The sequence below is a fragment of the Uloborus diversus genome, chromosome 3 (assembly GCF_026930045.1).
Source record: "Uloborus diversus isolate 005 chromosome 3, Udiv.v.3.1, whole genome shotgun sequence".
NCBI lineage: Eukaryota > Metazoa > Arthropoda > Arachnida > Araneae > Uloboridae > Uloborus > Uloborus diversus.
In genome coordinates this window covers 123,459,200-123,581,095 of record NC_072733.1, presented here as the reverse complement: position 1 = coordinate 123,581,095, position 121,896 = coordinate 123,459,200, and the positions used below count along the sequence as shown (strand labels likewise).

Sequence of the window (121,896 nt, the reverse complement as noted above, 5' to 3'; positions counted from 1 at the left end):
GAAAAATTCATTTTTGAAAAAAAAACAGAACATCACAGCTTTATGTAGTAAAATGTCATTGAAACAATACAAAAATGGTTTCTAAAAAGGAATGTCCCTCCCCCCTAACTTAAATCAATTTTCCATACTGTTCATTAAGTTTTCAGACACTGGAATATGAAGCGAAGGAGCAGGATTTAAAGCAGCAACCTGTCTGCCAAGATAGTCCTAAAGATGTTTTATTGGATTCAGGTCGGGAGATCGAGCTGGCCATTCCATTTGTTCCACACCGTGATCCTCAAGATACTCCTCAATAATCCGAGCTCAGTGAAGTCGTGCACTACCTTCCATCAGAATGAAGTCATTACGAATAGCACCAGCATATGGGCGGACATATGGATCAAGGATCTCAGACCGGTCAGAGTTCAGAGTTCCTCCAAGGAACACATCCAGGTCAGTGAGACCACAGAGAGATCCCTGCCCAAACCATGATTTCACCACATCTATAACTGTGTCTTTCAACAGTGTTGGATTGATGGTATCTAGTGCACTGTTCCCTCCAGATCAGCAGATGCCCTGAATCACTCTCCAATGTAAATCTGGACTCGTCTGTGAACAGCACAGAAGCCCATTGCTGCTGGGTTTAGGAAACTTCTGCCTTTATATAGGAGTTTAGTAAGACCTCATTTGGAGTACGCTGTTCAGTTTTGGTCGCCTTATCTGAAGAAAGATATTTTTGTATTGGAAAGGGTTCAAAGAAGGGTAACTAAATTAGTAAGGGGACCCTCAGATTTAGATTATGATACCAGACTTAATAGGCTTAACATGTATAGCCTGGAGCATAGGAAAGACAGAGGGGACATGATTCAGTTATTTAAATTTATCAAAATGAAAGATGTAAATGGATTAAATTTTTGCAGGGAAAGCAGGACAAGGGGTCATTGTTTTAAGCTATTTAAATCTCAGGCTAACTTGGAAATTAGGAAAAATTACTACTTTAGCAGGGTCGCAGGCACTTGGAATAGCTTACCGGAAGAGGCGGTAATGAGCAAGGGGGTGGATAGCTTTAAGAGGGCCATTGATCTTCATTGGGGACTAATTAATTGACTAGGACCAGCCTAGCTGGGCCCAGAGCCTGTTGCTGGTCGTCACATTTGTATTGTATTGTATTGTATAAGCGAATCCTTCGCTGCGGTCCGTTGAGAGTGACACACACAACTGGTTATCTTGCATAGAAACCTGCATTGTGAAGACGATTTCGTACCCTAATAGCAGAGATTCTTCTTCCTGATGCTACAAAGTGGTTTGCAACGAGCTGCGGCACAGTAGTGGTTCTTCTCCTTCGGACCGAAAGAACTACAAAACAGTCTTCTGCAGGTGTTGTAGTTTGTGGTCGGCTTGGAACAGGTCTTCTGGATAAAGAATCTTCAGATTGGTATTGATCCCAAAGTCACTGAACAACACTAAGAGACACATTGAGACGTCTAGCAGCATCAGCCTGCTACAATCCCATTTCCATACATCCAACTGCCTGCCACCTTAACGAATTGGGCAAATGATGTCTCTGAGACATTTTCTAAACTCTATTGACTATTGTCACTAAAACTGCCAACAACAGTTTTTAATCAAAACAACTTACACACAAAAGCACGAAAGCTTGATATTTGCATATTTTTTTCTCACTCATAAAGATATGTTCTTTTCTATAAATTAAACGTGATAGCTATCGTTTTTTTATAAATGGTTTTAAAGTTCAGTATTAGCATTCATGCAAACTATGCATTTTATTGTTACTGCCATTTTTTAATGGTGAGCATCAAAAAACATGTTGTACCTTAACTTTTTGAGGCCAGTGTATTTTCTAAAACATAAAGTATAGGATCTTGATTACATACACTAATTCCTAATCTAATGAATACTTGCTTTAAAAGAGTTCAAACACTGCAACATTACTTTTCAATAACTTCTATGAACTTTATAATACTGACTGGAATTATAAAAATGAAATGAAATATATATATATATATATATATATAATTTAAATAACTAAAAATTAAAAAATAAACCCCTCAATGCACATGATTATTTTACAGAGTAACAATGGATGCATACATTTTTCACAAAAATTAAGTTTCAACTGTATAACACAAAAACTATGTGAAATTATTTTCTCTCAAAATCCACTGTATTTTATTTCTTGCTACTTTATTATATTTAAAATTTTGTCTCTTTTCTGAAGAATTAAAAAATCGAAATTTACCTTTAAACTTAATCACTGGAGTAAAAGAAAAAAATGAAATAAAAAATATTTAATGAAAAAAGATTGAAATATATTGCCTGTGATACTTGTACTTTTCTAAGATTCAGGTACTAAGAGTATAACATTCTTACAATATTTATGTAAAATTTCTATCTTTTTTTCATTATTTACAATAGATATTATTCCAAATAAAATTTAAAAAGAGAGAAAGAGAAAATAATCACAAAATAGTCATTAAAACATGCTGGAAAACAGCAAAATTTCAATGTAATGCAAACTACGAAGTTCTTAAAAAAATAATACAGTATTGGAAATAACTCAAGCATTACAGTGTTTCTACAAATTTTAGAGAACAACTAGTAAATTAATAAAACTATTTAAAATTCATAGCAAAGGGTAACATGGTTTTTATTGAGTATGAATGAAACTTTCAATTATATTCATAAAATTTCACGATTACGTTTAGAGAGTCATTTTGAAAATTGATAACGAAGTGGAAATTTTAATTTTGCGAAAAATTAAGAGCATTTAAATTTTGCTGTTGTATGAGCAGCCAGACACCATAGAAGAGAAACAAACAATTCATAGAAATGTGTTAAATAACAAAATATTGCTATGAAAATACTTGAAAAATTAGCCACGACTGAACAAATGTTTTGAATGATCGTAGGGAGGCTGGAATTAAATTGGAGCAGAGTTTGGCATATGTCTGTGAAGTGCTGATATTTATATATGACCCATGTGAAGCAATCACGCTCGACAGAAGGAATACAAAAAGTTTTTAAAGTAATTTTTGAATAATGGCAAAAGTGTGACTTGTGTTTATTAATTTTTTGCTGATAGCAGTGAAAAATCTTTTAAACGGTTTTACTTTTGAAGTTTGATGACGTGCTAAAGAAGTTATGGCATACCTACAAAAAACTGCAATTCACTGTGATAAAATAAATGGTCTTTCCCCCGATTTCGATGCATCAACACAACTGTTGTTTAAAATCCTGCCCCTATATATTCATGGAAATTTGGATCAGGATTCAGCTGAGTCATTTAAAAAAAATGTTTTCTGATCCATGAGAGAATCAATCCCATAACCTTTGTGTAATTAGCAGCACGCTTTTACCAACTGAGCTAGTGTCTTAATCTTGGACTGCTACACACTAAAGCATTGCATAATGAAGCAACATAAACCGACATTAATGTCTCATTTTTGTTAAAATATTTAGAAAACCTTAACCCATTCATGCCGGTTGGTACAAAAATATACCAAACGGGAAAAAAATTATAATTCGTCCTCACATGATGCTATCTCCCCAATAGTTGCACATTTTACATAGTAAATAATCACAAAAAGGGAAAAAAAATATGTTTACTGTATCTTTGTTAAAAACGGTCGTAACAGTAGGCTTAAAACTTGAATAAATCATAACTCCAAAAGCATTCGTCTTCCGTCAAAAAGTAAAATGCAAGTTTTGCATGATTTTAGTAATTTCAAAAAGGTTTAAAAATTGTACCATAATTGTAACAGTGTATTTGATTCAGATATACTTTTAAAACGTTGTTTTTATCATTGTTTCGTGTTATGAATTCTCTTTTACTTTCAATGGTAGAAAATTGTACCAACCGGCGAATATGTAGTCACTGTCTTGCTTCGGGCAAATGAAGTGTTTAATCTAAAATTTGTACAAATAAGTGATATTTTTAAAAGATTTTTTAAGTATTTTAGTATTGTTGTTAATTTATTATGGACGTCATGGACGCAAAAAGCTGATAAGAGGAAATTCGATTTGATTTGAATACAAGCTGTGGGTGTTATTCTCATAATACGGACTTTTATTTTTTTCGGTACCATATTGCGTCACCTAGACGAATTGGTATAGCATAAAATATTAGTATTGGTATAGTATTTGTATAGTATATTGGTATAGTATGGAAAAATAATAAGAACCTAAGTACCAGAGGAAACGCATGCCATTATGGGCAATTTTGTACTTTTATTCCTGTGCTAAATGATATTCTTTCAACTTATACATTGAAAGAGTATACAAATGTATGTTCCATTGGGTTTAAGAAATGAAATGAAGAAACACACACACAATCAACCAAGAACAGCATGTGGTAATGCTGCAATAAAGATGATGCTGTAAAATGGAACGGCAGTACTGCAGTAGCAATTACAAGCAATAAAGTATTCAGGACATGATGTGAATCAAGCAGTAAATGAGATGCTTTTGAGAAAAATAATTTTATTATTCCAATATCGTAGTTATTGAAACACATAGCAAGTGCATCTGTCGGATAGACCTTTTTGATCCGTAGAAGAATACGGTATTAGAAATTGTTGCAAAAAAAAAAAAAAAAAAAATGTGGAGGTCACTTTTTTTTTTTGGGGGGGGGGGGGCAATTTCTGCAAAGTGCTGTAAAAGAATGGCGAATGTTCCAGACTTTTTGAAAAGAAGATTCGCTATTCATTCCGAGAAGATTGTGATGCATAAATATTCGGTTAAAAATATATTCAATTCGAAATTTTGCTACATTTTTAGTATCGATTTTTTCAAGTTAATATTTCATAAAATTTTATTTTACAAAATGAACACATTTCTTTTTTCTTTGAAATAAATGAAATTGTAAGTAGAAAACTCTTTTATGTAAGTGATATTCTACAATTATAAATAATTATAAGTGGTAATCAATGCAATTATTGCAATCAAACAATAAATGTAAAATTTGCAAACAAAATGTGCTCACACCATACAAACGCCGGTTGGTAGAAAAATCTACCATAAAAATAAAAAATTTAACGGGAAAAATTAAATTTGTATATAATGCACTTACTAGACATAAAATAAATAAATACTAATAAAATTATCACAGTTTATTGTTTTTTTCGAAACCGGCATTAATGGGTTAAACTAATTTACCTTGTAAAAATCAATGTCGTTTCCTGATTTTAACAAAAGTGTAGCTCAGATTGCAATGAGTTTAGATTTTATACTAATGGAAATTTGGATTAGAATTCTGCTGAAGAATATATATCATTAAAATGATATTTCTTGCCCCATGGGGATTTGAACTCATGACCTTTGCGTTATTGGCACAATGTTCTAACCACAGGGATGAGAGTGGTCAGACAGCAAAAAGGAGGAAATCCAAAAAAATTTCGTAAAAGGGACGATATCCAAAACCGCATCAAAATAGAATCTCAAAGCCATGATATTCAAAAATTGAATAAAAAAATGGCTAATTTACCAGTTTTAAAGGTAATACATATTTAATTCAGTATTAGTAATAATTTTGTACAGTTTGCTGCATTGTACCACTTCTTGCAAGAGTGTTTATTAATAAATAAATCTAAATTTAGAAAAAGAGGCAGCAATTTCTAACCCCTGAGTTGTTGAACAAAGGGTTGGGGCAGTCAGAGGTCAATCTTGGCACCATCACACAATAGTGTCAACTTTTCATATTTTTTAGAGAAAAATTCCTTTTTTTTCATTAAAAACATTTGAGTTCATAGTGTTAAACGAGTGAGAACATAAATTTTAAAATTAGGTCTGTTTGTAAAGTAAAAATTTACAATGGAGAGAAAAATCTAAAATTTCTTTATGTGGTAGAACATACTTTTCATAGTAAGAACTGAAAATAAATAAATATGTATGTATATAAACAATTGGTTATTTTTTTCCTTGCATTGGAACCCAAAATTTGTCTTTTAAAAACTTCCTAATACGATTTTGGAATCAAAAGAACAACTTGCAGTCGCCTCATTTAATCATAAAATCTCAAAACTTTTAACAGGCTGTAAAGCCTCAACGGTTGGAGATTCACCATAACTATTTTTTACGCTTTATTAAACACATAAAAAAAGTAACTATGCCAAGTTTCAATAAAATTCGAGACTGTGGTGCTATGCCACATTTTTTGACTGACTTTTGTAATTTTTCTAAAATAAATTAAAGAAATAAAAATATTATTGAAATGATGAATAAAATAAGCAGATATAAGGTAGCATATAGTGAAAAACCACCCAACATTAAAAATAATTGAAATACTTGCAGGATGCAAAAAGATTGAAATCTCAAACGAGGCATGCAAATTTCGGCGCAGCACGTGTGTGACATCGTTATCATGATTCCAAAATATACGTATTTTGCAGATATCGTGGAGGATGAAGATTCGAAGGAGAAAAATAGAAAAAATACGAAATCTGAGACCGAAAATTTGAAGAAATCTTATTTTTTTTTCCCGATTTTTGAGAAAAATAAGGCCTAAAAGATGCAAAAAAAAGGAGGAAAAGGAGGAAAGATTCTAAAAGTCAACAGAAAAAGCCAGAATTCTGGAAAAAGCTGGAATTCCGGCAAAAGCCGGAAAATCTCATCCCTGTAGCCAACTGAGTCATTGTGTCTCCTTGTTGGAATCTATGCATTGAAGTAAAGCAGAAAAAAAAACAGAACAAATGGAGTTTTTTTGACAAAACAAGCAAAAATTGAATTTTCTATGTATTTTTTCCGAAGATGGAGGAAAAAATCTTTAAACTTATACCTCACTTATGAAGTTTGATCTCAAGTATTGAGGGCATTATGGTGTTAAAAAAAAAGTACCCACCTTTGAAAAATTATATATTTGGTACAACATGTCCCTGTTTAACCTGCAAGACCTCTATTTTCATGAGTTAGTTCTAGATACGTACTTTCAATTGCAAAAATGATCAAAATGAAATGCAGAGCTAAGATATTAAGAGTTTGAAGTGAAAAAAAATGTAATAAAAAAATACAAAATCTAACTTCTTTATATGATTAGTAAGTCCCCCCCCCCTACATTCATATTTCAGGAAACCAAAAGCATCAATAAACTATTTGAGCACAAAAAAATTGATATCAGTAGGAGAGATATCAATTGCAGCACTTTGGGACACACGACTTTACACTCTTGGTTTTTAGGGGCCTTATAGAGTCTTAATATATTTTTTTTTTAAATTGTAGGAACTTTTGTAGTATGTTTTAATGCATCATTGAATAAAATTTGCTTACATTTTCAATAGCAATGAAAAGTATAAATATATACTTTTTGTTTGCTTTAATAACTACTGTAATCAGTGTTTTTCCGGTAGTGCAATCTGTGTTCTCCTTATTTCTTTCCTATTTGTGTATTTTTAAAAATATTTTAATTTAATATTGACTTTTTCTGTTTGGTTTCATTATGGTACACATGATCAAAGTTTTCAGTTATCCAAATTTGTGCTACTCGTGATCAACTTTGATTATTGGGACTGTTTGTATAATATGTACCTAAAGTACGAAACTTGTGTATGGCACATACAGCTACTACTTAACTTACTTCCTCCCCCCCCAAAAAAGACTTGGTACTGTAAAAATTCAAAATGTTTATTTGGAATATATTTGCATGCTTTAGAAAGATAAAACTAATTCTGCTCTAACATTTTGAGTCAAATCAAATCAAATTTTATATTAGATCAATTTTAGATTGAGTTTTATCGCATTTTAATCATAACTAAATGAAAATATAAATACATATGAGAAGTTGACTGTACATATTCATTTGAAAAATAAAATTACTTGTATTGATTTTCTTTTTCAAAGCTAAGTTGATAACAGGAAACATTTTTAAAAAAAAGTTAATCTAAACATCAAAATGAACTGAATTACAAGAATCTATATAACAAAAAATGACTAAGTATCACATTGAACATTAGAGAAATTGCACTTGAAAACAAAGGAGAAAAGATGACAAAGTGAATTTTAAGTTTAACAATATCACAATAAAATCTAAACAGGTTAATATTTTTTTTCCTTTCAACAACAACAAAAATAAATTCTGTATCTAGTAATAATGTAAATATCATTGTATATAAATTAATATCACAAAACAAGGAAAGAAAATTAAAACTTTTAAATCTTAACTCATTTTTTTTTCTTTCACAATTGTTATTATACAGGGTGAACACAAATTGTGGATCTTCATGTCGTCAAAACTACTGAACATATTACAGTAAGTGCTAGATGAACATAAAGACAAATATATCAAGTTTTTTCAAAGCTATATTCGATGCATGATGTATCTTGTTACATGGTAAACAGTCAATCTGTAGTCCTGTTTGTTCCATTCATTTTGTAGCATTACTTTATCTATGGTTCATAATGAAGCACAATTTTGTAGTATTGGTCTGATACAGTGGCGGATACAAGGGGAGGGTCATTGGGGTCCCCCAAAATGTTGACAACAGCATTCATACACATTGTGTTCAAACACTTTATGCATAAAATGTAGAGCATTACAATATCTTTTCAATTCATTAACTATTTTTGAAAGTAAATATTTGAACTACTACTTTGTTTCAGTGCTTCTGAAATAAATTAACAACGTTTATCCCCAATCAGATGTCTTATTTTTGTTCAATTTGGTGCTTTTAATTGACCCCCAAGCAGTTTGAGAAATTTTTCACACCCAGACATGTAGGTTCATTCATGAGGGGGGGGGGGAGTATCTTCAGCACGACCAAACCTAAAATGGTTTTCTGTATCCGCCCCTGTCTGATACAGTTTACAATGCTGCAAAAGCACATCCTTGAGGTTCTTGTAATATTTTTCGTATGGAACAAACTAAATTACAGATGAGATATTAATCCCATAACAAAGGGTTTACACGTAGGACATATGCAACTAAAAAAAAGAAAACTTGGTATGTTTCCCTTTAAATTCATATATCATTTATCATACTATGTGTCAGTTATTTCGAAAATATGATTTTTTGAAATCTGACCCATCAGTTGTGGTCACCTTGCATATAGATTAAACACAGTATACCTTTCTAACTAGTGTACAGCTGCATCTTGAATTTGGTTAATGCTGACCACCTTTCTTAGCAATTAACCATCACTACAACCAAAAGAAAAAAATAAGGCTGATAACCTTAGAAAATAGATTTTTTAAATTCATTAATGCAATTTAACTGCTGCCAAAAATAATTATACAAAAGATGCTAACCCACAATGAAAATATGAAAGAATGTTATAAGTCTTTAGCATTTCTAAAACCTTAATCTTCCAGCAATTGAATTTGTCCACTCCATTTAAAACATCTAGAATGATTGAAAATCAATTTTAATTTAGCTTATCAGGCCAGCAGGTTGACCACACTACAGTATGCTGTTTGTAAAATTTACTACATACTCAAGGAAATAAATTAATATGAAACATACTTTTTCTGTATTCGCCTAAAGCATCAAGGACATTTTAACTACTTCTTTTCCTCCCAACCAAATGGAATGAACGAAGATAGCCTATGTAATAAAGCAAAATTTCAGCTTACATATGACTTTTGCTCTATATTGTGGATCATTAATCAGAGTTACAACAAGCTTGTCTTTCGTGAAACTGAAGTTGAAGTCTACATGTATTTAAACACAATAAGTATTTATTTCAACGTAATAGATGCTTTATTTGCCGCAAAAAGATAAAATTTAAAGGTTGAGTATCAAGGTAATTTAATTTAGGTTATTTTATTTAAAACATAAGGGGGAAAAGCAGCTATTGTAAAAAATATGAAACACTCCTGTTTGGGTTGAAATTTAAAGGGCTAGCTGAAAGGTTAAGGAAACTATAACAAGGTGAGACTAGCTCATTTGTACCAAAAGAAATGCTTTACGTAGTTTGTGCAAAACAAAAGGCGAATTTAAAAAATATTGAAAATTCATGTTAATGTTGCTTCAAACTGTTTGGACACAGACAAATGTGATAGACTAAAGTTAATAACCAATTTGAAAAGATTAATAGCATATTGCTCGTTTGGAAGAAGAGTGCCACAATACGAAATTTTTTCTTTTCTTTTCACTTAAAGGCCTTTAAAGAACGTTATCTTTGGAAAATAATCACAAGTTTTTTTTCCTAATATTAAACACTGGAGAGCACAGCAAACTTACGTTTCTTAATGCAAATTGTCCGAAGTGTTCAACTTCAAATGCTTTTCGGGTAAAATTTAATTTCTTTGTATTGTGGCACTTTTCTTCCAAATGAGTGACATATGTGATTTATATGTTTAATTTATAAATAAGTACTTATATTACATAACAATAAATATAACTTATGTAGGGTCATTCTGTACAACAAAAAAAAGAAAACAATTTCAATATAAAATCCAAGAATAAGCAAATAACAGTTCAGGCAAGGAACTTCATAGGGTCTTGGCTATATCACAAAGCATAATTTTTTCATCTAAAGAAAAAAAAAGAAACTAAATAATGTACATAATATTTGTCCAACAGAAATGTCAAATATACAGTTTATTAATAAAATCTCTGTGTTTTGGATTGTAATATAATAGTTTCAAATTCATAGAAAAATTCACATGCAAATTTTGTTTTTCAAACAGGCACATATTCAAAACTTTAACATAATTCATTTAACATTAGCTGATGATAACCTTATATTCTACAAATGCATGGCACAAAAAAGTATTACTGTTATTTTTTTCCATCATTAATGATGCTCAGCTGTGTATTTGATATGTTTTAAAGAACATTTTTTGAACTATATAATTCTGACTTTGCATAAAACGTTTCACACCAAGTAATTTTAATGCTGACACAGACTTAATATTTGCTTCAGCATTTAAAGTGCATTATTGCATTAGTTTGAAACATTATATTCTCATAAGGGACCCTTAGAGACTGCAATTATAAAATTATTTTTATTTGCAAAATAAATAATTGCACTTTAGCTTCAGAATATTGTACCATATTCATTAATGTTTTATGTTAACAAATCTTCTGATCTTGGTTTTTGTACACATAAAGCTGAGCACCAAACGATGAGCAATGTTTCGTTTTTAGTATGATGTTGTACTTGGTATCTCTTATTCTCTTATTTAAAGAATATAAAACTACTCCCACAAATAAATATATGACAGCATAACGTGAATGACAGTATTTAGATTTTCTCAACAGACTTTGTCGCAGTTAAAATTTGCATATCATAAAAGCATCACCTGTCAAAAACTTATAAATTATATATTCTCTCTTAGGACAATAAATATTATAATCTATTGTTTTGTTATGCTTTTATAAAAAAATAGTCTCACTGTTTTACAAACAAGATGGTGAATTAGTTTTTATTTTTTTCCACAGTCTGGTGAACGATGCCAACGGCGAAGTTGAAATTTAGTAGTTTTTATGCTTAGAAGCGCATTTTGTGCAGCTGTATCATTTTCAAACACAGCTAAAACTAAATGCTTGCTACTTGCAAGAATATTGATTCCTTCTTCCAACACTTCCAAACTTTCGGAATTTAATATATAAATTTTTGCACCATGTTCAGTCACTCCTTCAAGATATCTCTCTACTTCATAACGCTTCATATCCTCTGGCAAACCTTCTACTTCTAAAATACGATTTCCTAAAATCAAAGGGGAAAAAATGTTAAGAAACATGTCATTCAAGCATATAAAATGTATTTGCTTATAAATAACTAAAAATCAAGTAAATTAATATGTATAATTATTTTTGTAGCAATTCCTGGAAATTACTTTTGACACAAGTTTAAAAATAAGGTAAAAGCCGTAATAAATAACAAGATTCCAAAAAATACAAGCTGACCTGACCTATCAGGCATTTCGATGATATCTGCTCGATCTGTTTGGCATCATTCATTGATAGCAGAGTTTTCATATTTTGCAAACACTACATCGAATAGAGAGTGGCTTAGAAAGAGAAAAATATGGACTGTGGCAATATCCGGGGCAGATCCATCTTCCTTTCCTTTTTTCCGTTGGGAGGAGAGGGGGGGGGGGGGTGAGGTTCATAATCAAAGGGCAATTTTTGAGTATAAATGAGAGGTCTGGGACTTGTTTTTCAAAATAAAAGTCTATAAATGCAGTTTTAAGCTATATTTGACCACTTGACAGGTCCTAGATCTGCACTTGGTCAGTATAGCATATTTTTCATAAGCTTGTGTAGCATAATTGACCAACATAGAAGTTGATCCTTCTTAGGTATGTTTTATATTTTGGATACTTTATTTATTTCTAATGAAAATAAGGGTATTGGCTGAGTTGTGTTCTATATTTCTTTATTTTTGCTCAAAATTACATTCAATAATAAAAATGTAGGTTACTCTCTTCCGTTTAACAGACTTTTTTCGTCCATTAACCAATTTTATGTATGGCTGTTTCTAAAAAATATAAATCAAATGATGACTGTTTCTATTTAATTTTCTAATTAGCTGAATTGACTGTTTTTAAGATGGACAGCACTTTGAGGAATTTCTTGCTACACAACTGCATCTTATCTTGCATTAGAAATCAGTAAAACATTCCACTGGCAGGGTTACCAACCTTGGAGAAACAATTTGAGGAGCATCTGCGGTGATTTTGAAGAGCATTTTGAAATTTTGCAGAGCAGCTCGGTATTGTGTATAAAATTCAATAAAAAACATCAACAATCAAAAAACCACTTATCTAAACTGTTTCTGAGCTTAGACAATCATTTTAAGCCCTAGGATAGAAATAAAAAAAATCCAGCTTTAAGCTATGTCATGTTGGAAAACACTCGGTTAGAAAATGCAGAGCAAAATAACTTTTTTGCGGAGCTGCGGAGTTTTGCTATTTTTGAAGAGGCACTCCCAAGATGCGGAACAGTTAGTAACCCTGCACTGGTCTATTGGACGATTCAACATAAATATGTACTTCTCTGCAAACAACATCATTGGTCTGTTTTAAATTTAATATTGAATAATGTTTGTATCTAAAATTATTTATATAAAGCTATTTGGAAAAAAACCCAAACAAATTATTTGTAAAACAAGTCAACCAATAGTTTGGCTAATAAATAGTTAAACATCGGCTAGGCTAGACAAAGTCCTCACAAAAACTGCAGAGTGCAAGTACGTATTACTGCTTCAACTCACTTATGCCCAATACAACAAACTGTAATTATGAACTTGATACAGGGGTAGGAGTGGCAATTTCAAAAATTTTAGGACACCATTTTGGTAAAATTTTAGGACATTCTAAGGACAACAAAAATTAAGTTTTGATAACTTAAATGTAATTTATAAGCTTTATTTTTGTAGTGGGTGATCAAACGTTTCAAATTCAATCTTGAAAACTATAACAGAATGCATTCAATCTTTTATTTTTCAAAACAGTTGGCACATTACGAAGTAGAAATATTTCATCTTACGATTTGAATCTGGGTTAATCTAAACAGGCAATTTAAAGGAAAATCTTCTAATGAATTTAACTTTATAATAAGTACACAAATAAACATATTAATACATAAACATACCTTTTTTGTCTCCCACTACTTTAGATTTCATGAACTTTAAAAATGTACTGCCAATAAGTTTGTTCAATTTTAGGTACAAAAAAATGAACAACTGGGATTTCTTTGTGTCGAAGTAGCACATATTTTTTGAGCAGGTCGGGGAGAAATGAGTCAAAATGTAAGTGTGCAAGTGTAAATGTATTTTTCAATGAATTTGCAGTTCTTGTCTAAATTGCCACCTTCATAATGAACAGATATGGATTTTAAGAAATAATGTTCAATAAATAAATACTGCTCAATCAATCACATACAGGCCAAAGAGTTAACCACCTTGTTTCAACATGTTGTAAAAAGACCTGATCAGCCAAAGCTTCAAGCAACTGAACTTGTGAGGAATGAAAATCTTCCCTCATGTTTGGTGGTACTCTAGACCATTGATGAATGTCTAATGCAAAATTATCTTTGTGAAGCAAACAGTTTTCAACTAGATTGCGCACAGCATTATGCACAATAAGTTCATATGCAAACAATAAGTTCCTATGTTAACCAGATTTGGGAACGACATCTCAGCTAACATGGTTTACATATTTTTAATTTCTTTTCAAGGAGGGAAAATCCAAAAAATATCAGATCCTTTTTTCCCCTCAACTAACTTTTTTTCTGCAACATCCGCTGCTCATCTGTTTTTATTTTCTTTATTATTTTATTCTTATATAGTTTTTTTTTTAGAAAAGGAATGACTGCAAGAGTTATTAAAGTATAGATAAAATAAACAGCTTTATATTTAGCATATGTTATGGTTAAATGCATCCTCTCCTCCCATCTTTGAGAAAAAAGGCAGCAGCAGCAGTGGTTTTTCTTTTTTAGATAAAATTTCTTAGGGTCTAACAAGTTCATTTTATCCAAAAAATATAGGCATATCATCATGAAAAGTTTCATTTTTACGTTGAATTTTCTTTTTCGGCACAAGTATGGAATAAAATAACAAAAATTTTCGGAATTTTAGGGCAAAACTCGAAATTTTAGGAACTTTAGGACAACTCCTACCCCTGTTGATAACAGAAAGTTAAGTGAAATTTCACCAAAATCTGCAATCCAATAATTGACTTTTTAACTATTGTTCCAATTCTCCACCATTTGCACCCCTCAGAATTTTGACATATGAAGCAAAATCTCCCTTCCTAATGTAACTAATAGAAGACAAATTTCTCACTCCTTACACAAAATGGATAAATAAATAAATAATTACCTCCTACTTCCAATATTGGTTGCGATGCCTGAGATGTTGAACAACTTCCTTTAGATCTTTGCTTTCTAGTCTTAGGAGGGCGATTGGCAGGAGAAAGGTGTGAAATGGAAGCACGTGGAATCCTTGCTATTGATGGCTGTTGAGGCAATAGCAATGGCCCAAGCTGTTGCTGCACAGGAGAACCCACCAAACACAAATCTTAAAACAGAATTTGAAAAAATTTATAACAATTGCTGTAATATTAATAAAATATGCTTTTTCACATTTGTTCAAAAAAAAAAAAGCTTGGCAAATTCCTACTTCTCCTTGGAGGAAAAATTACGTTTTATTTAGACTGCCACTAAATTTCAAAAACAACAAATCAATAAGCTTTTGATTTTATATTAAAATATGAAAACATAACGACCAGTGCGACCATTAGACGACCAGTGCGAAGCAATCAGACTCAAAATTTATAACTGTGGTGTAAAAATATCATTCGTAAGAAAGAGTATTCCTGATAAATTAATTTTAACGCCTTAAATGCTATTTGCAAAATTCTTTCTTAAAACATGCTATAAAGGCACACCACCTGAATAGAGACTTGATCTCTGGACCATTTGGATATAAAAAATTATTAAATAAAAACAAGAAACCCGACTGCGTAAAAACCAAAAAAACTAAAAGGAAAATTGTATAAGCCCGGTAGTTTAGAATGTTATTAAGTACCACTGAATAACTACTGTTGAAATAGTTTTATAACCATACACAGATAAGACAAATCATAAATTCAAAAGCAGAATAGAAGGATCAACAGTCGGGGCCCATTTCCTTTTGATTCAAGGAACCCCGTAAAATTTGAATGAGCCCCGACTGTTGATCCTTCTATTCTGCTTTTGAATTTATGATTTGTCTTATCTGTGTACGGTTATAAAACTATTTCAAGGGTGTAGTTATTCAGTAGTACTTAATAACATTCTAAACTACTGGGCTTATACACTTTTCTTTTTAGTTTTTTTTATTTTTACGCAGTCAGGTTTCTTGTTTTTATTTAATATTTTTTTATATGACACTTTCTTGTCATTTTATTGAGAGAGTTTGTTTGTATCGTGAGGTCTAGTAAGTAATTTGCGGTGGTCTAAACTACTGATAATTAGGGGGACCTAACTCCGCTTAAAGCCACATGTGCTTGACCTGCGGCAAAACTGCGCGAACTTAAGACAACCACAGCACAGCTATATTAACAGCCTGTATAACTCATGATGACGATAAATCGGAAACGTCGTCAATCAAATCTTTCTCGCAAAACTAAAAAAGACTGTTGAGAAAGTACACGTTGCGAAACTCAGTCCCTTGAATCAAGGCAAAAACAAATGCAACACGTTAGAGATGAAAATCGAATTAGTAGACTTTCTTTGTTTTGGTGCTTATTGCACGGGTTTATTTTGATGAGGACTACAATCTGAGTGTCTTGCCTCCATTACGCATAATATACTTTTTATTACAGTATAAAAAACAAATAAAGAACACATGAAAGAATTTACTTTAGAAAGAGGGGAAAGTACATCCGGAGAGAGGGTGTCTTGACCGACCGCCTCAAGTGGGAGAAGCAATCGCTTAGACCACTTGGTAAACAAAAAATATTCAGGCAGTGAAAACTACCTGCATTAGTTGCACGCAGGTAGCATGCGACTCAGTATGCAACACCAAACCTGCGCCGATCCCGAACTGACAAAATATGGCAACTGGTTGTTGATATGGTGAATTTTGATTACTGTCTTACCAAAATTGACCAAGGCATTTAGCCCCTAGAACGCCACATAGGAACAGACATACATACATAGACTGATAAACACATTACCTTCCTTTGCGTCGTGCAGTTGGGTAAAAAGTTGAATGCTGTACCAACTGAGCTACCTGGCTATCCCTTTTGACAATGCTAGCAGAGTTCGCATTTTAACTGAACAAAGCCATTTAGTTTTTAAACTATAATTTTTTTTTTTGTAAATAGGCAAAATGTGAATTCCTTATTTATCCCTGAAAGCCAGGAAAAAAATCTGTAAAATTATACCTTATTTTTATTGTTGGATGATGCCTTAAAAAAGTTATGGCATTCCCACCAAAATGCCTTTGGCCCATTCCATGAAAAAGCAACCATTTTCCTCTTCATGTAACAGATCATATATTTCATTAAAAAGTGGTGATTAAAAAAGTAATGAAATTTTTTGCTTAAAAAATTACACATGTCTGATTTCTTAAGCATTAAATTTTTACTCATTTCCCTTCATAAATTATTATTTTAAATGAAATACATGAGCTGTTATATGAAGGTTAAAATGTCTGTTTTTTGGGAAATTACCTCTTTGAAAAATAATAGAGTAAGTGCTCCAATAATCGGCCACAAGGACATAAACCTGCTTATAAATAGAATATGTATAACTCAAAATCGGATATAATGCATTCCCACATTCCTTTACCTCTCCCAATTATCACCCAATAACAGTGATGTTGTAAGTACATTTATTAAGTAGTAATGAGTCATTTTACTTTAAATGGTGTGCCCTTCGTCCTAGTTTGAGATTCTGCTTACTTTTTTCTTAAGATTACACATAATCTTTAAATGTTAAGTACCCTTGTTTTTTTCATTCTAATGAAAATTTGCTTTTACTTATGCATTAACGGATGGTATGACATAACGTTTCAATTAAAAAATAAACTCCTCTTCGACTCAATTAATTTTATAGGGGTGGCAGACCACTGGGTACTGAATTTTTATGCATTTCCAATTGTCGGCCATGGCAGAATGACCACTGTTTGGTTGGTCTACCCAACAGTTGACTGCATACTTAATATGGATTTTCTAATGCTTATCAAATAGTAATTAAAATAAAGTATTGACACAGTGGCAATTTAGTTGTTTTGAGTAAAAATTCCCTTTCTAACGATATTTCTTCAAAAGAAAATGTTTAAATTTTGTGCCTTAACTTTTTTTGACAAAAGAGTTGTTTCATCTTTTTACTGCTTCAAATGTTGATTTTAGTTTAGAATTCTCAAAAACAGGACTGAAAACAGGTTGTAAATTCAGTCCATCGTTTCGTTTAGAATACAAGTTTTAATAGTCAACTTGTCATTACCAAATGGCAATTTATCAGGATTTTTTAAAATTGAATGCTCTGACTACAATTAGTACTTAATCGGCAATAAATAAACATTCCCATTATAAGGAATTACGATGTAATACTTTAATAGTTACGTTAGCTCAAATTATTTCAATGAGCCTTAATCCTGTGATTATTCTTTCTATTGCTCAATTTGCTAAACTGTTGACTTCACCATAGCTGCCAACCTCAAGATAAAAAAAACAGGAGCAACGGGGTTTAAAATAGCATCAAGAAATCATGGCCCCTCTTAAACCTTCCTTCTGTACCATAAGCTTCTAAAAGGTTTAAGCACCATTCTAATGCTTTTCTGAATTTTCATGTTTGATTTTCGGCAAAACTACAACCAAGATTAAAATAAATTATTTTACAAAAAAAAAAAAAAAAAGCATCGTTACGTAGCTACATATTGAAAAGTAAAAAAACATAACTGTTTGATTTAATGAAACTGCAACCTCTTCTTTAAATATTTTTTAATACATATATGTGCATTAAAAATGCATTGCAAAAGAACATATTGAAAAATAAAACACACAATTACTTCTCATGCTTGGAAGTAAAGCTCTTATGTAACTTCATAGTAAAGGTCAATTCTCAGGAATTTTCCAAGTGGCCACTAGACCCCAAAATTTTAGTGGCCACCACTATTGCTAAGTTTTGAAATACAAACTAAGTGGGGGGAGGAGTTTTTACATCTTTTATAAACAAATGAATAGGACTTTGCACATTCTAAAAGAGTATAATTCAATACTTTTTTTACACTTAGAAAATTTAAGTTAAAATAGGTTTCTGATCTTTTTGCAAAAAAAAAAAAAAAATAATAATAATAATCATAAATAAATGAGAAGTCGGCAGGAAACAGCAGTTCAGATAAAATAGTTTCAGTTTATAGCAAAGCCTCCAAGGGAATGAAAATCAAATACAGATAAAATTTCCCTTAAAAATAATAAATTTAAATAAAAACATAATTTTTTACATTTTATGTTATTTTTAATAGTTTGTATTGAGATAAATATCCAATTCTGTTTTCGGAAACTTAGGCAATTAATAGTCTAGTCTACTTTCAGCTTGCGGATGACCAAACATGGTGACTACAGTCGAGTCTCGACTTACGCGAGGGATGCGTTCCAAGACCCTTCGCGTAAGTTGAAATTTCACATTGTGGAAAAGGGTATGTGTAAAAACTTTTATAAACATACCCATACGATTAAAGACACTTGTAAACACCACCTCAAACTGTTAAAAACCATTTCTTAACTATACATTACTGTTTCTTAAATAAAAAATTGAATTTTTATTTATTGTATTTAAAAAAATAAAAAAATCGTTTTATTTAGCAAAAAAAAAACTGCTACGATGCACAAAATCAATGATTAATGGAAAAGGAAGAGGTAAAATAAACCACTACAGTACGTACATTATGTAGTAAGAAAAACAAATGCACTATAGTAATTGAAACTTTCTCTTTTTCCTTCTATCTTCACAAACTTTAAATGAAACAGCGCTCTTAGGTGTCATTATATTTCATCAACTTTCCCATACAGAATGAAAAAAATAAATGGAAAATGAGGAGTAGTTATTTATATAAGCGATGTTCAGGCTAGTACGGTGTGGGAACATCCACTCTCAGCGATGCCAAAGGGATAAAGGTTCATTCACGAAAAAACCGCGATTCCCTTCGGAAAATTTTCATGTTGCGGGTGAAAAATTCGCTGCAGGAATAAAATTCTTTATCGGGGGAAAAAATCGTGTTATAGCCATTTCGCGTAAGTCGGATCGCGTTGTAGCGGGAGTCGACTGTACGCAAAAAAATTAAGATAATAGATTTTTGAATTAGTTGCATAAAAGTAATTATAAATAGTTAATAATCCTTAAAAACTATAATTTGGATGAAACAATCAGTTTTTAGCACATTAGGGTCTAAACCAATGAGGATAAAATAATATTCTGAAGAAAAAATTTTCATTTTTCCAAAACATAATTAAGAATTTTCCGAAAAAAAAAAAAGAAGCCCATTTTGAATTATTTTCAATAGTTTGCATTGCAATAAACAACTTATTCTGTTTTTGGAAACTTGACCCCTAAAAGAGACTTATGCAGAGCTGCCAACTGCTACGAAAAAAATCATAGTTTCTACAAACTACAGTCTTGATTTACAAGTCTTTTCATCAATAAGCTCACTTATTTTGCATTGAATAGGGGGTTCCTTGTGACCTCAAAGCACCTGAATGCAATAATCTCTAATTTTCTGCGATTTAACGTTGTTATTACGTATTTTTACTAATTTACAAAAATTGGCAGCTCTGCTTATGTACTTAAATCTTGCAAATGAACAAATATGGCGATTATGTCAAAAATTAGGATAGAAATATTTGAATTTGTTGCGTGCAAATAACTTAAAATCCTCATGAAACTACTATTTAATTGAAAATATTTAGCACATTAGCATCCAAAGCAGCGAGGATAAGATGAAATTTTAAATAGTATATATATTTTTTTCATTTCTCAAGAAAATTATTTAAAATAATTAAAAAAAAAATTGCAGCACACATTTTACTTTTTTTTTAATTAGTTTGCAATAAAAAAAACACACCCAAATCTACTCTGTCTTTGAAAACCTAAGCACTTTGCATCATCGACTTCCATCTTGTGAATGACCAAACATGGGGGCGATGTTTTACACGCAGCTGAAATGCTCAGTCAAAAACCGATGTTCTCCGAACATCGTTCCCCTGTGTTTATCCTAACACCAATGCTTCCAAAGCATCAAATTGTCTTCTCTTTTGTTGAGTTTGTACATAATCCCTGCCTTCAAGGATAAGGAAATTTCTTCTGAAATCAAAAAAAAGTGAAGAAAAGTCGAAAACTCTGAGAAACTCCGGGAAAAACGGAGCACTGGCAGCTATGCTTCACCATAGGTTTAAGAAACCTGGATTTTACTTAGACTAATTATTTCAAAGTAGGTATCACTTTTTATTACTGCTTCTAACCAAATATTTAATTCATTGGGTTTTCTTCACAAGGAAATCAAAATTTACTTCTTGTTTAAAAGTATGCTAATTCGTTTTAAAATAACATGGATTCAAAGTCGCATTACATTGCTACACACTCCATTTTAGTTTATTTATTATAAACTAATGTTCTTGTTGAAAGCTGTAAGATTACCTTCCATGACATTCCCCATTTCCCAATTTCAATTTACCCACATACAAGCCCGTCACTTGGGCAATTCAGGGGGGGGGGGACAGGGCAATTGACTCTTTATTTTCAAAACATAATTTAAATATCCATTTTTGCTTGTGTTTTGATTCTTATTTCCTACAAAATGCACTGAATTCATACCCTTTGCCACCTCCCCCTCCCAGAAAAACTTTGAAAATACGAACCTGCCAACATAATTCGTCTCACTCTAGTTCGTTCACAACAAAAGTACCTTTTTTTTATGATAAAATTTGTTTTTGATGTGTCAAGGTTTGCAAATCTTTTAAGTGCTTTTCGAATGTATTTTTACTTGCTTTGTTTTGAGGTGAAATTGCTTCCGAAACTGCGATTTTAATTTTATGTTCCATATCTTGAAGTTCCGTTCTAACGAACATGGACCAGTCAAGTGTCAATCATAGCGATCATTAATCCGCTCTTTATTGATCATGACTTCTATTCAGTCCTTATCGAAGCATCCAGTTAATACAGAAACTTTTTGCTCCAGGAGGGGAGAAAGGAGGAGCGAATCCAAGTTCCCATGTTTTCAAAATTCCTTTCCCCAAAACCCGGGTCTTTTCCATTCTTTAATTTTTATTTTACAGAAAATGATACTACTTTAGTAAGTGATGTAGAAGATATATAATAAAAATCTCAAGGGTACTTTTCAGAGAAAATCCTAAACGACGCTAAAATTGTTTTTTGGAAAAATAATATATACGTATCATTGTCACTTTTTTATTATTAACTAACTAATAATATAAAAAAGTTGAAGAGTTTGTTTGCTTGAACGCGCTAATCATAGGAACTACTGGTTCGAATTGAAAATTTCTTTTTGTGTTGAATAGTCCATTTATTGAGGAAGGCTATAAGCTAACTTTTAAAGTAGACTGACCGAAATATTTGTAATTGCAAATTAAATGTTTAATTAATTATTTAGCTCTATGAATTCCTCATAGATGGTGGGGTAAGTTTAGTTCCATGAATTCCTAATAGATGGTTGGGTAAGTTAACTCTTCGAGAGGGCGCTGGCCCACAGTGTTGATAGCTACGAGGAACCACGCCCATGCTAAGATGTTGTGATCAGCGAACAGATTTTTGATAATTTTTTTTAATGTTCAGGTACATAATGTGATTTTGTAGGGTTTTTCTATTGGTTTTTGTTTTCCTTATTTCTTCAACGTTTGTTTTTGTAGTTGAAGATAGTTACTTATCAAAGTAAATAATTTGATTTGTCATATTATTCAATTGTGATTGTTCTTTATAACGTTTCTATTATAGTATTGTTTATTTGGCGAAACACTTTAAAGTGCAGAGGAAAAACTTGCTAAAGAGCAGGGTTATGGTAGCGTGGTTGCTTGGGGGCTCGTTAAGCGACGAACTATGTAGTTGAAGGATTATTTTGAGCTTTAAAGCTACTGTTAACATTTTTATGTGTTTTGGCAAATAGTTTTAAATTCCAAAGAGGCTTTAATAGTCTTTTGAAAAGGTGTGTATGCATTCTAGATGAAGAAAAATGATCATTTCACATCAAAAAGGGGGCGGAGGCCATGGATTTTTTTTGTTCAACTGACTTCCTTTAACTTCTTAGCACGGGTATTGCCATGTGGGTACTGCTAGTTAATGATAAAATCTCTGATCCATATGTGTGCAGAAGGATACATTGCACATACATTTATAAATGCGAATTAAATTCTTAATTGTTTTAACTTTTCAAATTATTAAGTTACACATAGAAAATCTTCCAAGTAACAAGCTAATTTAAAAGCAAAATTGTCCATTAAGATTAATGTAAAAGAGTTACTACTTTGTGGATTCAAAGCAGGTCTTTCAGAAGAGTAGCCATATCAAAATTAAAAACGCTTTACAAGAATTAAAGACATAAATGATAACTTCTTGAAACATGAGTTTCAAGAACAAAAAGATTCTTTTAGAGAGCAACTAAATAATCAACAGCATTTTTATCGAGAAAAAATTGCTTGCTAGATTGAAATTATGTTTAGCACAATTTGACAGAGAAACAAAATTGCAGCGGTGAAACTTTGCACCATTAAATGAAATTAACAGTGATTGACAAAAGAAAATATTTTTATTTTTAAATAAAAGAAAGAAAAAAACTTGTGCCTCTTTTAACGTTCTGTTTATTCAACAAAATAAATGTTCCTAAAATAATTAATATCTAACTTCAGCAGCAATAATAGGTATAAAAATTAGAAGCTTTCTCAAGTTTCGATGCTTTTCACAAGTAAAGATCCAATGTTTACTAAGACAAGAAATATTCTTATTTCAATATTTTACAATTTTCATTTTGCTAGATTCCTTTTTTGAAACATCAAAAATATTCACTAAAGATTAATGCAAAACAATAAAAAGTTTTATTGGACTTGGCAGACTTGGATTGCAAAAATTTATTTTTTAAAACGGTTGACTTTTTCTATCAATTGAACTTGCCTTTTGTAATAATTGAAATGGCGTTGTAATACAGAAAGCTTTAAAAATTAGTATAAAGCTATTTATGTTTTGCAGAATAAGTTAGTTAAAACAGTCTTAAGTTTTTCCAAGACAACGCAAGGCTTATTGTTACATCATTTGTTATGTAGTTCAGAAAACCAACAGCAGCAAACTTGTATGCAAGTCTGATCCCACAGGTTGAAGTTTGTTACAATGCTTTCATTCTGACTTTTTCTTTTTATGGTTATTAGATAAGTATTGAACAACGGTAAAATGAAAGAAGTAAATTTCAACTATTGTTTGTAATGATCTTGGTGACATAAATAATCTTTGAAGGAACTGGGTTATGTAATTTCCAGCCACACAATTTAGCTTTGTGGAAATTAGGACAGGAAAGCAGCAATAAGAATTTGGAGCATAATAGTGTTCTAATGCATCATTTTTTAAAAGAAAACTCTTATGTTTCGCTCTGAAAATGCATTGCTTTAATAGCTAAGTTCTTTACAGCATCATGCTTATTTTTCAAGGATTGTATTTGATTTTCAAACAAATTATATATTCATTCAAACAGCACCCACAGAAAGGAAATCTTCAATGCTCATAACATGTGACTTCAAACAATTTTATCTATCAGCTCTTTTTATTAAATATTACTGATTATGTTGATACTTATAGTTATTTAGTAACAATTAGTACTAATTATTGACAATAATTTAAATCCAGTGCTAAGGTCAAATTGCAAGCAAATACCAAACAACTTGGTTTCAACACCTAGAGACTGCAGCTGGCATGCTGAAATATTTTAGCAAATAGTGTGAAGATTGGGAAGGCCAAATTGCAGTTTCTGGATGCAGTAATTGAACTCTTTGGTACTTGCTTTAACAAATGTAAAGATTTAATATAAATGCTCATAAATTCTAACTCATGAGATAAATTTCTTATTTTGTGAGAAAAAATTCTACACCAATTATTGACATAAAATCAGACATTAGTTTAAAGACAGATAAAAATATTATGATAAAATCAGCCATTGGTTTAAGACAGCTATTACTGCTATAAGTTGTTTTGAAGTAAAATGTATAGGAATAAAAATCAAATGAAAGCAGAAATATTAAGTAACATGATAGACGTAACAAATTTGGTATTTTTTCATATTTATCCTTAAATAACACTAATTTGTACTTTACTGTTATTACTCTGAGGAATATAAAATTAGTAATATTCAAAATCTATGTTAAATATACAAATAACGATAAAAATCATTAGACATGTGTTTTGGGGCGACAAAATCTACTTTCAAGGCAAACATTTGAGCTTATGGGTTCAAAAACAAGTTCATTTTCATTGAAAAAGGGGTTCATCATACCCATCAAAATATACGACTGCAATTCTTACATTTAATATTATTCATGCATTTAACACTAATTTTGAATTTTAAATATTAGTCCCACAAAGTTTTTGCTTTCTATAATGAATATGCTCAGGTTTGAATAGCAGAGTTGGCAGTGGGTTTAAGATTTTGACAAATAAACACAATTTTCACTATCGGAGTACTAACTTTTGTGCTTCTAATAAAGTTTAAAATTTTGTTTTATCCATCTTCAGTACCTTGAATACATAGTTAAAAGGAAACTCTTTACTATATCTGAATATAGAATCACTTTTAGATCCCTACAACCATCTGTTAAACATTTAGTACTTACACCCAATCCAATCAAATCATTATTTGCTATGTTAAAGGCAATGAAGTTGATTCGTATTTGTCTTCTTTTCTATTTAGCTCATCTAAAACAAACTGTGACGTGCAAAGTTTGATACAATTTAATCCCATTTTGGTGACGAAATGTGACAAAAAAACTAATACATAAATTATTATAGAATATACTTATGTATTGGAATTCATGATATATTATCACTTTAAAAGCTATTTTTGTTTCCCTTTATTATTTTTAATTAACAATTTTAACTATAAATATGATCAAGTAGTTTTTTTTCAAGAAATTAAAGTATTTTAGAAAACACAGGAATTTCAAAAATGATTGAATCAAATTGGTGAACTGCTTCTGCCGACGTTTGCCAAACAAACACATATTGGGTGGTCTGGAATAATGAAAATGATAGTTCATCAGACAATGGATCTTGTTCCTAGACTGGTTGTACCCAGATTAGGCATCTTGGCATCACTGCTGTCTCTTCAGAGCAATCCCCCCCCCCCCAAAAAAAGAAAATGATGGTTTTGGAACAGCTACTCTGACATGAATGTGGGCAGCATGCAATTCCTGTTGAATAGTTTTCATGGATGGGTTTTGAAGGAAGGTAATCATATCCGACATTATTTGTGGCTTGTGTCTTTGGGCAGCAATCCTCTTCAACACTGATCTATCACAGTTGTTCAACTTTTCCTTCCAACCACTGCCGTGCTTCAAAGAAGACACCTCACCCAGATTTGTTAAAGCTGTCATAACCCTTGACACAGAGATCATTGCAACCCTACAAGGTTGGCTGTTCGGTACAATGACACTCCAGCAAGGCAAGCTCCAATAATCATGTCTCTTAAGGCATCAGAGACATCAAACACAATTACACTTAGCTAGGAACAAAATTTTCTCATGCAACTCTCACACTGCCAAATGCTTAACAGATACCTTCTCTTTCACCATTCCTAGTTGGCACTGTTGCGACATGTGGTGTCAATTTATAGGATGGTTGAAGGACAATTCATTTTTTTAATAAGTGTTCCCATTATTTTGACTTATACAATTTATTGATATTAGAGTATTGAATTGAGAACCCAATGTCTTAATATGATTATACTTTTTAAGCACAATATAAGTATATTTCTCACATTTTTAAATCACATTCATGAGCTGTGGGAAACTAAGTTTTTTCAATTATATTTACTTTATAATGCATATAATGTAACCATGCAAATGATCTAAAACATTCTGCTTTTAACAGACGTCATTTCCATGCAGTTTTTTTATTTGTTCTTTTCTTGATATAACCGTGAATCACTTGTTTTAGTATTTGAATTACAGAGAAAGTAAAAGGTGGCACAATTTTTCATTCACAAGGGTTTTTCACCCAATGAAATGGACATTATATGATGCATGAACTTCACTTCTACTTTTCTCGGCATCACCCCACCTCTTAGCGTTATGCCTCAGGAAACTTCACTTGAACTGGAAAAAGTATCACCTGTGAGTTGTGTGATCTATGGTGTACTTAAACAATGTCATAGTAAGCTGCCATTTTGAATATCCAACCTGCATATGTACTGGAACTTACCAATTGAGAATAGAAATTTTCTAAGAAGAAAACTAAAAAACCATTTTGAATTCGATCATACTCTGTTAAATCCAGTCCCATTTAAAAGAACTATAGAATAAACTTAAGATTCAAAAATAATAACAATAAGTTCATAACCTAATTATTACTGAGAACTGCTCTATAACTGACAAGTGAAAAATTCAATACTTCCCAACATTTATTCTCATTTATTTTCATAAACTAGTATCTAAACATGCTAATTAACCATGCACATTAAAAAATAAGAAGTGAAACAAAAGAATATTAAATAGAATATTTAACTGAAACTAAATAAATACTGCTGCAGGGCATATCTAAGAAAAAGGTTTACATAGGTAGATAGCTAGAAAAATGAAAAATACATTAATCTAGAAAAATAAAACTTTGAAGCATGTTGTGATGCACAACAAATATTTTTTCTAAAGATGAAAAACTGAACTGAATGGTAAATAAATGAAAAGCTGGGAATACAAAATGTAACTGCGAAAAAGCTCAAGCAAGATACAAAATTTTAAGAAAAGAAAAGGGTGAAATATACATGGTGGAAGGATTACCATTTATGTACGAAGTTCCTCGAAATCTGATCCATTCAAATATCTTCGGAACAGCTGCAATCAAAATGAAACATACTTAATGAAAATACTTCTGTTTTTTTAAAAACCTATTTGAGTGCTATAGGAAAGACTGCAGATTATATACTTGAAAAAAGTTAATTCCCCAATGTAAATATTGCAACACTCAAGTTTTGTTCCTTTTTGTTTCAAATGCTATTCAGACAAATAAGAAAATATATTTTCAAAATAAGTGGCTTAAAGTTTTTAAACAGCATAACTAGCAGCAAAACACAAAAATATGCAAGACTTGATCCTCTCATGTTAAATTTTGAACCATAATTCAACTGAATAAGTTGATTAGCAATCAGAAACAAGGCCACACTGGCCCAGTTAGTGTCAGACCAGTACATCTGTTAAAAATGCTTTTGTACAGGGAAACTAGAAGCTCATTATCCCATCCCTATATTGCAAACCAAAGAGAGAAATGGAAATAAATATGAAACCATAGGGGCTACACATGAAGCATTACAGCAAAGTTTCATTGTGTAAATGTGTGGCAGTGAATAAGAACAAGGAGTTTTAATAACAATAAAAAAACTACTCTACTTAGCTAAGAAAAGACTGCAATGCACGTAGCAAGTTGCAAAGTACTCATCAAAGAGCAATGATTCTCTTGTGCTCAAGGAATTCTACAAATAGCAGACCTCGTACATTGGAAAAGACGGTCCATTGGTCTTTGCAAGATCCTCTGATTTATCCTGTCCTTGCGAGCCTCCCTGCATGCTTCGATCAACTCTGGATACTCCAATATCATCCCTAGATGTTTCACTATGTTCTCCCATAGAAGCATATGAAAATTTGTTAATGGTTATGTTGTTGTGCAGTTTGGTACCTTCTTGTTCAAACATCCCTAATACATTATTTTGTTCCAGAAGTTTCAAAATGTTCAATTGTTCCTGAGCGAAACTAAACCTCTTTGAAAAAACTTGTTTTTCTCCCAAATGTTTTTTTTTCTGCCTGTTCCCATCTCTATCCAAAGTGAAACTGACCTTGACAAAATAAACCTGAGAAGTGTTACATACATGTAATACACATACAGAACAGGTGTATATTCCAAAAGAGTCTAAGGAAATTTTTTCTCCCCTTTGAATTAATATTAACCCTAAAGTGGCCATTTTGGATGTCAGTCAATGAGTTATGACACATTATTCAAAAACTTTTGTTAAAATAAAAATATCTTCATAATATATGCATAAACTTTAGACAGAGAATTCAACATTGTCATTTTGCAATACAGCATGCAGCAATTGTTTTGTCACATGAATTGTTAAAGATAGTAAGGACGAATTTTAATTCTTCTGCTTATTGGCTATCTTGGCCTTTGTGATAATTCTTGCTTTCAGAAATCAAACTACCTGTTCTAGTGGGACCGGGGGGCTTATTACCAGCTCTTCGGAAGGGAGTGAGATCGGGAAAAACAGGCGATTTCCCGACGCGTGCACTGTTGGCTTATTACGAGCTGTACGGAATCGGGAAAAAAGAACCCGTTTTCGGGTTTTTTACTCATTCGCTTCAGAGGTGGTGAGATCGTGGTAAGATACAGTGAGATGGAACTTTTTCAATATGGCGGACATGTTAGTGTTAGCACGATTTTTGTATTTTGCCATTGCAATCAATTAAAACGTTTTGCATCTAACTGGAGAGTCTTACATGTTGAACCCTTTACAAAAGCAACTTTTTTTATACACATAAAATGAAACACAGCGCTCTGAAAATAGTTTATAGAACTAACATTATTAACGTAACTAAACCAATGGATTCCCCAGGTCAAACTACATAAAATTTTCCTTTTCATGTTACCCTACTTTTCCGTAAAAGTAACTTTAAAGATAAAAAAAGAAAGAGAGAAAAAGATTTAAAACATTTAGAACCCTTGAACTAAAACAACTGATTCCTGCAGCCAAAAATCATCAACGTTATTCGAAATATGCTCTCAGTTTTAAGCTTCAAGAATTCACAAAAACGTAACAATAAAAATGGAAATAACTTTCTACATTTACTTAATATCAACTGACGTGCAAACTGAATGATTTAGTAAACTTAAACAGCTCATTTAATGCATACACAACTTGGATAGCTGGAGTAGTGTATGATTCAAAGGGTTTAACCTGTATTTGGGCGGCGAGCTTGTGTTCCTGTGTGGCGCGGTTGTATAAGCACGCGCGTTGTACTAACGTGATCGCCGGTTCGAATCCCACCGTTGGCATGTTTTTCAAAAACTCTAATAATTTTTTTTAAAAAATTTTTAGTATTAATGTTGACAGTTTTTTTTCTTTTTCTTTTTATCAACAATCAGATCATAAAATATTTTCTTCCGAATTGAGAATTTGTTTTTTTAATGCGATTTGTTCACAAATAGATAACCTTTGAAAATAATTATAAATTTTGCACTAAATTTCTTTTTTAACCTAATGATTTTTAACTACATTAGGAAAAATTGTTGGTGCAATTCGGTTCTGTGTTTTTCTTCCTCATACGATATTAAAAACAAATGTGCTTGAATTACATAATGCCTAACAGAGAGCACAAACATGATATCGACCAAAACATGTTTTTCCTTCTTCTTTTCGTTTCTTTTCTTTTTTTTTCTTTTTAGTTTTTGAAAAATAGATTTTGTTTTAAGAAAACTACTTCAACTCTAGAAGGATGCTTCTCTTCTTACCGAATGGAAAGCAAAGGAATAAATAAATAACTTGAATTAGTCTTGATTTAGAGACAGTCAAATTGTATTTTTCGTAATCAAATTTGAAATAGGATAGGAATACAAAAATAAAAATAAAAAAACCTTTCGAGGCATAATAAAAATACGCACAAATGTTTTTGTCTACAAAATAAAAGTAATTAAAAACGCATAACATTTCTTAAGTAAATAAAATAACTTTAATTAGGATAAGGACAACAACCATTGAAAAACAAATTAGAAAATGACGTTTGCAAAAGACAAAAATAATAGAAGTCTATTTACAGGAGAAATACTCACAAATGACAGATTTATCGTGTCAAAAAATTAAATAAATAAAACGAAAAGAATTTATAAGCTACAAAAAAATTTATCGCCTGCAAAAAAAAAGTTAAATTAATGAATGGGGTCCCGAATTTCGCTATTTACGTTCAGTAAGTAACACGATGAACCTGTGGTTGATTTTCGCAATGATATTAAATCACCGTGACTAGCTATCTGCCAGTCACAAGGACAATAAATTGAAAACATTAAGCCCTAGCAAAGGGAAATCAGCAAGCAATCTTGATTTAAAAAAAAAAAAAAATCAAATAGTGTATGCAAGAGGGGAGGAAAAATTCAAAATTACTGGCTTTTCCATCGAGCAGAAACAGAATACGGAAACATACTGCAAAATATATTACATTTTAGTGTAGATATCAATGTGGTTTCGACATTTTTTAAAACTATTGTATGCTAAATTTAAAATGAAATGAATTTAAAGTCTTGTTCATTGAATTTCAAAACAAAGCCGTAACTTTCACATGAAAAAAATTAAATCATGAGAGATATTTTACTAAATGTCTCTCATGATTTACTATAAATACCTATACATTAATGCAACTTTATAAGCATATCCTAAGTTCATTTTTAATCATACTTATATCTGGGAATGCAAGTTGAATAATACAGGAAGGTTATTACTGAAGATCTTCGATGCAACTCGCAAAAATGCGAATCTTCCTTTTTTTTTCTTTTTGTTTAATTTTTTGACTTCGTAAAATTTTTTTCGGATATGGAGCTTACAGGAGTAAGCTCTACACTCTAGTTTTAGGTCGCAAAATAAGTGAAAAAATTGTAAAACCAACCCCCTATACAAAAAATATGGGTTCTGATGATTTAAAAAATATTTTAGGGGGAGTACCACTGTGAGTCTCTTGACTTAGTCTAAATGTTCATACTTTGGAACCTTGCACCTCTCTAGACCTTCAGAAGAGTATCAATGGCTATTTTTATGCTTCTTTTCCCTCCAAATAAAAATAATGGCTATTAAACTGTCGAAAACGGGGAAAAAATGGGAGAGGTGGGGGGAGGGGCACCATTTCTATAAAAAAAAATGGGACATGTAGGGAGAAAACGGTGGTCATATTTGAATTCCGGGGTTCATTTTACATAAGAAGCAGCAAGAATTATGTCAGAAGCATTTTGATTTTTTTTTTTTTTCTTGTTATACTGTAATTAGGAAAATCTCTGATACTTAGAACAAAGAAAGCTAGTGGCGAATTTAGTTTAATAGCAAAAGTTTTATGTATATATCTGTTTGAAAGAAAAAAATACCATGGATTGCATACACCTTCAAATATTGAAAATTTTAAACGCTTCCTGATAAAATAATCAATTAACACATTTTAAATTTAAAAAAATCAATTTTTCCATTTTAATTCAAAAGTTTGTTTTTTTTCCCCACCGCTGCAAAAGTTTCGGAAATTTTGTATCTCTAATTATTTTTGAAATTTCATTAGTTATAAAAAAATGTTTAACATGTGGTGAAAAAAAAAAAAACAAAAAAGAAAAAAAAACAAAGCCACCAGTAAAATTCACAAAATCCATATGAAACGAGAACGCATAGAAACAACACCATTTCAAATTTTCACGCTGCAATCTCTTATTGGTTCATCTTACACCACGCCTACAAAACGACGTCATATTTTTTTCCCGAACGGCAAGTCTTTCCCACTGTGAGTATGCTTCTCACTTGCAGTTCGTAATACGCCTAACGACTTCGTTCGGAATGAGAAAGGTGAGATTTCTAGCTTCCCGAAGTCGAAGCCGAAGAGCTCGTAATAAGCCCCCAGCTTGGAGCATCAGCTCGACTTATTTCACATAAAATATTTGTTATTGTGTTAAGTGAATATTTCAAACATGTAACTCAACCCATTTCTATTCATTTAAAAACATAGAAAAAATGCTGGAATTTTGTGATACATCAAGTAAAAAACCTCAGAACTCCGGGGTAGACATGGAAAAGTTTCACCTTTGATATGTATAAATATTTCTCTCAAATTCACTAACCCCAAATGAGCAGATGTTTAAAATTCACACAAGATTTCAGATGTTAGAAGTAAAATTTACAATTAAACATCAAGTAGGAATTTGACATAAAAATAACATCAAAAAGTAAAAATGAAAAAATAAATAAATAAATAAAATTCTTAACAACAAAATCACAACCAGACAGAGAGAGGGAGGGGGCATTATTTCGTAAAGGAAATTTCTAAACATTGGCTTTACTCGGGATTTCTTGACTAAAAAATGAGGTAGTTATTAAAAAAAAGGCCATACATGAACTTGTGTTAGCCAAATTCTATGTTTGAGATTTCCTTAACAAAATAAAACACCTTGATGATAAAAAGTCAAGGTATCCCAGGAGGAAAGAGGAAAATAATGTTTACCCCACAAGAGACAACTTCCACCAAGGCCTTCAGCAAGTTCAATGCAATTTTTTATTCAGAATAATTAACCTTTAAAAAAATGGGACCCAACTGCCATTTATATGATAGTGAAATTAGAAAGTTTTTAACAGAGTTCAATAGTTTAAAATAATTTTTGAACGAATGAATATTTTTACTAATTTTTAATCTCTGTACCTGATGGGTACATCTGGAATGAAGAGGATAAGTCAAAAGTAAAAAAAGGCAAGTTTCCATTTTTTAAGAGATGTTATGAGTCTCCCATTCTGACTATTTTCAAGAAGAGAATCTGCTAAAATTTCGGATGGGAATCCAAACATCTGGCCCTGAATTTAAATTTCAATAAATAAACTTTGGTGTGTTTATTATAATTTGTTACAAAATCAAGCATCCAATTTTAATATTTTGCAGAAGAAATATTTACATAAAGCTTAAAACTATTCTTATGCTCTAGAAAAACAAGACAAAATATATTTCATACAATGCATTAAGAAATGTATACTCATTGTAATAATGAAACTAAATATCTGATTGTTTTCAACATTCAGTATTAAACAAACTAAATGATGCAACAAAACATGCTATAATGACTAACATTCAATGTACTGCTGTGGGCAGGTAAACGGCAGTATCTGCAGAAATGAGTTTTATAGATATTAGAAGAACCCGGTTTTGAATTCAATACTAGCAAAAGGGAAATGTTAGAATTAGACACTTTTTTTGCTTATTTCTTCAGTGGAAACCAAATAAGCAAGCTTGTACAATGAAGCTAATGTGCACTAGATGTCAAAAACGCAAAAAAAATGGTAAATTTTGCAGTTACTGCCCATGGCAACAATGCTGTAGTTATAAACATGCAGCAGGAAATAATATACTCACTAGAAGAAAGAGCTAAATGGTCTCCAACCCCAGGATCACTTGCTTGTTTTACAAGAGGAAAACTGAGAGGCACCTTGCTGACTGTAGAAATAGGAGTAACATACTGTGAGCGTATAATACTCTGTGATGGTTGAGAATTGCTTCCAACATTTGCAATCAAGGGCACATTTGGCTGCAAAACCTGAAATGCAGATACATAAGCAGGGGAAAACTGAGATGAAGAAGCTGAAGTATTTTGATTTACAGTTACAGTTGTCAAGGTTTGGTGAGAAGGTATGCCTTGAATAGGTGGTGCATAAACAGTATACCCTAAAACAGGATGATTAAGAAGACCTGATCCAGAACTTGATGACACTGGAAGCGATTGTGAACGTAATGAAGAGAACTGTGCAGCTACATGTCCTCCTGCATGAGTTCGTGTAGCAGGTGATTGTGTGCTGCTGGTGATAGACACATAAACTGGAGGGAGGGTTGTTGAAGTCGTCTGCAGTTGCATAACAGACTGCTGAACGCAAACTGAAGGTTGAGGTGATTGACTAGTAAACTGAGATTTAATTGTTGTCTGGCATGTACTTGCAGCACTTCCAACAATAATGTTACCAAAAGGATAAACTGTAGATGATGTGCTTGAAACAATGGATGTTTCTCCACTTTGAGAAAATGGTAAGGCAGGAAAACAGGAAAGGTACTGAGGACCTAGAAAAGATATGATATAAATATTGGAACAAACGAAAAGTAAGAAAATATGTTCAAAAATTTCAATGAAACTCCTTATCAGAAAATCTCAACTTAAAAATACAGCATACTGAAAACTAAGTTAGCCAGACATTTATGAACAAAAATCATATCACAAATACATTTTAGCAAACTATGAAAATATTTTAAACAAATCTGTGTTAAAAAAGGGTAATTATAAGTCATTAAAAGAAAATCTAATGGCTAACTGATTTGAGCTTAAATATTTAGCCATTGGTCATTTCCATGCTTTTGGTTCTCATTACCATGCTCACAAAAATTATTACAACTTTTTTCTGTCATTAGAATATCACATTGATGGCAGCTTACTAAATGAATTAAGGCAAAACTTTTTTTCATATGATTAGACATTGGCATTGAATATCAAGAATTTTAAAACAATTATTTATTTTTAAACCCAAATTGCTTCTTTATCTGAGCAATAAAGCTCTAGATTAGCAGTCGCCAGTCTCTAGTGGGCGATCATTTCAGTGAAAATGGCTACCAAAGAATCAAGAGATGTTGCATTGTGACAACATTTATTCATTCAAGTAAAATGATATTTACTTTTCAAAAATTAAAAAGAACTCTTCACTGATATTTGAACCACAACCAATAGATTCGAGGTTCACACTGCTAACCATTACACTGTGGAAACCATCTTCTCATGCTGGAAATAGAACTTGCACTGCCTGGGAGTAAGCTGAGAATCCTAACCGTTTGCAAGATGGCAGTTGTTAGAGAAAAAATAGGAAGCCAAGAATACTAACTGTTGGCAAGATGGCAGTTGTTAGAGAAAAAATAGAAAGCCAAGAATCCTAACTGTTGGCAAGATGGCAGTTGTTAGAGAAAAAATAGCAAGTGATAAGATGCTGGCCTTCAAGTTGCTGTCACATAAGTTAGTTGCACCCCAGTTGATGTGATCACTCTGTAAGTCTTTTTATACGACAATTTCCCCCAACATTATTTAAAGGTCACAAGAAAGTCACTGTGTCTGTGTTTGGAAGTTACAATATCATCACCAAATAATTATCAAATTAGGATTTTGTGGCAACATCACATAAAGTTCACAAATACGTCACAATGGCTGCTGTAACTGTGTTGTGTCATCACAAAATAGTCACTAGGTGTCATCAGGAATTGTCACTCTGACAGCTCTTACGTGATGTTGCTGCAGACTGACATTTGTAAATTGTTGCAATTTGTTGGGGACTTTGCATCACGACTGTAAGGTAAATGTCACATTCGCATCCCACTTTAGTCGCAGCACTATTAGGAGCTCATTTTCCGCTAACAGGTCAGAATTTTTAAACTCTGGGCCCCACGTAAGAAATAGTAAATGTTCCCTCCCGACTATCAGGTTAACCCCAATCTCTCCTCAAATAAATATTTTTCAAGTTTTAAGTTTGTGCATTTATTTACAGATGCATTTTCAAGTTTTTTTTTTTTTAAATGGTCCCCTTTTGAAGGGCCTAACCATTGTGCACCTTGAGATCCCGTGAGTATGCAGATATAGGCTTATTCTGGAGCCCCGTTGCTGCAAAGTCATTGTTAAACATGTTAAAACATCACTCTCATGGCGAGTCTTGATTTGGTCATTTTGCAACTGGCATTCTGAACTATTAATTGTGACAACTAAATAACGGTTTCATTACACAATTTGGTTGAAATGCTATTGTGATGTAATAAAAACATCCCAATCTCGATTTGGTTGCAGTTGAGTTCCTTTCAAACCTCGCTAGGCATCACTTTGTCACAGTACCGCAGTCCTGCATTGTCCTCATGTATTGACCTGTCTCCCAACAATCAGAAAAGTGTTGCACCTTGGATGCTTGAAGGAATTTATTAGTGCTGCTAAAATTTTGGGTTTGAATATTTTGTTAATGGCAGAATAATGGATACTGCTTTTAGGAAATAAAGAAAAATATTCTGTGTTGAATCAAATTAAGATCACTATGTAATGTCTTTACATCATCATTACGAAGTGACCGGTTTCAATTTAATTGTTACAGTGTCTTAGTAGTTATGTCACAAGCAAATGTCACAGATGTGTCTTCTGCTAGATGTCACTTTGTGACTAACAATGGTGACTCGTAGTGATTTAACTGATTTGACAGTGACACATTGTGCTTTAAGGGAAATAATGGAATCAATGAGGAAAAAAAAGGCTGATTTTTCCTTTTTGTTTGACATCACAATTGTCAGTGACAAAATATAAACAAGAATAATTTTGCAGACTGGTTTATAAAACTTCATACGGTGCTAAAAGGTCTGTATAAAGTTTGGGTATGTTCTATAGCTTTTCACATTACATCAAAATGAAAGATTTAAGAATGGGAACACAGTTTCAGTTGGATTTGTATCTATTGCTTGTCTAAAAATAAGTAGGACAAAAATTGCACTAATGACAAGAGAAGAATTTCATTGTCACAGCAATTCATTGGACAAAAAGAAAAAGAAAAAAAACAAAGGGATGCTAAATTATAGTATTCCAAAGAAGTTTTATTTTGATAGTGCAGTTTTACTAAAAGTGTTAATTAAAACAAGAAATCTTTAACTGTCAAAAAATGTAAACAATCATTATTTTACTCTATTAAACATAGCACAACAAAAGTTAATAAAGCAATTTCATACTAAATCAATATAAGATCATTATATAAATACAAACTTGTCACAGTAAATATTTGAACTCAAAACCATAGCAAATATTGTAAGTATATGATTTCATACATACTTAATACATATGTATTAGCGGTGGGTGCATGGCTCTTTACATCTGCAGCATTTTGCGCAAGTAAAGAACTTTGAGATGATGCTGAAACATTTTGAGGAGGAGTGCTTGTAGGAAACACATGTCGTGGTGGATGAACATTTGAGCTCTGTTGCACATAACATACAGGAAACTAAAGGAAAGAATAAAAAATCTTCATTAAAATTAAGAAATCTTAAATGTGACCAGGGAAGAAATACAAATACATATTTAGAGATACATCATATTGAAATTTTACCATATTTAGGCATTTTTAATCAGACTATTTCCTTTAGAGAGTTAGGAAAACTCATACCTGAGATAAAAAATGAATAATCGTGTTCTTATAAATCAAGACCAATGAGCAGTTAACATAAATGTAAAGGATCAGAGAAAATTACATATTGCACAGCACAAATAAGAACTAAGTGCAAAGGACCGTCTAAAACATTCGAGCAATGGGAAGTTTCCACAACAGTCTCAAGAATTTGGGACCTGATGAAAACTTCGAGATAAAGAAATATTCGAGTTATAAGCTTCGAGTTAAGAAGATTCGACTGTATTCTTGTTTGTTTTCAGAATCTTCTATAAAATATTTAAAAAAGGCTAAAAAGTCATTTTACAGCATAATAAAAAAAATTCCATTAAAGAAAATGGATGAAAAAGTTATTTTTGGAGAAATCTCTCTCAGAAATTACCAAATATCCAGAAAGTGAACTTGATCAATGAACTCATTTTTCATCATTTTAAGTCAGATTTGAAACAAAAATGGACTGCTGCTAATTTTGTAGAAGAATGTGTTTTGCAAAAGGATGCTCAGATGATCAATAGTTTTTAGGACACAGAGAAACCTGGAAGACCAAGGATTAACTAAAGAATTTTGTGAATCAAGTGAGAGAAGCAAGCAGAGGATTTGAAGGAGCTTGTAGCTGAGACAGAATTAATCTATGCTGCTCAAAAGAGTTATTGTGTAGAAGGCAATGCCAATGTATCTTAAATAATTAATGATATAACTTTTAACAACGACGAGAGCCATACAATTCTGGAAAATTTATTACTTTTTAAATAAAAATTAAGGGGTTTTGTGGCAGGGTTTTGTAGTTTCAAAAAAGGGATTTTGTCTTTTTTGTTTCATCTTGTAGTTAAACATTTCAAAAATATATTCCCAAAATTTCAAATCGTTTCAAGCAAAATTCTTAAAGTTATCAAGTATTCAGACTACGCTCCTTCAAACTATAGCTCAGACAGGTGCGGACGCTCAGAATGTCAGTGCTGCTTGCGTGGATTTTGTCAAATAGAATATAAATAATGAAAAAAGAGAAGGCGGAGGAAATTGAAGCTGCTACAGGGACTGTCTTCTATGGAGCTCGAATTCATGCCTTTTAGCTTCTAAAACTTTTAATGTGTTTCTTTTTCTCAAAACCACTTTTTCAAAGTCTGTGTTAACTCCCATTTTAAAACCAATAGACCAATCCATTTCAAATTCTGTACACAGATTCTGTATATAAAACCTCCCCGTACGTTGAGTTTTAGTTTTTTCTTTTTTTAAATGCGTTTTTTACTAAAAAATAGCGGAATTTTTTTGAAAAATAGCACTTTTAACTTCAAAATGCCGCCAAAATTTTTAAAGTCAAACAAAAAAAAATCTGAGAATGTAGGAGGGGGGGGGGGGAGGATTAACTAATACTTTTACTAAATTCAAATAGAATTTGATTTCAGATAAATGTCAGCTGAGATACAGTGAACTCCGCAAATCATCTTTCTCCAATGGTGCTCTGGGAAAAGCTCTGTCACTGGCTTGTCTGTGGATATTTTTTTATCAAAAATTTATAGAATATTCTTAAAATCATATATAATAATGTACAAAAGGTTTTAGTAAATTTAATCTAACCATTTTCTTTAAAACCATTCAGGAAAAAAGTGAATTTTTTGACACTGAAAACCCTACCCCCCCCCCCCCCCAAATAAAAATATACATCTTGTGAGGCATTGGCTACCTTTGTGTTATTCATGTTTGGGCATTGTAGTAAATATCCTAAAGGCAGGTTTGGGGACCATGGTTCCTGCATTTACTAATAGGCTCTCTTACCAGATTATGTTGCACACCCTTTTCATTTATGTCAAACATAAAAAAATAAGTTTCGATTTTCCATTTTTCATTACTCTCTCCACTTTGGCGAGAGCCTCATTGCTTATGTACGAGCCTGGCCTTTAGCCTCGGAACACGGATGACGGAAATATATCCAGAAGCTTCTTTGCCGGCAGTGTGTATGAATTGAAAGCAGAGTTGAAAAAGATGAAAGCAAAAAAATAGGTTTTGATGATTCATTTTGTATTAAATAAATGCCTTACATTGCTTCTATGCGAGTTCTCAATGGATAAACATATAAATAAACATATAATTTTAGCCAGATTTTCTGTTCAAATAATCCACTAAAAGCTGGCCAAACCAAAGGGAGTTGGCATTTCGTAAAAATCGTTCATGCTTGCTGGTGTAGTTAGGGGAATTGACCATTTATTGTTTGCATTAGTATCAATGAAAATAGCAAACTCTTTCCTGGAGGAAATAAGTATTCTAGAAACAAAAATTACAAATTTGCTGAAAGATGAGAAAGCTGAGATGAGAAATGATTTTGTGTTCCTACTCAGAAGATTGGAAGGTCAATGCAAAAAGATGATTTGGCAGGTATGTAACTCCCCAAACTATAGAGATGGTTTGAATGGTGCAGTGGAGAAATTGTTTTAACATAATAAAGTTGAAATGAACATTGACTTGCTACGAAAAAGTAAAGAGCCTTTTTGGAGCATCCAATTAAAACTAAACAACTGTATAGGTTCTATACATGCGCAATTTCAACCTTCTAGTTCATGAGCTACATGATATATATATATATATATATCAGGGGGGGGGGGCACTTAACATGGAAATTTAGGTCAAAATTTTAGAGGGGAAAGCTTTCCTGAATACATTTTCGATGAACTTATTTCTTGTGAATACAACTTCTTTTACTTTGAATAAGGTCATACAACAAAATTATTTCAATATGAAAAACTGCAAAAAAATTCTTAAATATTATTACACACTACTAGTTAAACTTTTAAAAAGTGAAGTAAAACCAATTATAAAGCAAACAAAATACTTACCTCAGATGATTCAATTATAATGTGAATCTTCAACTCTATAAGATGCTTAAATGAATTTGCAACTCTGCACATTTAGATAACTAAGTTGGTACCTCCATGTTATGATAATAAACTCAAAACAAAAGCATAAGTTTTAAAAAGTTAAATGGGGAAAAAGAAATTTAGACTTCATTTCATAACACTTAGAGACATTTACCAAGTCCAGTAATTGTGGGAGGGGGAAAAAACGGCATCATCAGACAGATTAAAAGTGCTTGCAGAAGATCAAATGAAAAAGTTTTATGAAATATTCTTAAAATTGGTAAACATCACTTCTTAGTGATCCAGGTAATCGGAAATTCAGATATATATCCTGGATAGTGGTGGTTTCAGGCATTCTGGATTTTAATAAAAAAATGGGACTGTATCTTCAAGTGCAACTTTTTTAGGATTGTTTTCTTTATTGGGAGTTTTAGTGAAATTTCCTCTCACATATTTAGGACACAGCCCTGTGACATCAATTTCTTCTCCATCAGGAAATGGTGTAGTATTCAAGATATACTATACTGTGCAGGACTACAGAGCTAGTTTTATTTGTATTTGCAATAAAAAGTAAAGTTTGCTTTCAATTATCTAATTTCCTTTTAAAAAAAAGCCTCAACCAATAACATTGTGGAGGGTTTCGAAAATACAGAGCTTGCAGCTTTTGAGTACTATATGCATCACAACATAACTACATCCTAAATTCAACCCAAAAGTAGAAAAATTGATACTAAATTCAAGACTATTTTGTCAAGTGCATATAATTAACAGCAATGTTTGTTCTCAGTTTGTAATATCTTATATCAAAGTTATATACGCATATATAAAAGTTCAATATGTTATGTCAGTCTCTTCTTAGACCAAATTTTTATCAAGTTTTCGCACATTTAAAGTTTTTTTTTTTGAAGTTCTATTTGAATGTCTAAATGTCATAATACAAAATGAAAAATTAATTTCTAATGGCTAAATTGTGAATTCAAGAGAAGTTAAAACAAAACCTTCAAAACATAACATTCCAAAATCTTTACAGCATGGCACATAATTGATGAAAATTTAAGGTGATTGTTCTGCTGCAAACTAACACAGCTGATAGAGTTATAATTTGAATTATTTCCATACATATGACTACCAAAAAAAAAGAAAAGTAAACATTTGATTTATAGGCAGAAACATTTATCAATTATTTTTCAGGAGTGCCAGATAGCCGAATTTGATGCAGAAACATATCCAAATGAATAGAACATGCATTTCTCCTTGCCTGTTACTCTCCTAGATTCATTCAGATAGAATCATATTATATGGCCTCTTGAAAGTTTTCTACAGTAAACATGGTTGGATAGTATCTCCCATTTCTTTGTCTGACAATTTGATTGCTGTCATTGTGGCACATTCCATCTGTCATTGCGGCACATTCCATCTGTCATTGTGGCACATTCCATCTGCCTAACTTTCTCATTGATTTCTTATATAAATTAGCAGGTAAGTAAATTTGCATTGCACAAGTAGTATAAAATAGTAAGATTAAAAATATTTGCACATCTGTTTGTTACACACATTTATTTTATTCATTTACATAACAAGAACATCATACTTTTATGCAGGAGGTTATAAAGTAGCATGGATTTCTAAAAATAGCAATTAAATGATGTAGAGAAAAAATTACAAATTTAGGATACAATAAATGAAAAGAACTGAATACTGAAATCTCTTGCATGGCATAAACATAGCTCAACTTAGTTTTTCTAGAAAATATTTAACTCATTGGCGGTTTGACATACGTGCGGAATTTCACCTGGAAAAGGTCACCTTGGGAACATGGCTATTTGTTCAAAATCGTCAATACTTTTTATCTTGAAATTTCCTCCCCCTTTCGGAAGGAGAAAAAAAGCACTAAATCCCTTTTGACCAGGACGTGCTGTCAAAACTCAACCCCTTTCTTTTCAACGCGTGTCGCAGGGAAGAGTTAAACTCCTTCAGACATGCTGCCAAGGTCCGTCCCGCCCATTTCTCCTCAACATGTTTAGCAAACAAGAGTTGAATTCCTTTCAGCCAGTCGTATTTTACAAACCACAACTTTCTGTAATATTTATGAAGTAATAATCTAGATTTTAAATCTCTGGAATTACTATCTCCTCCTACTACTATAAATCACTATTCACATATTTTATTATTTAATTTAACTACCCATATTCAACATATATAAAACAATATTTGGAACAAGTTATTGCAATATGAAATAGCTAAATGCAATTAGTTATGATTGTAATGTTTTGCATAACCTGAAATGATGCGTAATAATAAAAAGCAATAAAGGAATTCCCTCCCCCATTCCACGCAATAGCAATTCGTTGTTTTTCTTTTAACGCTGGGGGCAAAAAGCACAGCAAATTTATACATCTATGCATACTTTTTACATGTTATGTTTGTATATGTATATTTATTTCTTTATTCGTGCATTTTTAGTATGTTTCGAATATCACCATATTTGAGACTAAGTGATCGTAATAGTGGTATACCTAGGCTTGACTTATTTCAGAAATGTTCAACCAGGACACCCCCCCCCCCCCCCCATTGTGGGTATTTCAAAAGGTACACACCCCGGCTGGTTTTCAGAATGTTTTAGAAGGTAGATTATTCTCAATGCTATGAATAAATAATTACTAAATATCAGCCTAAACCAGGAATAATAAATGATACATGGTGCAAGCATGATACATGGCACATTTAAGCAATTTATTTTGTAAACGTTAATCTTTTGAAGTTACTTTAGCAAGAAATGAGGAATTGAATTTTGAACAAAATTTACATGTTTTTTGCATTGGCTAGGACTTTTTTAGAAAGTCTTTTTTGTTTTAAATCTTTTTGTAAAATTCCTTACAAGCTAATCCGATAATAATTTTACAGGTCATAAATTACAAATCTGTACCTCAGAGCTAAACTAACGTGAGTCACATACGCTACTTTACAGGAGCGAAAAAAAATATGTCTAGTGAGTGCAATTTTCGAAAATATTTAAAATATCCGATATTTTAATATATATCCGATATTTTCACTCAACACAAACTAATGTCTTCAAAATAATAAATGCATCCTCAAATCACTTTTTAATTATTATTACAATATGTAGACTTGAAATTAAGGTTTCTTTCATTATTCATATCTAATATTTCATTTTACATTTTAGTCAATTTTAATAGAGTTAATATAGCATTAGCTGTTCTACTCATTTGCCTTCTGTTAGCTACTTTTACACAGTTATATGATTCAGAAAAAAACAATATGCAACAGTCAGGAACACAGTCATAAGATATTTTCTTTTTTTCCAACCAATGTTTAATATTTAATTAGGTACTTTTAATATGCATTAAAATTGTTACATTACTAATAATTTTATGAATAAAAAATTAAAAAAAGAATATATTATTTTGTTATATTAATGTGTATTAAAACATCATAAAATTATAGTACATAACTTTTTGGTTATTTTTAATAATAAATGAGCGATATTACTATGATTAATATAATTTTTATATTGAAAATACCGTAATTGGAAAAATAAATATCGAAAATATCAAAATATCATGATATTGTCAGAATAAATATCGGATATATATCATGATATATATCGACTGATATATATCGGCGAATCCTAGCAGTAATAAACAAAAAATTCATATTTTTGGACTTACCTCAGTCTGGCTAAGAGGTACAGAAATGACAAATTTATTATTTTAAATAATCCTTCACGGTTAATTATTTTAAAATTTTTTTGGTCATCTGTAATGAAACATATTTTGCCGAGACGTGAAGTAAACTGGACAGGACACTGGGTTTTTGAATAAAAATCGGGACTGTCTAGGATCCCGTTTGAAAATCGGAAAACAAATACTATATCCAATATTCACTTAATTATGGCGTATTTAACAAAGCTATTATTAAAGAAACACTGACAATCCCATGGGATCTAGTAAGGGGCGCCTCGATGAGAGGTCTCAGTAACCTCCCCAAAAAATTCGCATTTGAAAAATGTGGAAACACTATTGCAACATTGAGATTCTTCTTTCAAATTTTAAAAATTGTTTTTAATCTTGGAAATTTGAGAATCCACCCCCCCCCCCTCTCATTTTATTTCGGAGAGCCCCTGCTAGTAGTTAAGACCTAAGTGACCGAGCTAGGTATCAAATCAAAGTTATGAAAACACAAAGCAAAAAAGAGTAAACAACAAAATACTTTTAAATTATAGTGGTAAAAAAAAAAAAGTCACAGCAAAATGTTAAAATAATTTTACGAATTTTCATCCCCGTAAAAGGTTTATTAATTAGTATGAGCAGGGTTCCCAATAGAGCGCGAGACCGCGAGAATCTCGCACTTTCAAACGAAATCTCGCATAAAAAATATTTTGATGCGAGACATTCTTGCGCCTATAAATATTTAATCAAAGTGCGAGATTCTCGCGAATTATCAGGCCACATAACCACAAAAAGAAAAAAGAAAAAAAATCCTTTAAATCGGCGATTTCGGAAAGTTCTGACAAATTTTTCAGCCTCTCGCTACAACGTATCTCTTTTCTTCATAACCAGTTTTACCACCAAAACACTTGAAACGAAGGAGAGATTTCTGACCCTATGACCTCTAACCTGTCTTGCCAGTACGCCCATCGATCACTAAGCAATTGTCCAACACGTCAATGGTCACCCACTAGTGGCTAGGGAGATCATTTTAGCAAACGTGCTTTGTGCATGTTTCGCCTGGAAAATATTCTCACTCATCCTTAGCAATGGAAAAGTATCTACTTGCGAGTTCTAATGTTTCAAATAAAAAGAAAATGGAAAATAGTGAGAAAGAAAATGATCAATTAAATATGCCACCGGAAAAAAAGAAAAAGCTTGACAAATATCAACCAAAATGGCAAAGTATATATGATTGGCTGGAAACGGAAGAAAAAAAATGGAGTTATCCTTATGTTTTGTAAACTTTGCCGAGCCCACAAGAAGCGTAATCCATTTGAAAAAGGTAAATTCAAAGTATTTTATTTATTAATTTTTTCATCTAATAATTACAGTAAAAGCTCAATTATTTGTCCTGTATTTAAATCCAAAAGAAATCCAAATTTTACCAAAATCCAAAGTAATGATTTAATATTTTATCAGTAAATATTTTATAAGTCGCTCAAAAAAATTATTTTTAAAATAAAAGTTGCAACTATGAACGAAAAAAAAAATTTAACAGTATACCAATGGCCTAAATTTTTTTTCTTATTCTTGGATAAGGAAATGCAAATAACGAGTTATAATATATATTTTAAAAAAAAATATTTTTATATGAGTACGAAATTTGTACATTACCAAATTTTAATTCAATCATTGAATTTTATTATTATTTGGAAAAATAAAAAAACATTTTGTATTTAAAGCTTAAAACAACTGTTTCAAAGAGAGTCGCCGAATCATCTTGCAGGGATATTTTGCGAATGCTTGAAATATTGCTAAGCTTGATTCTTAGCTCGTTTCCAACACGACGTGAAATTAAAGAGGAGAAATTTGTTCCCATAAGATTTTTAAAAAATGATAGAAGTAGGAATTCAGTTAACTTGAACGAGCTTTTACTGTACATGTATTGTTTGTGAGTTTGTGACATTATTTCTGTTAATTAGTGTATCATGTAAGGGCGGATCCAGTGATTGCTTTTAGTGATATTGTTGTTGGAAGAGAGTGGCGGTGGGGAGGAGAGGGGGCATAAAAGGAACATTCGAAAGAAGATGGGGTGTAAGGGGGGAATTTTTAGAAATTCAAATTTCCAAAATAATATTTTTGGCTGTATTTGGTTGATTTTATGAAAGGGGGGGGGGGAGCATGCCTCCGTCACCCTTACTCTGGATCCGCACTTGGTGTCAAGGTAGAAAATAGTGTTAATGTTAAACAATCATCCAAAAACAAAAATTCCTAAAATTATTTTTTATAACTGCATTATCCTTAAAATAACAACGTCCATAAACAAATTAAAAAACTAAATAAATAAAAAAACCGCCAAGAAATATAAAATTCAATAATACGTAGAGTTGTGTTGTATACTTAAATTTCATTTTAAATTTTAATAGTCTTAAAACTATGTAGCATCTGAAAAATAAAATTAAGAAAATGAAATTATTTACTTTTTGATATTAAGCTGTCCGCCGAAAGTTAAAATGTCATTAAAATGATAAATATTACAAAAAAATAAATAAATAAATAAATAAATTCTCAGACAACCTGTGTACTAAATTTTATAGCTGTAAATTTGGTAGTTTACTCGTAGTTTGAATTTCTTCGATACACTAACAGAAACTTTTTGTAATAAATAGATATAAATCCGAATATTCGTTTATTTTTATTCAAATTACTTCTGTTTCAGAGGGTTGTACTTCGTATAAAACAACTTCTCTGGATCGCCATAAAATGTGTAAAGAACATTTGCAAACCATTGAGGCAGAATCCTGCAAAAAAGATATGCAAGTAGCTACGGTAAATTTAGACAACAGAATTAAATCATTTTTAATTTCTTGTTTAAAAAGCGTGCTGTTCGTAGCAGTCAATGAATTGCCAAACTCGCTGTTTGGTAATCTTCAACAGTTCATAAAACTCCAAGGATGTGATGTTAAAAATTCCAAAATAAGATATGAACACAGTGATTCTGTGAATGAACTTCATTCATGCATTGCTGAGGTGATTGAGGATAATCTTTTGGAAGAAGTGAAACAAGTGGGTGTTTGCTCATTAATTTGTGATGAAACGTGCGATTTGGCCAATGAAAAACATCTCGGCATTAACATTAGATATGTAACGAATGGAAAAGTAAAATGCGAATTTTTGGAAAATATTTCTATCCAGGATGGTAAAGCTCATACATTAATGTTTTCTATTCAAGAAATGTTGGATAAAAAAGGAATCAACATTTCAAAAATGGTTGCGTTGGGCTGCGATGGTGCGCGAGTTATGTTGGGAAAAAATGCAGGCTTGATTGCTCGTTTGAAAGAGGTAAATCCCTGTATAATTGCAATACATTGTACAGCTCACAGACTGGCTCTTGTTATGCAGGATGCTGTCAAAAATTTACAGAGCATTCGTTCTTATAGCGATACAGTCAGAGCAATATTCGCATACTTCAATGCTTCAGCTGTCCGATCAGCAAAGTTAGCAGCTGTTCAAAAATTAGTAAGTGAAACGGTAGTGAAATATGTAACATTTCACTCTATTGGCTGGTTGTCGCTACATAAAGCTGTAGAAGTTCTATATAAAACTTTGGACTCGCTCATGGTCTATTTGGACTCGCAAACGGAGAGAAATGACCCAACAGCACCTGGACTATTGAGATCCGTAAGACATATTAGGTTTGTGTACATAACACACATTTTGAACGATATACTACCAATACTTACTAATCTTTCGAAAGCATTTCAATCAGATTCAGCAGATTTATCTATTGTCATGCCCAAAATTCATGCTGCAGGAATACACTTAGAAAATTTAAAACAGTCCAGGCGTGAATGAAAAGCGATTCATTCACAATATTATCGTAAATGAAGAAAATGATAGGGAAGAAATGGAAGGTGCTAGCGAAGGTTATTACTCAACGATTAATAAAAAGATAATTTCAGCTTCCTCACTGGATCAGCTCACTGCCACTAAAATATCATTAATAAATTCAATTAAAGAAAGTATGGATAGAAGATTCCCAGAAGAATCTATGAATATTATTCAAAACTTTAGCGCCTTTGACCCTTTTTTATTAAAATCTGCTAACAATGAAGAGATGAAAGCAAAAGTGCTATCGTTAGGAAACCATTTTGTTACTTACGTAAATTGCGAAAAACTGATTGAAGAATATGAAGATGTTTCTGTTATGCTGAAGCATAGTTACAAAGATTTAAACCTAAGTGAAGTGGCAGAACTGTTTCCGCGAAAATACAAAAATACATACCCGAACACATCAACATTAATGGAAATTTATTTGGTGATACCCATAAGTTCAGCCTCTGTTGAGAGATCCTTTAGTACCCAAAATAGAATCAAAAATAAGTTTTGAAATAGACTTGCTCCAAAAACGCTCAGCAATTTAATACGCATATCTGATGCAGATGTAGACTTGGAGAACTTTCCATATGATGTAGCTGCCACTAAATTTAATGAACGCAAAAATAGGCGGTGCTAAATCCTTACTATGTAAATGTGGAACTTTGTAATTTTTATGGAATAAAAAATTCTTTAAATAAATTTTCTCACTCAGTTTTTTCAAATCTCACTCAACTTTTAGCAAGTGGCGAGATTCGCCCACCCATTTTCCCGTCCCTATTGGGAACCCTGAGTATGAGGCATGAATTATGTATTCAGCTTGTCCACAAAAATTAGGACATGTAAATCACATGTATCTTGCCGTTTTAAGCATTTAAGGATTTTTTTGTTGTTATTTTATGTTTATTATTCATTTATTTGATTTGATAAGATTTAAAAATAAAAATCAAAAAGATTGATTTGTGAACAAAGATTGAGAAGTAAACAAAGAGGTTAACTAAAACCCATGTTTTATTCTAAAAACTTCAAAAAACTGAAAACTATGTTTTTCATTACATTACCTGGCACTAAAAAGCTAAAGGGCCTCCCCTGTGTATTTCTCTCTCTCTCCAACCGAACGATTCCTGACATGAATTTCGTTCTAATTTCGGAATAATATAGGGGACACAGGCCCCCCCGACTCTACGCTTATGCTGATCACTCACTCAGGGACTTATCCAAATGGGAGAGGGACTCGATATTATTTTTCCCTCCCTGAAACTTAGAAAAGTTTCTTTTTTGACCACATAGAAAAGGACAAATTTCCCAAACTCCTCCTCCCCAAATTTTAGCGATATCCCCCCCCCTCTTTTTTTGCTGACCACGCTAGTGAGACTCACTTGAGCTTCTATACATATTAATTTCAAGTATGATTACAAATGTACATGTGCTATGAATATTTTTATTTTAAAATGATCGAAGTTTTTTAAAAAATTTAAATTTTTTAAGTTAAAAATTATGGCTGAATTTTCGATGATTTTTCTTTAAAAATCAAGGTTGTATAATTATTTTTGCATAAGTTGTTCCAAGGAATTGTAAGATCATATAACTGGTATCTAGCAATCGCACAGATTAAACAGTGATTTGAGATAAATATCAGGCTTTGGGCAAATTCAGATCAATGAAAATTCTGGATTTGTTGCTTAATGAAGTACAAATAGTTAAGCTCTGCTGAAGTTTTATTTTAATTATGAAACGGTTTAAACTTTTATTTATTTTTCTCTATTTATTATTATTCCTTTCTTTATATAAAAAAAGAGTTTTAAATTCTCACTTAACCTTTTCCCCATTTCCATCTTCCTACAAAATACTGTAGATCTCAAGCAACTCCATAGAAATTTCCTTTACTAAGAGTCAGGTCCCATTCTTCTGAATTTCTTCCCCCTCTTAATGAAAAAAATTCCGAGGCTTTCTATATTTTATTGAAAAGAAAAAGCTACAAACATTTAATTTTTGAATCTTTTTTTTTTTTTGAAAACTCTTCATTTTTATATGCTTTTCCATTTTTAATAACAATTAAAAAAAAATTATTATTGTTCTTTGCTAACAACTGAATTTTTTTTTTAAACACAATAGCTGCATGGTGTTGTGCAAAATTTTTGCTCTTTCCATATATTGTTTCAGTTTTTTTTTTATTTTTACTTATACAGAATTGAAATTGTATGCTAAGAGATAATTGTTTTTCTTTGTGATTAAAATAATTATAAGCTGAAGTATTAGACAGAATTGGTGAATTTAAAATATTTTTGATAACTATTGAAATTTGCAAAAATAATGATTTTGAAAAAATATCCCTTTTTTAAAAAAATTTTTATAATGTGTTTTGAGTACAACATCTGCCTAAATGTGCGTAAAATGCGACATAAGCGCACATAAAGTTGAAAATTGATCTTTTACATGTACTTCCGCTCTTTGGTTTTCCTTACAACATTGTGATTTTATAACACTTAAAGTTCCTAAATTATGTGTTAGTAGCGAATAAAGCTGTAGCTATAAATTTATTTCCAAAAGGATACTTTGTTTGCTTTTGTTCAATTTGAAATCTCACGGCTTTTATTTATTTATTTATTTGAAATGTAATTGAATGTCATTGTCGTCGATTAAATTATGTTGCATCCATTTACAGCACAATTATTAATTAAATATAAATTTTAAGCTTAGAAGAAAGAGAAGTGGATATTTCATTCTTGGAATAAAGTTTCGCTTTTAGCAGATGCTTACAAAAAAGAGCAAGAAGGTTTCCTTAGAAATCTTTGCGTTGATAAGAAGGATGCACTGAACCTTGAAGCCCCAACCTGATGCATAAGCATTGTTTGTGAATACAGAAGATGGGCCCCTGCGCTCCGGGGTGCCGTTCTCAGGAGAGGGGAAAGGAAACGCAGGATTCTATGCCTTGGACCCTTTGACAACGAACATTTAGTGTCAGAAAAATATGTGTAAAACGCTTTCGACACATACTTGCTATGGCGTGATAAGACGTGCAAAACCACCGGTAAGTCAAAAGAAATATAAATCACTTAATACTTCCTTGTACACTTTTAATCACATTTTTATCAAACTTCACTCACCAAAACAATAGGTCTTGGTTCTGATAAAAACTGACTTGATGGAGGTTGATGGCGAACATTCTGTACAGGATTTAGTGAAGATTGATGAACAATGGGAGATTGTGTTTGTGAAATATATGGTACATAAAATACAGCTGGTGATGATGATGTATTTACAACTGGTTGAGATTGTTGTATTTGTGACTGTAATACAGGATGAGGTTGCTGACGTTGAGATGATTGACTGGATGATGTTCCTGATGAAATATGGGTTACTGTAGAAGAAACTTGCTCAGTTGCAGTGACTACGATAGATTGATACGGAGAAAACATCATACGCTGGCATCCTTAAAAGATAGGAAAAGTACAAAATCATCATCTAACATACATAGCAACATTACTTTAAATGCAGAATCAACTTTAACAACATTAAGAGTTTGGATAAACTAACTCAAAAAAATTTGTATTATACAGCTGCCAACTTCTAGATTTAACACAATAGGAATGCTTAAAAGGAAAAAAAAATATAAATATTCGAGACTTAAATGGGAATAGGAAAATAAGGAATGTAAAAATACATCTCTGATACAGCATTGTGATTTATACTGACTTGTATAATTTTACTATCTTGTCAAAAGATAGAAAAAATAATAACCACTAACTAATTTCAACTTAAATAGAATTCAAATCGAGTTTATATAAAGCTCCCCCCCCCCAGCAAAAAAAGAGCACACAAAGGTTTTAAAGGTATTATACAACTACTGTAATAGAAATATTAAACAATTTTGAGTTTATCCATTAACAATTTAGTGTTATTAAAATTTAAGTTTCCAAAAGGATTTTTATGATGAGTTATTAATTGACAAAATTCATCTAAATGAAACTTTTAAACAAGACAATTTTTTAATCAAAAGGTTTTGAGGCCGATTTTTCCAAAAAAAGTATGGTTTTGAAAAATAATTGGTCTACCAAAAATATTTGATTTTTCAGGGAAAAAACCCTCAGATTTTGGAGAATGCAAATAAAACTGGGGAAACTTCGGCAGCTATGACATTACTTAACATATGAGATGATTTTAAATTTATAAAATGTTTGAAATCTTAGACCCAGATTGAGAACATGTTATTCCCTGATGCACATTCAAAAAATAAGGAAAGTATTTGGCAGTAGGGAAAAAAATGAAGATGAAAGATATTGCATTGAAGTACATGAAATGAAAGACATAATTAAAGTACAATATTTGTGTTTTGTGTGCTGAAAAGGGCATAAAAACAAACTGCTTCTACTTCACTGCAAAGTTTGGTGGCTGTGAAGAGAAAAAGTGTTAAAAAAAGTAGCATACTTGCCAACCTTCAAAGAAAAAAAAAAAAAAAAAGGAGATTCCACGAGAGGTCTATAGGTGATTCTTCACCAGTGACATATCTTCACAATAGAATTATTAAATTATGCTTTTAAATAACATGAATACTAAATTTAAAGTGAAATAAGGATTTTTCGCTGATGTAAGCTAATTGGTAGCAGCGAAAAAAAAAAAAAAAATACTGCAAAGGAAAAACCAAATTATAAGGAGTGAATTTGCTTAAATTTTTGTACATTCCCCAGTCTTTACTCAAAAAGTAGCTAAAAAATTTAATTACTAAAATCCGAAAAAAAAAAATCAATGTATAATGAAAATAAAATATAAAATAAGTAAGTACAGGGTAGCACATGTTCAAATAACTTCAAACTTTCAACATAATTGAAATAATTTCAAGATGTAAAGGATTGAAATCTGCTGCAATTTTCGGCAAAGCATGTGCTTTGTTGAACATACAATGTGGAAAGCTTCCAAAAAAAAAAAAAAAAATTTTTACTAAATGAGTTATTAATTGGAATAATTCTTATTCCTTGACATTGGTAGACAAGAAAAGGGCGCCATCTAGTGAGAAGAAAATGAAACTTCTTGATGATTGACCGAAATAACTGCAAAAACGGGAGAAAATCGTAAAAAACGGGAAATTAGGAGATGGAAGTAAAAAACGGGAGTCTTCCACTAAAAACAGTAGAGTTGGCAAGTATGAAATAGGATTATTGGAACCTCTTGATTACTCTCTCGTGAGGGAAGGAGACAGTGGGCTGGGAAAGTGGAGTGAGATTCTTTTGATACATTTCCAGTCGTGAAACTAACAAAAGTAATATTGATAAGCAACACCAACAACCACATCCACCTTTAGACACTAATATCAGATGATTTAAAGCTTTCTAAATTTTCAGTAGGTTTAATTGAAAATATTAATCTTTTTAAACATTACTTTTTTTTATTTAACAGTAAATTTTTCAAACAGTACAATTCATAAAACTAATAAAATTGTAATTTAGATATTTGTTTCATACTGTAACAATAACGTGTAATTATTCATTCATATGAATGAGAAATATACTAACTAAAGCAGTAAATAAATGTTTTTCTTCACAACGAATATCTGTCTTGATCTGTTGCAGTTAATCTCTAAGCCTGATTTGCTCACATAACTCATTTGCAATTTTACATTCAATTTATCATTTAAGCTATAGTTTAAATGTATACAAGTGTTACTGATCCTTTTAAGCTACTGCATACACTAGCATTGCTTTTACCTAATTTGCAGATTATCCATGAATTTCCTTATCCGTGGTTACCTTGCCACCATGTTTCGTGGGTAATCGGAAGTTCACTGTATGTTTACCTTTTTTCCTACAGTGCTGTCATAAATGCCGTAAAGAGGAATTACTTTTTTTATTACTAAGTTAATTGAATAAGTAAGACCTAAACAAATTTTAGCATACTTGCTGTATTGGCACCAATTTTGTTTTACAATCAAGACAAAACTTTACAGATCAATTAGAAACATTAGCAGATTTGTATGCAAACAGTATGCTGTATTGAATAAAATATGACAACGTATATAAAGTACAAATTCAGAATGAAAAAAGGTTAAAAAACCAGCAAACAGCTGTTTCGGCACTCTAAAATACAAGTGCCATCATCAGTGCAATTAAAAACGAAGACAGGTTCAACCCGACTAAAACACAGTCGAGGCGAACAATGGAATGAGAGACGAGTTGTAAAAGATATGAGAGCAGTACCAGAAACGATGACGTCAAGGTTACGTCAGAACACAGAGGACAGTTGCACTCAGGAGAAAACGTCAAGGACAAAAAATAAATCAAATAACAGACTTCCAAACATTAGGAAAAGGGGGAGTGCTAGACAAATCATTGACGATTAAATTAGCATTTTTCCATATGTAATATGACTCCCAAAAATCTAAATCATGAATGGACGAACACTCGTGAATAACTTTGGCAGAAGAAAAAATAAAATTATGACCGCAAGACCAACAATGTTGAGCAATAGAGGAGCGTTTGAGATCCTGTTTTTTGACGTAATTTTCGTGTTCTTTTATCCGGAATTTGAGGGATCGTCGAGTCTGCCCAATGTAGGCCAATTTGCACTGGCAGGAAACACTATAAATGCCCCATTTGTCAAGGTTCTAGAACCTTGACAAATGATTCATTGACGATTCAGTTAGAACCTTGATTATATATTTTATTTACATATTTTATTTACTATGCAGTACAAAGTTCTCGACTACTTTTTATGTAGTATGCTGTATTCTTTAAGTGTCTGACAGTATGAAAAATTGGAAGTATTTTAATATAAAAAAGAGACTTCAAGGAAAATGAAATATGCTAATATAATAAAAGTCTTCAAAACTTTTGGTGTATTTTATGCAAAACAAAAAAATGGGGCTTGGGGACTAAAATGATTAATTTTAAAAAATCTTAAGAACTTGAAGAAAATGGAATTCTTAGGTACACACACTCTCTTTCTTAGTCATATCAAAGTCCTGTGACATAATACCTGCTTGAGGATTGACAAGTACACCTCCAGAGAAGAGTATATCAGTTCCAGAGGAATATGGCCACATCAGAGGTTGTTCAGCAGCAGAAAGCGAACTAAATTCTTTTGATGAATCTTGACTCATTGATTGCCAATTTGTTGGCTGCTGGCTAGAATCCTAAAACAAAGTCAAAAACTATTTTTTAATTCATATCCAAATACTACTGAAATGGCAATTTCAGAATTAGGAGAAATATGCTAATGATACTCATATGTTTCTATATATAGTAATATCCCTTTGTATTATTGTGTGTGTGTCTCACAAATCATTTCATAAACTTGAACAGTTAGCGAAGCAAAATATTTACTTAAAGTCATACCTAAGCAATTGTTCTTAACTCAAAAATTATTCTCAATAAGCTTATTGTTAAGCAGCTAATTTTCATAATTAAAAACAGTGATTGTATTACAAATTCTTTTGATTTTGATAGCTTGAGAAACAATGCCAATTAAAACCTTTTACTAAAGTAAGACAAAAAAATCTGAAATTTGTAAAAGATCTACCACAATTCCTTAACATTCAAAAAAACAAGACAAAATTTTTAATTTTTTGGATATAAATATTAAAATTGGTTCCTATTGCTATACGACGATTTATGATAAAAGGTTTAAATTCCAATTTAAAGTTAACAGTCTGCAAAATTTCTCATCTTGCTTCAGCAAGTGGATTTTTATCGACAATATTTTTCTGAAGTCATCAGAATCATAAGAATTTGTAATGCAATCATTGCTGCTTCAATTACAAAATTTTGCCACTTAAAAATAAGCTTCTTGAGAATAATTTTCAAAAAAAACCTAGTTCAGAATATTTGCTTAAGTATGTCCTTCAACAAACATTTACCTCACCTGCAAATTTTTAACTGGTCAAGCTTGTAAAATAACGTGAAAAACCATGTTATCGATTTGCAGGCATTAATGTACCATTTGAATTTTATTCTCTGGCTGACCTGTAGGGCTGGACGATATCTGGATTTGCATATCCCGATATATCAGAAAGTAAACATCATGATATATCGATATAATCAGCTGTATAAACATAGAGAGGGATTTATCATGGCATCCCTTCTGCACACCTTTATGAAAGAGATATCAAAATCAGGCTCTCATTTTTTACAGAATCATACTAATAATTACTTTTTTCAGTTTGAAACTAGAGTTTTGAAGAATTTCCCAACCTTAATAGGTACAGTACAAGAGCCTTACAACACAGACCTTGGGATTACACATTTTGCATTATAAAGATTTTGGCATTATGTAGACAATTTCTAAAATTTATAAAATACTATTCAGATACCCATTAGCCAATCACATCAGAATACAAGGGTGCCACCCCCCCCTTTTCTCAACCCTCTCCTTTTTTATTTTTTAGACTTCCTTTTTATTTTATTTATTTTTTAAATATTTTTATGTATATTATTGATTTATTATTATTATTTCATTAAAAAAGTTCTGTGTGCTATGCTAATGACACACACCCACAAACTATAAAATAAATAATTTAAATTCAAAGTAAATCAAGAAATTTAATAAAAAAAATTATCCCCCTCCTCTGCCCAAAATTTTTTTTGATGGCGCAAGTTGTGCTATATCCCACTCCTCCCCTCCCTGTGAGCACCCCCTCGGAATAAATTTTAACTTTATATATATATAAACTTATTGTGATATAAGTTGCATCAAACAGTCTAAAAGCATAAACTAGAAGAAAGTTAAAAAAAAAGAACAATAGGAAAAATAAACGATAACTATTTTAAAATATGTAACATTAACAATGAAGTAAGAACAGAGAAAAGAAAATTAATAAAGTGCCAGAAAACCAAATGAACAGTTCCAAATAAAAGCTTAGTGATAAACTCAATGAAGCTCGTGAAGTGAAAGAAACGATTTCAGCAGCTTCGACAAGTTCGAAATTCGAATCTTTGAATATCCTCCGAAATTCGAAATGAAAAAGCTTGCTAATAAATACTGGTATCCTTAGGTGCTCCCACCCTACATCCACCCTTGAAGCAGCGCAAGTGGGGTCCATGCCAGATACACCGATGATGTAACACTCCTCTATTTGCGCTATGCGACGGGAAGCTGTACCAATCGTGCGGTGGAGGGGGGGGGGGGACATAGTCTTCGAATCAGCAGGTCTCGAAGGGGAATCGCCTATCTTCAGGCAAGTCAAACGTCCGTCGGAGAGATCACAATTCAACTGGTTTCATGCAGCAGATTCCAGCGTCGGTGAATTCGAAATTTGAAGACACCGTTTCATTCACGATACACCGCCGGCCGTGATATATCACGGTTCGGTTTTGAAAAAACCGGTTTTTATGATATAGCTATGAAATCGGTGCTCAGCGGTATATTGATATATCATCCAGCACTACTGACCTGGCACTTTTTATGGACTATGTGAGCTTTAGATATATATAATTTTTACTGGTGTCACTTTTTTTTCTTCCACTGAAATGGATTTGGATCAGTTGAATTTACTTTTGGGGTCAGTGCTCTGTATTTCAAGTTAAGATTTTATCACAGTTATGCATGCAGCAAGTCTGTTGTGTGGACCCATTATCCCTAGTGATTTGGCTTCTAATAATCAAAACGAAATCCCAGCTTTTAGCGTTCAGCTCCCATTCATTACCTACAGTTTAGTATTTGCTGCTGCAGTCCAATGTGATTATGTTATAGTGTGTATCTGGGATTTAAATACTTTTACTTTAAGTAAAACGACAACAACGTGAAAAAAGTACAAATAATGTACTAAAATAGTTAAAAACTCAGCAAACAGCTGTTTCGGAGCTGTCAAATGCAAGCCCTTTCATCAGTGCATAAAAGAAGAACGAAAAGCCCACACAATGTGGACCGAACGACAAATGAACGAAAAACAGAAGGAAGCAAAGTCTTCTTGTCCTTAATTACCTAATTAAAAAATTACCTGTAAAAAATCTAGCATCTAAAATATTAGAAAATAGTATTATTTTGTCATTACTGTATCATTACTAACCACATGTTTATAACTTTGACATGGATGGTAATTACATTTCAATGTATTTCCCCTTACAAGACATCAAATATGGCTACCTTCGTTAAAATTTTATATACTTCGAACAAAGATTCACTTAATATGTGCATGAAAGGAACAAAATTGCACAATAATGTTAAAAGTAACTCATTATGAGAAAGGATGGTAATGAAAAACAGTAAATATTCTTCTATTTTTATTTTTATATTCATTACACCTAATCAGGAAGCATAGAAATTTCTATGCATAAAATTCTTATATAGAAATAAAGTTGGGCTATTACTGAAACTAAAATTTATTTGAGTGGCACCTACCAGTGGCCCCTAGCAGTAACGAAAGCATATCAAAACTGTTGGATGGTAATGACACAAAATGCTGGGGACATGTGTTAACTATGCAAGAAACGTAGTAATGTAAATCAAGCAAAAAAGAAATTTTATTTCAAGTAAGGAAAATAGAAGTATTGTAAAAATCTATTTGAAAGATACATTTTAGGATGATTTGCCGTCATGGCAGACCATTCAAGACAGATCTTATATTAAAGCATTTAGTAGTAAACTTTACTATTTTCAGTAGCTGTCAGTGAATATCAGAAGCTTTTAACGCCTGACAAATGCAACAACTACTCAATATTCTAAGAAAAAAAATTAAATGTACATTACGATTTGAACCCGCCCCCCCTTTACAATGACAGAACACTCCCCCTCCCCCACCATAAAGAAAAAATAATTAAAATATGCATTATACAATTTTTAACAAAGTAAGTATCTCCTCTCCTCTAAGATAAATGAATTTAAATAAAGTACACATTTGAATTTGAACAAATCAAAAATCTAACCACAGAAGAAAATAACATTTAATTAAAGTACTGATAAACTGCATTTTAAAACAAAACAGACCCCTCGCGAAGAGAAATAAATTTTAATCAAGTATGCATTATACTGGAAGCAAAACATAAGACCCCTTCCATACAAATAAAAAGTAAATAAATTAAATATTCATGTGGAACAAAATAAAAAATCTCCCCCTCCAGAAAAGTGAAAATTTTTCATCAATATTGGCACCCCTATCAGAATGATCTATCAACCAAAATAAGAAGCAATTTGATCCAGTATTAGATCTGTTGCTACAACCTATAACTCAGCAGTAAGCCATTTTTTAATAGCCAAAATTCAATTAATTAATTTTAACAAATTAATTTGTTTATGAAACAAAGGTGAGAGAAAGCCTGAAAGTAAGTCAGCACAAAAGTCTGTCCAATTGGCACTTAGTCGGCAGTCGGCAACCACTGTTTAAAAATAGTAAACAATCTTAAGAGTTAAAAAGCTATTCATTTTACCCACATACTTAACACTGCTTCAGCTGGAGCTTTTATCAGTTATATTTTAAAAATACCTGATTAATTGATTTTCTGCATGTTATATCCCTATTGGAAAAAATACCAATGATGCCTACTAAAATACATTGCAATGTTTATCTCTATACAAAACAGCACACTTCAAAAAATCAATTACCATTTCATTTTTTAAATGATTTATCACCTAAATTTATACTTCAAGATACGGATTTCATTTTAAACATTGATTTACCTGAATACACTGAACCTGAATTTCAGCAGACTGAACAGCAGTCAAAGGGAATGTTTGTTCAACAGTTATCACTGCTGAGTACTGGCAGGGAATACTTGGCAGGGTTACTGTGGATGACGCCAGGTTTGCTGGACTTGATGTTTTTACAGGATCATCTGGTGGTTCAGAAGATCCATCACTAAATGTAGGAATCGGGCTGCTGGAGATCGTTGTCACATTAAAAGATTCTAATGAAAGAAAGAATGCATAAGAACTAATAAAAGTTTAATTTTTTCAAGAACTATATACCACTGCACGTAATATGCAAGACCATTTTTTCAAATGAATTATCTGCATTATTTTAATTAACTATGTCATTATAATTTAATCCAGAACAGTAACAACATTTTCACCTTAAAAAAATATTATAAAACTATTTGGTAAGATGAAAAAGTAATTGCAATGTTCGTTGGTTTATTTTTTTAAAAGTAAAGATATCAACTCAGAAACTGATAAAACTTCTAATAACAAGCATTAGGTAATTCTTTTTGTAAAAAAATTATTATACACTGAAATATTTTTCAAATTTTCTTTCAGGATGAAAATTTGAATTGGTGTTAAATATGACTAATGAACAGTCTCGGCGAATTAAAAGCTGTTTTATACTGATATGCTAAGAATAAAATTTATTGAGATTCAATAAAGTATTTTATCAAAATCACAATTAAAGTTTTGGGATGAATCTTGAAAATTAGCTATATTTGCATGCATAAAAGAAGCAGTTGAAAACTTTGTACAATGAAATAAGTAAAAATATATGACAAGGTATATACATGTACAAATAAAATCAATTAAAAAGAGTTAAAAAACTTTACAAACAGCTATTTCGGTGTTGGGTCATTCCATGCGAAATGAGCAAATCAGCTGTGGCTGACATGTCACAGATTTCAATGAAAATTTTTATTTAGGTAAATCATGCATATATATGAGGGAATGCAAAGTATGGAAGTTTAAAAACTGTTTGTAGCTTTGTTATTTAAATTAGAAGTTGATGCTTACGCTAATCCAAAATTTTCAGAGTTCATGGCAGCCAGTTTGTGACTCAATAACTCCGTAAGTTATAAACATAAACTTAAAAAAATAAACATTCTCACACATTCTATAAACAAATCTCTACTAGGAATAAAATTTATTCGTAGTTTTTTCTGAATCTGAAACATTAACAAAAATTGAGAACTTGCCAATTTACTTCAGATTTCAAAACACTCTCCTAGCTCTTTGAATGAAAAAAAAAAAAAAAAAATACAAATTAAATAAAAAAATAACAGCAAAAAGGATTCAGATTAAAAAAACTATCTCTAACTAACTGTCTCCTCTAATTTAGTAATTGTTTTTGAATTTCTTGATGATGAAATCGTACTTTAAAAAAATCAATTTCCGAAATTTTTATTTTTTCCTCTATTTTAGATGCTTGTTTGAACATGAGAGAATGCCTTTAATTTACTCATTTTTTTATGTAACATACTGAAGTGTCTTTTAGATAATACTAAATTTTAATCATTGGAATCAGCATATTTTTGTTACTGGAGTAACTTCAACTAAGGTAAAATTCTATTACTTATGACTATTTATCGTAAGTTTAGCAAGACTTAACCATTTCTTTCATGTTTCATTTTCTCAAAAGTATGTTTATGAAGTACTTGCTGAAATGTTTCCCTAATTACTGTAAAGTATATAATAGTCCAGTACGCATAATTAAATATAATTGTGCCACTGAAAGTTGAATTTTCCTCTCCACCCGAGGTATAAGAAAAAATAACTCTAAAGTTTCTAGAAAACCTATCATGTCAGCATGATTAAAAGAACATACTGAGTTTAAAGATTAAGAAAGAGGACCATCTCCTCTAATTCTCAACAGCATTTGAGATTCGGCTATGAGTTTGAGGAAATTTGTTTTATCCATGAATTAATAAATTTGATGAAATACACCCATTTATTTCAACAGTCTTGCTGCAATGTTCTTTGAAATAAAAGGATTCTTTTGGTAGCGAAACTCGTCTCTCTCTATTTTAGTTATAGCTTTTCTTTCCAGAATAAAAATTGCCAGTTAAACAACATTTGCCACACAGTGAATCTAATTTTCAATGGAAAGCAGATCACTTTTCTTTCTACTATCAATGGCGAAAAAGCATATTATGGCATATTGATATAACTATTATCCGTCAGAACAAGTAAGCATATGACATACAATAATCCACTTAAAACTGCAAGATATTTAATCCGTCTGCCTGCTACATTTTTTTTTTATCTCATGAATAAAACTTATCAATCTTGAAAGTTAGGCTGAATAACAATTTATTGAATACCCATAGCTGTCTTGGAGATATGAAATTATCATTGTTTCAGCTCAATTAGCAATGGAACACCTAAATTCCTTGTCTCAGATTTATCTCAATCATCAGTGAAAGGAGCATATGTTTGAAGAAAAAGAGTCAAGAGATCAGGCTTAAATCCAACAGCAATAGTTTCATTTGTTTGTTACATATAGCAACTATTTTTGTGGCTGGGTAATGTTTTACTACACATTGATTTTATGCATCGATATCTTTTCAGATAAGTGACTTTCTTATTAAGTTAGTGAACCCAGATGGACCGTTACTATAGTACACATGACATATTAAAGATGATGTCTGGAACTTCTTGAAATACATTAATGAAAGTACTATTAATGTCTTCAACCGGATTTTCCTACAAAAATTGAGGCACGAATTTTTAGCCAGATCAAAAGAACTTTTGTAGAAAGCAAAAAAAAAAAAATCTCGTGATGCATTTGTTGAAGTTATTATTACTGCTAAAGATATAAATTTTATCCACAAATTGCTTTATAAATTTTACACTATGCGAGTACATTTTTTAAATAAATTGAACTGAATGTTAGATATACTTGCTTTTGCATCATTTAGTTATTAATCTAGCTCTTTGAATTTTCGTAATTTCACATAAAACACAGAGAAAATGCTAATGTTCTGATTTTTTTTTTTTTTTTTGAGCTTGGAAATCAAAAACCAATTTCGATTTTCTTCAAGCAAATAGTAGAAATATTGTTCCTGCAAAATTTAAAAGTTGTCGAAAGTTTCCATCATTTAAATTATTGGGCCTATGTGAAGGGGGAAAATCGTCATATTACAAAATGTAACTTAGTTCAAAACCGATTTTGAAGACAAAAAGAGTTAAAATACAACTTCAAAAGTAAGGTATTTCTTCTATGACAGTTAGTATGCTATTGGGTCACAATTTCAGCAAAGCTAATACATTCCTTAAAGCGTGGGATTAAAAAACATAATGCTTAATTATAAGAAAACTGAAATATTTTCAGTTTTTAAAACACGATTAAAAATTAACTATGTATAATAATTTTGAAAATTTTACTTATATGAGATAAATTGCCCTACTCCATAGATTACAACTATATATAAGTTTTATGTTTTGATTAAATCGTTAATAATATACAAGCCTTCAAAAATGCAACATTTATCATTTGTGAGAATGCTGTTCAATTTGTCCAATTTTCAATCTCATAACTATGAAAATAAAAAATATTTAGGCAAAATATTTTAGATACTTTTATATAGGCATAAAAGGAACCTGTATACCAAATTTCATAAAAATCTGTTACCATGCGGCCACCACTTTTTTGTGAATTTTGCTCATTTTGTATGGAATGACCCAGTGATAAAACCAAACTCCTTCATCAGCACATAGAAGAACGATGGAACACAAAGATAAACACCGGACAAGTGAGCGAGAAAAAGTAAAATGAGGATGAGTAAATAGACTGGAAGCGGCCGGAACCGGAAACCTGATGTCAACAGAAAAACTTTTAACTAGTTTTCTGTCTAAATCTGTATTCATTAAAAAAAAAAATGAAATGATTGGTTTGAGAATTCTTATCTTCAATAGCAGTTTTAAAACCAGTTTTAAAACCACAAGGCACTTTTAAAACCAGTTTATTCATGCCTCAGCTCCGGAAAAAAACAATAGAAGTACCTGTCCATTAGTAAAAAATGGTTATGTCTCAGAAAGTACTTTTATCTAGCACTCTAAACAAGCTTGAAAGCTGCATTCAGGGTAGAAAACAGGAAAAACTCTAGTTAAAAGCAGGAAACAAGCAAATCCGCATATTACCAGTAACAAACCGAAATGATGTAAAAAGCATGTTACAAGAGCATCATGTTGAATGCAGCAAAGCAGTAGGATGGTGAAATTGTACTTCATAATCAATCTACAACTACATTATTTTGAATTTCATTAGCAACTTCCTTCTACCCATTTCCAGAAAGAAAACAACTAGACAATGTTATGTTTACCCACTGGTTGGGGTGTTCACTCACTGGGTCAGAGCACTTTTATTCATTTCAACCCCCCCCCCCCCCCCCAAAAAAAAAGCCTTGATGCAGAACCAAAAAAATTGTCCTTAAAAAAATGACTACACATACATCATTTAATGCAATTTTACTGTCATGTGGCAAATACTACAATTTTCAACGATGCTATGAATTTTTGAAAATGAAAATTTGCTTTAGTGTTCATTCACTGGTTGGTCAGTCATTACACACTGATTTCTTCCATGCAGGCATTTTATTTTAGCACTATTGGGACATCAAGAAGCAAAGGGATGTAAGTACACTTTTTAAAGTTTTGAGAAAAACACATTTGAAGTTCAGACCCTAGTTAAGCAATCATTAAAAAATTTTCTCGAGCCCTGATGTATAGCAGCACCTATCAGGAAGGCTCATTCGCTCTCTTGCCCCGAAACAGAGGAGGAGTTCTTCTGCCATTACAGATTATCCCCTTTTTTTTTTAATTTTTATGCACTTAGATCACTTTGCTTCTTTCTGCTTCAATTGGCTAGCAACTATTGGCCTTTACTTCAGGCAATTACTACAAGAAGAAACTTTCAGATTTTTTCATTCTTTTGCAGCAAACTGCACTACATTTCATCTGTTGGCATTTTTATTATTAATGTTTAGAATAGTAAAGATCTATCTTAAACACCCTGCATATTCATAAATAATATTACTTTGGTGATAAAGCAAATTTGTTCATTAAAACTTTTACTTTTCAGAGTAAAACTCAACTCTACCTGCTTTTGTTATTCTAGGAGTAACATTTCCGACCACAGGCATTTTCACGTGACAACACTGAGATTCCACCAAAACTACTTGCTTTGGTCATTGCTGGACGACTTGGTTTAGATGGCGTTAAAAATGCTTTAGTTTCACTTTCTGCTTTTCCTAAAACAGCTGAACGAGAGGTTTTTCCCACTCTGTGCTGCAGTCTAAAAAGGAGAACAATGTTTCAAAATAGATTTATTTTTAACTATCTATAATATGTTACAGAAATATGTACGAACCATTTGACACCACATTAAGAATCCGAAATATGCCTTAAAAATTTAGCCAAGAGTGTTTTCATGTTTTGTATTTTAAATTAAAAATGTAGTTTTGTGGAATAAAAAAATACAAATGCTGCATTTTAGTGTTTTGTTAATTTTTAAAACACAAAATGCAAAGTACTTTAAATGATAAAAATCGAAACATAGCACTTCTCTTCTTTTCCTGCTTTCTTCCATTTCAATCTCAGAAAGTTAGATTTTGAATGGAATGGATCAACCAAAAAGAAGAATAATTTTTAGCAAAAATCACAAAAGAATCAACCAATTTTCCATTTTTTATCATTGTTTAAAATTTTGGACCCTAAACTTTAATGGCATCTATCTCCTTCGGAAGACGTTCTGGACCGTTAATTTTTGCTTTATATTGTTTGTCTTGTAATGTGTACTATCACCCCTTAAAGTTTTCCCCAGGAGTTCAGAAGCGCCCTGCATATATATATATATAAATAATTAATATATATATACATATATATATATATATATACATATATATATATATATATATATATATATATATATATATATATATATATATATATATATATATATATATATATATGTGTGTGTGTGAATAAATAGTTAAAGCTATTTTCTGAAAAAATGTTATTTAACATTTTAAACATGGTAATTATGACGAAAAAAGGTTTGTAATCAGCTAGTTCAACAAATTTTATTGTACATAAATATATCTTTTAAAGAACATTTTTTGTGTAGTCAAGAAAATTATTTCTCTCCCCCCCCCCACCACCATTTTCAAAGCATTTTAATTTTTATACACCTAATTTAAGTTCAAAAACTAATATCAGATTTAAAGACTAAAATTATATAATAGCTCTTATGATTTATTTAGATAAAACAGACAAATGGTATCTTACATCTGTTTCAAAACTACTACTGCTCAACTTCATTCCTAAGGGACGTCCAGAACTATCAGAGTCAGTACTACTCCACGGTCTAGTTTCACTACTTGGCCACCGAACATCTTCTTGACTACTTCTACGACTAGAACTATAAGTTCCCTCTTGACTTCTATTAAGAGGTGATTCACCAAGTCCTTCCTAAAAGAGAAATATACAAATATATATACATGCATACTTTAGTCAGTAGATTATTTCTACAATGAACATTCATGGAACTGAATAAGAGTGTTCAGATTATAGGGGTGTTCATTATAGAGGGGTACTGGATAAGGCATATTATTTGACGATATCATCAAAATTAGGGGGAGGGTAGGGGGAAAAAGACAAAAGAAAAATTATTTTTAAAAAAACGCAGAATTTCATACAAGCTTTAGCTTAAGCTTTTAAGTTCTGAGAAAAAATATACGTCAAATTTTTAATAAAAATTTAAAGCAGTTCAAAATGTTTCTCATCCATTAAAAGAATTGCAAACTGCATGCATGTGATAGAATTACTTACATCTTGATTAAAAATCCTGGCTCTCGCTTTTTCATACTCCTCTTCTCTTTCTTCAAAAGACTTACTACGCCTACTATCTGTGGAAGACTGGCGCTCAGGGCTTTTCTGTAGGGGGGAGAAATTTCAGTACTTATTTAACTAAATTTGCACAAAAAATAATGAAATTTTAGAAATTACCTCTTTTCCTTCTTCAAATGATATGCTATCCCGTTTTAATATCGATTTTTTTGGTTCTTCAGGCAGAAGTTCATCTCTTATTAACTCCTGAAACCGAGCATCCGGTCTAAAAAAATAATTTCATCATTAAGAAAAATATTATGAACCTAAAACATATCGATATAATAATTTAACTTATTATATACATCAATCTAAAACTAACACTTATCAGCAAAATTGAAAAACTTTTTCCTGATCTATAGTTCCTCCATAGCATAGTTTTCACAAGCTTTAATAGCAAATACTTTAAAATCAATCATTCAGACACATGATTTCAAGTGTGAATCCAGACTACAACTAAAACTGTTCTAACTAAAAAGTGAGTTGGGTGGTAGTAAATTCCAAAAAAAAAAAAAAAACTTAATATTAAATAATTTCTGAATGTTGAACAGATCAACTGCTCTAATAATCATACATTAAAAACAAACTTCAAACACAATATGCAGTTAATTATACATCTTAAAATCTGAAGATAATAACAAAATTATTTTAAAATGGAAGTTTGTAACAGCAGGACAGTCCTATCAAAAAAATATATAAACTTTCACAAGTTTTCATGCACTTCATTATTTTTCTCAAAAAGTGCAAGTTAGTTTATTGTAAGGACTGTTACCAGTATTTCAATCCAATCCCACATATATCTTTGTCCTTTAATTAGTTAATGGATCTAAAAAAAAGGCCATACTTTTGGGAAAAGTAAAATAACCCAGAGAAATTTTCTCTGCGTGATAATTTTAATATTATATTTTACCATAATCTACGACATACTGCACACTTTGTAGAAACACATGATTTAGCTTAAGATGATTTCATTAATACACATCTAGTTGGCAAATCACTTTAAAGGGCAAATTTTGTTAAAAGATCACATCCATCAAGAGGATAAAGCAGAGCTGCCAACTTTTTAAAATTTAAATTAGTAGCATAGTTTTGTGTGTGTGTGCGGGGGGGGGGGGAGTAAAACAGGATATTTTAATAACAAATGTAACAGCTGCAATGAATGACTTAGGTTTAAATTCACAATGGGACCAGTGAGTTTATTTTGAAAAAATAGTTACTCTTAATTTTTTTCTCTCATTTATTATGATAAATTCATTTTATTTATTTTTAAAGAAAAATTTCGAACATTACTAAGCACACAAAAGCCATATTATCTAAATAATTAATAATATGGATGTCATCTAAAAGGATTGAAATGTTTCTTAGGATTGAAGAAAAAGAAATTTGTAAGTTTTGGACATGTTTTCGTAATGTTGCAGTTCAAAGCTGTAATTCGTAGAGTCTACAATTTTTTTCATAGCAGTTGGCAGCTCTGCTAAAGTGTTAAAGCAGAAACTTAGGTGTGTGAACAAAGTGCAAGCCCATGGCTTGTTCAGCTTAACAGCATGCTAAGATAGTTAAAGAATTCCTTTCAAATGTTAGAACGAATAAAAATGCTTTTGCATCTTGGGTGGCTGCAGAGATCACAAAATTATCCTTTTACATTTTTCAGAGAAGAAAGTATGCTAAAGGAGGGGGGGGAGATGGAAAGTTCAAGAATAAGGGTAGGGGTAGTGTTTAACCTGTTAAAACTTTATCCAAGCATGGGTTTTGAGTTTTGCTGAACAGCCACATTAAGTTTGGTAGTTAGACATAAGTTTGCACAAGCAGATTCTTAATGGTCGAACTTAGCACTCACGGTACAATTTCTTTATAGCATACTGAAAAAGTATTGTTAATACTAATTTATATTTTATATATCTAATAACAACACTAATGTGCGTAAACAGAAAAATCATAACTACACTAATTGAAGACATTTATGTAATTCAAGTCATTTGTAGAAATTGTGCATAAAAGGTAAAACCAACTCAAAAAGTGCAAAAGAGCTGCAGATCCCCATCCATGTCCTAATTGCATCAACATCAACCCCCAAATTCCAAAAGCTATGAAAGCCATAAACAAAGAAGTCTTAAGTTCGAAAAAGAAAAAAAGTTCATGCTCAATAAAAACTACCAGAACAGCTTCTTTCAATATATCAAGAATGATGCTACAACTCAATAAGAATTTTGAAGTATTTATTTTTAAAAAATACATAAGCATAGCACTAAGAAAATTTAAAATGTTTTTGCATTTTGCTAAGTTTGAGTTTTAGTAACTGGACAAATAAAAGAGGAATTTTCACATGGATGTAATGCCAGGTTACTAAACATTCCAATAATTTGCCATCAATGAAAAAATTTATTTATTATGTTACTTCATAGTTCTTTTTAAAGATCATGTTCAAAGAAAAAATCTTGCAAAAACTGATGTAAATTGAAATGTTATCTGTAACCACATAATTGATGCAATTTCTCTGAAACTTTGTAGGATTACCCAAGGTATCATTTCATGATAGTTAGCAAAAAAGAAAAAAGAACAGTAGAACACAAGAAATGCACGGAAAGTTTTAATGAATAAAAGAAAAAGATTATGTATACAAATATGAGTACACATGTGTAGGCAATTTAAATGCACTTACATTCGTGACGTTTTTGTTTTATTCACAATTACAGCTGTTCCATTTCCATCCACATAGTGATCCAAACCAAAAAATGCTGCAACTCTGTGCACCAACATTCGATTGTAAGAGCTCATTTGCGGAAACTTATAGGATATCCTCCTACAATATTTTCAATGTTGTAATATTTTCATAAATATACTTTAACAATAAATAAACGAAAAATAAAAGTAATAGAAAAAATCACACTGAAAACATATGTGTCAAAATATACAGTGTGTACCCGTTTAACCCGCAAGTGTTCTACTTTCACAACCGTTTGTTCTAGATGCATACTTCTAAGTGTTTGTAAATGAAGTACATTCATATACATATCACACTACAGTAAGGAAAATGACAGAATTAAAAATTTAGTAAAAATGCACTAGATATTAATTTAAAATCTAAATTTAATGCTCTTTCTTGCTACAACACTGGCATAAAGTTGGCTTACTTAACCAGTGCACAGTGGCATTAAAAACTACAAAATAAAGCGCGATACACTTCATTTTCATAATGTAGAAGAAATACTTCTGAACTTTAAGTACGCATTAGTAATTTAGGCAACAAAAACTAACCAATAAACATCACATCATAAAAGTCTTGTGCATATTATAATATTTAAAATATCCTCTAAATCCCTAAAACCAAAGTTTTGTGAAAAATACTAAAAAGGACTAGTGTATAAAAACTTTATTTCCTCTAATGATACTTTTTTAAATTGTGTGACTTTCCTTGACAGGGTGTGATACATAATACATGCACATTATAAATGATAGCTACAAAGATATGTATTCATACACATATGTATATATGTATGAGACGGTTATGATTTAAAATAATTTTGCATGATTTTAATCTCTTCTGATTGCAACTGATAAACTTTTGTGTCCTGATTGCTTAAAAACAATGGTTACAGTTCTGTCCAAAAAAATCATCCAGCACCAACTCATTTCAAATTTAGCGTACTTAATGTATGACACTGTAGCAACTAAAAAAATTTAATCTATAATAGAATGGAGCTGTTAATAATAAGGCTAAAAAGATGTGTTCATAGTTTTGGGAAAATATTATTTATAATTGTGTGAATCAGTGATAAGCTAGAGAAGAAATCTCACATCCCCAGACCTCAGAGACATTTAACGGTGTGATGGAGTCTTTGCAGAACAATTGATGATCTCTGCAATTTCAGGACTGCACCATGGAAAAATACTAATTAGAGATACAAAATAACCAATTTTTGAAATAGAAACAAGCCTCGAACTTAGAGAAACAATGGAAACTTTAAGAATTTTAACTAACTCCATTCTCTTTCAAGTTAATATTAGACCTAAAACATAGAAGTTTTTTTTCTGATGATAACATTCCTAAAAACTCTTGTATGCTTTCAGTAACAAGCAGTTCCTTAAGTAAAATTTAGTAAAAGCTTAAAACACACATGGTAAAGAAGTTTTTTTTTCTTTGCATTAAAACATAATTCAAATTTGTGATTTATGTCCGAAGAGCAATGTAAGCAATTATTGCTTATAGAATCAGATTTTATTATGGATGTTATGACGTGTTATTTAGCAAGTTGACATTATAGTGGAACAGCTTTTTTATTAGAAAATAAATATTAATCATTTTGAATAGAAATTAAACAAGCATTGAGGCAATTTTAAAGAAATTACAGAGCTACGGGTGATTTTAGGAAGAAATACTGAAGATAATTTTAAAATCCACCTCAAGTTATAATACATCAACATGGTGTAAGAGAACAATTTACTTTCTAAATGTTCTTTTTTCGTAATCATTTTTGCAGACAGTTTTGCAGCTACAGTGATGGGGGAAAAAGAAACACTATTAACTATTCAGCTATTATATGTGCTAGGAAATAAAAAGAGGTGTCATGTGACATGGATTAAAGTCTTCTTAAAGCTACACAAATTAAAATTTGATGAGAACCTATAAAAAGTTAAATGAACAAAAACTCTGAATTTTCGAAGTAGGATCCCTATTTTTTAGTACATAAATGAGTTTCTTTAGCAAAAAGCAGCTGGGGTACCAAATTTCATAGCATTTTGACGAGTAAAACAAAAGATAATAGCAAAAAATGATTCACCTCATTTAAAATGGACTCACTAAAATACATCAACTTTAAGCAATTGAGAGTTGTCGGGTTAGTCCAAGCCATATACAGTTGAACCTGGACAAAATTGCAGTAGAAGCTTTTTCGACGGTTTTCGGGTTGGTAGATGATACTAAATAACCTATTTAAAATCAGACAAAATTGGATCATGGGAACACCACAAAAATCAGATTTGAAAATGGGGGGCTAATGGCAATTATCTTCAAAATAGGTAAACTAGCAAACTTCTTTAAAAACATAGCAAAAACATATTTAGCATTCTCAATTGTAATAATTATAGGTTAAGAGACCCAAGTAATGGTTGTGGTCCAAAAAATTAGATAGAACCCCAATAACTTGACACTAGGGTAGCTCGACCATCCCAATAACCCGTTGCATTTGTTTCTCTCTCTAGTACAATGCGATAATGGGTAGAAAAGAAAAGTTGCTCTATACATGATAACAGACATTCCCTAAGTGGATTAATATTTAAACCAGAATCTACAACTTAATGCCTGCGATCCATATGTGAACTAGTGTAAACCCATCTGGTCTTTAAAAAAGGATTTCGAAATGGCGTAAATTCATGTCTCGAAATACAACGAACGCAAATTACTTTATACTTTTCATGGCATAATAATAATTAATTTTCCAAACATAAAAATAAGATGTCTTTAAATAGTATAAAAGCTTCTATTACATACAAAACAATTACAAATTACTCATTTTCATCATCGTCATCATACTCAAAGAATTTAACGCTTTGATTTTCAGTCATTGATTTAGCATACCCCACAAAGTGTAGAGCAATGCAGTCTTTGAGCATTGGTTCAAGCAGTATTCTTGACTCCTGCATCCGCATCGTAATGTAGCAAATTTTGTTTTGCAGGAACAGCGAATCATGCTAAATAGATAGTCTGGGGCTGGTGGTAAGTCAAAGTATTGGATGATGAGGGGTTTTTTTTCTTTTTTTTCAAACGCAATTTCTGAGTGAGAGCATGAGTCAGTTTAAACAATCTTTGCAAAAGAACAAAGTTCTGCATCTTTCATCAGTTTGACAAACGCTGAGGATTTTCCCAATTGAAAAAATTCTAGGTGTACTATCACTGCCTGTATGAAGAAAAATAAGTAAGCTGCAGTTTTCGCGACTTAGTGAAGATCGCTTCAAGTTCAGAATATCATAGACAGATTTGAGAGTTGATACTCATTTTATATCACTGTGGTAATACTGCTTGAACCCATTATTCTCGCTTGTACAGGAGCAAAACCAGCAAATCAGTAACTGTGCCTACGACCATGGATGTGCAGAGGAGGATACTGTAGCACGCACAATTTCCACATTAGCATCAGCATTAATGTTTAGAAAAGAACACCCTTGTTTCTGCAATAAATCACTTATAAGGAAAATCATTGGTTGCTTGTGTTTTCAATTAGCCATACCGAAAAATTGCATGAACGGACTGAAACTAATGTCTCTACTTGTCTTTGTATAGTGTTGTAGCTTCTCATCATGTGTTTAGCTTGAAATAATGCTGCTGCTGCAGTATGCACAGAGTTCATAACACATAACATCTGCAAGATTCATTTCACCACAAGTAGCAATAGTCATTATTCTATGAAAAAGGAGCGCTGGATCTACTTGTATATCTCGATCACCTTTACTACAAATAACAGCATGTGATCCTAAAGTTTTGACTTTGTCTGATCTTTTAACAGTGTATCTAAATATTTCCTGTCCTATCCTTTTGAAAATTAAGTTTGTACCAAATAAGTGAAACTCGTCAGCATTATTACCTTCTACGGCTGTTAAACCTGTAACAATATTGCGTAGAGTAGAGTCAAGATGAAACTGAGATACGGATTGTGGAATATCAACTAATTTTTTAATATCACTACTCTCCCTCTTTTGTCTAATGTCCCTCATTTCCTTATGTAATTCACTACTTTGCAAAAGATTAAAATTATTATTTTTTCCAACATTTTGTGCTTGACTAACATTGGGTTTTTCACTTGTAGCAACTGAATTATTTAATAAAGCGATTATAATTTTCATGTAATTCTTAAATTCAAAGATTTAAGCAAATGAAAAACTGGCATTATAAATGGCAACTCTTGTTAAATAAGATTGCGGCCAAAGATTCCATGGGAAATAATACCTATTAAATTTCTGAAGCAATAAAAGAAACTTCTTTAATATTAAAAATTCATTTCAATGTTTTCTTTTTTTTTATGCATGTTTCTTTCGGGGTTTTTTCTTTTTTTCCCCCCCAGCGTAGTGGATTGGCATGCAATATGTGCCATATACGACCCGCGGGCCTCAGCTTTTCAACCTCTAGTTTATATAGAAATTGACTACGAGAATTACCTCTTAGCATATAGTGTAACCATATTTTTTGATTGTACTAAACAGGAAACAAATGCATCGAGTTATTGGATGCTCAAATTATACAAGTGATGGATTATTGGGGTTCCACCTAATTTTTGGCATAAATGTGACATAAAAATTAACCAAGATGCTTTACCTATGTTAATTCCAGTTGGGAAAGCTAAATGCATTTTTTATATGTTTTAAAGAAGAATACTAGCTCACCTATTTCGAAGATAATTGCCACTAGCCCCCATTTTCAAATCTGATTTTGGGGGTATTTCCGTGATTCAATTTTGTCCGATTTTGGATAAGTTATTCTGTTTCATTTACTGATACAAAATCAATTGAAAAACCTTCTGTTGCAATTTGTCCATGTTAAGGGTATTTTTTCATTAATTTGACTGGACTAGGTATTGTTAAAACTTATTTGTTTATACCTAACTTAAATAACCTTTAAAAAAGGAAAATTTCAATATTCTAGCATTATGCTTAAAACTTAGTTGGAAGCAGGGTTTCCGCTATGGTCGCATTTTTCGCATAATGCGAAAACACTATCTGAATTGCGAAAATAAAGCATTGCATTTTCGCTTTTTTGCTCAAATAAAAAACAAATTAGTTTTTTAAATAAAGAAGAAATGTATGATCCTAGAGAGGAAGCGTGCATGGCGATAATCAACTTAATCTTTTTTAAATCTTAGCTAAGACGTTTAAACTACAATTAAGTTCAATAACTATTAGTCTTATCCAGCATTATGTCCCCCCAAAAACTGCTTTAGGGTCATTCCATAGAAATGTCAACCTCAACCTCAGAAATTTTTTTTCCACAAAGCCTTAATTGTGACCTATCATTTCATTCAGCATACTTTCTAGTACATAAATCCAATAACAGTTTGCAAAAATTTCATTCGGTGTTTTTCTTCTGGCTCAAAACGTGCGAGGTTGTAGAAAAGGCTTAGCATGTGCAAAAAACATGGGTCTACGTTTTCTTTTGTAATGTAAAAAAAAATTCAAATTTTTAAAAGAACTATGTTTATTCTAAATGAATAGATGTTGGCCCAATAAAATTGACTGTTCTTTTTGCATGCATTATAAGATAAGTCTTTTAATTAGTTTGGTTATTTCACTGAAAATATTTACGTTATGTTAGTCACGAAAATGTACTATTTTCTGCTTAAAAACTAAACCAGATGATTGAACCAAACAGCACTTTTTATTTTCTTACATCTGTGTCATATCTACTTAAAAAATGCAAAATATTCATTTTAGTATCAGTAGATGTAAAATAATAAGTGTGACTAATGTAACATTTAAGCTGTGACTAACGTAACAGTTTGCATGTGACTAACGTAACATTTTAAAAATGACTGCTAATATTTAAAATTTAATTAATTTAATGTAAATTTTCATGAACAATTTTGAATATGTAGGCATTCTATATTGATTTAAAAAATAAAGGGTGAAAAATACTTTTTTAAAGGTTTTTATGAAGATACTTCCAATTTAAAGAATTATTAAAAAAGAAAAAAAGTGAGTAAACAGGGGCAAATCCAGGATTTTTTTCTCACTACCTATTTTTGTGAAAGTGCTGTATCAATAATCCATTTTTGTGAAAGATTTTTTATTAGCATTGTGTTTGGGATCTTTCAAAGGCACATTCTACTTTTTGTTAAGAAAATTAGAGCAATTTAAATGGTGGTTAGAAAGGTTCAAATGTCGTTTACTATTATTTCTACCGTTTTTTTCTGGGGGGGGAGGGGTAAGAGGTAGGGAAATTACCATTGTATCTCAGCTCAATAGGCTTTGTACTGTGTACAATTCAGGAAATCATCATCCCTCAAAACTGATGCTACGTTGCGTAAATGCAATTTGGCGAAAAACAGCTAAAAATGAGTTTAATACTATGAAAAATTTGTTACCTAAGCGATTGTTCATTTAAATCATCTTGGCATTTCATTTTATGAGTAAACTGTGTTTTAAACAGAAAAACAAGTTTTCTATTTTAGAATACAGATTTTTGTAAAATTTTCGATTTTTTAATATTGTTTCTAGAATGTGCCGATTTTCAAAGTTAGTTTTGCAAAGTTGCTGATTTTATAACTTGATTTTTGTGAAAATACCGATTTTAAAATAAGATTTTTGTGAAGGTACCGAAAAACGGTAGTAAAATCAGCCTGTATTGGGCCCTGGTAAAGCAAAATGAGTACTTTGCTGAATGTGCATTCAACACAAGAATCCAAGCTTAAGAATTAAGATAATAGAAATACAGTCTTAACAAAGAAGAACGTCTCTATTTTTTAGAAAAAAACATCTCCACCTATTATTAAAATGAAGTAACGGCTGCTCGTTGGAAAACATTTGAAGATGTTACATGATACAGTGACAATAAGCACTGCTGTCATATATTTCAGAAAATGCAAGAATGATCATTTAGAAATTCAAACATTTGCGGTGATATCTGGAATTAAAATGCTGATAAAACGTTCGAATTTATACAATATTACATTTTAATTCAAAATTACATTTTTCAATATTACATTTTAATTCAAAAGGATGCACAACACTATTCGTTCGATGAATGAGTAAACCTTAAAAAATAATATGCCATTGAAAAGTACTACGGAGTTTCTTATAATGATAACTAGTATATCAGCAGAATACTAGAATTCAGTGACACTACCAACTTGCAAAAAGTTAATTTTTTAAAAGAGAGATGTTTAGGATTTAATTAGACCAAGAATGATGTTATTCAGTTTGTAAAAGCAGTTTTATTTGTTTTTTCTTTCGCACATTCAAATTGAATTAATTGAACTGAATCCTTCCATTCAATTTCTTACACTAATATAGAAAAAAAAATAAAGAAAAACCATAATCAGGGGCCAATCCAGGATTTTTTTCTCACTACCTATTTTTGTGAAAGTATTGCATCATTCTATTTTTGTGAAAGTTTTTTTTATCAGCATTGTTTTTGTGAAATTCTAGACGCATCCTAATTTTTGTAAAAGAAGTAGTGGAACAAGTGAAATTTTAGTTCGAAAAGTGTAAATGTCATCTAGTATTATTTTAAACAGGTTTCTTTTTTTTTGGGGGGGGGGGGGAGCTAAAAACCTAAGAAGTACGAAAAATACCATCGTAATTTCAGCTTAATGGTCTATGTACTGCGTACAATATAGGAAATTATTAGAAAAACGGTTCCTCAAAACAGATGTATAAAGATTTCGATAATATTGCATAAATACCCTTTTGTGAGAAACATCTAAAAAAATAGTTAAAATACTACAAAAAGGTTTCTATTTAAGCGATTGTTCATAAAAACCTGCTTATAATTTTATTTTATGAGTATATTTTGTTTTAAACGGATAAACAAATTTTATATTTTAAAATGTGAATTTTTGTGAAATTTTCGATGTTTTTGTGAAGCTACTGATTTTATTACTTGATTTTTGTGAAAGTACCGATTTCAAAACAAGTGTTTTGTGAAGGTACCGAAAAACGGTAGCAAAATCAGCCTGTATTGCGCCCTGATAATACAACACAAAGAAGGTTCCTAAAAAGTGTAAAAGTAATATAAGAGCAAGAAATCAACTATAAAAAGTTTTTTATATGCATTCATTGCTTGTTATTCGATGGTTACGTGAGTCACGTTACGTTAGTCACACACAGTTTTTCGGAAAAGTACCATTTAGGGCCAAAAAAGATTCATCTGTAACAAATCTGTAGTACGATTTTAAAAATAGATTGTTTACCTCTTACAAATATATCGGCCAATTTTAAATGCCTGCGTAACTTTCAGAAAAATTTGCCTCGTAACATAAGCATTGTTTCTCAGGGTTGCAAAAATGTTACGTTAGTCACGATGCCTTTTTGGTGAAAAAACACCTGATAGCATTTATTTTGCTTTAAATTCTTGGTAGAAATAAAAAATAGTCACCTTGTAAATTTTAGATCTGCATATTAAACCAAAACACATTTATTTTTACTCCAGTGTAAGTAAAAAGAGTTTGAAAATCAGCTGCAAATGTTACGTTAGTCACTATGGAATGACCCTTTATTAGGAGGAGGGGACTGCAACGTTCTAAACACCAATCATGTTTTCTTTTTTTATTTTATGTTTAAAAAAATTGCTGTTGTACTTATTTCTTCAAGGATGTCCCAAATGAAATATGAATTTTATTTTCAACTGGAGATGAAACACACTGAGGCATATATAAATACATGAGAATGTGTAACATTTTAGCATTTTGCTAACATTTTTCCATCAATTTTAGCTTTTATGCTAAAGAACTTTTGAACCCAGCTTAAACTCTGGTTGGAAGTATAATAACCTCTAGTGCAATACTTTTTTTTGCATTAAAATGACTTCTTGTTCAAAGATTTGCACTAAATTGCATAGTCTGGAACACTATATCATTTCATATTAACCTTTTTTATGCTAAGCATTTTTGTGTTGAACGTGCTTTACTGTTAATCAAACTGATATTTCAGTCGAACGGCCAACTGAATTGAAACCTTTTTCTCACAATGGCAATATTAGTGGAAAATGTAAGAGATAAAACAGAAAAAATATTTTACTGCATACTAAACTTTAAAATATCATTCAGGGAACACTGAGACTATACTTACTTGTTATCTTTCATCAACATCATCAGTTCTTGTTCTACTTTTAAAAGCATTAAACGATCTTTCTGATTTTTGTGGAGTGTGTCTACAATGAATTGTTGCAGATCTACACCAGATGAATCTGTGTATGTTTCTGTACTAGAATCTAAAGGAAAAAAAATGACTTAAATATAATGATGCACAATATGTTAACTGTATAGTTCAACCATGGCTATCTGTGATCGGCCTGCCCTATGCCTTATACTGGCTGTCCAAACAAACGTGAGAACAAAAGAAATTGTGCACAAAGCAAAGTTATCATTTTTGCAGCTTGCGGCATTGCCCTGAACCTCATAGGGTCGCCTTTTATGCAATTCTATTATGGAAACCTCATTTTTGCTTGCTTTTCAGAACACATCACGATATTTCTTTCCAGTAATTTTTCAGTTCATGCGTTATTAATCGAAACACACCTTACAATGTTTAATTGCACATTTATTTTATGTGCCCTATTTTTTTAAATATAATTTCCCCTCTCGTATTAGATTTATCTACAAATAGAAATTTTGAGTTTGATTTTTCATAGTGTGTATGCATATACTTATATTCTTTAGATTGCTAGTATAATAGCAAAAATTGGCGAACCTCATTTGCATTCTTCCCATGTATCTCAGCATACACATTTAATTACTATTGTGTATATGCAATGTTTTTCGCAGCTGGTGCTATAAGGAAGTTGGTGTGCTCATTGTCTTTACTAAAAATAATCCTTGAACTACAGTTTCAATTACATATTTAAATTTTTTACTCTAAAAAGCTTATATTTGTTAAATTATTATCATTATTATTTTTTCGAGAAAAGTTAAATTTTGGTCATGTAAAATATTAAAAGATAAACAATTTAAATTTAAAAAATATTTTTTTTTTTGGCAGAGCTGCAAATAATATGGCTTTCATATTCATCATTCCTCCTCCTCTTATTATTTCTTTTTTTACCAGAAATTTTTGTAGCAATAGGTTTTGTGGATTATTGCTTTCATTTTTATATTGCATGAGAATTTGAGCATATTTCATTCTTAAAAAATAATTTTTTTTTAACTAAACATGTAAGAAATTACAATAAAATGTATTCAACAGCAAATAAAATTGTTCAACTTTATGTTCATGAAAATGAATACTTGACGTAGATGCAATTACACCAGAACATCGAACTAGGGGGATCGGGGTATGGAGGGGGGGGGGGGGGCGAAAGCTCTGTATTTGTGAAACTAATGTATTTCATGTAAGTGAGCGTGGATTTTGTTGTCTATTTTGGTACAATTTAAATGTTGAGTATATACTATACAGTATACAATCTCCGCCCCTCTCCACCCTCTGGCCAAATTCGAAATGACGGGCTTGCATCAAACTGCGTTTTAATTGAAGTTTTACTTTTTCTTCTGCATTACTGTGGATGTAATTTCAATAGGTAACAGAAGAGCCAGCTTTCCTTCTTGCAAACTCATGCTTAAAATAAAAGTAAGGAAAATGGAGAACAAAAAAAAATTTTTTTTGTCTCTCAAATAACAGTATTTTCTTTTATAAAACAGTAAACATAATACAACTTATTTTTTTCTAAAAAAAAAATTCCCACCACATCTTTTTCAAACTAATTGATTGAACCAGGACTCATTGTATTTGGTAGTTTATTTCTCAGATGCTGTCTTTCTAAATAGATCATTTTAAAATGCGAAAAAGAATTGTCAATGTTTTTTAAACACTTAAACTGCTCTCAAAAGTTATAGATCTTTGAAATAAAGAAAACTAAATAAATTGTTTAGTACGCAATTTAAAAAAAGAAATTCCGGTTAATGTCTAGGTACATTACAAGCTCGATATCTCAAATGAAAATATTTTTAGAATAATTTTTAGCTTCAATGCTGCAGTTAAATAGTTCTGATATGTGTCTGTTGAAGTTTTCTTAGAAATAAAACAATAAATAATTATTTGAAGATAAATCAATGTATTAGTGCCTTGAGAAATCAACCAATTTACTTGTGTGCCAGTAAGTAGACAGTATAAGAGGACAAATGTACTTTGAACAACTATTCACTCATAAGTCTTACATGATTGAAATGATTCTAGATGCATAATATGACAAATTTAACGAAAAGAAAGTATTCCCAACGTTCATAAAAATAGAACATAAATAAAGTTTCATGTGAATGTACAGTTTCAGTACATTCACATGCAGTACAGGACTGCATGTGTTTATTACTAAAAAACAATCTTTCAACTGTTTTATATGTATATTTTATATGTTTTTTTAATATTTTTGTTCATAACCAAAGTGTTTCGATAGCACAAAATAGCTCAGAGGGAAAAGCCATAGAACACATCCAGAGAGTTAAAAAAAAAAAACAGCTCTTAAATACGATCAGACATACTAGTGGTTGGACTGCAGCAAACAGATGACACTTCAACACTAAAAAGGTAAGTTAATAACAAACAACAGGGTTTCAAACTAATGTCAGTTTTATATGTATTATAAATACGAACCCATTACTATGCAATGTATCTTGATGGTAATTTTGTTCTATTAAGACTTAAACATTCATACGCCTTGAATTTGAGCCTTTACTGTTTGAGCTTTTACTGTAGCTATTCTTTAGTCGTACATGTTTTTTCTCCCCTTTGGACAGCCGTTAAAGGATCGCAGATAGCCATGGCTCAACTTTTTAAAACCTTTTCAAAACATTAGAAAGAAAATGTGTTTAAGTACAAAAGAATTACACTTTTTGAATAAATATTTCATTAACACTAGGCAATGAGTTACAGAATTGTAAAATTTAAAAACTAGCTTAGAAAGTAATTTGCTATATAAACACTACCATTTCAAGTATTCAAAACAGATTTTGTAATGAAAAAAATAATTACATCAGAGTTATACAAAGATTTACAGGAGAGTAATCTGTAAAAATATGTAAAATCTGTATTAGAATGGAAGATATTCTTAAGACCTATTTTTTTTACAACTAAAGGAAGAACCAGAAGTCATTGCTTTAAACTGCTTAGATTACATAACAATCTTGAAACTAAAAAAAATTACTACTTTACTACGGTCATACATATTTGGAAGAGCATTTTGGACATCATTGCTTTTTGCAATGGTTTGAGTAGAGGTTTTAGAGGGTATGTAACTTTCTTGGAAGCAACAAGATGACTAGGTCCAGTGAAGGTGGACCCACTACCTGTGTATAGTCATCTCTTTTTTACTTGTACTTGACTACAGAGAGCTAATAACTGTGAACAGAATTACATTCTTCCCTTTTCTAAGGGAAGAATTCACTAGCAAAAGTAATTTTTTCATGGTGCAAATAAAAAGGCTCTATATGATTGTGTAAATACTGAAGGTGGTCAAAATTTTGAAAACCTTATCAGAATCCTAAATTTTTATTCTTTTTAAATCACGTCAAATCTGATAAAATACATGAAAGCAGGATTTAAAAACAAAACCTTTCACTACCAGATTCAACTACACATAGGCTTCTTAGCCAAAATAAAACCAGGACTTAGACAGCTAATATTTTTGTTCATAACCAAAGTGTTTCGATAGCACAAAATAGCTCAGAGGGAAAAGCCATGGAACACATCCAGAGAGTTCAAAAAAAAACAGCTCTTAAATATGATCAGACATACTAGTGGTTGGACTGCAGCAAACAGATGACACTTCAACACTAAAAAGGTAAGTTAATAACAAACAACAGGGTTTTAAACTAATGTCAGTAACCAGCTCGATGAAAATCATTTAGTGCTCAATATGGTAAAGTCACTTGGTAAATTATGTTATATCAAACTGAGCTATCAGTTCCATCAGCTTTCATTCACTCAAAAGGTTTCTGCTCTGCATTCAAAAATGAGCCATTATTTGTAGCATTTCACTTTGTCTAATAGTTCTCCAGTGAATTAAAAAAAAACACCTTTCTCTGGGAATGTGCAATCACATAACTATCACAGAGCATTAATTGTATTTAGCATTATGTAGAACTGTTAAATAAATATATTTCTCTTCTTTTCATGAAATTTCAACATGAAAAATTATTACGCAAAAGGCTTATACATAATAGAAAAATAAAGTTATTTCTTTTTAAATATTGCAACTAATTAGTCTTGTAATAGGTCTTCTAATTTTTTTATAAAAGTAATGTTTTAAAATTTCATTCATTTTCAATAAGTCTTTTCTCTTATTTAAAAAAATAAATAAATAAAATTTTGTTTACTAGTCATAAAAGCTCAAATCTTTAGTTAGTAGCCTGTGGTCAATGAACATATAACTCAGTGTAGTAACTTTTCTATTACAATTCATTCAATCCAGGATTTCTGTTCTCCGATAAAATTATACAGCAATCTTAATGCACTATGATAAAGGTATGGTGTGGAGATAGGTGTTGACACATGAAAAGTGCACAACATTGCATGTATGTACAGAGTAAAAAAAATATATCAGGTAAGTACAACAGTTCATGTGGAGTTTGTGAGTAAAAGTCACAGTGATTAGGCAAATAATCTCCATTGTCGTCTGTAAACTGTTTCCAACATTCTAGCAGCATACGGATGCTCCAATCATAAAAACTGTGTGGTTTAGATTCGAAGAACGAAGACACGATGTTTTGTAAGGCATACAGAGTCAAGTTTTTTTCTATTCAAATGATTTTGCAATGACCCGAACAAGTGATAATCAGATGCTGTGCTATCAAGAGAATACAGTGAATGAGTTAGAATATCCCATTTCAGGCTGTTCAGTTTGCGCAGCATGTGTCTCGAAATGTATGGTCTGGCTTTCTCGTGATCAGACAGACTATGGCGTTGCAATTTGACAAAATCGGACATTTCTGTTTGATTTCTAGATTCAGATTGTTTTATTGGTGACAGCACTTGTCCAAATCAATCGTTCAGCCAGCCGGAAGAAGCTCAAAATAAATTATGCCCCTGCAATCACACCAAACACAGAGCATCACCTTCATTGGGTGCAAACTGGCCTGTGCCATTCTGTAACTATGCTCACTTACATATTTCCACGTGCATTTGCGCTGAACATCGTTGTATATAACCCATTTCACATCGCTCGCCACTGATTGATCCAAAAACCACTATTTTTTAGCTGCAGGAGTAAAGAAACGACAGCTGAAATTTGCTGGTGTTTGTTCCTCTCGATCAGCAAATGGGGCACCCATACATCAAGTTTCAAATAGAACAGCATTTTTTTAACGCCGAAAAGCGGTTGATCCGTCCACACAAAGTGCTGAAGCAACTTCCTCAGTTGAAATTCACAGATTATTATGAGCTAAAGCATGCACAACATTGTCATCAATGTCTGAAGGTCGACCTGAACATGGCTAGTCTTCAAGGTAAAACTCCCCACGGGGAAATTTCTAACCATTTTTCCACAGTTTGCTTAGTTGGTGCTTGGTCTTGATAAACCTTTTGAATGATTTTTGTGGCTGTTGTAATGTTTATTCCCTTCCGAAACTTGTAAAGCATAACATGCCGTAACATGAACATTACCAACAAGCATTTTGAAAGTAATCTTTCTTGAAGCAGTTTGTATCTACACAGATTATTTTGTTTAAAATGAAAGCTGCACATGTCACCTTTCCCATAATCTGTCTAATGTAAATGCCAGTGTTATGAAAATGACAACACTTTATGCCGCTTCTAATGCCATCTCTTGCACTTACACATGAACTTTTGCACTCACCCAATAAAAATTAGTTTAAAAAAAACATTGCTTCAATCATCAGTTTCTGAAAAAATATTAAAGTGCATTCGTATTTTAAAAAAAAAATCTAAAGATGTTAAATGATAATATTTTATTTTTTGAATGAATGAAATGGCAATTTTGAAAGAAAAAAAATCAGGGTACTTTCTCAAATATGGGAGGGGGGGACCAACAGACATGCATGTAAATAACTATCTTATAACCATCTACTTTTTAAAAATGTTTCAATTTAAAAAAGGTTTTAAAAAAATAAATCTTTCTTAAAAATTCATTTTTTATTATTGCTATTATTTATTTATTATTACATCCTACCTAATGTTGCAGAAAATTAAATTTGCTTATAGTTAATAAACTCACTCCACATAGTTTCCTGTTGTAGGCATATTAAACATAATTTTAATTTTAAAATGACTTTAGCAAATAAATCGGTAAAAATTGGCAGAGTATAAAATATTGGTAAAAGGTGGGGAGTTAATGAAAGGGTAGGCTGCCAAATAATTGGTGTTTCCTTAGTTTATAATAAGTCACATATAAAAGTATAGGCTCTTAAATAATTCATCTTGTTAAACGCGGAAAGCTTTGTCTCATTTATACAATCAAATATTTATTTCTTTACATTGTAGGATTTGTTCACAACATTACTTATCTCATCAACTAACTTGTTATCAGTTGTTGCAAATTCTATACCATATCAATGCATAACAATTTTACTAAAAACTTGTAAGAAATCAAAGTCAACCTCTGGAAAGTCCAGATGCAGAAGAGCTTTCTGTACTGCCTTGAGAACTGCTTTGACCACCTCCTAATCGAATTTTATTTGAAGATGTTTTGCACTGGGACTATAGTAAACAATAAAAATCAGTTCAAAAAAGAGTACTAATTACATTACAATAATTACTGCTAAAAAATAGAACAGTAAATTTTCAGAAATGTTCTGAATTTACATAATTGTTAAAACTAACAAATGCAAACATACACAAATCCAAAAATTGTAGCCATATAAGTAAATCTATGTATCTCATTCATCCCAGCTGTCAAAGTAAGATCTTTTACATTGATCAAAAATATAAATAAATTAAAAATTGCACATACGGACACACACTTGAAATAGAAGTCACTTCATTGCAAGTGCTAATCGCAACTACACACCCCAGAATAAGTTAAAAGGAAATAAAATGGTGCAGAAGTGCATAAAATTAGTTAAAATATAAGTGTACTAAAATGATATTGACAACATTTAACATTTAATGTATTATTTCAAAATATTTGAGAATTTTAGAAAATAAATTAATACTCACTCTATAGGTCATACGATTCTCACAAGAAGCAATTTATGATCACCAGAAGTAAAGTCATAGAAAAAAATATAAGGAAAGGCAAAAAGTCGCCAATTCTAGGGGTCACTTTGTTGGAAAAGTATGCAAATATTTTCATGATAGAAATACATGAAACAAAACATTTTCAAACAAACTTTGCTTTGAAAAGTTTGAAAATTATTAAAATATATACATTTCTAAGGTTTTACTAGTTTGCCACTTAAAAAAAAGCTATAAGAACACACATTTATTTTGAGGACGGGAACAAAAATTTGCATTTTTAGTCACATCATATGATTATTTACAATAACTGGAAACTGTTATATGCAGTAAGACTGTTCACTGTATCTCGTTGTTTATCAGGCTGAACAGCACTTAACTCTCTGAATGTGAAAAGTGCCAAATTGTTGCTTACAGAAAATGTAGAATGAGCGGACATGAAATTGCAAGGAAGGTAAACAGATCTAAAACAGCAATTTATAATTTTAAGACCCAAAAGAGTATGGCAAGAAAAAGGGCATAGGAAAGCTTTCCACTCTTACTTAATGCCAGAAACTAGCAATTGTTCATAGAGCTTGCTTAAAAAAAGAGTTCTACTCAAATTAAAAGATAAATGAATGTAACTTCTATTAGCCGAGCAGTGCGTAATGTTTTGGAAAAGAATTCCAATGTTAGTTCAACAAAACAAAAGTTATGTGGCATAACTGCCAGTGGAGCAGAAAGGCTCTCCACTGACCAGGAAAGGCAACCCAAATCCAAGGTGCACCGAAAATATTATGGCATGGCCATACGGCAACCAGGGTTAAAGGTTGTCGCTAACGGTTCACCTCGTGGACTAATGAACCTTGTTGTATATTGCATTCCGACTGTAGAGAGGGTCAATTCAGGTGGTGAGTTTACCAACAGTCAGTAACCTCATTGCAGGGAAACTTTAAAAAAAAAAAAAAAAAAAAAAAAAAAAAAAAAAAAAAAAAAAACTGGCATTGGTGAATTTTTTTGACACAAATTCACAGAACTCTACAGCTAAAATAATTTACAGCAACAGGTATGAAACTAAGGTTGTTCCATTTTGTGGAAAAGTCAAAAGTTTAAAACAATGTTTTTTGAAAGCATTATTCCCACTAGCATACTAGTATTTGTAATAATTGTGTCTGAATCTTTCCTACTCTCCCCTATATAAACTACAAAGTATACATACAGTTAAAATATTCCACTAATCACTCTGAGTTACTTTTATACTGTATGTTGTTATTTTACAAATTGCACTTACTTAAGTTATTGCAAGTCCAGATTTCAAACTTACAGAAGTTTAACAGTGTTATTCTCTATAAATGTCGCACTATATACTGACATATATTAGTATGAGTTTTTAAAATGTTCCTTAACACTTTGAGTCACTTTCATAACATACTAGTATTTCATTTTAATATCCCTTTTGAAAATTGTTATTACAATTCACATTTCAGTCATCAAGGAAGAATTAATTTTCTTTCAAATTATAACTGCTTTTCTGAATACACTGTTTTGTATCTTCTACTACGCAATACTAAAAGTGTTTTATTTAAATTCCATCAGAATCAATTTTAAGTGTTAGAAGATGAATTTAAAACATAGTAATGCCAAACAGGCAAACAGATTAGAATGGATAATTGGTGCTAGCAGATTGATTGCAAGCTTGAAAAAATTTAAGTATATACCTGAGTTGCAAAGGATGATGCATTTGTTACACTCAGCATATTAGTATTTGTAATAACTGTTTCAAGATCAGGAGGAGGTGATGCATCATCATGAACAGCATGACTTCTCACTAGTACTTTAACACGACTAGACTGGAAATGAAAATATCAGTTTTATTAAATAATTGTAGTTTTTTTACTTTTGTATTATGAAGCAATAAAAGTAAAAAAAAAAAATCAATTTAATATTACTACATTTAATGACAAAAAAATAATTATGAAAACTGTTAATTCTCATATCCCACTACAGTTGAACCTCTCTTATCCGAACCTCTATTAACCGAAACTCTCCGTTAACCGAAGTCGGTTTCAATTCTCTTTTTTTTTTCCTATTATTATCTAAAATTTTCTCTAAACGAACATCCATTTTTAAATTTTTTCTCCCCACATTTCTTTTGCATGTCAGCCGTTTTTTCCAAACTACGAGTGCAGATAAATAGTTTGGAATTCCTTCTCACTAGCTCAATTCTTGGTATGAGTATACTCTCCCCTACTTTCAAGCGTTCCTGTTCTAAACAAAAACACATGTCATTTCGAAATTTGGAAGGTCATACTGCCGAGGCCCAGAACAATCAAATGTTATTGCACCGTCTGATTGTAAGCAAGTGCAAAGAATCACCTCTTTTGTAATCTCAAGAGCAGAGAAGTTTTCTTCGCAGCAGAATTTGAAAAGGGGGAGGTCACTCTGTGTCACTTATCCTTTGTGAACCTATTCCAGGAAAAGGGAAAGAAGGAAAACCCGTTTGCTGTTCTCTGTCGCGTTGGGCTGGGCAGCTGGCCAGAATTCGAAATTTCCCGGAAATTTCGTGCTAATCTGTGGGTTCTCTTTTTCTGCTCCTACATTTTCGATCAGAATTTTCTTGAGTGCTATCAGTGAAGTTGGTAGTTTTGACCTGCCGGGGGATCTGATAGAACTAACGCATTGTTTTTCTTATTTTTGAAACTCATGTTTTCTTCTTTATGATGGCTTCCATTAAGAGAAAAAGAATCGTATTAACCATACAGGAAAAATATGATATTGTAATGAGACTAGAATCTGGTGAAGCTGTTACAAAACTTGCGAAAGAGTTTCACGTTGGTGTGTCAACCGTGAGCGAAATGAAAAGAAACTCGGAAAAAATTAAAAAGTGTTTTGCTGAGTTTGATATCACGAAAGGTGCCAAATTCCGAAAAACAATGAAATTAGCCGATCATACAGATTTAGATGCGACTTTGTACAAATGGTTTGTGCAGAAAAGATGTGAAGGAATACCCCTATCTGGACCAATGATTCAAGAAAAAGCTTTGATTCTCAACTCGAAGCTTGGTGGTTCTGATGACTTCAAAGCCAGTAGTGGCTGGTTAGAGAAATTCAAAATTCGCCATGGTATAAGGCAACTCAATATCGAGGGGGAAAAATTGTCTGGAAATGTCGCAGCAGTTGATTCATTTGTTGCAAAGATTGAAGATTTGATAAGAGATGAGAATTTATCCCCAGATCAAATTTACAACTGCGATGAAACCGGACTGTATTGGAAGGCCCTTCCTGAAAAAACTTTAGCTGCGGTAAATGAAACATCTGCTCCCGGAAGGAAACGAATGAAAGATAGGGTCACTGTTTTAGCCTGCTCCAACGCATCGGGTTCCCACAAGCTTGAACTAGCTGTTGTTGGGAAAAGTAAGAATCCGAGATGTTTTAAGAATGTAAACAGATCTGCTCTTCCTGTACCCTATTTAAATCAAAAAAATGCTTGGATGGATTCCAATTTGTTTTCCAAGTGGTTTTTTGATATTTTCGTGCCTGCAGTGAAATCTTGGCAAGAAAAAAAACATTTGAATGGAGCGCTTCTGTTATTCGACAACTGTCCAGCTCATCCGGAACATAACTCTTTAAAATCTGGTAACATCCTGTGTTTATTTTTGCCCCCCAATACAACATCTCTGCTGCAGCCTATGGATCAGGGAGTCTTAGAATCTTTAAAACGACGTTACCGAAAGCAGTTTATCAGGAAATTACTTTTTGAAGGACATTCTGAATCTGGTGCAGTTTCAATAGTTGAGTTTTGGAAAACTATCAACATCAAAGACTGCATTTATATGATCAGTGACGCGTGGGAATCTTTGCCGCAATCGACACTAAGACGAAGTTGGAGAAAACTTTTGCCGAATTTTTCAAGTGGCACAGATGAAAATGCTACTGACATTGCGAAAGATATTGTTACTGAGTTTTCAAGCGTTTTCAGCACAATGAATGGCTTTGAAAATTGTGGTGATAGAGAAATTACAGATTTGTTGAATTGTGACATGGAAGATGCAGGCTTCCAGTTGCTCAATGATGAGGACTTAATAGCAGAAGTCCGGAATTCTCCAAAAGAAGATGATGATGATGAAGATGAGAATGATTCTGGAACAAATAAGATAAGTAAAAATGATGCATTTGAGAGTTTTGCAAAAGGTCTTGCTTGGTTGGAACAACAGGAACAGTGTGATTCCTCTGAACTCATGATTTTAAGAAAACTTCGGGATAGAGCTGCACGGCAAAGGACGGCGAAATTACACCAGATGAAACTTCCATTTAAACCATTGTAAATTTTGTTCCAGAAATAAATGATTTTTCATTTATAATTTTAATTTCTTTAACAGTAAAAATAGCCATAACAGTTGAACGACGACTCTACATATTAAACTAGATGATTATAGATGAATTCTCGATTATCCGAAGTAGGTTCGGTCCCAATTACTTCGGATAATCGAGGTTCTACTGTACTTGGATATCAATGATTTTCAGCTTTACAATACTCATTAAGATTTCATAAATTTGTTTCTTTCTTTGCAATTGAATTTCATATAGATATTTAAATACAGTACAGTATATAAATAAAGTACAGTACACCCTTGACTATCTGAGCTAATGTGGTCGAAGGGTAGGATAGGTATGTTGGGTAAGAAAAAGGTTAGATAGAATAGAGTTCTGTTTACTTGACTCCCATAAACTCGGTTTAAGATCAATGCAAAACTAATAAAATTAATTTTTGTTAATAACCTATATAAATGTGAAAAGTTATGACTAAAATTAGTCAATACCTAGGAGACAGAGTCCTAGGTAGATCAAGTCTTGATTTTTCTTCTAGCCCTTTGATATGACACAATGAGGATTTTTTTTTCTTTCCCTTGCTGATAGCTTCTTTCATTATTTAAATTTTTTATTTTTATGTTACCCAGTTTATGGAGGATTATCCTTCTCCACCTCCATCTTTATACAGTAGGAAGCCTACTATGCAAAGAATCCAAGTTCACAAAAATCATTATGAATAAATTTTAAAAATAAATAGGGGGTGTGTCCAGAATTTAGTATTTAAGTAAGTAAAAGGATTGAAAGTAGCACTTAATACTTAAAATAGTAAAACTTCTTTTTTCTAAAAAGTGTTCAAAAACAGAAAATATCAACAAACATTGACAAAATTATGATATTTTAAGAAATAAAATTATAAGAAATTTCCAATTATTCAAGAATAATTTACTTTTCATCATCAGATAATAAGTAGCAACTTCTTTTTCATATGATCATAAAATACAAATAAAATAAAACAAAAATTTTCAACTTCCCGGATTCAACTCCACTGATCCCTATGCAAGGCAAAAAAATAAATAAATAATAAAAATAAAAATAAATTAAAAAAAAAACCTTAAAATGCTTCTGACACAAGTTTTGTGTAAAATGTTCCCCTGAATCCGAATATGGTCATTTTCTAACAGCAGGTCCTGCTTTTTGGAAATGGCGGCCAATTTTTTTTTTTTTTTTTTTTTTTTTTTTCAGTTTTCGACAGTTTTATAGACGTTACTTTCATTTGGAGGGGAAGAAAGAATTTTATCAGCCATTAACCCTGAGTGGCGCAAAGAGTGCTTAGAGAGGTGCAAAGCTCAAAAGAATTAACATTAGGAGGAAGCTGGGAGACTCATGCAGGTATTCTTTCTTCCCTAAAATATTTTTTAAATCATTAAAAAACTATCTTTTTTTCCTAGTGGGTGTGCTTTACAATTTATTTCACTTATTTTTGTGCGTAAAACCAGAGTGTAGTATTTACTCTTATGAGCCCCATAGGTGAAAAAATTTTCACATTGTAAAAAAAAAAGTTTAAAACTATTGGAAGCATCACATGTTGCCTAGTCAGAGTCACATCGCAGATCTTCAGTAAGGAACCTTCCAGACATAATTATAATTAAAAACGAACTTTGGTAAGCTCATAAAGTTGCATTAATATATATATTTAAATTTTTGGAGACTCACCTGCTCCATTGTTTATCACTTCTTGATGTAGTGAAAAATAATGAGTGCAGTGTATCCCCAGAAATAAAAATATATATTAAAGCTATATTATAAGCATACTTAAGTTAATTTTATTCTTAATCATATCAGTGAATGTAAGTAAATAATATGGGAATGTTCTTAACTGAAGATCTGCAATGCAACTTTGATTATGCCAAATACAATGCTTTTAGTATTTAAAAAAAATCAAAGTGAAAATTTTTTCAGCCATGGGGCTCATGAGTAATTCCTATACTCATATAGTTTTATGCCCAAAAATAGGTGAAAAAACTTGTTATGTGGATCAGCTTGATGAAACTAAAAACCATGTTCAAGCTTAGGTTGCAGAAACTTTAATAACACTAGAAGCCTGAATTTTTGGGTGCCTACAGTCAGTACTTTTATTTGTTCACAAGATCTAGTATTTTTTATGCATTGAAGCTTTTGTGAAGCAGGCATATAAACTCCGGAAAAAGTGCGGTGGAATTTTTTTTTCTCCTGAATTATATGATGTTATAAATTATGAACAAAAATCATTCAAAAGCTCATACTTTGTAATTCTAGTGTCAAAATCCCTTTTTTTAATGTGTGTTTAACCGTAGCAGAGAATAAATATTGATTTTTTTAAATATATGGTGATCCAAATTTGAAATCAAAATCCTTCACATAAAATATAAGTCTGAATTCAAGGTGCTGCAGCTCAAATTTGTCACCTTGTATCTTCTTTTCATTAGTACCAAAAAAAGATTTTTTTCCTATAAAAAAAGGAATTTTTTTTCCAACTGTTCTTATAATTTTTGTGATTATTATTACATCGCATGAATTTTTAAACATTTTTACAACTGATGGTAGAAGACCATAATGCAACTTTTCACATGGACAAGAATCCATTTTGGCACAAAAAAAGCAAGTTTGGCCAAAAGCAGTATGAAGCATAATTAGATCTGGTTGTAAGAATAGGTACAGCGCATGCACATGAAATGCTGATTACTGATTCACCATATTAGTGGCTAATTGAGGACCTAGAAAAAGGGTCAGCAGTTGTACCTCTGCTAACACTTAAGTGTACCTCGATTTGATTTGTTTCTAGAAAGCAAGTTATTCAAAGTGATATTTCATAGTTAGGATAATACTGAATAATTGTTATTTGCTTTTCAAAAAAATAAATAAATAAATACTACAAAAATTCAGACAAAATAAAAAAATTTCATTTTCCGTAAATTATATTGGAATTGCAAGTAATGTGTGAATCAAATAAATAACAGCTCAAAATTATTCATTGTTATTTTATTTTAAATTAAATGTGCAAGCAAAATAAAGCCTTACGAAACACAAATGTACATAGTTTAGTAAAATGTAAGAAAATTAATGAATCTAACTATACAAAGCTATATAATAATAATTTCTTACTTTTCGTCGTTCTGGTTTTGCTTCTGTGAGTCTATCCATAGTGTCCGGTGAGAGGTCAGGATTGCTCGTTCTGCCACTGGGACTACTACTATCATCATCAGCATCAAAAGCATATGAACTATCCTTGCTCCTAGCATCTTGATCACTTTCTCCTTGATTACTTCCTCTGTCTTCAATTTGTATAGTGACAGGGGAAAGCATAAAACTCTCTTCTTTCCACTTCAAACTCTTCCTGCTTCTCCAAGCGAGAAGGTCTAGATGAATGATGTGGCTCCATATCACAGATATTTCTTTGGCGTTTTGAGCACAAAGTGCTATTTGAAAATAACAAAAAATTTTCAAAAGAAGAAAAGAAAAAAAGCTTCGCTCAAAAATTTTTTTTTAAAGAATGCATAGAATCCCAATGGTGAAAGAGAAAAAAAAAAACTCAAACATAGAGTCCTGACAGAAAATAAAATCCAAACATAAAGAAGAAATTAGTTCGACAAATAATATTTAGGTAAAACTTCTTCATGGGCATCATTAATTTTATTAAAATATAAGGATTACCAGTAAGTTTGTTTGAGATAATCCAAGTTTCAGTAATCCAATGTGAGGTTTGCCCCAAATACCTCTGATGCTTCATCAAGGTGTCTACTTAAAAAAAAAAATCAACTTCCCTGACTTTTCCATACTCCAAACAAAATTTTTCCAGGTGCTTTTGTAAAGGTTGCTTTCACTATTTTTTTAATGGTTGGCTGTGCTTATGCGACATTTCATACACATTACATTTATATCACTGTTTAATGTAAATTTCAAACTATTATATCCATCCACTCCTAAAACACTTTATTTTTTGGGAAAATTTTAAGTTTTTTTTTTTTTTGGGGGGGGGGGGGGGGACTTTGATAACTTTTAAGAAATTGCTTCATTAAATTGTTAAGCATCAAATACATCTCTTCACACAGGAAAGGGGCCACTGGTTTACCAGCCTGGAATCTTATTCAAGGTAGCAATAGGAACCGTGAAAAAAAGTTCCCTGACTTTTCCCTGATTAAGCTCACCAAATTTCCCTGATTTACGTTACCAATGATAATGGTTTCCTTTCTTTGCCCTACCTGAAAACCATTGCATATTAAATAAAATGCAGTGTTTAAAATGTTTTGAGGTGTTAAAAATATATTTTGAAAAGATGCACCTTTTTTTAGTAAAAATAGTATATTAAATATCTTATGCAATTTTGTAGGAAATCTAAAAAAAAATACTTTATCTCAAGTAACCAATTAAATAAGAGTTCTAAGAAATTATTAACACCACTCTTAAAGATATATCTAATCATGATAAAACTAAAAAGTTTATATGGAAATATTTTGAACTGAATTTTCAAGCAGTATAATTGTTGCTGCTAGAATAACAAATAATAGTGAATGCATAGAAGTAATGTAGTTTTACTTACGTAAATGATAGACATATTTATGTAAAACAAATTGAAACCTTTTAACAACCAGTCATATTGAGCTACTTTCTAATCAAGAACTTAGGTTTTGATGAATGAATACAGCATTTTAACTATTAAAAAATGATAAAAATATTTACTTATGTACGCAACTCAATTTCAAATATTTCATTATTTGTCGAAAAAAAATCTTAGATTACTTTTGTAACAAACATTGAAATGCAAAAAAAAAAGAATTATTAATTTAAAAATATATATGTTTTAAAATAAAAGAGTTTTACAGTCAGAAAAAAAAAAAAAAAAACCTTTGTATAAGCTGAGGCGACAGTAAATAATGCAATGGCAAAAAACCAAGTTGATTTTCATTTAACATTCAATTTTAACAATTAAACTAAACATGCCAAGTAATAACTTTTAAGCTTATATCATAAACAAAGATTTTTTCTTGAAATCGTGACTAAGCTACACTAATTACTTCAAGACAATGAGTAAAGGCAAGGGAGCTAAGTCATTAAGGACGGCTTCCTCTTTGCCAGTAGGGTTATTTATTTTGCGCAGCACGGAACATGTGGAAGGATAATTCAAGCTACGTAACATAAACAACTTTACAAGCAATAATCCTGTGAAATTCATCTTGTGGTTAATAAGTTAAGATTCAATACTTTTACCTTAAGGAAAAAAGATGCACAAATATGCGGCAGTGTATAATCTCACCACATTAGTTTTACTTTTTCTTGACAAATAATTGGTGGAAAATGAGCAGGAAATTAGTGCACTCAATTTTGCAAAGCAAAAAAAAAAAAAAATATTAAATCAATTTTCCCTGAATTTGTTATTTTTTCAAATTTCCCTGATCTTTCCCCGACTTTTCCCTGATTAATAAAGTTCCCCGACTTTTCAGTGATCTCCTTGATTTCCCTGATCTGTCACCACCCTGTTATTTAAAAAACCTTGCAATTCTGATGTCACCGAAATAAAGAAACCCATGTTTGCTTCCAAAAGTTCACTGCACTTCAACATCGATTATAGGTATTGTCTATTTTCTACAAGAAGGCACTTGACTCTTCTTTCATCACGTGCTGTCCGATGATTCTATTTCGCTGTTTTTGGCAGAAGGTATATTCAAATCATAGTATTTTGTTGTAAAAGCTAAAAGGAGCAGTTTTTAAAATGTAAGAATAATGAAAGTAGCAACAGACAAGTGAAGCAAGTGATGCAAAGGACACTAAGAACTCTTTGCACATTAATATGCATGACCAAGTTAAGGTTGTCTGGTTGTCTCATTTAGAAGCCTGTGGATTGCTTGCCGATCACCCCTGCGTAAAATGGAACTCTGCCTTCAAGAAGGCAGGGCGAAGTGCCTTCTCGTGAAAAACGGACAATACAGTGAAACCTCCCAATAGCGGACAGACAAGGGACTAGAAGTTTTGTCCGTTATTGGGAGGTGTCTGCAATTAGGAGGAACTACTTAATTTACCTTTTTCAAAATGGGCTGTTGTTCCCTTTTTAAGAACACAATCGAAACAATTGCGAAAGGTTTACTACATTTTACGTCAAGTGTAATTAATCTGTTTTTTCCTAATAAAGGTATACTGACAGTACACACTTGTCTTAAAAAGCATTTCATCAATTAAAGTAAACAGTTAAAACAGTTTGACATCTCTTTTTTGCATTACCAACGGCGGCGATTCGGCGGAGCAACCCTCCCCCCCCCACACACTTTTTATGGTTAATTTGTTTATTTTATCTCGAGTATCACTATTGCATGATGCATGATTGACAGTTGGCAATATGACCTTGAATATGGGCAAATGTTTTTCATATCTAAAAATTAAACAACCCAACGAAACCACGGCGCCATAAAGCCGACTACTACCGGCGCTGGTCTGCTGAATTGCATCTCCTGAGAGCCCCAGTTAGAAAAAGCGCCCAATTTTCTCTTTTTTATCGTAACTTTTGAATAGTTATTGTGTATAAAATTCATTAAAATCTTAAGAAAAACGTACGTTAATTGTTAGACTGACATCAGTTTTCACTTATCTGCTTCAATACTCTCAAAACTAGCCGTTACAAAATTATGACTTTTATTTTCTTTTTCATTTTTTGCTGCCCGCAAAAAGTACCATGCCTTTTAGTTCTTTTTTTTCTGCCCCCAACTTTTAAGCCCCAATCGCTGCCTCTGCCCATTACCACCCTTTTAATTTCAAGAAACAGTGAGAAGGAAATGACGGGGGGGGGGGGGGGGAATATCAGCTGTGGGGGATGAAAAGCTTTGTAATGCAAGCAGTTACTAAGATATTCTGTGAAAAGAAAAAAAAAACGGAAGTGCTACGATCGCAAGGGAAATTTTTTGTGAAATAACTGTCCGTTATTCGGAGTGTCCGTTATTCAGAGTGAATTACATGGAATGGCCTATATTGAGGGACTGGGACTTGCAAAAATGTCCGTTAATTAGAGGTGTCCGTTATTCGGGAGTGTCCGTTAAGGGAGGTTTCACTGTATTTGTATTCTGTTCAACATTTGTAACTTCTGAACAAACTTTTAAGAGCGGCAAAATGTTTCAAGTTCTTCGTACAACAGCGAACTCTATACCCCCAAATTGAACAAAATTATACAGGAAAAGCACTTTTCTTTGATGACATTTTTAGTTTGTTTGGCTCTGATTCAAGATTAATTGTTTCAGAGCATTTAAACATAAATTAACAAACACATCTCTACAGAAATAAAGAAGTACACAAACACCTAAGTAATACTGAAATTAAACAATTATCTATAAACTAGTGTACTCTTACTTTGAAAAGCTTATCTTATAGATAAGCATCTGGTATGGGAAAACTAAACAGTTTGTCATTACATAGGCGGATTTAGGACTGAGTTCCTGGGGGTGGGGGGCAGATTTTTTTTTTTTTTTTAGCAACATTAGTTGTAATTAAGACTGGATTTATAGACTTAACACTGCTCAAAGCTATTTCAGGTTTGGGGTCTCTTTTGTAGTGCAGACAACTTTTTCTGTGGGTGGTGAAAGAGGCTCCCCCCCCCCCATGTAGTTGTTTTTTTTCCTGTGATACATAAGGTCATGCCTTACTTTTTTATGTGTTTGTGTTTGCTTGAAGTACTTTTGAATTGAGTTTTAGAGGAGGAAATAGCAACTTTAAGTATGGTATAGAATATTTCCAATTTTAGTGGGTCCGGGGAAGAAATTTTTGTAAAATAGATATAAAATCCTGCATCTTGAAACTTTTTAGGGGTAATTGGATCTACAAAATCTTGGCGAAAAATAGGCACACACTCATTTGCAAATTATGATAATACACAGTGAAAACTGTTTTTGGGTCGATAAATCAACAGTATTCAGAAAGAAAAAGCAAGAGAACAGATGATTATGCATTGTTATTTGCTTACATCAGCTGTCGGTTCAATTCAATTAGTTTTTGATCACGCCTCCAAACCCACCCACAAATACAACCTTGAATTGATTACAAAATGATCAATAGTAAAAAATGCTTTAAAAGAAATTGTGTACAGATTTCGAAAATAGGTAACAAAAGAGTAACATGCTGCCCATTTGGACAATTCATAATTTATACACTTGATAATAAATAAAATTGAAGTACATTTTGTTTAGGAATTTCAAAGACTGATCTAATTCTTTTCAAGGACCAGAGAACAATTAACATTATTTAAGGCACTGCATTTGCCTTTTCCAGTCCCTGAAATTTAGTACTTGATTGTACAGTTTTACAGTATTGTTTTAACTTTGTAAGAGCAACTATTTTAAGTTTAAAAGAAAAAAAATAGATTTCCCAATACAGCAACTTTTTTTTTTCAATTACAAGTAGTACAGAAAACGAAAAGGAATAGAAGAAGTGTAAATTTTTTTTCCTAGCTGAACAGATTAACAATATGCTGAAGAAGTAAGATAAAAGCAAGAAATGCAAAAGAATTTCCAAAATACAGCATTCAAGATTAAAAACACAGCAAGATATGAAATATGTGAGTCACGAAAAATTATCTCAAATAATATGTTGCAGAAACGTGAGAACCATGATTTTTACATTTTTACTGCAGGATATCGCAAGTAGCTGAATTTGACACAGTTTGGCATTTCTCCCAGTACAACCCCCCTCTCATTTGTAATAAATTTGAAAACTTATGATTTGTATCCACACTTGTCCCAATTTTCAAAGTTTTCAAGCACTTTAAAATGAATTTTATTTTTTCAAGAGCTTTTCTTTTTTTTCTATTTTGGAAAAAATCATGACATTTTTTGGAGTTAAGGGCTTCTAACAAAGTGGATGTCCTAAAATATAGCTTGTTTAGTTTGTAGGTAAATCTATTTTTTTAAACTCTCTAGCTTCTAATTTGTTGAAATAACCGTTGCGTCGATTGTTTTAAGTATTGCAGCTGAATGTATAGCTCGGTCAGTCGATATTTTCACTTATATACTTTTCCTAATCGTTTTCAGTTCAAAATAGTCGTTTTTAACACATTTTTAGCAACCCAGTGACAGCTTTATTACTTCTAATATACCTTGCCTCCCCCCTCCCCTCTTTTTATCAGAAAAGGACATTCACTATTCTCTTCATTTCACTTCTGAACTATTCAAAAAAAGTAAAAAAATCTTTTTTTCTTTTAAGATTTTGGGAAGTGTTTTGGTACTAAATTCCTTCCAAGACTGGGGGGGGGGAGGCTTAGTAGTTGTAGAGGGCAAACTCGAAGTGCGCACCGAGCAACCTTAAAACAGGGTTGGCAAAAGAGAAAAGTTATCGCCAAGCATGAACTGCGCTCTTTCCTCCCCCCGAATGTCGAGTGATCTCGATTTCACCGGGGTTGACATATCTCTCGCTTTATCAGTAAAAGTTTTGTTGGCGAAAAGAAATGAAACATAAGTGGAATTTATTTTTAGCTCGTTATCTTGCAATACATGCACATAGGATGTCATCTTAATTTTGAAAAAAATAAACAAATAAATAAAATACATGCATGTATATTGTTTCTGTAAAAAATAATTAATTGACTTTTATTGCTCTTTTTCCCCATTTTCTTGATTTTGTTCATTTATTTTGACATTTTTGGAAAAATTTAGGAATTTGCAACGCTGATGCGTTTTCTTTAACAATTAACAAATTGTATCTCAAGATCAAATTATGTATGGGGGGGGGTCTGTTCCCTGGACCCTCGAATACCCAGGGCACAAAAGTGACACATTTTGAAAATTAAAAAAAAAGTATTCTAATCATTCATTAAAATCTAAATTTAATGCTATTTTTTGCCACAAAATTCGCAAAGTGTCTGGTGACGTATAAACGGTATCAGCAGTGACACACTATTAAAATTTCGCAGTCTAGGAAAAGACTGTTTGTACTTTAACTATACACCATTAATTTAGACTAAAAAAAAACAGTAAATGCGCATATTTCAGTATTTGCGGATAAATCAGTTAAAAGTAGCATTACGTACAACCTTGGTTTTCTCCTAAGCTGACCCCCCCCCCCTGTCAATTTTGTTTTCGGAAAGCGATATAAGTAAAAGTATGAATGTTTGTGTGCATAACATATAACATTTTTTCCCCTTGATCTTCACAATATTGAAGGAACATGGGGTTACTAATCCAGTTCTGAATAATAGAGCAAGGGACAAGCAAGTTGAACTAGAAACAATTATGATCGACCAGGTGGTGCATCTAATTCCCCCAATTCTTGTATGTACATTCATTCTTTAAAAGATTTTTCGAGTAGGAAAAAGGTTTGTGCTCGAAAACTATACGTTGCTTCCTGGAAATATTTTTACAAAGAGCTTCATGCATTTTCATCTGTCTTTTAGAAGCATTCCAGCTTAATCTCTAAGTAATACTATTGAATGAAGCTATCTCCCCCTTGGTGGTATTGATAATGCCCCCATGCCCCCACTTACAAAAGAAACTCTTTCACAAGTCTTAAGAATATTTTTGAATGACATTTAAGAAGATAAGGTTAGTCTGTTAACAACTGAAAATGTGAAAGTATAGGTGACTTTTCTGATCTTTAAATATTTAGAGGTCACAGGTACGATCACTAGTACACTAAAACCACGGCAAATATCATTATCAGTGTCAAGAAAAACAGATGTATTTTTTTTATTGTTTTATTTATTTTTTTGTTTAATTTGAGCTTAAAACCTTTCCATCCCCCCCCCCCCCTTCAGCTTCAGCCGTCCTGAAGACACAATAGCGCCCGAGCGAAAATTACATGCCGTCCCCTACCAAAAAAAAAATGCTTTATGCAAAATATTTAGACAATATATAATTAACCATTGAGTGCTGCTCAACTTAGTTTTTAGCCTACTTTCCCAGTAAAAGTTGAAAAGAAGAAAAAAGACATGAAAGAAGGCTGGCTTATTTGCATCTGAAAAATATTGCGAAAAACAAAAAAAAAAAAAAAATTGAAAAATAAATAAGATAATTAAATAAATATTAAAAAATTAAAAATTGAAAAGTAGGGTACTGAGATGGGGGGAAATATCTGTCGGTTTGTCCGCCCCCCCCCCAATAACTTTTGAAGGAATCTGTCTCCCCTAATAACTTTTGAGGGAGTAGTCCGATTCAAACAAACAGATCTCGGCGAGGACACCTCTTTCCTATGTTTCATTTTGTGATTTGAAGTTTTTTGTTCAATTTTAAACAGTTCAAAAAAAAATTAACATTAGCGCCTACGGGGAATTTCAAAGCAAATATAAATTCCGAACTTAGAGGCAAATTTGCTTCAAACTTCGCAGGAAAAAGTTTTTGAGGAGCATGTATATAAAATATCTTTTTGATTTGAACAATTTTCCTTTCAATTTTGAACAGTTCAAATCTTTTTTCATTAGCGCCTACGGCGAAACTAAAAGTTAATATAAATTCCAAACTTAATTGCGGATTTGCTTCAAACAAATTTTGTTGGAAATAGATCTTGATGAACTACTCCCGACTCCGACTCCTAGAATTTTAGGGCAGTCGACTCCGAATCCGACTCCTACACTCGAAAATTAGTCGAGCTCTGACTCCACGACTCCAACTCCGTGACTTTGGCAAAATTTTCTATACGGAGGGAAAATGACCGACTACTAATTTCGGAAATTTAAAGTCTTCCTCATCGCCTCTTACTCCTTTATCAAAAAAAAAAAAAAAAGTCAGACTCCACAAACAATGGCAGAGTTGCGGACTTTAAGGGAGAATGACCGATTCCGAGTCTTTAAATTGAAAACCTTCGACTGCCGAATCTGAATCTTTTACCCCAAAATGAGATTGACTCCGACTCCGCAGCCATGGTTTTTACTTTGAAATAATTATTATCGGTATGATTTGTTTTCATTTTCACGCGAAAGTTAAAAAGTGCTTGGTGGAGAAATTCGGAGTCCTTTATGTTTCTACATAAAAATATGCACAGACGATTTATTTATTTATTTATTGATTTATTTTTTTGATAATGAAAATTATTTCTTTAAGCTGTCATTTTGTTGTTTTTATTTATTTATTTATTTTAAAAGTACATTTACTCATTTGTTTAAAAAAAAAATTTGGTAACAGGGGAAAAACAAACGATTTTTCTTTTTTTTTTTTTTGTTTGACATAATATATTTATTTTAATGTCGGCGTAATAATGCCGTTTTTATGTATTTATATGCATTAACGACAAAAAGAGTAAAAATGTGCGATTGCATACGCATATGCATTAACATATTATCCGTATTTCTAGTTTCGAATTATGACGAAGTAAAAAAAAAAACGAATATCACAGATGTAGGTTTATGTGTCTAATCTTTTATTGTAGGTAACAATAATGTGTGATTAATTAAAATTTACTCATACAAATAGGGAATATTTCCAAGTACACCATTGTGTTGCTTAATTGCCGTTGCTCACGGAAATGGCAATTTTGCATATAATACGTGCATTTTTCTTCGGAGCATTGTCGTATATTGTAATAATTAGTACCAGATTTTGCTTACTATCAGTACATAATTGGTATCTTAAGTTTAGTTTACAATAATTTGTAAGAGAATGACGAGTACCAGTTATTGTAGTCATTGTCAGGTAAATAATGTTTTGAATATTTGTTTTTCAATCTTTAACGATGTATGTTTATAGAAGAAGACTTTCTCTGTTTTAGGAAATGTCGTACGCAATAGTTATTAATAATAATCCTGACACATATATTCTTTTAGCTTCTATTATCATAAAATTGTTGAAACGAACATTTGTTACATTTTCTTATTCAAAAATGATATGTATGCTTTGTAGTGTCATATCAGTTTTATCTTCCTTTATTTTTTATCTTAATTTACAATTTTATTGATCGTTCTCCGGAAAACAAGAACACCATTAGAATCATTCGTTTTTTCAGCAATTCTAGAATATAAGTGTAGGCATCAATTTAATTTTAAATTTATGACTTTTATCCTTGGAAGTAAAACAAATAAGAAAAACGTAATACACTCCTACGAGATTTTGTCTTTAAAATAGCTCTTTTTTCGAACTGTCTCGCCAAAGTATTTAAATTTAAAAGTAATTTATAAATAAATATAAACAAACATTCTTTTATACTTTAAAGTAGAAAAATTAAGTAAACTAGTTTTAAAAATATTGTATTTTGGCTGAACTAATTCTCAATCATATATTGGCAATTTTTTCTTTGTCCAAGTCATTCTGTTAAGAAATCCTCGCCAAAAAGGGAAAGGGTTACAAAAATGTTCCATGCAGATTTAAGCTCCGACGGGGGGAAACCAATTTTCTGCTTTGATGATCTTGGTTAGGGAAGAACTTCCTCCCCACTTTCTCCCCCACTGGTGCGCATCTCAGGTGAGCCCGTTGTAGAAGCAACCTAACTACCATTGTTAAGGGATGTAAACTTCTCAAAGAATCAGTTACTGTCTGAGGGATGTTGGGGACCATTCAACTTTGGTAGGGTCTCAGCCTCAGGGGAGATTGTGTGGTGTGAGAGAACTTCTAGTAAACAAAAGGTGGGGTTGAAGAACTGATTTAAGGAAAGAAATATTTTCTTTTAGTAATTTCTAGTTGCATGAATTTCTGACCAAATTTATTTAATAAACTGCAAAAAAGGAAAGCAAATCTTTTGAAACTGGTTGTAATTTTTAAAAAATTCTAGGTTTACTACACATACAAAAGTAAATTTCCCCCAACATTTCCAGTACAAAAAAATTTCCCGACATTTCCAGGTTTTTGAGGTGAGTAGACACGCTGTTTGATATGCCATTGAAAATACAGAAACTGATTTAAGAAATACAGTGAAGCACCATTTATACTTTTTGAAGGGACTGTACAAAAAAAGCTTACAAATGAAAAAACATATAATAGGTATAGGTTAATGTGTATTAGACTCTGCAGGGACCAATTCTAAAAACGTATAATTGATAAAAACGTATAAAAGAGAAACGTATAAACGGTGCTTCACTGTATTACAGTTAAATAAAAATTATTATTTTTTTTTTTCCATATTTCAAGATTAGTGTGGGGATTGAATAGCTGGAAACAAATGATCTCTGAATCTGCCTTCAGTGAAAATATTGTTGCGCTGCTAAATAAACTTGAAGTTCTTACTTATTAATATACAAAGCTCCATTACTGTTTACGTTTTACTAATGATGGATCTGTAAAAAATAGTCTGCATGGCTGCGTAACTTAATAAAGCACATGAAATTTCCTATTCATTAATATTTAATGCACTTGACATTTGATGTTACATGTGCTTGGGTTATTCTAAGGAATGCATTTCCATGAATAGTTTGGTTAAACTCATTTTATTGTTATTTTTTTTATTTTAGTCACAGACTTGTACAACCGAAGTGGATATCACATTTAACCACTTATCAGTTTTGCCTGAATACCATTCAGTGATGAGAGATGGGACTTTTCACCTGATTTGAACGCAACGCGACACTATATTTTTCTAAACCAGTACCACAATTTGATAGTCTTTTTCTATTTTTTAACTTTTTCCTACTTCTAAATGTCTCATTGCGATCCAAGAAAGATTCAAATGCAGAACTAGTTCAAAAACATATGTTATTACATGTTAAGACATGAAAATTGAGTACATTTTTGTTTGCACTTCTGCAATGAAAATGTTTCTTTCCAATTTAATTTTGAGCTAAAATAAAAGAATGGTTAACAACAAATGGCTCTGAACAGAAAATATTTTTACTATTGGGTCAGCATCAGGAAGTGAATCTGAAAATAGATACAAATGTGACAGGTTCTGGGTCCAACTAGGCTGGTCCTGAATAAATATTCGATATGAGTCAAATAGTTGCAAAAATTCATTACTAAACTTCTCTTCGGATAAAGAAATGGAAAAAATATTTTAAAAGTTTTTCTAGCATTCATCCCCAGTAACATGTTCCCCTCATTAACTTAAAGTAAAAATGCTTTAATTTTGCCATAATCAAAAATCAAACTTAAAACAGTAGCAACTCTTGATTAAATTCATACAGTTAAACTAAAAAATAGTTCTGAAAAATATGCTTGTTTGTGGTAGAAATAGGGTGGGGTAAAGCCGGTAAGTGGTTAAAACACGCCTTAAAATGATGCAGTGCTGCATGATACTTGCATGCATGTTAGATGCAGGGCTCCCAACAAATTTTAGCTTCAAAAAAGGGTAAAAGAGGACTGTTTTCAATCAAAAAGGGGACTAAAGAGGACCAGTTAGGATCAAAAAGAGGACCTTGGGAGGACCACTCATAATTAAACCCTGGGAAGCACCAAAAGGCAAATTATTTGCCAGCTGGCTAAATTCATGAAGATAATTCGTTAACTGTAATAATGATACAATTCCTTTATCACCTGTGAAACTGATCTTTTTTATCCATTGAATAATATTATTTACAAATATTTGGATGGGAGGGGGGGGGGGGGGGGGGCGGGGGGGGGGGGCATTTAGTTCAGCACTTAAGGCAGCCTCTTTAGAACTAAATAGGCATAATGATACATTTTGACTTGAACCAGGGATGCTGGTAGTCTCACTGAAGGATAGATGAAGCTGCGCTTCATCTTTATTTAGTTTAAAATTATTTTTATGCTTTTCTGTCTTATAATGCTTCTTAATTGCATTGTATCCCTTTTCAACCAATATTAATCTGTCATACACCAAACAAAAAACATTATTCTTTTGCTGTTTTCCCCAGTCTCTAATTTTGTTCCCATCTTCATCAGTTTCATCTAACCATTTGCTGAGAAATTGGCACTTCCCCATGACTCATACTGAAACCTAAAAAATATTGTTGTGATTTTCAACAAAGTTACAACTGAGTTTATATTAAAATTATTTTATACTTGAATTTTAAATTTAATCTCTTATCACAGGGTTCATACCTTTTAGGAAGAAAAAAATTTAAGCACTTTTCAAGAGTAAAAAATTATTTTTCAAGGCACTACCCTAAATTTGCACCATAAATATTGCATGCAGATTTCATTTAATGCTAACATATAAATAACAGAAAGTAATAGAAAATGTATGGAAAAACAAACTGCTTTTTCTACAAGAGACATTTTGATAAAAGATCTACTGTATTGAAAGTTTTCCTAAAAATATCTGAAATGCTTAATCACAAAGAGAAGCAGATAACATGAGGCTTAGTTTTGCAATATTCAAAGTATATTTTCAAGAATCATAAAGCTTAGATAAAAAAAAAAAACTTCCATGATTGCACGGCCATGAGTGCTTTGAACTTTTATGGGGGGGGGGACTAATTCCCCTCTTAGCATGACAATGAAATGATGTACATAAATTCATCTTTATAAAATTTTATAAATCAACTTTTTAAAATTTTATAATTCAACTTTGTTTCAAATACAAATCCTAAGTTAAAATGTTATGCACTCAATTGTTTGCATTTAATATCCCCCACCATAAAGAAAACAGTAATAGCCGAAAATAAGCTAATAATAACTAAAACTAAATTTGCAAAACTAGAAATTTGAATTAAAAACAAAAAAAGAAATATTAATTTTATAGTTACTTAAATAAAAATTTAAACGAGTTAATCTAATGTAATATGTCAAAACTTCAAACTGACAAAAATATAAAAATATTTATTAGATGCAAAACGATTGAAAGCTCAGATAAGCAAATTTTCACGAACCAAGTTCGATTTTGGCATGTTTCCCATAAAATAAATGTATTTATTTTCTACTAAATTAAACATAAAACATGCTAATCTAAGGTAGCATTTGGGAGAAAAACATTCGATTATGAAAAATATTTTAATATTTTCATGATGCAAAAAGATTGAAATTTCAAACACTAAAAGTTATTTTCCGAGTAAGTTCAATGTTGCCATGGTTTCCAAAGTTATTACTTCGTTAATTATTGAAATCAAACGAAAAATAAGCTAATCTAAAGTAGTACATGTCAAAATAACTTTCTCCTGTCAAAAACATCAAAATATTTACAAGATGCAAAAGGATTGAAATTTGAAACGCGAGATGCAGTTTTCCGCGAAGTCCGAGTAAGTTCAATGTTGTCATGGTTTCCAAACTAATTCCTTTGTTAATTATTGAAATTAAACGAAAAATAAGCTAAGCTAAAGTAGCATATGTCAAAATAACTTCCTACTGTCAAAAACATCAAAATATTTACAAGATGCAAAAGGATTGAAATTTGAAACGCGAGATGCAGTTTTCCGCGAAGTCCAAGTAAGTTCAATGTTGTCATGGTTTCCAAACTAATTCCTTCGTTAATTATTGAAATTAAACGAAAAATAAGCTAATCTGCACATGTCAAAATAACTTCCGATTGTAAAAAACGTCAAAATATTTACAAGATGCAAAAGGATTGAAACCTCAAACACGAAAGCAATTTTTCGCGATACTGCATATCAAACATATGTTCAGAAAATTGCACTGATGAAATATTTTTAAAAGAATTCAAGCAATGAAGAAACTTTTGATACTTTTTCAAAGTTTTCAAGCACTTGGAAAATAAACTTTTTTTTCCCAAGAACTTTTCAAGGGCGTAAAATTTACAAACATATGCGCCTGTAAAAAAAAAAAAAAAAAAAAAAAAAAAAAAAAAAAAAAAAAAAAAAAAAACGGCGCATGCGCCACGAGATTACTTCCGAATTCATTTGTAAAAGGGGTGGCTCATAGCAGCGTTACTATTACAGTCAACCTGCGACAAATCTAAGTCCCAAGGGCCCCTAAAACGTTCCAAGTTATGGGAAGTTTCCACAACAGTCTCAAGAGCTTGGGATCCAATAAAAACTTAGAGATAAAGGAATATTAGAGTTATCGAGATCGGAAAGTTCATTCCTTACAACAAACGTGAGGTTGAAACTTCGAGAAATATCGGTAGCACCCTGCTCCGATTCGAAGTCATAACTCCACCCCAAAACCTCTCTTTTTTATGGATTTCCATGCTGCAGCGGTTGAAGGAGGAGTAATGACGTCAATCTGAAGCGAAATAATACGGGAAAAGTCAGGTTAAGGCGCCGCGGCCGCGTGTTTGGGTGTACAGTATCTTTTAACGTAATGGAAAACTTTTAAAATCTGATTTTTAGGTAAAAACAATATAAAAGCGGACTAATCGGACCAAAATGCTAAAAAGCGGTCTAAAGCGGACTTAACTCTAAAAAACGGACTTAGGCGGGAAATGCGGACCATTTGGGAGCCCTGTAGATGGTAACACTACTTTGCTTTAACTTTTTTTTACAAAGTTATGTAACTTAACTGTGAATACCTTTACATTTCACAAATTAATTTTACATTTCACGAATTCAGCTAAAACTAAAATTAATAAATTAATTCTCAGAGATAATTTTTTTTTAAATTTACATTTGGTGATTTTATTTTTTGTTTATAAAAAAGTTTTGAGGAAATCAAACACCTAGTACAGAGCAAAAGAATACAGAATTTTTCAAAATTAATAACAATTTGTTTTAGATTCTTTATCAAATAACTTTTCTTACCTTCAAGTCCTTAAAGTCCACTTCCCAGATTTCCTCCAACCCAGAAACTTTATGATTTGAATTATCCAAAATTTCATCACCTTCAACATCTTCTTACGAATCATTTTATTCATCTAAAGTTTTTATGACTGAAATGGCTTTACATCTTTATTCATAAAATTCTCAGGAGCTTTTTCTTTTATATATCTATGTATCACAATTAGAGTCCTAAAGTACAGAAAGTATATTATTTTTAATTGTGTTGAAATGAAAGAAAAAATATGAAACAATAAAAAATGTAGTATTTATTTTTAACTAAGACAATAAACAATGATGTTTTTTTTTTTCACACTAGATGCTTTTTTTGCGCATAAAATACCTACATAAGGAACATTAACTGAAAAGATAAAAGATAAGTAATAAAATAAACACAACCTATAATGCTCTGCTTTGAAAATTTGAAATCCAACAGCATTGATTCAGGTAAATGCAGTGGAAAACTTTGCATGCAGACATAGTCTTAACCAGTTGTAGGAAATAGCGCGCTATAAGTAGCGACGCTACTGTAGTAGCTACATTTTTTAGATTTTACTGTAGTGCACGACTTTTTAAAAAAAGGAGAGTAGCGAGTTGCATAGGCGGCTGGTGCACCAGAAAAGTGGGGGTTCAAAAGAAGTGTGATGATTCGGCTGAAGTTTGACTGAAGTTGACTTTTTTTTTTGTAAAACTGAGCTATATTACCGACTTTTAATAAAACCAATTAAATAACACCCAAAAATATGGAATATGACATTAAAAATCGCGGGATGGATGACCACTGTATATATTCCCTAGCCATTTCAAAGTTCAATTCTTATGAAATAAATTACTTTTAAATAAAAAAAAAGCGCCTTCAAAAAATACCCAGGAACTAAAAAGCAAAAAATAACTGATTGCACTTACATTCTATTTCCTAGCCAAACATAGGAATGAAATTTATTTTACAATTCCAGTACAAAAATCAACTAAACTAAACACCGAATTATAAAATAAACACTGATTTAAATTACTATACGATGAATTATTTTAAATACCTAACTAATTATATACGATCTCTTAATTTTTAATAACCTTTTGAAGTCGGGGCCTCCTATAAACAACTACATAACGTAACTGACAACCCACCGAATCCTGAATTAAACACTAATTTAACTATATGCAAAATTAGTCTTTAAAACTAAACCTACTCGGTTACGTTTGTTAGTAGTTTATAGGAAGCCCCGACTTCAAAGGTTATTAAAAATTAAGAGATCGTATATAATTAGTTAGGTATTTAAAATAATTCATCGTATAGTAATTCAAATCAGTGTTTATTTTATAATTGGGTATTCATTTTAGTTGATTTTTGTACTGGAATTGAGAAATAAATTTCATTTCTAGTTTTTTGTAGGAAATAGTATATAAGTGTAATCGGTTATTTTTTGCTTTTTAGTTCCTTGGTGTTTTTTGTGACTGTGAAGAAAGGCTTTTTCAAATGCGTAACTATGTACAAAAAAAAATTGTCTTCATCATTTGATCATTTGTTCAACTTTATCATAGTTTGCTTTCTGAAAACAAATGCACAAGTCACTAAAAAAAAAAAAAGCCCGAAATCGCTTTAAGTTTAAATTTGTAAATTTTAGAATTGTAATATTGTAAATTGTAATTTATGTTTTGCAATTAGTGTCATGTAACTCGTGATAAAAGTCGCATGTTTCTTCACATGGTCCCACTATAGATGAAGATTAAAAATTCCACTAGAATGAATTTTATGTTTGCTTCAGAGAATCCTTAATTCAAAATTTTCATTAACATTACTCTTAATAATATATATTTTTAGTACTTTCTTTAACTATAGGTAAAGAAAGAATAAACCTTTGTTTTATGGCCTTTGTTTATCAATGGGTCTTATATTTAATCGTTTGTGAGGGAAATTGCATGAAATTTATTGTTTTACCCTTAACTTTTCCCTAAAGAACAAATAAGGTAAATCAAAGATTTGGAACCTAAGTTAGACCATCCCTAAACAAAACCACTACTAAACAAAAAAAAAAAAAAAGCATAAAAACCGGTTCTCTAAGTAAAACGATACACAAAGTTAATAAAGTACAAATCGATTTAAATGTGAGTATGATATTCGAAGAGTTCCCTCTATTTCATCAAACCTGAACTTAATTAACATTAGACCGCCGAAGAACTAAGCTGTTTCAAACAAAAAAACTTTTCCTTATCGGTACAGGCAGGGGCGCGCACAAAAATTTTGGAGCCCATCACAAATGACTTTTCCTGGCCCCTCTCCATATTGTTTACCCCTATATTTCACCGTCGGTTACAAAAATATTGGGCCCCTTCCAGGCCCGGGCCAACAGGTGTCCCTCCCCCCTCCCTGTGCACGCCCCTGGGTACAGGTGTTTTCAAGTATTTATGAAACATTGTACAAAGGAAAAACAAATCCGACGAGTTCAGAACCTCCTCCTTTTTTTGAAGTCTGCTAATTAATATAACTCTAATTTCAAATTGAACTGGCGGCATCCTGAAATAGTAAATCCAGAATACTGGTCAAACTTCAGAAATCATACACAATTATAATGTAGATTATTAAATAATATAAATTAAATTGTGGGGGAGGGATGTTCTGTATTCAATTCCCCCTCAGTTGAACACTAAATACATTTAAAAATTGGAATATTAAATAAATAACTTTACATTTTAGTGCCTAAATAAAGTTATTTATTAGTAAATAAAATATTAAAGTAAAGCTACGCAGTAATAAATACATTAGTAACACCTATAATAAAAAATTACCATGCGGCGCAGCGTTGAGAAAATTAATCATCCATGTGCGGCGAGAATTAAATATTGTTCAAGAGAAAGCCAAAAGCTTAGGTGTGAAAATACACCGATCACAGCAACATCATGTGACCATGACGTATGAAATGTAAAGTTTCTTGGATTTCTCCGGCATAGGCGGATTTAGGACCGAGTTCCTGGGGGGGCAGGATTTTTTTTTTTTGGAGCAACTTTTTTGATTGCCCCTCTCCCATGTTTTTATCTGTTTTCTGTGATGCATAAGGCCATTCTTCATTTTTTTATGCGTCGTTTTCATCACTGTGTGTAATCATGCTGTCCTTTTTGAATTGACCTTAAAAGAGAGGGGACTGGTATTAAGAGAGGATATAGAATATCTCTAATTTTAGGGGGCCAGGGGGTTACTCCCGCGGAGGAAATTATATAAAATGGATATATAATTCTGCATTTTGAAGTCTTATAAGGGTTAATAGGAAATAATAGGCAAATAAATTTTTTAAAAAGTTTTACGCTTTAAAAGTGCTTTGCGATGCAAGTTAATACTTTAAAAGAAATAGTGCACAGATTTAAAGAATAGGTATCAAGAGAGTAACTTACTATCCATTTGAACAATTCTTAATTTAAATACTTGATAAGAAATAAAATTGAAGCACACTTTGCTTAGGAGTTTCAAAGACTTGTCTAATTATTTTCAAGGTTTGGTTGGTTAGATTGGGTTTTTGGCTCAAGAGCCCTGGTAAGCTATACTGCGCCAATTCTTTTCAGGGATTTTAGAACCTATCAATAAATTGCACTTTCAGGTCTCTGAAGTTAAGTAGTAGATTATACAGTTATACAGTATTGTTCAAACTTTGTAAGAAACAGCTATTTTAAGTTAAAAGAAAAAATAAACTTTAATTTCTCATTACAACTTTTTTTAAATCATAAGTAGTGCAGAAAAGGAAAAGGAATAGGGGTAGTGTATCATTTTTTTCCCGGGCTAAACAGAATAACAATATGCAGTAAAAGTAAGATAAAAGCAATCAATGCAAAAGAATTTCCAAAATTTTGCATTCGGGATTAAATAAATAGCAAGATATGAAGCACGTGAGTCACAAAAATCTATTTCAAGTAATATGTTACAAACGCGAGAACCATGATTTTTACTTTTTTGATGCAGGATGTAGCAAGGAGCTGAATTTGACACATTTTGGCATTCCTCCCCCTACAATTTGGAAGAAATTTTAAAACTTAAGGTTTGTAGCCACACGTTTCCAAATATTCAAGGCTTTCAAGTACTTGAAAATGAAATTAGTTTTTCAAGCACTTTCCATTTTTTCAAGGAATGAATCACAATTTTTTGGGAGTTAGGGGCCCACTTCACAGCAGGGGACCTAAGCTATAGCTTGCATATCTTATAGGCAAATCCGACCATGCATGTAGTTCACTCTGACCTGCAGATTTTTGTTTAATTTTTTCCAATGTTAACGAAAATTCGTCAGTTTTTACAGTTAAAGGATTTTTATGATTTTACCAATCTGTGTAAGGTTTTTATCGTTTTTTATTAAATTTTAGCAAATTTTTCCAAAACTTTTGATGACTGAATTACTCAGATTTCAATAATGACAATAACTGTTTCATTTAGACTTAGATGATTATGACTTACCTTAATTTTTAAACAGCATTTAGAAAGAAAGGAAAATGGTACTTTCCCTCTAAGTAAAAAGATTCAATTAATCAGAACGTTCAAATAACTGAAATTTATTCAGTTTGCGATAGTATTTACTTTTCTTTCTCAAAAAAAAAAAAAAAAAAGACAAGCCGAAAATTTTCCAAGCGCATTAAATACATTTCTAACTATTAGTTTCATATATACAAATTTTTTCCTTTAAAGAATAAAGAAAACACAGGTATTAAAACATTTCATCAGGTAATAATGCGATCTTACAAGAATTGTGCAAAACTTTCGTGCCGGAAATATATCTTTTTCTTTTATTCAGACGTTTTCCTTACAATGTATGATTCTGGAAAATCAGAAATTTAGTTTTGAACTGCCAGGGATTGAGATTCCTATTTTTTCCCCTAAAAAATTAACGCAGTGTTTACAGTGATTTTACTTTCTGTTTGTGCAATGGTTGGACAATTTTTCTAGTTTTTTGTTTCATTGTTATAACATGATGTATGTATACATACATTCGTTGAGTATGGTGTTAACTGTTACATTTGATAGTATTTTGCTGTACAAAAACCTTTTAGCTATGTACCTCTTTTGCAATAGCATACATTTCAAATCAGCCAATTTCATTTGAACGTGTGAATCCAGAAGGTTCTTCAAAATCTTTTGTCTGTAATAGCTCAAAACATTTAGTTTTTGAAATCACGCAAATTGAAAATAAACATTCTGAAAAGAGAGAAAACAAATTGTAACGAGTAGATCGTTCTGTTAGCGCAAATAGGGGAGGGGGAGGGAAGGTCCCAAACGTCAATTATAAGTGCTGCAGCTGAATGCATAGCTCGTTAAGCCTATATTTTCATTCATATACTTGTCCAAATGGTTTTCAGTCCAGAATAGTGAATTTAGACCAATTTTCAGTATCCCAGTGACAGCTGTACTAACTATTTAATGTTCGGTTTTTTCTTTTTCTTTTCTCCCTTCAGAAAAGGACATTCGCTATTCTCTTCATTTTCATTAAACTATTCAAAAAAGAAAAAATCATGATTTTTTTTTTTGTTATAAGATTTTGGAAGATAAGTTGTTACTATATAAACTTCTCCCAAAAGTGGGGAGCATTGCCCCCTTTGCCCCCCCCCCTCCTATAAATCCACCCATGCTCTTCTGAACTATTCAAAAACAAAAAAAAATGATTTTTTTTTTAAATTTTTGGAAGATGTGTTGTTACTACATAAAGTCCTCCCAAAACTGGTTGGGGCATTCCCCCCTCTGCCCCCCATAAATCCGCCCATGTTCTCCGGGACCCCTTGTCAGATCCAGACCAAATTACAATGGGACCATCTAGGAAGTATACCCTTCCAAACAAAAAATTTTTTTTTTCAAATCGGTCCAGTAGTGTTGGAATAATTCGAAACACACATAAAAAGCTGCAATACGAAATCATAACCCCCTTTTTTGAAGTCTGTTAAAAAGATGAGAAAAGTCCATTTATATGGAATTTGCAGTTTTTAATTTCACGAACTACATCAACTACTCTATGAAGTTAATTTTTCAATCGATCATCATTTTTTATTTTGAAAATTGAGAGGGCAATGCTCCTTTACTTTTGAAAGTGAGGGGGCAGTTACCCCCCCCCCCCCCACCGTACAAGTTGCCTAAGGCAAGTAGTACAATGCAAAAAAATAATAATAACGTAGTTTGTGGCGATTTCTGGAAACTACTTTTAAAAAAAAGTTTTTAAAAGAAAGAAAAAAGATCAAGGTTTAAACCCAACTTGACTCGTGCGAATCTTACGCGAGGGACATAATGAGAAATTAAACTAGGGGTGTCCTGAACTCCCAATTTTGCCAAATCATATCATTAAGCGTATGCATACATAAGTACATATAATGAAATGGGGCACTCAGGCATTTAAATGCTGCAAAATTGCATTTTTTCACCCTAATTTATTGAATCACCAGAACATTTGTCGATAAGACATTGAATTGAGTGTGAATAAGCAATGACAGCCAATTTAGTACCGAGTATGTGTTTTCTGGCAGCCAAGAATGTCCAATGTATGAACGCTCTAGATTTTGATGGAATTATTGCTCTTCTATTCATCAAATATACAAGCTACTAGGCCCTTCCACTGTCTCATGAGAGACCAATCAGACTCTTAAATTGCACCAAAATTGTGTCTTATCTCTTAATATTTTAATTAAACAGGGTTAAACATATTTATTTTTACATATAAGTCAACCTCTTGTAACTTATTGCAAAATTTAGTTAATATTTTTTCTCTATTAATACAGCAATGACAAAATAAACAGTAGATTTCGAAAGCAAAGGTTCCAATGTAAAGGAAACATTATCTCATTTGTTGAGAAACAATAGGTTAAGCCATTGAAAAAAATTAAGTAAACTGTCAATGTTATAGAAAAGGATGATATAGAACTGCCCTGGACATATACAATAAATATTAATAAGCCTTATACAATAAATATTAATAAGTAATAGAAAATAATGCAGATGGAAATTTTTCCGATTCATATGCAAACTTTGCATCATCTGCATTCAATTTTAAATTGAACTTTGTAATAAGTTAAACATTCTTAGTTATTAAGCTGTAAGTTATTTCTCTTAAGCCAGCGCCAAGGCAGAACCACACATAATCATAGCTGTACTTAAGGGTTGGGTTTTTAGTGTTCAAACCAGTGGTTGGAAAAACTACATTTTTTTTGTAGCGAACTACAACTACTTTTTTCAAAATGCAGTTAACTACAACTACTTTTTTCAAAATGTAGTTAACTACAACTACTTTTTTCAAAACGTAGAGACTACAAACTACTTTTGAAATGTAGTCGCTACTTCGCTACTTTTCAAAAAATAAGTAAATAAAAAGCATACACAATTGGTTGTCCCTCAAAAAATGAAAGTCATTTTTTCAAGTCGCATACACTCTTGTATTTTTCTTCTTGTGTCAAAACAATCGTGAGAAAAAGTTTCATATAATTTGCACAACAGCAACCCGTGCCGACTTGCATCTGAAAGTGTAAAACAGTACTTGTATGCTAGGCCACATCGGGGGGAAAAAAAAACTTTTTTTAGAAACTCGAAATTTCTGTTGATAAAACAGTGCCCCTGTACCCAACACCCCATATGTGCCACAAGAACATTTATTCAAATTAAAAAACATTTAGATATGCCACACTTGACCTAAAATCTATAATTTTATTTAAAAAATTGATTTTTTTTCCAATTATTCAGTTATCTTTTAAAAAATTGCATATAAATTTAAGTTGAATATCAAGTTCAAAAATTACTGCCGAACATATTTACAGATAAACAATTACAAACGAATAATAAAAAAATAATATATTTTAAATGAAAAATTTAACTCAACTTGGAAAAAAAAAAAAGATCTTTGAGTACTATGTGGGAGACTTAAAAATTGCAGGAAAACAAAAATTTCTATTTAACGCTAATTACCTACTCTTCTACTTTACTGTTTATATTTTTCAGCTTGATAATTTCGTAAAATCTTACATTTCTGAAAATATGTATCAAAAACTTAATTTTTTGAAGAAAATTATAAATGTTAGGCACGTGTGGGATATCTAAATGGCTTTTAATTTTGAGTTTATAAAAAAAACATTTTATTTTAATTTGGCCTAGCATTACACAAGTGCTGGTTCACACTTTCAGACATAATCGGCACTTGCTGCCGTTGTTCAAATTACATGATTTTTTTTTTGACGTAAAAGGACAAAATATAAGAGAGTGTGCAACTTGAAAAATCAACTTTCGATATTTTTTTTTTTTGGGGGGGGGGGGTACACCGTAATACACACACACACACACCGTAAGAGGATTGAACAAAAAAAGATTGATAAATTAGCTCATCAGAAGACATTAAGAAAACTGTCCGTTATCATTCTCACACACTGTAATGCTCATATTTATTGTTAAGTCCTCCAGAACAGTTCAATTTCATCCTTTTCTATAGCATTTTCAGTAATTTCTTTTTATTTGGTGAATACTGTCTAAAATTTAAGCCTCGTTAAAATATTTGTTTTCAAATCTTCGGTATGTTCATATAAAATTCACCAAATTTTCAACTTGCGAAATCACCGACATATTCATTTTCACAAAAATAAGTGCTTTTTGCAATATGAATATTGGTGAAATATGAAAATTACGACGGCAAAAACACTAATGGCGTCAAACAGATAGAACGTATGGCGTCAAAATGAAATGCCTGAGGTCAGCTCGTATTTTTATGAGTCTTATTTCTTATTGCATCCGCTGATGTACTTGTGTAAAATTTGCGCCAGTCAAATTCGTTTGAACCTTTTTTTTTCAGTTTATTTAAAAGTAGTTTCCAGAAATCGCTACAAACTACTATTTTTTTGTAGTTAACTACACACTACACTACTTTTTGAAAAAAGTAGTACGCTACACTACAAACTACTCAAAAATGTAGCTACTACAGTAGCGTCGCTACTTGTAGCGCGCTACTTCCAACCACTGGTTCAAACCCTCTCTGAAATTTCTCAAAGGTATAACAAAAAACAATTTTTATGCTTGTTTTGCTGAAAAAATTATCATTTTTATTTAATTTTGTATTTGTTTATTTTTCAATTTCACCTTTAACAAATTTTGTAAAATTACAAAATTTGCAATATTTTTTCACCTTAAAAAATTAAATAATTATTAGTGAAGAGTTGTTACTCAGTGCTTTATCTGCAGTATGTACTTTTATTGTAGTTATGGCAAACATCCTTTCTCACAAAAACATCACAGTATTTTGCTTCAAATTTTAAATACATAGTCAATGCTTAAAAAAAAACATCAAAATTCTTAAATTTGAAAGTGCCAAATTCTATATTAAACATATCTCTTATAACTGTTAAAAAGTAAGAATTTCAGTATTACATCAAATGGGCGTATATGAGTACTATCGTCTATTTTTTCAGGGATCAAAATATCAAATACTTAATAGGTTAATATCAAATACTTAATAGGTTAAGCTGCATAATGTTGTACACATCATATTTTTTTCCCGCAATTAAAATACACGTTATTTTTTACATCTGCTCATGTTAATGCTTTTGAAGCAGCAAATTGAATAACCTATTATAATGAAAATTAATATATATATAAAATGAAATCAAATTTTATTTATCATATAGACTTTGTGAAAAAGTGTTTGGCAAACCCCTCCGCAAAACAGAAGTCTGGCCCTGCATGCAATATATCAACAGCCTGGTTATATCATCCAGAGACTGCAGTTTTGTCCTCGTCATGAACTCACAAGTCTGGAATCGACAATAACCGAGCTGGAAGCAGATGTCAACTCATTGAAGTTGCAAGCGAAAACAAAATGGTAGCTGAAGTAAATTTAGCACACCAGCAAGACAGGGGTGGATACAGGCAACCATTTTAGGGGGGGGGGATCATGCTGAAGAATGAACTTATTGAAATTGAGAGTGCCCACAAAATGGTAGCTAAAGTAAATTTAGCTCATTAGCAAGACTGGGGCAGATACAGACAATCATTTTATGGGCGGGAGGCCGCAAGAGACTACTGTATTATATCTAAAAGCTTCTATGCTGCTAGAAATGTATGGAAATAAAGTTTTATGTAGTAATGTTACACATTTTTAATAAAATTTTAGGCTTTTTCATTGCTTATAACAAATTAGGCAGTGAATTGTAATACATTAACAAGTTGGTTTGGTTCCAAAAATTTAAGTTTGGTGTGCCCCTGGACAGGCTAATCATATGGGCAATTGGGAGACTGGTCTATTATGCCCCTTCTTCAAAGACTCGGAAACTAATTCTAAAATGATAGTGGCATTAACCCAACTAAACAACATTGACTTTCCCTTTTCAATGGGCTCCCAAAAGAGATGTATATAGGGTCAGACGGGGAAATTACGAGTCAAAAAACTATAACTATTATTTTCTTAAGTATTAAATATAAAATGGTTTAATTTGGCTTGGAGTAAGCTTTCACAATTTAGAAATTAATTCAAATAATCCCTTTACCTAAAATTGCATTAATATTTATTTTATTTAAATTAAATGAGTGACAAAGAATTACCCCGGATCAGGTTAATTATGGGTTTCACACATGGGGTAAATATGGGTCACTTTTAAAGCAATCGATGTCAAAAGTAATTAACTATTCTAAATTACCATTTCTTAGCCCACAAAGAGATTTTTTTTAATGGTGAAAAGTTTTACCTTTAAGAAATAACCCATTATAATGAAATAATTTGATGATACTCTTACTAGTCTATTACAATTAGTTACTGCTCTCTGCTCTAAGCCCACAATTCCATGAAGAAAATTCTTTAGTAATTGTATGCTACCTTCATCAATCATGTTTCTATAAACTGCAAGAATTTTTCTTTTTCACAAGACTGAAAATATGTACTTATTTCAATTTTCATCTAAAAATGTCTCGCTTAGGTGAACTAAAATTTCTGACACTTTACCCCAGAAAATTCATTCCTGCTTTTTCCTTGTCCAAAATTTAAGTTAATTTCCCATTGTAGAATGCTGCTATCATCATACACAACATATTATATCTGATGTGCAAGTACAGAATGAATTCGGTTATAGCACAATCTTTTAACATTTTTAAAGCAGGAATGTCCCCTCCGTGTCCGTTTACCTTGTCGTGGTGATTGGGGGGGGGGGGGGGGCTTGCGGTGTGGTGAGTTCAGGGCGAGCTCTTGGGAGAAGTAATGACCCCCAGTTGCTCAAACAGAATATCGGCAAGAGGGGATTTTTTTCCCTTCCTTCCCTCATCACTTACCAAATTCGGACGAAAACAACTTAGCCAAGGTGTGTCAACCATGCCGATGGCTGCGTGGTACCGGGGGTAGTCGGTGCCTCGAAAGGGAATCTTCAGGGATAGCAGGCGAACCCTGTCGTAAGCATCCTTACCTCTGGGTAGCCCCCACTTTCCCCCCAGTTCTTTGGTTCTTTTATGGAAGAAAACACAAAGGATACTTCTCCCCCTTGTGGGAAGTGTCAGAAAGACTCATTCAGCTCTGCAAAATTTGTTATAATCAAAAGAAACAAAAACCTAACATTCACTGCTGTCTCTCCATTCTTAATTAACAAAGCTTTAATAAATCTTATCGGTGAGTTCCAATCAGTAAAAAAATTACGTACAGGCGAATTATTAGTCGAAATAAAGCATCTTAAACAAGTTCAACCTATTCTAGCTATTAAACAACTAGGCTCATATCTTTGTACAGTCTCAGCACACTCAACATTAAACTTTTCTCAGGGAATCATTTCGGAGCCAGACCTTTAATTTACACTAGAGAAAGAAATTCTAGAGGAAATGAAAGATCAACACGTAAGTGGAGTGAAGAGGATCACTATGAAACGCAACGGCGAAATGCAGAATACGAAACATATCATTCTGACTTTTAGTATGCCTACCCTCCCTTCACGTGTCATAGCTGGTTATCTCTCTTGCCCAGTAAGACCTTACATCCCAAATCTGCTATGGTGTTTTAAATGCCAGCATTTTGGACATTCCAAGCTGTCATGCCGTGGTACAGGAACCTGTGCCAGATGTGCTGAGCCCGGCCATGACAGCAATGAATGCTCAAAGGAATTTAAATGCGTCAATTGCAAAGGAGACCATCCCTCATACTCTAGAAAGTGCCCTAAATGGCTATCCGAAAAAGAAATACAGGTCATCAAAACCACTCAAAAAATATCATATACAGACATGAGAAAAATTGTCCAATCTTGTACACAACAGCTGGACACATTTTGCTGCTGAAAAAAAATATTCAACTCCATAAGCACACAAACTGAACCTCCAGTAAACAAAATAACCAGCAATAAATTACCGAACTCACCTAAATCAACAAGTAAACAGCTCAATAACTCTAAACCACCACAAAAAATTCTAACGAAATTAAATTACAAATTGCATAAAATCCTAGTACAAGTTACTCAGCTACATTAATTTCAAACAAACCAACTGACCAAAAACAAAAGAAAACAGTTGAAAAAAAGAAAATTATCCAAACGCGAACAAAATTGGTGTAGCCTCTAAACAGAGTCCCCAAAAAATTTATAACTTTAAAAAAGAGGACTTTTTGCTTTCTAGCAAAAAAGTAAAACTGACTAAGTCCCAATAACTTCCTCCCCAAGAGGAAGATGAGGATGTTGAATTTGAAGACCTTCCGCCATGCGATGATGAAGGATGGATGGTCCATCCTCCTTCATGAGCTGTTCTCTGTTCTCCCGCCCGTTTTTCCTTCCTTTTCTCTCCATGACCCTGAGTATCCTCTCTTGGAATTGTCAGAGTTACTTGCATAATGTCACGGACGTCAAAGATCTTGTCGAACATCACCAACCGGCCATATTCTGTCTGCAGGAAACTTGAATATCGCCCGTTGATAAACCGAGGTTGAAAGGTTTTGACATATACCGCAAGGACTGCTTGTCATGTGACCGTCGTTGTGGAGGAGTGGCATTGCTAATCTCTAATGATTATGCATCTAGCCAGCTCATTATCAACACATCCCTGCAAGCAGTAACTGCACGCGTTCACCTTGACTCGCTGTTTACAATCTGTTCTGTTTATATACCACCTTCGTACGACTTCAGAACCGTGGAATTGCAAACACTTGTAGATCAACTTCCTCCCCCATTTTTCATCTTGGGGGAGTCCAGACTCCAACAGTAGAGGTTTAATAATCGAAGATCTTATTGAAGACAATGACCTTTGCATTCTTAATAACAGTGAAATTACTTATTTTCATCTTCCTACACAGACTTACCATGTCATCAATCTCGTAATATGCTCACCTTCTTTTCTGCCATGTTGGGATTTCTGGGTGGAGGGTAGACTCTGTACCAGTGGCCATTTTCCGATCAGGATAACCTCTACTGGACGCTGCGGCTATCAGCAGCATCAGTGGGGCCGACTTCGCAATGATCGAGCTGATTGAGCAGCATTTATCCAGTTGGCAGAAATAACATTGAAAGATGTGATTGACATTGGTATTGATGTAGAGGCAAAGCAAGTAACCGACATTATTTTAAATGCAGCGAACACTGCTATACTAAGAACCACTAAAAGCAAGATCAAGTTTCCCAAGCCTTGGTGAAACTTTGATTGTCAGGAGGCTCATAAAAACAAAAAAAGGCATGGAACACATTTCATCGTTATCCAACCACACAAAATCTCGTAGCACTTAAACGAGCTCGTGCTGAAGCTCAAAGGATTCGACGGAAGAGCCAGCGGGAGACGTGGCAGGCCTACCTCTGCACCATCACAACGTCCACCCCATTCAAGACTGTATGGGATAAAATAAAAAAGTTCG

General features: G+C 31.9%; 1 protein-coding gene across 1 annotated transcript; it reads right to left on the bottom strand.

Moving 5' to 3' along the window:
* Positions 1–11,204: 11,204 nt before the first annotated feature.
* On the bottom strand, positions 11,205–108,188 carry LOC129218928 (cAMP-regulated phosphoprotein 21-like). Its single transcript, XM_054853249.1, is given in 19 exon segments — positions 11,205–11,639; positions 14,757–14,954; positions 33,754–34,449; positions 37,292–37,391; positions 51,057–51,382; positions 54,919–55,075; positions 59,554–59,780; positions 64,676–64,703; positions 64,705–64,858; positions 65,849–66,045; positions 66,406–66,510; positions 66,583–66,688; positions 69,122–69,262; positions 78,235–78,376; positions 84,708–84,801; positions 86,982–87,113; positions 92,716–92,929; positions 92,931–93,029; positions 108,092–108,188. Coding segments are annotated over 18 exon segments (3,363 nt in total). The 5' UTR covers positions 92,993–93,029; positions 108,092–108,188; the 3' UTR covers positions 11,205–11,355.
* Between the last annotated feature and the right edge of the window lie 13,708 nt (positions 108,189–121,896).